Genomic DNA, 104,739 nt, shown 5'->3' with positions numbered 1-104,739 from the left:
TCCTTCTGGCGATGACACTGCAAAACAGGAGGTGGCCAGGGGAAGAGAGGCACACCCCCAAGGGTTCCCCAATCCAGTACTCTCTGCCCAGGCTGGATGCCCCTTCCCATCGCTCCCAGCCAGCTTGCTCATGGAAGGCCATCCTCTGGGAAGACTGGCTAATAGACTGAGGAATGGTCAAATGCAAGGCAAGTCAACTTTCACCAAGAGGACAGTTCTGCAGGTCTACAACTCCAGCTTGGATGTTGTAGACCTGCTTGGAGTCCAGATGCAAAGATGACACTCGCAATTTAGGAATGCCTCATCAAATTGTGGGGGGAAAGGGACCCTCTGTAGAAGTAGTGAAGCAAACGCATAAAATATCAGATGGAGCTTTGCTCTGGAACCACTTCAACCACTTCCCCAAAATCCTGCTGAGTTTCACTCACTATCATTGCATTCATTCGTTGAACGCAAACTCAGCTTGTCCATTTCAGGGTGTGTTGGCTTTTGACCAATATCCCAAGCATCGCAGCTCTCCTGACTTTGATGGCCGCCTCAGCCTGGTTACTAGCAGTGAACTTGAGTGAATGATGAATTCAGAAAAGACTTTGAGAAATTGAAACCACTTTATTAAAAAAAAATAATCCTGAGAATATGCTGCCCACCAAATTGGTTTCAGGTTTTGCATTAAAAAACAAGGCCTGGGCCCACCCCATAACCTTGGGGTGGTGAACCTATGGCACCCGTGCCACAGGAGGCACGCAGAGCCCTCTCTGTGGGCATGTGCACCATCGCCCCAGTCCTAGGCCTTCAGCTGGGTTTTATAAACCCTTTTTGCTTTAGGGCTCCACCAACGTGTGCAAAAAAAAAGGTTCAATCAATCAATCAATTTCATCTTCTCACGGGGAAAAAAAGATCTCGCAAAGTTGGAATTGATTGAACAAACTTTTTAGTCCCGCCCAGTCTGTCGTTACCACCGCAGCCACGGCCACACAATGGGCCACACCCACCCAATGGGCCATGCCCACCCGGCACCCGACGATACATAAGTGGGTTTTGGGTTGCAGTTTGGGCACTCGGTCTCTAAAAGGCTCGTCATCACTGCCCTAACCAGTTGTGCAAGCCCAAGCCTCTGCTTCTGAGAACTCTACGCGCTTCCTCTGTCAAAGCTCTCCTGGAACTTATGAAGACATCCAAAGCCACTTGGCATATTCAGAAATCAGGGAGGCCCCTTCTAGCCTTTTTTTCTTCGATCATTGTTTTTCAAGCTTGATAACTTAAGATGGGTGGACTTCAACTATTCTGACTGGGGAATTATGGGAGATGAAGTCCACCCTTCTTAAAGCATGCTGGCTGGGGAATTCTGAGAGTTGAAGATTGAAAAGTTTGAAAAACACTCTCCTAGACCAAATGACTGTCCTTCGTGCCTATTACCAAAGACACAAAGCAAAGAGAGAACATCTGCAGAACTTCTCTTTCTTCATGAGACCATAGACTAAGGAGGACAACTGTCTGCATCTTTAGTATTAGACAGAGAAGCTGTGGCCCCTGGGCCCTGCATCCAGCCAGGCCACAGTGGGGAAAGCCTTGTCTTCTAGGCCTGGAAGAATTTGGCTGCGTGAACCCCAGAATTGTTGAGTGCCTCTGGGCTACGTTTCACTCAGGTTTTGGCTGTGTGGATGGCAGGTTCTGCTCAGTGCTACTTCTTTTTATTGTCTGTGTGACGCTGAGGTTGCCCTTTTAACAGAATAACACAACAGGATAACCGAGTTGGAAGGGGCGCTGGAGGTCTTCTAGTCCCACCCCCGGCTCAAACAGGAGACCCATGCCATTTCAGACAAGTAGCTATCCAGTCTCTTCTTAAAAGCCTCCAATGCTGAAGCACCCACAACTTCTGGAATGAACTTCTGAAACAATGAAATGGAATGGAATGAACCTCTGGAATGGTTACCATTAAGTTGCAGCTGCATTCCAGGACAGGATTTTACTCTGCACTGTTCCCATCCGGGGACTCTCAGGACTTTGATTTGCTTTCTTCAAAGGCCAGCAGATTATTCTGCTTCTCAGGTGTAGTGCCTGGTCTGGAGCATCTTCCCAACTCTTCCCTTTCCTCCCCCCTTCTGCTGAGAGTGTCTTTATGGCCGTTGACTCGCCAGGCACAGGGTTGGTGAATGTGGTGCAGCAGATGCCAGCTAATTGCCGGCGCTCATTCTGCAGCTGCCATAGGGCCAAATCAGCCAGCTGGGGCAGACGCTGGACATGCATCTGGACTCTGGCATTGGCCGGCAGCCCCGAGAAACAAGCCTCCCATTGTTTGGGGGGCAGAGACGGCAAACACCCCTGTGCTCTGCTCAAAGGTTAATACTTCGGAAATTATCCCTGCCTGTGCCCATATCAAACAAAGCCACTGAAATGAGCAATAATGTCATGGCTCTATCTTCTCCCCCCCCTTAAAATACCCCTTCTCCTTTTTTTCATGATGATAAACTGCTTTGCAGAGCAAATGGGATTTTGTCTCCCGTTGCAACTCAACGGCCAATCCTATTATTTCATTGAGTGCTACATGAAAACAAGGAATTAAGTTGCAGCTGCAGTGAAAGACCAGATGCCCGCCATGCATTCATCTCGGTTATGGTTTTCTCCCATTTTTCCCAACCCCCACTCCCCGTGAGCTCGCCTTGCTTCATGTCACAGCCTGATCAAACATGAGAGTTGCATTTGATGTCAACGTGAAGGTGTCGGCTTGGCATCCAAATGTTTTAAAGCATTTGTTGCCTTTGTGATCAGCCTGCTCCGCTCGCCGTGGAATTCATGGACCTGGTGTCTTAAGCCCTCATTTGGAGAAACAGAAGGAACCAAGAGGTTTCTCGTTGGCCTTGAACATGTTACTATTTGCAGCGACTCCCTGAGGCTGACCCTCCGCTCAGCTTAGAATCCCATGATATTAAATGCAACAGGGACATTTTTTGATTGCATGCATACAAAATTGTTATGCCAGGTGTGACCATGTTTGCAATACTCTGGCAGATGTGATTTGGCAGTCTTTCCTAAGACATACCTGCTCACACAAAGAGCTGGCTTGGTAGCCCATGTGATTCCCAATTTATTTGCAGAAATGAAAAGCTCTACCTACAATGCAGGGATGGTGGAACAAATCAATGTTCTCGCTTGAGGCACAGAGGACCAGGCTTATGCTGGAAAAGGTCTCTAACTGTTGATGTTAATGTCAACGGGTCTGGTGTTGCTTGTCTGGGGAGACCTCTTGGTTTCCATCTCCTTCGGTGATGCTTTGTCTCTCATCCCTTTGGACCGGTAGACTTGGTCACCCTGGAATACCGAGGAAGCGACCTAGACGCACAACTCGACTGCATCCATCCAATGTTCCCAGCTTCTTGCCACATCCATCCTGCCAGATCCTGATGCAGCTGCCCAAGAAGGAACCAGTGGTGAGGATTGGCACCAGACTGGCCCTTTTTTGCTAAAAAGAAAAGAAAAAAAGAAGGTCCAGTCCTTCAGAATTGCTCCTGCCTTTCAATAAGTGTAATTAAACCCTCCCCGCAGCCAGAGCATTGGAGATCTGCAAGTAAATACCCAGCCAGATGAATAATGGGAGCCGAGAGAGACAGGGGCACGGACGGCGTCAGAAAATCATAGCATTGCCACCAGCCCCGCCTCCTATAATTTGCAGACCCGAAGCCAGGGCTGAATGGAAGCGTCTCCTGGAAAGGGAGGAAAACCGGGGCAGCTTTTCTGAAAGGCAGCTGAGAATCGGGACACAAAGACTTGCTAAGCCTCTGCTTGCCTCCTCCACCACCTCCTCCCGTGCCACCTAAACACCCCAGGACCATCTGCGCCGCCCTGGTCAAAGCCTCCAGGAACAAGGTGGTCATTGTATTCCGACGCAAGGAATACCTGTGTATATTTCAACAGAGGGAAGGTTTTGTGGTAAGTCAATGGGTGCAATTACAGGCAACCTGCACAGCTCAGATCAAAGAGGACGATTAGGTTTCTTGAAGTCTGAGAGAGCTGGATTTTGCCCATTTAAAGTAGTTTCGGGGCCCCGCGCAATTTCACTCTTCATTATCGTCTTCTAGGCCGCATCTGAGAGGCCTCAGGGGTGTTTATTTCTTCAGCAGCCTACAGTAGGAGAGAAACCCACCATGCCTAGTCCTTAATTTAAGGTTATTTATTTGCTTAGATGGCTACTCTGCCCTGCCCCTAGGACTAAGTATATAGAGAAGCAGGCACACAGGACATTGGGCAGGGATAATCGGACAATAAATGGAAAAGCCAGTTCGGATAGGAATTAAAGGAGTAAATTAGAACTTAGCTCAACTCTGGGAAGGATGGAAAGTAATCAAGGAGAGAAGCTACCTGGAATTAAGGAGACACTTCCTAACAGTGAAGACAATCCACCAGTGGAACAGAAGTTGCCTTCAGAGGTTGTGGGCGCTTCATCGCTGGAGGCTTTTAAGAAGAGGCTGGACAGCCACTTCTCTGAAATGGTAGAGGGTCTCCTGCTTGAGCAGAGGGTTGGACTAGAAGACCTCCAAGGTCCCTTCCTACTCTGTTATTCTGTATGCTACTTGGACTGGTGTGGTCAGGAGGGAGATTTTTCACCATTTCTGATTCAGCATCCATTGCTTCCATTTACCAGCCCATTGTTTCAGATCATTGCTTCTTTCTTAAGCAAAAAAAAATGCTGAATAGAGGCAATTATTTGAATTCTGGCTTTCATCCACCTTGTTAGCAATTCATAAGTCTGTACTTTCATTCTGAATTTACTCTTGGCTCCAGTGCAAGTTTGGCCCTCCGAGTTAGGCTATCTCGTGAACTGGGCTTACAACAAAGTTAGCTTTGCTCTTCTGAATTAGCCTCGGCACATTTTTCTGGCATCCCCGATTTCATGGGTGTGCTTGCCAAAGGCATAAATGTACACATGTGTACAAAGGGCCTCCCCCCAAAGTACGTGTGAGTTGTGTCCTTCTGTGTTCTGGAAGCTGCTGCCGGCCACCCCTTGACACCTGTTTCGGGCCCCTCCTGAATTTTTCAGAAAAGATCATACGGCTTCGAGTTGGAAAGGCTGAGGGTGTTAATAGCTTCCAAGATCAGAGCAGATCGACTTTATTGCAGTCATAAATTTTTGTGAGAAAGAACTCTCCAGTCTCTGAGTAGGTTATGCCAAGGGTATTCCTCTGCCGAGATCCCAGAGCCGTGTTAGGCTGTGCCTTACGACAAAGGTCCCCAACCTTTTGGCACCAGGGACCAGTTTTGTGGAAGACACAACATTTTTCTGTGGACCAGGTGGTGGGGAGGAGGAGGAGCACACAACCTAGATCCCACACATGAGCAGTTTATGGTAGGGTTTGCCCACCCGCCACTCACCTTCAGCTTTGCGGCCCAGACCAGTACCACTATTGTGTACTGCATATGTTTAACAGACTGTGGTACTGGTCCATGGCCCGGGGGTTGGGGACCCCTGTCTTACAAGGTCCAGAATTCCCAACCAGCATGGATCTGATTGGGCGTTTTGGAAATGGTCTCCTTGCTATGTCCTTCAAGAGCCTAGTTGGAACAGGAATTTTTGACCGATCCTCAGAGATCTGAATGCTTTGGGCATTTCCATGAGATTGGGGTGTCCATCTTTGGCAAATTGTGGACTTCGACTCCCAGAATTTTGGACTTGAAGTCCACAGGTCTTAAATTTGCCAAGGCTGAGCACCCCTGAATTGGATTGTTTTGAGTTTTAGCGTTATCCTTTCTTTAAGCAGTTTGTCATTACTCCTCAGACAAAAAAAAAAGAGAGAGAGAGAGAATGAGAGAACCACAATCTGGCACTGTGGTTATCTACAGGATTGAGCAATATTTCTTTTCCCAGAATAAATGCTCAACTTTTCCTTTCTCTATTAATTGCCAATGCTGAAAGAGGTGGGGTTACATCAGCAGTCCTGCTGCAAAACCGCCTCTCCCTTCTTCAGGCTGATCATTGGAAGCTTTCACAAGGACACTCAGGCTGGACAGTTTACTGCCGACTGCTCCAAATCAGAGCCTGGAAAAAGTCACTAGTCCTGATTCAGAGCCCAGTCAGGACGTTCTGCATCTCCCCCACTGAAATGAAAGGGGGCTGGGCAAAAAAGTGGGTTGAAGCTTGCAGGAGGTTTGAAGCCAGGACTGAAGAATTCTTGAGTTCTCTCTTGGCGTTTTCTGGTTGAGGCCAGTTTGTCTCCCAGCTTGCATAGTTCACTGGGGGTTTTCAACCGTCTGCCTGACATGCTTCCAGAAAAGTTGGACAACAAACAAATCAGACTTTGGGCTTTGCTCCTTGTTTAGCCTGATACATCTCGGCGACATGGGCTCTTTCTAGTCCTAGGTCTGGTTAACCTTCCCAGAAAGACACATTTGACTCTTGTGTTGCTGTGACAGGGATGATATCCAACTCGTTTATCCCCCGGTGTGTGCTATTTGCACAGGAAAGAAACCCAAGGGCATCTCACCTGGCATGGGCACCAGTCTGCAAGAGACAGAAAGCCACAAATCTGGTCCCTGGTTATTTTGATCTGGAGAAGCCAAGGTAGCAAGGTAGCCATTATCCGCCTTTCTTTCTGAGAAGCTCTCATCCATCCATCTTGGGCTGAGCAATTAATTAACAGGGTTAACATGTACATGACCCCGTTCTGGCTGGTGATGAACTGTGAAATTCCTTTCTATTCTCCCAGGCTGTGGTCAATGATTCCTGCCTTCCTCCCATTTAATCACCTGCTGGCCCATGAAGGTCTCCCCCCACGAGGGGTCTGTTTCCCTCAATGGGCTCTGTGGTGTGTGTGTGTGTGTGTGTGTGACGCCATCCAGGCAGAATGTGGAATCCTCAGTCCAGCAGCCGTGTCCCACTGCAGGTTGCAGACTGACCACTTCGGTGGGAGAGATCTGAAAGAGATTGAGACCCACTGCCAATCTCTTCTTTGCCTGCATACAAACATCTGTCCAGAAGATACTGGTTGGAAGTTACAACAGCACTGGAAAAAGTGACCTATGATCGTTTTTTCACATTTATGACCGTTGCAGCATCCCAAGGTCACATGATCAAAACTGGGTGCCTGGCAACTGGAAAGTATTTATGACGGTTGCCGTATCTGGCTTTCTTGGCTGAGTGCGACTGCAGAATAGCTTTCTCATTGCAACCCAGCCAGAACAGGAGTCACAGTTCAGCCGGTCCCCCCTCCCCCCCAGTTGGCAACCGGAAATGTTGTTGGCACCGCCCAGCATCTACCACACTCTGCCCAACATTGGGGCTGAAAAAGCAATGAAGGGGAAACTACTGGTGAGATAATCTGGAAAGGTTGAGATGCAAGTTTTACTCCAAGGTGGAAGCTTTGGGGAACCACAACTCCCTTCCTCGGGTGTTATGAAAAGGCCAAGCTTCATCAGCTTTGGGGAGCAGCCGCTCGGATGCATGGAGAACAAAAACTACCAGGCTCCCAGATTTTTACAAAACACTCTCAGTCTCTTCTTTCTTTCCCTAACAGATATCTGCCTGTACCCCTAAGAGTGGAAGAAAAATGTCCAGAGAAGTCTCAACTTTCTCAACTTTAAGCTGGGTGGACTTCAGCTTCCAGCATCTTTTGCAAAGCTGGCTGGGGAATTCTGGTAATTGAAGTCTATCCAGCTTAAAGTCAAAAAAGTTGGCAATCACTGGTCTGGCTGATGCCCAGTGCGGCAAGACACACGGATGCATTGTTGCTTCTCTGGTATGTTGTGTAGCGATGGGATTTGGACACGTCCTTTGAGCTGGAGACAGAGAAGGGCCCATGTTCCCAGGCTGAAGGGGCAAAGTGTGTGTGTGTGGGGGGGGGCAAGTGCCCTCCAAACTGAAAAATCAGACCTAGTGGCCAAATTATCTATGGGGTTGGGGAGGGGGAAGAAGTAAAGTGAGCATAGCAATGAAAAAGTCTTCAGCTCCCACCCAGAGATTGGGAGGTGGGCCCCACAAGAACCCCAGGAGAAGCAGATGTCGGCCTCTTAAAGGCTGTACAAGGGAGCGTTACTTGCTTTGGGTGCTTTGGGCCCGGAAGGGAAGCCAGGCCAGGAGGAAGGCGGCTGGGTGGAGCAGCCCTCGCCCTTTTAAGTGGCGTATGCACTGCTTCGGCTGTCCTCGTGTGACCTTGCTTTCTGCAGAGCTATTAATACACCCGATGGGAAGGGCTGCTGGACTGCTACACACGCCATGGGGCAGCCACCCCTCCCCAAAAGGAAGTTTGCTGCTTGCCGGAAGTCTTTCTGGGCCAACCCCTACCGCCCGCTTTCTCAAACTGTAAACCTTCTGTGCATGCCCAGATGCCCATTTTTGACCCCTGGATGGTCCTGGTTTGCAAGCCCAACCCGGCAAGCTCAGCAGACACAAAGAAGAGACTTTAGTTAGTGGGCTCTTGATCAAAACCCTTCCAAGCAGGAGCATTAAAAGTTTCAATGCTGAAGCTGGAGTAGAGCTCTGCACCCTGGATTAATTGCTGGCTTTAAAAAAAAAAAGATCAAGTGGCCATAGGGGAAGGGGAAAGCCTGTTGGGCTGGCCCCTTCCCCCAAATCAGGCTGCTCTCCAGATGACTGGCTCAGGCTGATGGGAACAAGCCTCTCCGCCATCAGGCAGGCGGTGGAGAAGGAAGGGTGGGTCCCCGGACAAATTCCTTGCCAGGCTAGAAGGCAGCTTCCTAAATGCTTTGCACACCTCCTGGAGAGCTGAGGTTCCCCTTGGCATTCCTGCCCCCCCCCTCTGCACATTAAGTGCATGCCTCTCCCGAGCCAGACATGCTGAGTAGCCCATTCCTCTGCCGTCTAGGCAGCCTGGGGGCGAATTCAAAGCAGCCCTGCCAGAAAGAAGGGGACAGGGCAGTTTTCCACTTAACCACGGGATCCTGCAGAGGCTGAAGCAACCCCTTCAGGTTGGGGAGCTTACAGCCTGATTTGTCCTACAAATGCCGCTCTTTTGTTAGGTTGCTTGAAAGTGAACCATGCCAGGAAACGAAGGCTGGTTCCTCGACTATTCACCCTCCCTTTTAGAAATTACAGCCTTGGCTCAAACCTCAAGAAGCCTTAACGGCAGCAAAGCTTAGCTGGTGGCTGTTGTGTCCTTTGAGAGGCCGTTTCAGATGTCCTGGTTCTGCTTCTCTGCTGGGCTTGCTTGAGCTGGACCTTCATAGTTCTTGGGAGACTGAGAACTGGTGAGGTCAAGGCCGTCAACTTTTAAGCTGGATGGTTGGACTGTCTTTCAGGTCCTTCAGGAGAACTTCATAGACAATGTCCAGGCGTGTCCTTCTCCAAGAACAGACCACAGTTGCTTGGCAAAGTTCACGGTCTGCAGGCCACAAAGGGGTTGGCATTCTTGGCATCTCGTGTTGGAAGGATTGGGCAAGAACTAATGAGAAAGAAACACCTTCTCATGGACACCCCTCCCCCCAAAAGGCACCCAATTGTTTCAGACATGGCACTTGCCTGGGTCGCCCAGTTGGGGTCACCCAACCCCCTGAAAGCTTTGGCCAAATGGGCCTTCTCTTCCCTTCCTGCAGTGGGCATTTCAAGAATGCTTGGGAGAAACATCTAGGAGAGGTTCAGCATCTTCTTCTCTGTTCCTGGAGCTTCCCCAGAGGGTCTTCAGTGGGTCTAGTCCCATCTCTCTCTATATATATCAATGCATCAAAATAAGACCAGGTTGATTTCCCCAGATTTCCACGTTGTCCTTGTCATTACACAACGTAACAGTGGGTTGCTGAAGTTCTTTGTCTGTACAATAATTTCATTCTTGGGAGATTATCCACAGTGATGGCAGCTCGATTTTGGTGCCAGCTTCTTTAGCTGCTTGTTAATTAAATGGGGGGTGGACACACAGGAACCCCTTGGCAGATGATTCAAGGAGGAAAAATTTCCCTGAAATACGGGGAAATTTTTTGGGGGAAACTTGTTTTCAAAACCATGATGTTTCCCGTAGGGCAGTCAAATTTCATAATGTGCTTTTTGGACTACAGCATTCCTTTTTGTGGGGCGGTTCCCGTTTTCTAGGGTTGAGGGTATCTGTTACTTCTTAGGACCCTCCCGTGATCAGGTGAGCTAAACAGGGCTCTGCAGCAGGAGATCAGCAAGACTTTTTGTGTGTTTGGAGGGTGGGAGGAGGTGTTTAGTATATGAAAAGAACAACAACAACCCCCCCCCTTCTTTCTTAGGCCATCAAAGCCAAATTCTTGCACAAGTGTGAGTCAGCGAGAGTTGAAGCCAGTGAGTGGGGCGTGTTCTTTTCTGGCATGCATCTTTCCTGGTTCAACTCAGTTTGGTTTTCAGGCAGAAACAACAAACAAGGGTGGAGGGTTGTGTGGACTCTGCACTGCTGGGAAGCAGGCCCTACTCCCTCCTCCAACAAACCCCTTTTTCTCCACACTGACCTTTTCTGTCTCCCACCATTCTTGGCCCACCCACAAGTTAGAAGGCAGGTTCACATGACCAGCCTGAAGCAGGACAGTCAAACACAAACCTACTAGTTGTAGGCTGCAAGAAGACCTCCAGAGGGACCTGAGAGTTAGACTTTCTCCAGCGTTTTGCTGCCACCTAGTGGTGGTTCTGATCTTTGCAGCCCATGTCTGGAAGATTTACTCTAATTGTTCTGCTTTGCATTCTGTCCGATTTATAAATCCCCAGAGTCTTCTGTCTCAAGGTTACCACTTATGAGTTGACCAGCATTTCCCCTAAACAAGGTAAACCAAGGCTGTTGGTCAACATCTCTTCAGTCAATCAGAGACCTCTTTACTAAGCAAAGCTTTATCAGCCCCTGGAGCAGGAAGGAAGGAAGCCACAGGAATCTCCCCGCCCCCTCCAAAGCTAAGAATGCAACGAAAGAAGGTCAAGGGTTAAGGTGGCCAAGAGTCAAGAGCCAGCAATCCATCACGCCCTTAAGCATCCCAGGAGGTGAGTCCAAAGGTCATTGGAGGAGGAAGAGGAGGAGGACGGCGGCAGAAAGAATGCAGGGTATATTAGTTTAACCTCCACACTCCAATCCCAAAGTTGTAGCCACACTGGACTCAGCTCAAAAAGTGGAGATGTAAAACTAAGGAGAAAATGTTTAACCGGCCATGATTTTCATCTCTTTTCACCCAATCCAGGGACAATTTTCAGAACTAGGCAGGGCCTCAAAAAGGGGGTGGAAGATGGTGGCCTTGTGGCCCGACACCAGCTTTCCATGCTGATGTAACCATAATTTGGGTTAATGTGTTTCACATTATTTTTGTTCTGTTAAATATATTTTGGACACTTCCTTTTTCTTGTAACGGCTATTCACCTCTCGTGTTTGAAGCATTGGGGCACACCTGAGCTATTCTGCTTGTAATGCCCGATTTACAGTGATCTCCTGTTTGCATTTACTGTTTGCAGAGCAAGATGCATTGGATGGAAACAAGTCAAGGAAACAACCATCCTAAAACTAAAAAGAAATTTCCTGATAGTTAGAACAATTAACTAGTAGGATGGCTTGCCTTCTGAAGTTGTGGGTGCTCCATTACTGGAGCCTTTTAGGAAGAGACCGCACAGCCCTTTGTCTGAAATGGTATAGGGTTTCCTGCTTGATCAGGGGGTTGGACTAGAAGACCTCCGAGGTCCCTTCCAACTCTGTTATTCTGAACAACTAATGCCTGAAAGGTAAATATTCAATGAAGGTTGACCTCACCGAGCACTAAGGGAATTGTCTTCGGTTGGACTGTTAAAACAGCAGCTTCCTTATTCCGCTCGCTTGAACGCCTTTTCAAAGGCAAACATTTTAGGATGCAGAAAGAGAACAGGATCCCAAACCCTTCTAGTTTTGCAGTTTGGGCATTTTTTTCTTCTTCTAATCTTCTGCAAGGTCGCGTTTTCCTGTTCCATTCTTGTTCTGAAGGTTTCAGCTGGGGCTGAGGATGGATTCTCCCTGGACAAGTGGAAAACAGTCTGTCTGTGTCCAAGCCTTAACAATGAATTTCCCAGCCACTTGCTCCATAAGGTGCCTCCGAAATGCAATCTGGAGAAGAAGTCACCTGTTCTAAGTTAACCTCCTGGAAGCGTGTTTCTATGCGTCTGCGTGAATGCGCATGCGTGCGTGTTCTCTCCTGCTGGCGCCCTCCCACCGAAGCCACACGCTTCTGCTGCAGAAGAGCAGATGCTGTGAGTCATGCGGGGTACAGAGCAAAACACAGCCACACCCACCCCTGCAGGAACAAAGATTGAGATCTGTACAGCACCTGTTGTACAGCACAAGGTGGTTGGGGGGGGGGGAGTCAGGCCTGTGCATTCGAGGGCTCCTGCTTTGAATGCAGATAGAGAAAATAGGTCAGCCCTTAGGATCTGCGTGGAAGAAATGTTGGTTTTGGGGCTGTGCCCGAAATCTGGAGAGAGAATTCTGGCTAGTCTTTCTTCCCATCAGGACTGCGACACAAAGAACAAATGAAAGAATGCTTTTGAAGCTCAGGGTGGAGTTTGCTGGGCCATTTTTTTCTCCCCCCCCGCCACTTTATGTTCCTGTTGTATTTGGGGCAAGGAAAAGGGGGTTCCCCCCACCCACCTGCCAGCAGACTGTATCAGAGTGGCAAAGACGAAGGTGATTGGCCCTGGATTTGGAGCATAATTCGTGGCACGCCAGGCGCATCCTGGAGCATAATTTGGAAATATTCATAAATAATCAAAATAAACAACAATTTCTAGAGCATTGGCTTTTGCAAAGTCCACCAGATGGGCCTGTTAATGTATTTTTTTTTTAAAAAAAATGAACGTTTTACAAAGAGCAAAAATAAAAACCACAGACGCATAAAAGTAAAAGAAGAAAGAAGAAAGACAAAAGTGTAGCAAAAAAAGAATAAAAAGAAATAGAAACTTCCAATTTCCTTTGCAGCCAGTAGAAGTACAACCCCAAAGTTGTCTCTTGCTCTTTTACTCTAAGGAAAATCAGAAAAAAAAGCTCACTCTTTTCTCCTATCCAGGGATTTTTAAACAAGCGGATAGCTCGGTTTGTAAGGCGTTCCATTTCAGAAGGAAGACAAAACCTTAGGAAGCTGAGCCACCTTGAAAGGCACTTGTGTTTCAGCAGAGAACCACCTGCCGGATTCCTGAGCGAAAGGGAAGACACACCAAGACTGAACCGCCACCCCGAATATCGCTGGAGGCAGGAGGGTCACGTTGGCTTAATGTAGTGTTCGCTTAATGCAAGAAGCCGGGTTTCTACCAGCTGCTTCTGTCACGGGGTTCGATTTCCCCAAATCGGTGTTGTTGGCCCATGGAGATATCGATACTAGTCATCCCTAATGTTCCCCAATGGCACCACTGTCCAGAACATGGGGGATTCCTTTGAAAATAAGGAATGTGTACTTATTTACTAGGTTTGCTAGATTTCAGACCATCACAGTCAGAACTCTGTGAGGTGGGCAGGGCTGAAAGGGAGGGGACCAAGCCCAAGGTCACCCTTCAGACCAAGGTAAAACCCTGTAGTCCCTCGGTTTCTTCTCCAGCACCTTCACAACCACACCAAGCTGACTTCACTTCTGTCCTGGTATTCACAAATAGACTTTCAGCCTCTTAAGCTTTGATCACACAATGGCCTGTTAGCGCCATCGCCTGCTCGGAGGAGGCTCCTACAGCCTTATAAAAGCAGAATTTAAATGTGCAATGGGGGGCGGTCACATTTTCCCTAGAAGATTTTATTTCCACCCTTCCTTTATTCTTCCCGACAAAGAGGTGTGGCTGGAAAAAGAGTCTCCCCAAAAGAGTTGAGCTTTTGGAAAAAGTTGCTAACTTCAGTAAATGCTCAATGGAACCAACCACTACCTATCTTTAGGGTACATCCCCTGTGATCTTATTTTAGCAAGATTGTATGGGGTGTGGACCTTCCTTTTTAAAAAGAGGCCTGTTTTATTTTTATTTTTTTTAAACTCTCCATTGTGAATATCTGGGTCTGAACTCCACCCAAGCTATAAACCTAAGATTGAAGAATATTTCCCCCTCCCCCTCAGATGCAAAAAGGGGGCTGCCATTAACCACAGTCACCATCCGTGAACGACAAAGTAGCACTTTGGGAAGTTTGCAATTTGGCAGAAGAAAAGTCTGTAATAATATGAAATACGATGTGGTTTTGGAACCCAAGATTTCAGCAATTAAGAGGTAGAAGCAAAGCCATGAAGAAGTTGGAGTTGTAAAAATAGTCTGAGCGTCAGCAAGAATTTGCCATTGCCTTGGGAAGTATCCCTAGGAAGTTAATATCTTAAAGGGAGTGGTCTAAAAGGCGGATCTAAGCCACGGCTGGCCTTAATTTTACCCAGCCCAGGGTAATGCTGAGTTAGAGAAAGGACAAAGAGTTTGTTTCATACACACAGTGGCCTCTTAATACCCAGGACAAGGACGGACGGGGCTGAGTCCTTCTGTGCCTTGTGAGATGCCACCAGGGGCCACAGAATTGCACTTGGGATCGTGTCCTCTGCTCTGCCATGGGACTGGGAGCAAGTGCAGCTTGTGACTCACTGTGTGTATGTAAGTAGAAGGAGTTGTGATGAAAGTTGACCAAATGAGGCTGCAGGCTGCTTCGAAAGAGATGCTGGCAACTGGAACTGTTTTCTGGCAATTTTCAGACATTGGTACCCAGAGTTTTTTTTTTTTTTAAATGTCAAAATGCCACTTCTGCATTTGGGGAACCCAGAATCTGCTCTAATAGGATTTTGACCAAGACCACACTTGGAATATTGCATCCATTTTCCGATGCCATGATATAAAAAAGATGTTGAGGCTCTAGAAAGAGTGCAGAGAAGAGCAACAAAGATGATCAGGGGACTGGAGGCTAAAACCTATGAAGAACGGTTGAGGAAATTGGGAATGTCTAGTCTAATGAAAAGAAGGACTAAGAGTGTCATGATAGCAGTCGTCCAGTATTTGAGAGGCTGCCACAAAAAAGGGGAGGTCAGCTTATTCTCCAAAGCACCTGAAAGCAGAATAAGAAACAATGGATGGAAACTAATCAAGGAGGGAAGCAACCTAGAACTAAGGAGAAATTTCTTAGAAATTAACCAGTGGAACACCTTGCCTCCAGAATCTGTGGGTGTTCCATCCCTGGAGGTTTTTAAGAGCGATTGGACAACCATGTGTCTGAAATGGTATAGGGTCTCCTGCTAGAGCTAGAAGACCCCCAAGGTCCCTTCCAACTCTGTTATTCTGTTATAAAGGATGAGAAATATATTTTCAAAACCTCCCGCAGAGGGCACTGGTGGCATTAGAGAAATATCTTCCAATAAGAGAATCTAATCATATTTGGGAGAAGAACAGTGGAGAGTGACGGCTGATGTGTATTTTTCTTGGCATTCATAGTTGGACATGCCCAGCTTGCTAGGCATTCAGACATAAATATTTGGAGTTGGACACAAGGAGATCCGGGCTGAACTAATTATTTAGAAATCACCTCAAATGAGGAGGAAAGATTATGTGGGGCCTTCTGTGGAAGCAAAATTCTAGGACTTGTTCTGATGTCAACATCACAACCATCTTTCTGTGCATCGAAACTCTTCCCCCCCCCTGTAATTCATGACCAAACTCTGACCATGTTGTTTCTCAAACATCCTTGGTGCTTATGCTCCGTAAGATCCCTTCAGAATCATCTGAGTCAAACCGATCCTTGCTCTTTTTTGATTTGGAAAACCAGCTTGGACCTTCCTTCTCTCAAAGGACCTTGGTAATCTCCCTCCAGGCCCTTTCCCTGTCCCCTCTCTTGGCATTCATCCCTAAGCTTCTAGCCCTCTGCTTTTTCCCTTCTGCCTATCAGCTTGGCAGCACCAGATAATGTTCAGATGAGTGCTCTGTGTTCGGGTAAAAATCCTTTGGATCGGATGCTTTTTAAAGTAGATTTACCTTCAATCACCATTTATTAAATCTCTCTCCGCTGGAAACCACTAAATGGGGCTGGGAGGGTACATTAAGCCCCGATTATAGAGAATCTGGAGGGGGGGAGGTTATCAGAGGGGGTAGAAACATAGCTTTATGCCAGTCTTTGCCTCATATTTCTGATTTACGTGGCTTGGATCACTCAGATTTCTAACAAGGAGAGACATCCACCTTGGGACTGAGCATCTTCTGAACTTCACCATCTGCTGACTTTGGACGATTCCAACTGGGAAAACATCTGAATGAAGCTCACCCTTGGGCATTCTTGGTAGAAACGAGCCAGCCATGGAGGGCAAAGGTTTGGGGGCCAGGAAGGGGCCAGGAGGGAAGCTTAGCGGCTCCCTCCGAAGGATGAGCAGTTCCCTCCAACACGCTTCTCTGAAGGGATCCATTTCTGGGTCCCAGAAGGTAAGGTGGTCGTTTTGACCTGGATCCAAGAAAAGTCCTCGTGCTGGGGAGGAGGGAGGGGGGCTGAAAGCTCTCTTTGAAGGATAGCAGCTCAATGGGGGAGGGAGTTCCCTCCCAGCCTTAGGGTTCTGTGACTCTTTCTCTGCCCGTTATACAGCCGAGGGCTACATCCCCTCTTATCTGACCATTCCTTAGGCAGCATCACTTTATGGGGCCTCCCAAGTTCATTCTCACATATTATTACACCTCTAAAGGCATTTTAAGGGGACGCGGTGGCTCAGTGGGTTAGGACGCTGAACTTGAACGGAAGGTCGGAAGTTTGGCTGGTTGAATCCCGAGTGCCGCGTAGCAGAGTGAGCGCCTGTTACTCGTCCCAGCTTCTGCCCACCTAGCAGTTCGAAAGCACGTAAAAATGCAAGTAGAAAAATAGGGACCACTCCGGTGGGAAGGTAACAGCGTTCCGTGCGCCTTTGGTGTCTAGTCATGCCGGCCACATGACCATGGAGACGTCCTCGGAGAAGCGCTGGCTCTTCGGCTATGAAACGGAGATGAGCACCGGCCCCTAGAGTCGGAAACGACTAGCACGCATGTGCGGGGGAACCTTTACCTTTACCTAAAGGCATTTTGGCTAGCTGGGGAATTCTGGGAGTTGAAGTCTGCATATCTTAAAGTTGCTGAGTCACTGAAGCAGTCAAGGAAAGTCTGGCCTAACAAAGAAGACATGTCCAAGCTTAGGAGCTCAGCAGCCTGAGACATCAAGTCTGGGCTCTCCTGCTTTCCCTGAATGTGGCCCGGATGGCCATAACAAACCTTGTCCGCAAACAGTGGCAATTGTGATGAGCGGCAGGAGAAAAGCCACCCCCAGCAGTCCTACTCATTGTGCGGTGAGTGCAGCCAAACTCTGCAAGGGGGGAAAAAATTGCTCCCATGCAGGCAATTAATGTGACTTCCTCAAATAGAGCAGTCTGGTCCAACTTTAGCTTGCTGTAAGAAGGATTAGATCTAATTAATGCTGTGTGACCTTCTTTTTTTCAAGGAATGTGGAGTTCTGCCTCTGAGGAGGACTGTCCTCTTAGCTCCAATTGTCTTAATTATGTCAATTGTGCTGAGATTTCCTCTGAAAAGGAAGGCTGGCCTCCGATGAGGATTTGAGAACCCCTTGTCTAGCTGGGCATTTTTTGAGGGGGGCAAGAGCCAACATTCTTGGACTTTGCTCTAGTCTAAGCCATCCTGTTTGGAGAGGGGAAAGGAGGTTTAATCAGTTGGAGATTGGGGTACAATCAGAGCTGATGTGTTCTCATGTTCTTCCATGAGACACAAACTCCTTCCAGGTCATGGGGTTTCTGGAAGAAGATCTTCAGCGGAAGTCATTGGTTCAAGTTGAAATGCGCCTGATGGATTTTTCTTAAAGTGGTGCAATTCCTAACTTCACAAGAGAGTTTTGGAGATTCCTACCACGCAGGAGATTAGAGATGGAAATTCCTTCCAGGGGGTTTCTGAAAGAAGAAAGGAAGTCATTGGTGTGAGCCAAAAATACAGCTCACGGGGTTTCCTTAAAGTGGTGGAACTCCTAACTTCGCAGGAGCATTTTGGAAATTCTACCACAAAGAAGAGATTTCAGAGCAGATAATGTGTGAAAATGTTCAAAGAACAAGGTAAATTAAGTTGCTTGAAGACATACTTTTACAAAGCATGCGCTTGTGACCTCCCGGTTAGACTACTGCAACGGTCTCTACATGGGGCTGCCCTTGAGGACCACCTGGAGGCTTCAGCTGGTGCAGAATGCGGCCGCGTGAGTTGTGATGGGGGTTTCCCGATACTCCCATGTAACGCCTCTACTCCGTGAGCTGCATTGGCTTCCGGTTGCCCTCCGGGTGAGATTCAAGGTGCTGGTAATGACCTATAGAGCCCTAAATGGGATGTGTCTGGATTATCTTCGGGAGCACCTGCTGCCAGCATCAACTTCCCATCATCCTGTGCGCTCCCACAGGGAGGGTCTCCTCAGGGTGCTGCCGGTCAGGGAGTGCCGGCTGGCGGCCCCCAAGGGGACAGCGTTCTCGGTGGGCACGCCTGCCCTTTGGAATCAGCTGCCTGTGGAACTCCGGATGGCCCCCGACCTTCGCTCATTTCGCCGGGGACCTAAAAACTTGGCTATTCGATCTTGCCGGCCTGGACTGAGGGTTTTGGGTTAAGGTTTTAATTTCTAGTTAATTATTGGGGCTATTTAATTTTATTTAATTTTATCTGTATATATATATTGTATTGTTTTAATTTCCCCTGTAAACCGCCTTGAGTCCCTTGGGAAAAAGGCGGGATATAAATCGAAACAAACAAACAAACAAATAAATAAATAAGTTTCTTTAGCCTGAACTGAATTTGTTTCCATTTTTTTTAATTTTGGTGGCTTAGTATATAGTGGGAACCCGGACAGTTTGATTCTTTTAGGGTTCAGTGTTGGGTGAACCTCTAAAACGTGTTCCTTCAGGAACCGTTTCAAGCAGGCTTGTAAATAGCTTTGAGACGTCTTTCAAGGGGAGGCAATAATAGAGGAAGGGTCTCAGTCGAGACAGAAGGTACGCAGGGTTAAGCAAACCTGGCTTCTCTCGTTGACTTCGCTTCTCGGAAGCCAGCTGTGAACTTTGCAGATGATGATCACGTGACCCCAGGACACTGCAACCTCCTAAATACATGCCGTTGGCCAAGCACCTGAACTTTGATCAGCCGTTGCAGTGTTGTAACTGTGAGGACTGGGTCACAAGTCGCTTTTTTCAGTGCCATTGTAACTTTGAATGGCCACTAAGCAAATCGTTTTAAATCAAGGACTGACTTCCTATCATTTTTTCAACGTTCTTGGTGCCCTTTAGTGGGTGTCCAAGTTTGTGCGGCTCCAATAGGATGCTCCAGCCTCTTTTTCTCCTCCTGGTTTCACTCCCCGCCGTTGCTCTTCAGCCTCGGTTGAATCGTTTCTCTGTTTTCATCCCTCAGGGTCAAAAAGCATGGATAGAGAAAACCTTTTTCAAGAGAGAATGCAGCCGCGTAATTGCCAACAGCAAAGATGCTACCAGGTGCCTTTCCTTCTGTCTTGGCGTTTGCTTTTATGATTCTTTGTAATTTACTGGTTTTGTTTTTAAACAACTGGTGTAAAGAAAATCTTCGGGTATGTAACAACCCCACACAGCAAAAGGAAGAAAAATGGTCCAATACCAGCCGTTGAGCCCGGTTTCATGTCTCGGTTTTGCTTTGGCCGTAGGTGCTGCTGTGGCCAACTCCTTGCTCAACACATCCCCGTTCCGGTGGAAACTGCAAACAAGGATGGAGAAGACCCAGCGAAGCAGTCAGAGGCTCAGCCAGAAAAATGGTCCATCAGTAAACACACCCAAGCCCTCCCCACCAATGCCTTTGGAAATCTCGAGTTCCAAGGTGGCGGCCACATCAATAAGTCCATGGTGAGTAAGGTTCATTCTTTAGAGGCGTCAATGATGGCGGTCCAAGGTGGCCTTCTCAGTCACCTTCAGCAAGGGAGTTTTGGGATATCCACCCTTTGGCAATGCCCAGATTTCAGCCCAGGCCAACTTGGAAGCCAATGTGGAGAAGGGACCTTTGAGAAAATCCAAAGGAAACCCAAAGAGTCAAATTGTGTTCATGAAATAAAATGTGCCACTGGTGTTGGGCTAGGAACTCCTGGGGCCAGGTGCAAAAGACCAGATCCACACATGAAGGTTCAATTAAACCGACACGTTGCTAAATGCTCATGCATAGGAATCTTTTCAATTAACAGCACCTGCTAGCAGTTAGGAGTTAGACAGGGGACAATGGAATTGAAAGGAGGTTGGCCTTAGTCTGCTGGTGGCTAACTAGGGATTCTAGGCTGATTCCTCTTTTAATGCCAGCCCCAGGTTCCGCCCCTCCTTCTCCTACATATGGCAGGAATCTCTAAAATACATCTGGAAAACAATACCCTGAGACTAGACTAGGGTCAAACTCTTTCCCCACCAAACTAGTTTGCTAGAAAGAAAGCCAAATTGGAAGATGAGCTAACTGGGATGTTGAACAGATCCAGCAGTGCTTCTGTGTCCTTTTATCTTGCAGTACATCCGAGTGTCCTATGATACCAAGCCGGACTTGCTGCTCCAACTCATGGTGAAGGACTGGCAACTAGAACTCCCCAAGCTCTTAATATCTGTCCATGGGGGGCTCCAAAACTTTGAGCTGCAGCCCAAACTTAAGCAAGTGTTTGGGAAGGGTCTCATCAAGGCTGCCATGACCACTGGGGCTTGGATTTTCACTGGAGGAGTCAGTACAGGTATCTAAGGGTCAGCTGTTCATCACCTGGCTGAGATCAAGGCCCTGCTTTCTAGCACGGTGTGTTTGTGTGGGTGAAAGATGAAGAAACATAGTGTGCTTTGAAGGATACTACAGTAACTATTGCGCTGGGGATGAGTCATGACTAAGCTTTGCTGGAGGCCAAAACAAAGCAACGAGCTTTAGATAGGCTACGCTGCCAAAAGATTTGGTGGAACTTCTAAAGTTTCTTTGGTGGAACTTGTAAAAGTTGTGGAAGATTGACCGTCCCAGACAACTGCAGAAGGGTACCATCATTGTAAAACCAGTTTTCCATCTGGCCATTCAAGAAGATATCCAGTTTAGGTCCTAATGGGACTGTCTTAATATATGGGAAAGGGATGGAGGTCTTTAATAGATACATACATTTAGTCTTCTCTAAATGGTATGCAAGCATCCCAGGGAAGAGGTTGATGCGCTGGTCTCTTCCTTTCTGCAGGAATCATTCGCCATGTTGGAGATGCCCTGAAAGACCATTCTTCCAAGTCCAGAGGACGCATCTGTGCCATTGGCATTGCCCCGTGGGGCATTGTGGAAAACAAGGAAGATCTACTTGGGAAAGATGTGAGTTTGCCCCACACTTTGGGGGAGTTTTTAACCAATTTTTCTTCCATCTGGTAGACCAGGGGTCTTCAAACTTGGCAACTTTAAGACTTGTGGACTTCAACTCCCAGAATTCCTCAGCCAGCCAGGATTGGCTGAGGAATTCTGGGAGTTGAAGTCCACAAGTCTTAAAGCTGCCAAGTTTGAAGACCCCTGTGTTAGACTCTTCTTAAATCTGTTGCCTCATTTTTAGTTCCTGCTCTGTGCTTAGCCTCATTTTTCCTGTCACTTTCTTATTCAGTTTGGAGGTAATGCTAACTCCTAACTTAGTGTTGTGCAAATCGGTGTTGTGTGCAGGAATTTCCCTTCATTCTTCTAAGAAGACTACAAACTGGAGACAGGAAGCCTCTGCTTCCATTTTTCAAATTAACCAGAATTCCCCTGAGCTTCAACCTTTTTCACCTTGATGCCTTCAAGAAGTGTCCTCCACAAGAAATGGCCTTGATTCAAAGAAGCTTTTATTTATATGTTTGAAGAGGAAACAAGGATGCAACGGATGCTAGAATTAAATTAATCCGTCTCAGGCTTTGGGCTGGCATGATCTATGTTGTGGATTTCATGTTGAAAGCTCCATCTTTGCTCATGCTACCAGATGCTGCAAATCTACCCCCTTTCTTTGCATCTGGCCACCTTATCCAGGAGAGGATGCAAACTGCCATCTGTCTGAAAATTTATATTTGGCTGGCTGATGACATTCTCGTTAAAGCTTTCTATTAACTGGCATTCTTCCTCCTGGGAAATCATCTCTGGATGGCAGAGGGTTACATGGTGACAGTAATTACTTAATTTCTGTCACACCCCGAGAGGTCTGCATCGGTGGGGTTGGGATTTGGGCCCCTCAACTAAACCCAAACCACCTTTTGCTTTTCTGCTGGACAGGTGACAAAGCTTTATCAGACGATGTCAAACCCACTTAGCAAACTTTGTGTGCTGAACAGCTCCCATACGCACTTCATCCTCGCCGACAACGGCACCCTGGGCAAATATGGGGCAGAGGTGAAACTGAGGCGCCAACTGGAAAAGCACATCTCTCTGCAGAAAATCAACACCCGTAAGTAAGGGGATTCAGGTCTTTTGCCCTCAAAGGCCCTAACCATTGTAACAAGAGGAGGCTTAGTTGTTTTCCATGGTTGAGGAGCCCTGATGGCACAGTGGTTAGAATGCAATACTGCAGGCAAATTCTGCCCACTGCCAGCAGTTTGATCCTCACCCGCTCAAGGTTGACTCAGCCTCTCATCCTTCCGAGGTGGGTAAAATGAGAACCCAGATTGTTGGGGGCAAGAGGCTGAACCTGTAAACTGCTTAATGGGCAGTTAATGAAGCGGCATATAGGTCTACGTTCTATGGCTATTGCTATGTTCATTTCCCCTTGAATCTAGGATCTTCCCGACTGCTGACTAAGCTTGTATGGACCTCATGACCTGCGGGGTTCCCTTTGTCATCCTATGCCTGGCGCTCAGAGTGGGGCAGGGATAGCAAAGGGCTGCTCAGCTGTCGTTTCTAACGTCAAACAGCCATGATTTGCAACCTAGCTCTAAAGAGTTCGGCTTGGGTCCTAAGGACAGCCCTTGGAACTCAAAACGAGAAGCCGTTGTCATAGTTGAGTGACGTGTGCCCTTATGATTAAGTGTGGTCCAAGTGCATAAAGTTGCAGGATTTGTGCATGTCCAGTCTAATGAAAAGAAGGACCAGGGGTGACATGATAGCAGTCTTCCAATATTTGAGGGGCTGCCACAACTTATTCTCCAAAGCATCTGATGGTGGGACAAGAAGCAACGGATGGAAACTAATCAAGGAGAGAAGCAACCTGGAACTAAGGAGAAATTTGCTGACAGAGAGAACAATTAACCAGCGGAACGACTTGCCTCCAGAGGTTGTGGGTGGTGCTCTATCACTGGAGCTTTTTAAGAAGAGACAGGACAGCCACTTGTCTGGAATGATATAAGGTCTCCTGCTTGAGCAGGGTTGGGCTAGATGACATCCAAGATCCCTTCCAGTTCTGTCATTCTGTTATTCTTATTCTGCATCCAGGATTATGTGCAATATGCTGTAAATATGGATTCCAATAAAACTGCAAACGCTGGAGAAGTGGAGGTCTCCCTAGCTTGAAAACCTTTTGTTGACCTCTGATGGTGTGCCTGATTCATTCCACAGGCCTGGGGCAAGGAGTCCCTGTGGTAGGATTGGTAGTTGAAGGTGGCCCCAATGTGATCTCAATTGTCTTGGAATATCTGCTTGAAGAGCCTCCACTTCCCGTGGTCATCTGCGACGGCAGTGGACGAGCATCGGACATCATATCTTTTGCCCACAAGTATTCAGAAGAAGGCGGGTAAGCATTGGGGTGTGGGGGACCGCTGGATTTGCCCTTTGCCCCTTTATTTGGGGCATGGGTCCTTTCTTTTCCAAAGGTGTTTATTTTTATCTGTTTCCCACTGAGGTCAATGAGGTACTACCAGGAGGGGACACCACATGCTGTTTGCTATAATTCTGGATAAAGAATAAAATAATAGGGAGCCTCTGGTGCTCTGAGCATGGTTGTCTTCTTGCAGACATTTTGTGACCCAGCTTGTAACGTCATCAATACTAGAAGAGAGTGGAGGAAGGAGGAGAGAGGAGGAGGAGAGAGGAGAAGGAGGAGGAGGAGGAGGAGGAGGAGGAGGAGGAGGAGGAGGAGGAGGAGGAGGAGGAGGAGGAGGAGGAGGAGAAGGAGAAGACCGTGGGCTTGGTTGTTTTCTTGCAGACATTTCATGAACCATCATCAATGTTGATGAAGATGATGACAGTACTGGTGACCTTCCTTAACTGAATCACAAAAGGATTGCAAGAAGACCACCAAGCTCAGAGAGTACCAAGGACACCACAATTCAATCCCGAGCTTCAAATATTCTCTTCTATTGATAGACTAATATACAATTCATAATATCTAATATCACCTTCTTGATTTCTGAAGCCTGACTTCCTTTTTTTCCTGCTTTCTCTCCCTCAATTTTAGCATAATAAATGAATCTCTCCGGGACCAGCTGCTGGTCACCATTCAGAAAACGTTCAGCTACAGTCGGAATCAAGCCCACCAGCTCTTTGTGATTCTCATGGAATGTATGAAGAAGAAAGAACTCGTAAGGCTCTTATTGCAGTAGTATTTGTGGTAGCATTTACTAGTAATATTATTTGGGCTGCTCTTACCTCTATTTTACTTGCCTTGTCAGTATTGATTGGAGTATTCTTGGTGGTCATGCCCAGTTCAAATCAGGACCACCTTGGGATGAATCAGCCCAGATAAATTACCCCCAAGTAATCAGTGAGAGCAACAGCCGTAGATATCACACAGTAACACAACTGACATCTGGCTTTTTAGGGAATCCGTTCTGATGATATAATCAGCTTGTCCATTTTAAAAGCCTCCATCAATGAATGTCTTCCCCACACACACAAATTGTCCTCATGACAATAGCAGTTAGGAGGTTATGAGAACCAGTTTGATCAGATTAACTCGTAATCTTCATGTTCTTCCTGAAGATAAATGGCTGCAGAGAGACCATCTCTGTGGCCCATTCCTTCTTCCTCCTCCAGCCAATCCATCAAGGCTCCTTAAGGCTTCTAAACTATGCTCGTTGCTTCATTGTTGTTTCCGCATTAAAGAAAAGGAAAAGGTTTAAGAATCAAATCCTTCATCCCATCCCTATGGTTGGACACCTGGGAAGGAAAATCCACATGCAGGCAAGAAAGCAAAGCCACGTTGCAGCTACTCTAATGGCTGGGTTCCGGACTGATAAATTTCCTACATAGCGTAATTAAAATGTGTTAGCAACTCCCTTTTCTTTCAGAAGTAGACACAGACTTGACTTAAAATGTCTCTTTCTCTAAATAATTTTAAATTGAGATGTTAATAATTTGTCAGTGCAGAGTTATTAATCATACAATAGAGTGGCCATAATTTTTGTAGCCATTGGATGAACGATTATGTACCATCAAGTCGTTTTTGACTCCCAGCAACCACTGATTAGAGTTCTCAAAATCTTCAGCGCACAAAAGAGAAACACGGAACGATTCTTCTGCTTTTCCTCATGGTTGTGTTTGCTGATCTTTAGATCACGGTCTTCCGAATGGGATCTGAAGGGCAACAAGATATCGAGATGTCCATCCTAACAGCTTTACTTAAAGGTGAGCTTTCCATGCAGAGAGTGAGGTGTGGGGAGGATGAGAAAGGAATGGAAGGCAAGGGAGACCTGAGCAATCCAGAGAGAGAAGACAAGTCCATTGGCAGTTTTTCTCCTAAAGGGAAACTCAGCCCAAATGGGAAGTACCTTGGAGGGAAGCCTTTCAGATCCTTCAAAGAAGCTCTGCCTTCATGAACTCACTAGAAACCAGACTGGGAAATTCCTCTTGTGGTTCCCAAGACCTGTATGGACCCCAAAACTATCACTACAGATACTTTAATGAGGTCTTTGAAGTTCTAATTGTCCAGCTTGGTGGATGTCCATGGAATGTAGACCATGAAAAACAATACCTCATTTTTTATTTTAGGATGACCCAACCCAAGACAAAAAAAGTTGGACATTATACCCATAAGTCCTTTCTTGTATTTGTACAAAAATGTTTTGTGTTTGTGTGTGTGTGTGTGTGTGTGTGTGTGTGTGTGTGTTTGCTTGTCTCCTTAGGCACAAACGTCTCTGCGCCCGATCAGCTGAGTTTAGCTTTGGCTTGGAACCGGGTCGACATTGCGCGCAGCCAGATCTTCGTCTTTGGGCACAATTGGCCGGTAAAGACGTCTTAGAGTCAAACTTCCTCCTCTTGATATTAAAAAAAGAAAAGAACAAGAGTCTTTCCACCCAAATTGCCTCAATAAAGATTTCCCCTTTGAAGGGAGAATCCTTGCTGGAATTCTTGTGCTGGTTATCTTAACCATCTTCTCCATAACTAGATCTCTGAGGGATTTGTTCTTGGCATTAACCATCTCCAGTCCAGGCTGCTGCCTGAAGTTTGCCAACAACACAATGCAGCAGTGAGAGAAGGCCTTATACTGTAGCTGGCTTTGTGTAGTGTGTGCTTACCTTTCAGCCTCTCTCCCTTGTCAAATATGGATTGTCCAACCAGTTCTTCCCGTAATTCCACCAGCCAAATTTGCATGAGAAGAGAAGGGAGGATATGCAGTCTCCTTTTTCACTTAGACCTGCAGATCTCACCTCTCTCTTTGTGGGGATAAAAGAGTACAGGAAGCCCTTGGTTTTATACCCACCACCCAACAAACCCACCGTATTCTTTCCTCTCCAGCCCCTGGGACGTCTGGCCCCTGCAGACGGGGCGCTTCATGAAAAGGAAAAGAAATCTCCCATCCCTCCAACGAAAGGAGGAAGAGGGAAAGGGAAAGGAAAAAAGAAAGGTGGAAAACAGAAAGAGGAACCGGAAGAAGAGCTGGATCCAAGGAAACTCGAAGTGTTAAACTGGGTGAGGCTGGCAAGGTCTTGGTGGCTCCTTCCAATGAGGCTGAGGACGGGAGGAGGGTTTCCATCTGCATCAGCCTGAACCCATTCCTCTGCATGTAGCATGCAAACTCCTCTGAGCCAGGCACTTTCCACACGCTCTATTTGTTTGCTAGTCCTTGTGATCATTGGCTTAGTGAGGAACGTAGAATTGGAAGGGATCATGGAGATCATCTAATCGAACCCCTATTCAAGTAGGAGGTCCTAAACCATCCTGGACAACTGGCTGTCCAGTCTCTTCTTGAAAACATCCAGGGATGGGGCATCCACAACTCTAGGAGGCAAGATCTTCCACTGATTAATCGTTCTCACAGTCAGGAAATTTCTCCTTAGATCTAGGATGGATCTCTCTTTCGTGATCTTCCACCCGTTACATCTTGTATTTATTGGCTTCATTCTACATAGTTTCTCATGTTACAAAATACTGCCCAGAAAGTGTCCCAAGAGGGTCCTTTCTGGGCACCAACTCTGAAGCTTCTCTCATACCTGAAAAAAAAAGGTGAATTAACCCCAAACTAAATTAGGTTGAGGCTCTCACAGAGCCCCGGTGTCAAGGTTCTGGCTAAGTATTCCAACAAAGTAAATACAGCAGAGCCATTTAGATCTCTAACGCAAAACTTTATTGGATACAGCATACCGGCACTAAAGAGTTGAAAACCAGCTCTGGCAATATGGCGGGAAAAAGATAATTAAAAGAGTCAAACTTTTCCTCTCCTCTCTGACAGTTCAGGTCACATTGTCCAATTAATCGTCAGGCAGTTGTTATGAGAAGGACATCCCTGTTTGCCCCCGGTGACCTTGGTTCCCATTCAGACAGAATCCACTGTGCATTCCAAACCTTTCTCTCCCCCCTCGCAACTGTAGGCAGACTAGAAGCAGCATGGCAGTCCTAACACAAGCAATCTTCATAGCTTGACATCTAAGCCATGGAAAAGAAACCAAACCTAAAACTAACCCAGTTTTGCCAAGATCACCTCCATATTTTCCACCAGCTACACTATTTTTGCATTTATGGGCCAGGCTCCCTCATTGTCGGTGCTTTTGTAGGTAAATGCCCTGGAGCAAGCAATGCTGGATGCCCTTGTCTTGGATCGGGTGGACTTTGTAAAGCTTTTGATTGAGAACGGGGTCAACATGCAGAGATTCCTCACCATCCCACGTCTGGAAGAGCTCTACAACACTGTGAGTGACACTCACAAGTTTCTTTTTAAACCTTGCTTTAGAACGACCTTAGTTGGCCACAGACATGTCAGATCATGTTGAGTTTGGAGTAGGAAGCCCAGAGGGTTATGGAGGCCCATGGGGTGGGTTTTTCTAAGTCTTGGAATCATCTGCTGCTGTGAGAAGCAGCAGAACAGATCTTGTCAATCTTCTTTCTGAGATTTTTAGCCTTCCAAAGCAGTGTTTCTCAACCGTGAGAACTTTAAGATGTGTGGTCTTCAACTTTCAGAATTCCACAGCCACCAGGGATGGCTAGAGAACTCTGGGAGTTGAAGTCCACACATCTTAAAGTTCCAAGGTTGAGAAGCATTGCTCCAGACAAATAGATCTAGCAGGAGATAGCAGGTCAGCTAATAAACAAAATGTCCATCAAGTCAAGAAGAATTGAGGGGCAAAAATGGGCAGAGCTAGAGGGGGAATGACTAAGGCATGGGGATACCCTATTGTTATTATGCCATGTTGCATCATCCAGGTATTTGCATTAAGCCAAAATAGGGGTTTGTTTCTTGGGAACAGCAAATCCTGTCAACACCGTGATGTTCCTTGTTTAAGGCTTAATGCCTAGTATAAACTCTAGAGAAATAACCCAATGCCATTGTTAAAGAAAAACATGGCATTTTGTTTTTTCAGAGACTTGGCCCACCAAACACTTTGCACGTGCTTGTGAGAGACGTGAAAAAGGTAAGGTAAAAAGCAGGGGGGTGGAGGAATGGAATTCCCAAAAATGTTTTCTACGTTTATTTCAATTGTCCCCTCAAAACACATAAGTATATGTTGCTCCTAAAGGGTTTTTTTTCCTCGTGTGTGTGTGTGTGTGTGTGTGTGTGTGTGTGTGTGTGTGTGTGTGTATCTCAGAGGATGCTGAAGGATTTCATAGGCCAATCAGCTATGGGCTGTGAAAAACAGGGGGCAGCAAAGAACACAGAAAACTAATGTTTTACCGCCATCTGCTGGTCATCTAACTTCTTGCAATCTAGATTTGATAATCCTAGAAGCATATTTGGAACTTTTTGGTAGTCCAAATAAGGAGGAGGAAAAAAATGAGGGAAAGCAAGATAAAGGTCTGTTATAGGAATAGAATGGAGCAAGTGAATCAAACTAAGATATTTCGGTTGCCACTATCCTTAAAAACTCTTTTAAAAAATGGATTGGCAGTGACCACCTGCACGATTTGGACGGTTGGAAGCCAAACAGCTCCCTTTGCGTGTCTCTTAGTGTTGCCTCGTGTTTTCCTGGACAAGGCTCCATTGCTCGCGATTAAGCCCCAAAGGCTCCCCGTGAAACAGTTGAAGCATTGTGCTGAGATCAAAGTTCCAGGAAGTGGGCCAGATTTTAATTGAAGTGTTCATAATTTTCAGCATAATGACCTGCAAGGTTACCCCACCTACTTGTTTACCAAGTCTGGCCCTTAAACAAGCTTTGGATTGTTTGGTGCTGGTGGACAGATGTCAGGCCTCTTTGATGTCTTTGTATCCTTCTCAGAAGCAGAAGCTCCAGAGAACGACAAAAGAGAATTTTATTAAATGAAATTAACTTCCTTTAAACGCGAGAGGCGGGGAGCGGTGTCTGCTCCCAAATTGGAACGTCAGCATCGTCGCGAATTAGTCATTCTCATTCCTTCTTTTTGCTTCCCTGTTTGCCTTATTTGGGGAGGGGGTGTTTTCGAGTCAGCCTTGAATCCGGGCGACTGCCCAGCAGTTTTCTTGGCAAGGTTTCAGAAGCGGTTTGCCATTGTCTTCTTCTTAGGGCTGAGAGAGAGTGGTTGGCTGGGGAATTCTGAGAGTCCACAGGTCTTAAAATTGCCAAGGCTGGACACCCCTATGTTAAATCCTCTCCTAGGGTCTTTCAGATTGCAACCTAGTCAGGAACGCCTTGTTTCCTGCCCTCCTTGATTAGCATCCTTCAAGTAATCCCTTTTGATGAATTCTCTAGGGAAACCTACCCCCAGATTATCATATCAGCCTCATCGACATTGGCCTGGTGCTAGAATACCTCATGGGTGGGGCATATCGCTGCAACTATACACGGAAAAGTTTCCGGACCCTCTACAACAATCTCTTTGGACCAAAACGGGTAAAGCCAATATTTTTATTTTTGCACAATATGCTTCACAGAATAATTATACCTGTCCTTCTCCTCTGCTCTGTTCTGTCTTTTAATCTCAGCCTCCATGGGAGATAATAGTAAGAATATGGAGTCCTTATTTGCCCATCCCGGGCAAAAGGTTGTCCAATCTTCTCCTGAAAAACTTTTCATTTCATTGAAAACCATATTACATTGCAACTGGAAAATGATTTTTTTTAAACTCATTTTTCTTCCTCTTTTTCCCTCAACCTGCAGCCTAAAGCTCTGAAGCTTCTAGGCATGGAGGTAAGTTCTTCTTCTATATGGGTGGAAATCCTGAAAAAATAAAATAAAGATTAAGCACTTCAAGTTTTATTTTAAAAAGATCTTATTTTTGATGGCCATTTTAACCAGCGGGATCCCTGAGAGAGGCAGACCTATTTCAGAAGACAGCTGGAAGGGACCTGAGAGGTTTTCTAGTCCAACTCTCTGTGCCCACTCTGTCCCTCTCCACAAATAACTGCAAAAGCATTGCGAACGTTGATTTGGGGGTTACAAATAAACTTTAGCAAATATGGAACCTGCAGACAACAAGCAAGGCCTGTAATTGAAAAAGGCAAGGGAAGAAGATCCATTCAGGAAATCAGGCGGAAGCCAAGATTTCTATCCGGCCCAGTTGTTTTGATCTAATGCAGCGTTTCTCAACCGTAGCAACTTTAAGATAGGTGGACTTCAACTCCCAGAATTCCCCAGCCAGCATTCATTCCCCTGAAAGATCGCACCCATGCTGGCTACTTTTGATGGGAGAGGAAACCAACACATCTCAAGGTACCAAGTGGCTAAGAAACCTATCAACATATTGACCAGTTGTAGCATTGCACTCAGCTGCTTCCACATCACAGCACGTGTAGGGAATTTGTGTTGAATAGTTGCACGCCACGTGTGTAAGACTACTCCCTTATTTTGGAATACCTGCAAGCATAACCAGTCAGCATGCTGGCATTTCCTGCCCTGTTCTGGAGATTTCCAGTGCAACTGTATGGTCTTTCCCTTAATGCATGATGTAATAAAGGCAGGCTAAGAATCTAGTTAATGAATGAATGGACCCATTACCCAGATCATTTGCAGACCACGGCAGAAGACTGAGAATAACACACTCCTTCTTCCTAGGATGATGACCCTCCCACCAAAGGGAAGAAGAAGAAGAAAAAAAAGAAGAAGGAAGAAGACATTGACATTGATGTTGATGACCCAGAAGTCAGCCGTTTCCAGTATCCATTCCACGAGCTCATGGTTTGGGCAGTATTGATGAAGAGACAAAAAATGGCCCTCTTTCTGTGGCAGCGTGGAGAAGAAGCCATGGCCAAAGCTCTGGTGGCCTGTAAGCTCTACAAAGCCATGGCCCACGAGTGTATGGAGAGCGAGCTTGTGGATGACATCTCTCAGGATCTGGACAACAACTCCAAGTGAGTCAAAGGGCATGAGGGATTGGTGTGTAGGCAACATCAACTGTGTTGTCAGAAGGAGCAACACAACACATCTTCTCCTTTTGCCCCCTTTTGAAAAGTTGTAGATTTGTGTTTGTTGGTTGGTCGGACTGTGTGCAGTTGGCTGCTTGGATGGCTGGGGAATTCTGGGAGTCTTCAAGTTGACAATATTGAGTATCACTGGTCTGGAAGCTGTTGGAGAAGATAAGGGTTGAGATCTCCTTGATTGGTTCCTGCTTTCTTGGTTTCTTCAGGGACTTTGGCCAGTTGGCTGTGGAGCTACTGGATCAGTCCTACAAGCATGATGAGCAGGTGGCCATGAAACTCTTGACCTATCAGTTGAAGAACTGGAGCAACTCTACTTGCCTGAAACTTGCGGTGGCAGCCAAACATCGGGACTTCATTGCACATACTTGCAGCCAAATGCTGTTGACTGACATGTGGATGGGAAGGTTGCATATGCGGAAAAACCCGGGTCTTCAGGTAGATGTAGATCATGAGTTCCTCCAGAGATATTAGCTATAAGTAAATAAATCAGCCAGCTGCCTCCTCCCCAGTTTTTTGTTCACTTGAGCAGGAAGGGATGATGGGAATCAGAAGATCAACACAGTTGAAGAGTATCTATTCAGGGAAAGTCAGCCTCAAGGATCCCCTGAGCATTAAATCCCATTTAATGACTTCCCACCCTCTTTTCCCCTACTCAGGTCATCATGGGGATCCTCCTCCCTCCCACCATCCTATTCCTGGAATTCCGGACCTATGACGAGTATCAGACAACCAGTGAAAAGGAAGCTGGCAAAGAAAAGGAGGACGATAATGCAGTGAGTCTGACTCTTTCCTAGCGCAGAGTAAACTCAAGTCCAATCAAGGATTACCTGCATTCCTTTCTTTAGAGTGACCCATCAAGGATACATTCATTCTTCCATCCATTGGTACATACTTTTGAACCAACAGACTTTGCGAGAGTTTCCAACCCTCGGCCTGGTGACCTAGAGGTGAAAGTTTATCCGAGAAAGTAGCAGGATATACCATAAAACAGAAGTGTTCTGGGGCTTAGTGGGAGCCTGTTTGAAAAGAAAGAAAGAAAGAAAGAAAGAAAGAAAGAAAGAAAGAAAGAAAGAAAGAAAGAAAGAAAGAAAGAAAGAAAGAAAGAAAGACATTTAGCAATGAGATCTTTTTTCTCCTCTCTTTGTCGAGAATTGGGTGAAATTTTGGGGTGATGGGTTGCCTGATTGTCTGTGTCTTCCAGGATGCCAATGCTGATGCTGTCTCTCGAAAAGGAGATGAAGAGGGCGGGAAGACTAAGCAGAGAAGTCTCCCCATCGGAACTAAGATCTGGGAATTCTATAACGCACCAATTGTGAAGTTCTGGTTTTACACAGTAAGTAAAAATATATATCCATGCTGGTCTGAAAACATGTGTGGTACCCCTCTTTCCAGTGTTCCAGGTTCAAAGAGAGTCTCATTGGGATGTGAGGTTCTCCACTCTCTTTAATGAGGGTGGTCCCGATCTACTTCCTGAGGCTTCTAGAAGAGCTGGCTGGGGCACACAAGGCTGGGGTCAATGATCCTTCAGCAGGATCCGATATTTTGATAAGTCTTCGTGATGGACTTCCTGGACTGTAATTTGGAGAAGGAAGCATCCTAGCACAGGGGGCAGGTGGGCTCCTGTCTGTTGGAGCAGAGACTTCTTTTGATCATGTGATTACACTAGATGTTGTCTGGGGGCCTCTTTTGAATCTAAGTTCTGTGATTCTTGGAGAAAGCGTTATTATGGTCCTCCGATAGACCAGCAAAGACACGAGCTGCATGATCTCACCCTCAGATATCCTACCTGGGCTACTTATTGCTGTTCAACTACATCATCTTGGTTCGGATGGAACGGTGGCCCTGTGTCCAGGAATGGGTGGTCATCTCCTACATCTTGACTTTGGCTTTAGAGAAAGTCAGGGAGGTGAGTAAAGTTCTGTGATGGATCCCCTAAAATCTTTAGCCTGGACAGGTGCCTGAAGTTGGAAGAAAGTTTCTGCATGAGAAAACATCTGCATGTTTTTGCATCTTTCTATCATGAACTGGTAGATCAGGAAATTAGGGCCTAAAGTTCAGGACAAACTTTGGAAGCAAAGAAGGAGCAAGGAGGACTCTGAGATCATTCCACTTTGAGATCATATACAGAAGCACAAAACTGAAACTCTCCTCTCGGTCCTCACTCCACCCTCTCCAGCTGTATCTTCTGTCCACCACCCCCAAATGAATTGCTTTACTTTCAGATTCTGATGTCAGAACCAGGGAAGCTAAGTCAGAAGATCAAAGTGTGGCTGCAAGAATATTGGAACATCACTGATTTGGTGGCCATTTCTGTGTTTCTGATCGGAGCTATTCTTCGCCTGCAAAACCAGCCTTACATGGGTTATGGAAGAGTGATCTATTGTGTGGACATCATTTTCTGGTACATCCGTGTCCTGGACATCTTTGGTGTGAACAAATACCTGGGGCCCTACGTCATGATGATTGGGAAGATGGTAGGTAAATGCAGTGGATCCATGCCTCAGAGGACAGTGGCAGGAAGAAGAAAAAAAAACAGGCTGTGGGGTGCCTGAAAACAGGAAGAACCAAGAAACCGATGGAAGTGGGGGGGGGGGTTTGTCTCTAGCATCACCTGGTTGGGCAATTTGTCTCCTGCCATTACTCCCCTGGTCTCCCATCCCAATCAATCAGTGTAAATCAAAGTCTCTGCCCTTGCATTAAACAGTTTCTTATGTCACAAATGAAGGCGAATATAAATGTCCCAGGATAATGTTGCAGGATGCAATCTGTGTCAGTCACTGGGACCAGTTTCTTATGTCTCCACCTTTCAAGACTGATCTCAAAAGAGGGACATCTGGCCATCTTCTGTGCCTAACATGAGGGCTAGGAGACTGCTTCTTTATGTCACCATCGTGGAAAGATTATAACTGGGGAAAGATGACCATCATCTCTCTCATATGACAACAGAGCAGCCCTTCCCTTTGAAGGTCCCGTGCTGGGCTATCTTAATATAAAGCTCTTTAGTCAAACATCCAAAACTGAGTTCCTGCTCCCCTGGAAACCTTGTAAAGTCTACCTCTCCCTAGATGGCTCCTGAAGGTTTCCTTGAGACCAAAGCTTGAGGCTGTAGATGCTTCTCGTCCCACTGATTCTGCAGTCAGACTTCATGCCAGGTTCTTAACCCAAGTTCTCCTTTCGGACAGATGATTGACATGCTATATTTTGTGGTTATCATGCTGGTGGTCCTGATGAGTTTTGGGGTTGCCCGCCAAGCCATCCTCCACCCCGATGAAGAGCCCTCCTGGAGATTGGCCCGTAACATCTTCTACATGCCCTACTGGATGATCTATGGAGAGGTCTTTGCTGATCAGATAGACCGTAAGAGCAGAATTCATAGTAAGATTCTGTTTCCTGTTTTCAGGCAGATGATCAGATTCAAAGGAATCCACGTCCCCTTTTGAGTTTGGAACCTCTTCTTCCTTTGACGACATTCCTATCTTTGTCATTTTCCCCCATCCGACTCGTCATCTTGAGGAAATCCCTTGCATTTTGTCTGGTTGGAAGACCAGGAATTGTTCCTTTCAACCATGTGGCCTCCATCCACTTTTTCTCCAGTGTATTCAGCAGTTTGTTGTCTTCTAGCCATTGTTTGAAGTTCGAAGCCGAGTGATATGAACTTGCCACCAAAGGCCTACTTTGAAGAAGGAGCATTTTTGGACTTCCTACAAAACGTCTCGTTCCTTCTTTTCTGGATTTGGAAGTCACCTTTGCATTTTTTTTTTAATTGCAGGGTTGCTTAAAAGACTCTTGTTGACATTTGGAAAACAATGGCAGGACTGAGTATTCTGGTCTTCTCATAAAATTCCCCTTTTCATAAATCACAGTTCAGCTTCCTGACAAGGTCAAGAATGAAAATAAACAGCAACTTTTTTAGCTCCCGTGGCTTTACACGCTGAGATCAGTGGGTGTGATAAAAATTTTGCTTGCCTCTGGATGAGGACCCTCACAAAAGAGTTTGTTCTGCACACCCACAACATTTTTCTCCAGATGACAGCCTTCCCAGGATGGCCTAGCAGTCTATTGTGTGTGATTCCCCAGTGATGTTTTGTGCTTGTGTTGAGCGTGACCCCAGACGTTTCTTGACCTCATGGAAATAGCTAGAATATTTGTACGATCATCTGCCCGCTGCCATGTGTAATATTTTAGAAAGACAAAGAGCAAAGGAAATTCCAGAGCACGAGAAAGCGATTGTTCTGGAATCTCTTCTCGCCTGTTAAAGTATTGGACAACTTTATCTCTTTCTGGCAGCTGAAAAGTTTCATAATCTCAGCCGTGTGCTTTCTTTTCTTTTCCTTTCTTCCCCCTTTTCTCTCTTTTTAATTCTGATTCTTTTGTTTTATTCCTTGCTTTCGCAATGCTGCGTTTAGTCTACGCCATGGAGATTAATCGTAAGTTGATGAATGAATCAAAAGCCTTTTTTCCCCCCAGGCAGATTCCTTCCTTTGCTTCATCAGGTGTTTTGGGGTTGAGTTCAACTCAGCTGTGTAACATCAGAACCCCCAAAGCTGCTTTCAACGGGCCTCTTAAACTTGTCTGGCTGCCCAAAACCCACAGCTTGCAAGGCTGAGCAATGGTGGATAAACAGCCAGTGAGAATTTAGCTCGTTCTCTCCAAACTGCGGATTGCACGAAAAGCTGTTCTTGCTTTTGAGTCGGTGACTGTAGCGCCTCCGTCTGCTGCACCTTCTGTTCTCTTCGGCTGGCAGGGAGAGGTGGGAACTCGGTGTTTCTCCACCATTGCAGACACAAGCTCTTTTCAACCATTTGAGCGGAGACTTCCTAGCATCTTAGCTGCCCCTTGAAATCCACCTGCATTTCTCTCCCTCAAGGGGGAGGTTGGCACCCACCCAGACTACGGAACCCGTACCAGGAAGCCTCACAGTTTTGTGGGAGAAACTTCCCCATAACTGTGACATCTGACGGCCACACTTCACTTGGAGCCCGAAGCCTCCATGTTCATCCCCAAAGCTGCTTTTTCCAAAAGGCAACGGGACTTTCTCTCGTTTTTTGGGATTTTTTTCTTTGCAAATGTTTCGCTTCTCATCCAAGAAGCTTCTTCAGATCTTCGGGTCTTCAGAACTGAAGAAGTTTCCGATGAGAAGCAAAACATTTCAAAGAAAAAAAAATGAAGAAAGTCCAGTTGCCTTTTGAGGGGAAAAAAGCAGCTTTGGGGCAACTATGACCTGGAGAATGGAGAATCTCCATAGATGCCTCCATAATCACGCTTCCCCATTTCTACAGAAGTGTGTCTGTGCCACAGTTGTGAAGGCTAATCCAATTTCCTTCCCAGCTCCTTGTGGGGATAACCTTTACGATGAGGATGGCAAACGACTCCCCCCTTGTATCCCTGGTGCTTGGCTGACCCCTGCCATCATGGCTTGCTACCTGCTGGTTGCCAACATCCTTCTGGTCAACCTCTTGATTGCCGTCTTTAAGTGAGTATTTTGTGTGTCTTTCAGTCAAAAAGATCTCTGGCCTCAGACTTTGATTGGCAGGATCCATGTTGCCCTGGACAAAAAACAGGATTCGTGCACACAAGTTGTTAGACAGTCAAGTAACAAGCTTAGCAGAAGAGATTGCACAGAAGCCATAGGATGCAGCCATCAAGGCCAATTATTCTGTATACTCACTGGAAAACAAGCAAGCTGTTAACTGTAGTCCCCGACATACAACGGTTCATTTAATGACCGTTCAAAGTTACAACCGCCCTGAAAAAAGTGACTTATGACCCCTTTTTCACACTTATGACCGTTGCAGCATCCCCCAGGGTCACGGGATCAAACTTCAGGCGCTGGGCAACTGGTTTGTATTTACGACGGTCGCAGCATCCCAGGGGTGTGGGTCACGTGATCCCCTTTTGCGACCTTCTGACAATCAAAAGTCAATGGGGAAGCCAGATTCACTTAATGACCATGTTACTAATTTAACACCTGCACTGATTCATTTAACAACTGTGGCAAGAAAGGTTGTAAAATGGGGCAAAAACTCACTGAAGAACTGTGTTGCTTAGCAACAGAAATTTTGGGCTCAATTCTCATCCTAAATGGAGGACTGCCTGCATTGCCAGATTGTGCAAGTTATTCTCCGTTTGTTTCCCAACACAACAGTGCTGGGCAGAGATTCATGTGAAGGAGATTTATCTCCCACTAACATTCTGTCTCATCTGCTCTTTGCAGAAAACAAGAACTGCGATAACCATATTTCCAGCTCACATTTTTATCTTGCTCTGCCTGGGCACAAATGGAGATGCCTAGTTACACATGTCTGTGCCCACTTTGGGTGTCGTGCTTTGAAATTAACAACAAGCCACTTTTTATTTTGTTGCCTGCAGCTGAGTCTCCAATAGTTGAAAAGGGCATGTGTTTGAAAAGGAATTGTGTGCCAGGCATCAGGAGATAGAGGGGGGGGGAGAGAGAGAGAAGTATTAGTTTGTAAATATTGACACAATGATGATCGTGTGCAGTTGGTAAATAAAATCAGCAGTCTAGAAATTGGGTCATGCAGTTGGCTTACTCTCACCTGTGCAAATCACACTGGAATAAGGCAGAGATCTAAAGACATCTCTCAATAAGCCCATGATAGTGTAAGACAATATTGTTACTCATTGCCGAATGTTCATCCATAGGAGATGGCCTCATGCATTTCTGTGCCATCATGGGTTTTCTATTGGATTCTGTAGGTAGGACATGTAGCGTGGGCTTAATCTTGGAACTGAATGTGGGGAAAATCAGTGACATTCCAAAAATGTCTTCTGATGGGAGACAAAATGCTCCTCAAAGGCTAGGAGATAGTCCAAGAAGATGTGACTCAACTGTATCTTTACATTGTCTAGACCAGTGTTTTTCAACCTTGGTCACTTCAAGATGGATGTACTTCAACTCCCAGGATCTCGATATAGAAGGTGCAACCCAAGTGACTATTAGAGCTAGTGGACGTTATATCCCTCAAGTGACCCATTGTTTCTATTAGCTGCTACTCTGTGAAACCTGCAGTGCCACACACCAGGGAGGACATTAGTTTGGGGAAAGCTGGACCAACCTAGAGCAGGGGTGTTCAGACTTGGCCACCAAGCTGGCTGGGAAATTCTGGGAGTTGAGGTCCACAGATCTTGAAGTGGCCAAGTCTGGCGAACCCTGCTCTAGACGAACCCTAGCTTCCTAGTAGAGAGATCTGCAGTGACCTGCCTAAATGGTAGCATTGTGTCTCTTGCAGCAACACTTTCTTTGAAGTGAAATCCATCTCCAACCAAGTCTGGAAATTCCAGCGGTATCAGTTGATCATGACTTTCCACGACAGGCCCGTTCTCCCACCACCCATGATCATCTTCAGCCACCTTTACATCATCATAGTACGCCTCTGCTGCCGCTGGAAGAAGCACAAAGAAGGGGACCAGGATGAACGTGATCGTGGGCTGAGTATGGACAGAACGTTCTTTTCTAGTAGACACCTAAGCTCCAATCATTGGGGGTCCCTTTCTTGCCTGCAAAGACAAATGTCCCTCAAACAGAAAACCAGCAAAACAAGGAACAGGTTGGGCTACAACCTTCTCCCATGATACGTTGCAAGGGTTTTTTTCATGACCCATATATTGCAATCCATGAATGACCTAGAACCATAGAACGGCAAAGCTGGAAGAGATCACAGCATTCATCTAATTCTCTTCAATATGCAGGAAAGTCCATTAAATTACCTATGATCTGTTGGTTGCTAACATTCTCCTGGTCAATTTTTTTGAGAATGTTAAGACAAAACTGGGTGCTACATTTAATGGATGGTTTCGTGGTTGTTGTTTTTCCTGCACCTTGTTGAGGTTTGGCTGGCTCTAGGCAGTCTCCAGTCACTGGATGAGATTGTTTATGAGTAAATGTAATCAAGATTGGGTTAGGAATATTCCAGAATGCTTTCCAGTAATTATTTTGACAGGCCAACTGTTGCATTATTGTTGTCACAGCAAGATGGCCAGTTGGATTTAGGTTAGTGGTATTTGATGATGTTCTCTACCATTGCTTTTCCCCAAAGTTTTAAATCAATATCCCAAGCAAACCTGTTTCTGCTCCCTTTCCATGTTTCGACCTGATGACAACAGAGCAGAGATGACATGAAATAGCAGCTTAAAAATCTGCCCTTCCATCTGTTCTTTTAAGTAGTGTGAAAATGCAGAGGGCAGTTGTTGCTTCTTCAAAAACCATGCCCCGTGTTAGGTCATCCACACCACACACCTGCCACAATAAAACAACATGACTCAATAACTCTCTTCCTTCTGTCCCTTTCAGAGCTGTTTCTAAATGATGAAGAGTTGAAGAAACTGTACGAATTTGAGGAACAATGTGTGGAGGAATATTTTCAAGAAAAAGAAGACGAACAGCAGTCCTCCAACGATGAACGCATTCGAGTTACTTCTGAAAGGTACCCAGTGGGAATCAGTCCTTTTCTCCAGGAAGCGAAAGAAAATACTGGCTAGAAACATTTCGGTATTTTTCTCCTGGAAATGCCATTTCTGCATCCACGTAATTTACAGCGGTTGAAAGTTAAAAGTCTTGGCTTCTAGAGCTCACCCAAGTTAAACTTGAGAACCAACTGAGAATTATGTTCCAGGATTAACTTCTGAGTCCTCCAGTTAAAACTGTAAAAAGGGATAATTTTTCCTAGTTATATTTCTTGTCCATTGAATGGCATGGAAACTGTTGCCTCTCACGAGCCCAAGATTCTTCCTTAAAGGAGTCCAACTGACTGATTAATGCTTCTTTGTGTTTTAACGCCTTCATACTTGCCCATACTTCCATCCTTTATTTCAACCCCCCCCTTCCTAATTTGGAACCTATGATGGAGCAGTGGACAATTGGACACTTCAAGGGCCTGACCCCAAAGCAGTTCAATGATAGTCACAGCTCTCGGCTCAAAAAAGTCAACTGTTATAAGAAAGTCAAATGGCTACTCTTGAAAAGTTTGACTTGTCCAGCCAAATACCAGGCCTCACTAAATTAACTGACTCTCCTTTCTTGCCCTCTTATTTTCTTGTTTTTCCTTTATGAAGTTGCCCTGTACATATGATCAACAAAGAGCATTCTCAGAATCCATCAGTTAATTAAATCTCTGATAAGAACTCAAGAAACCTTTGCTTCACTTCTGTTGTCCCAGACTGGTCATTCCAGTCTGCAGGAGAACATCTGCCTGTTTTGCTTAACCCTCCGTTTCTTTCTACCCTGTAGAGTTGAAAATATGTCAATGAGATTAGAAGAAGTGAATGAAAGAGAGCATTTCATGAAAGCTTCTCTTCAGACGGTGGATCTTCGGCTTTCTCAGCTGGAAGACACCTCTGGCCGAATGGCAACCGCTTTGGAGAAACTGGCCGGCATTGACACGGCAGAGCTGACTCTCCCACGCTCCCGGGCCTCCTCTGAGTGCGATGCCACTTACCTTTTGAGGCAAAGCAGCGTGAATAGTTCAGATAGTTACAGCATCTATCGCTACCAGACGGATGAGCTGGTCTATGATACGTTGCCCACGCCAATGTCTCCAGCACTGACATTGCATAAACCCGATTCCAAGATGCAGCTGGCCCCAGAACGTCAAGGAAGCCTCCGTTCTATCTTGGGCCCAAATGTGGTGACCTCTATGGAAAGCAGTAAAAACACCTTAGAGGTAGTTCAGGCTGTCCCTAGATCACATTCCAGTTCAGTAGACCAACAGGACCAGTCTCCAAGTTATGAGTCCATACCTCAATCTCTTACGCAAACAGAAAGTATTGGGAAAAGCCAGTCTGGAATCCAACCAGCTCTGCGGTTACCTTTAGGGAAGACCAAATTGGAAGCCACCATCTCTTACCCCTTGGACAAGCCCAGAGCAAGGAGATACTACCCAACTGAAACTGGCAACGCTTCTCATGCCTCCATAATGAAGTCAAAGAGTTTTATTTTTGCACAAGGTGGAGATTTGGTTGGTGGATTTAACAACTGGACACTGATGGACCAAGAATATAGGACTATCATGAACCAAGTGTGCCCTTCTGTGGTTCAACAATGGACTGCTGAATGGAAGCATGAACTTCAGCAAAAAATGGACGATGATCCCCCTCCCGAATATCCAGGTCTTGTGCCTCAGCTGGAGAATCAAATAGAGCTGAAGTATTTGCTGGCCAACCCTGAAGAGACTAGTGAGATGGGCAAAGTTGAAGGTCTCAGTCCCTCCCCTGTGTCCTCCCCTCTCATCCAGAAGAGGCCAACTTGCAACCGAGACTCGGTGAAGTCAGGAAGAACTTGTAGGTATCCACCGGGGCGGTCAAGGAGTTTACACAGCCGCTCTCAGAGAACCAAGTCCATTAAAGAGAGGCTAAATAGGCCAGGACATGCCAGGAGCATCAGCAGCTTGATGGTACCTTCTGCATCTCCAACGGAGGAGCAGAAAACAAACCAAGACAAACCTTCCACAGAAACTGTATGCTAAACATGGCCTTTCTCGCTGAGTGAGCCACAGGAGATGAGATTGGACTGACTTTGCTAAGCCTTGACAAGAAAAGACTGATAGGACAACACTTCTCAACGACCTGAAAGGAGGTCACACACAAGAAAACCAAACCTGTTATCTCATTTTCTTGTGCAGCATACTCTCAAGAATGGACAGAGGGAAGCAGATTTCAACTGGACATTAGAAAAGCCCCCTAATGGTGTGAAAACCGATGACCAAGAGAAGAGGAGAATCCACTTCATTGGAGGTTCTCTAGCACAGGCTAGACAGCTGGTCTGCTGCAGAGGCTTTCATCCGGATCCTGAACTGAGCAGTGGAGCCAACCTGATGGTTTCCATCTCCTCTTCCAACTTGAGGACTCTATGAATGGATAAACACAGCAGAGATAAAGAAAGATAGATAGACATGATGGAATGACAGTTTAATTGTCTTCCTTCCTTCCTTCCTTCCTTCCTTCCTTCCTTCCTTCCTTCCTTCCTTCCTTCCCTTCCCTTCCTTCCTTCCATCCTTCCTGACCTTCCTGACGGCTCAAAGATGAAGTCTTTGCCATTATTCCCAACTCATGCAAGAATCTCTTCAATTTTGCAGACAAGCAACCTCAATCAAGGTCCTGATTTCCCCTTCTCCTTTCTGCAAGAATGCTTCTCTCCCGCCCTTCCCCAAATAATTTTTGTACAAAGAAAATAAACGGTTTATTTAAATAGGAGAGGACTTGGGTTTAGTGGAATGCAAAAGTTAATTTTTCACCCACAGTGGGCCAAAGGTTTAGCGTTACTTTCTGGGACTGTTCATTTTGTAAAGGGAATTTCACAGGGCTTTTCTTTAGAATTTCTTTAGACGTTCATAAGCAGTAAAGTGTAAAGTGTTTTTCACCCTTGGCAACTTTCAGATGGGTGGACTTCAATTCCCAGAATTCCCCAGCCAGAATGCCATCATTTCTAGCTAAAAAAAAATCCACCCAACCCCTTGGAGATGGAGTGCTATTGTTTCTCAACCTCAACAATTTCAACATGGGTGGACTTTAACCCCCAGAATTCCCCAGCCAATTCAGGAAAGAATTCAGAGGGGGGGTTTTTTGCTTGCAATTTTCTCTCTTTTTCATTCTCTCTGTTCTTATGTCCATTCTGTTGCAAACATAGCTGTGTTTATCCCGTGATGTCGAGAAGAGTTTCTCCTGTTAAAGCAAACAGGTTAAAATCTAAAATTGCTAGTATTTTTTTTATGTCTGTGTCTTTAAAACTGCCAAACAAACCTCTCTGGAGAAAATCCAGGATGGATTTGAATGGGGGGGGGGGGGAATGAAGGCTGCCAAACCCAAGGAGAACATTTCCCAACCAGCTCCATCCAGCTGAGCCCTCACATGGCTTGGCATTTTGTTATTTTAACCCAGAGGTCAATTGCAACTTTGGAATTCAGGGGTCATGCTGGTTAATTGGAAAATCTGCCAGACTCAATGAACATCTAAGATGCTGAGCTGTCTATCATGTTTGACCTATGGGAATTGAAAAGGATGCTGGAGCATTGCATGCATGCATGTCTTGTTTTTGCTTATTTGGAGCTCCCTCTCTATTTTATTTGGGTGGGGGTAGTCCCAGATTTGGACTGCAAAATCCAGAGGGCCCCTAGGGGGCAGCACCTGCACACACACCCCAAAATGGCTTTGCTGTCACCTGTTGGCCACCTTCATGCTAGCAGTCCAGATCTGGCAGCACTCCTTTCTTTGAAACTTCACTTTTAATCCTTGTTTTTCCACCTAAAATTGAGTGTTTCTCAACTTTGGAAACTTTAAAATATGTGGACTTCAACTCCCAGAATTCCCCAGCCAGCACGCTTGACCTGATTTAGCATCGTATTTAAAAACAAGGGAGGGGGAAGGCGAAAGAAGACCCACATCTTTTTGTCCCTCTTGGTCTGCCGTCCACGAACACCGCCTGCTCCGCCTCCGCCTCCCTCCCTCCCGCGGCTTTCCCCCATCCACCCAGAGACTCTCCCCGGGGTTGCTAGGATACTCGAATAGGCGGAGCTTCTTTCTCCTCCTCCTCCTCCTCCGCGCTCCCCGTTGGCTCTGCCCTCGCGCTGACTCCTCCTCTCCCCGTCGGGGGCGTGGCTTCGCGAGCCCGAGGCGCTTCCCCTCCAGCAGGGTTCAGTCGCTCCGCCGCCTCGGCCGGAGGAGGCGGAGCGGGAAGGGGTGGGGCTCGCTCGCCGCCCCGCCCAGCGAGGTGGGGCCTCCAACCCCGCCCGGCGCTGCCGGGGAGAGCAACCAGGGCCGGCCTGCCTGCCTGGGGACCCGCCGCCTCCGCCGCCGCCGTCATGTTCTCCCTCCGAGCCCCCAAAGCCACCTTCAAGTCCTACCTGTTGCCGCAGGTAAGCCCCCGAGGCTCCGCAGCCTGGCCCGGGCGGGCTCCTTCTCCCTCCCTCCTTCCCTCCAGGCCTGGGGCTGCCCGGGGAGGGGGGGTCGCCTCGCCCGCCTGCCTGCCTCCGTCCTCCTCCGGGTCCGAGAGACTCACCTGGCGAAGTCCAACCCTAACCCTATCCCTCCCCTCCCCGCGGAGCAGACCCGAGCAGCCCGCCGGGGGAGGGCTCCCTTTGCAGGAGAGCCCCTCCATGCCCATCGCTGGGGGGGAGGTCTTTAAAGAGACCACTAGACGGTCAATTGTCTGAAAGGCTCTAGGTTCTCCTGCTTGAGCAGGGGGCTGGACTAGAAGACCTCCAAGGTCCCTTCCAGCTCTATTCTATTCTTAAAAGCCTCCCTCCCGCCCCAAACCTGCGCCGCCGCCGGGCTGCGCTGCAGTTGCAAGAGGCTGCGGTGACTCACCTGCTCGGCCAGGTGAGCCCCCCTGCCCTGCTCCCTGTGAAAGGAAGACCCCTGCCGGGCAGGCTGAGCCCAGGCAGGACACCTGTTCCTTTGCCCCTCCGGGCAGAGATCACCCTGCCTTAATTGCAGGCAGTCTTGCAGTTGCAGGGATGGGGAAGCCCCCGGGGGCTAAGCCCAGAGTGCCCCTCTCCCTGAGCACCCTGCCTGGTCCTGGATGGTGGGTGGGTGGCTTCTCTGGAAGATCCCCTTTATTTCCAGGCTTGGCCCCATAAGGATACTTCAGCTGGCCCACCTGCCGTCCCAGGGATCTCCCGTTTAACATCTTGTACACCCCCCACCCCCCTAAAAATGTGCGTGGATTTTCTTTAGCAGGGCTGGTTTATTCCTGTTAGCGAATCTGGTTTCTCAGGAGCTGCTTAGCCAGGAGAAAAGGCAAGCAATGCATCAGGTGGTTATCTGAAGTTAAGGGGGGGGGGTAATAGTCCATTCGGTTGATAAGATCAGAGGAATCAACACACACCTTGGAGCGAACAGTTTGCCTTGCAGAGATTTTGTGTGTTTGCAACTTGAAGAGTTTTCTTTGCCATAGTCGCCTAACAGAATAAACACCCTGGGAAGCAGATTCATGTTTGGCCTTCTGGATTTGCAGCTCCTCTTTAAATTATCCACCCGGTTAAAGCCATGAGAGTGTCAGCCCAAACAGGGATGAGGTTTAAAAGCAACCTGGTGTCCTCTTTGGAAAATGCAGGTACTCCTCGACTAGGCTGTTCATTTCCAGAAATGCACTGTTTTCATTGTCAGGGGCAAAATGTGCAAATAGCTAATTATTTTAATAGGCTAGGGAGTTATTTTTGGAAAGGGTACTTCAGAATGAAAGAAGGAGCCTTAAGGGTCAATAAATCAGCCAGCTTTACAGTGGGAGCCTCTGAATCCAAAAACATTTGGATGGAGTTTACTGGTTTGAAAAGAAGGGGTGCCGTCACCACAGAGTTCACAGGCACAAAGGAAAGTGGACCACCAGGCTTGCTCACACCGGTTTGACCACTTTTACGGGTCACTTAATGCTCCAGGGTGATGGTGCTTTCTCAACTTCGTTGTTGCTCTGTTCCTAGAGTTGTTTCTTAACCCGGTCACTTTAAGATGGGTGGACTTCAACAGCCAAAATTCCCAGCCAGCCTAGTACAGGTAGACCTCAACATACGACCACAATTGGAACTAAATTTTCTTTGGTTAAGCAAGGAGGTGATTAAAAAATTTATGCCCAATGTTACGGCCCCTTTTGCCATCTTGTTAAGCAAATCCCTGCAGTTGTTAGGTAAATCAGGCTATTGTTAAGTGAATCCGTCCCCTGACTTTGGTTGTGGGAAGATGGCTGGGAAGGTTGCAGACGGCCGTCACGTGACCCTGGGATGCAGCAAGCATCATAAATGCATGCCCGTTGCCAAGCGCCCAAATTTTGATCACATGACTGTGTGGGGATGCTGCCAAAGTTGTACAGGTGAGGACAGGTCCTAAGTCAGTTTTTTTCCGCTGTTGTGACTCCAAATGGTCACTAAAGGAATGACTGCGAGTCGAGGACTTACCTGGACTCGGCTGATTCGATGTGTTGTTGCATATTTGCCCTTCTGCTCCTGTTTTTCAGGCTGAAGACAAGATCATTCCGGAACCTCGGCTTAAGAAACTGGAGCCTGTCCTACTGCCAGGTAAACATTCCAGACAGGTTTCAGAATAGGCTTTGCACCCCACAGGATTTTCTGCCGGAACACATTTCTGAGCCTCTAAGAGATTGCAAGATCCAGGTTGTTCCTTAAGGGCCTGTTTTCCATTTTTTCAGCATTTGTTGCTCCTTTTTCAAACCACAACCTTCCTTTTTTCTCTCTGTTGCCGGCCTGGACATTGTACCTTCTGGGCTGTTTGTTCCAAATATTGCAACAGGTCACCTGTCCAGGGCAGGCTCTTCGAAGATCCTCTGCCTTTCAAAAATAGTCCTTTTTTAAACGATATATATTCGGGATGTATTCGCCAAACTGATCTCCTGCTTTTGAGCAGACGAATTCTCCCAATTTCACGAAGGAAGAAAGGAGAGCTGTATTCATTTCTTTGCCAGTTGGCACTGGCTATAAAATTAAATCGCCTGGCAGGCTTGTGACCTTTATTTCTGCAAATAACCAACAGGAATGGAGGAGGAGGATTGCTCCTGCTTGAGCCTGACAGAGCAAAGTAGAGGGATTGCCTTTTTTTCCAGCTGCTCCGTTATCTCCTGTAAAATCCCCCGAAGCTCATTGCGGGAGGAGAAGCTGCTTGCTACGAAATAAAGACGGTCTAACAAATGTCCGCCAATATGTATTGGCTGTTTTTCTGGGTTGTTTTTTTAAATACTTGATGCGTGGATATTTTACGTATGACTTTATGGAGCCAAGAAGCAGGCACTGAGTATTGAAGATATTGTTCTTAATGCTTTCTTGCTCTGAATGCTCTGTAGGAATAAGAATTCCCTAGGCTAAGCCAGTGTTTCTCAACCTCAGCAACTTAAAGATGGGTGGACTTCAACTCCCAGAATTCCCCAGTCACCATCTTAAAGATGGCTGGGGAATTCTGGGAGCTGAAGTCCACCATCTTCAAGTTGCCGAGGCTGAGAAACACTGACTTAGCCTTTCATTTGTACCAAGTGATGCTTGCCTAGATTTGAATTTTGGAAGTGTCTTTTGGGTTACTTGAGCAAAATCTGTCACCGAATAATCGTGCTGAGCTTTCCATGCTTGTATCTCTCTTGCATTGATGCTCAGTGATTTATTAGCATTTTGTGTCCATGGACTTTCCTGATAATGGCCGTAAGAATGGTGGGAGCAGATGCTGGATTGTGACCTGCTAAGATCTCAAAGGAATCTTGTACAGACCGGGAGACCTTATCTTGATCATCCTAAGCTGGCCGTAAATTTAAAAGGAGGATGTAGATTTTTCAGAGAAACATTGCCTTTATGGGGAATGTGTTTGCGTAACAAGGGGAGAGGGGGACGTAGCTGTGAGTTGGAGAGTGATATTCCTAAATTCGGTTGCCTGTAGTGGCAGATTCGTTCATTCCTGGTGGGAACTCATATTTATAGGTCATTTCCAGCATGCAAACTTCAATGCAGTGAGTGTGAATGACATCAATGAAGTTCAAAAGTACTGGGGTTTGGATCCCCACCAACTTAGAGAACTGGGACTCATTTGACCCCCAAGACCAACTGTGTTTACTGACCGTTAGCCCCACCTCAATTTAAGGCAACCCTATCCCTCCCTTTCCTCTCTACCCAGCTCCGCATTCCAGCCTTTTTATGTCAGATGGTAACATGTTGATATTTCCTGTGTTAGACCTTTCTGGAATTTCCTGGTTGATGTCGGAGAAGCACAATGCTCATTCGGGTGTTAACTGAGGACAAATCTATGTTAGATCATTGTAACTAAGACTGGAAGCATCTCTCCTTGCAAAGCCCCATCTCTTTGCCCAGATAAATCGTTTCCTTTTCTTTGAAGAATGCCCCATCGACTAAATCCAAAGGAATAAATAAACACATTGTTGTGTTATGAAATTCAGATGTTGCCTGCTCTTTTTAATAATTGCATCTGAGGCAGAACTCTGATTTCCCAGTAAATCTTTGTCCTAGGCATCGGTGGCTTTGATTTGCACGGCTCTCCTTAGGATTTTGGCTGGCTCTTAATTCTGGTGTGGATTCTGCAGATATAAGTGTGTTGCTGGGTGGTGTTGGGTTCTTGGAAAACAAATGCAGCTTTTTCTCTTTTTGCCTCTGACATCGCTGTTTGAGTCATTAGCACATGTTTATCATTCAGTGCTTGGAACGGCTTGTGCCTGCAAAAACGGAAGGAGAAGGGGTGCCGGACTGTGGCTAAATTTAGAGTAGGCATAATGTTCAAATACCTGCAAATGGAGACTTTCTTTCTTGAAGAGCATTTTCTCACTTTTGGTCCTTGTAAGTTTGAGATTGGGGAATAGAAAAGTATTAAAAATGGGCTCCTCTTTTGGATTGGCATTTTATGAACGAGGAGAAATTTTAATTATTTCTAAGTGGTTTGCAACGAAAGCATTGGCCACCTGCAGTTTCTCTTGAAGATGTGAAGTTCCATTAGCGCTGGGTCAACAGCAAAAAGAGTTTATGCTATTCCAAAGTTCCTCCCTTTAAATGTGAGATTTTCATTGCTTAAAAGCTTTAAAACTTCTTCTCTTTGAAAACATAATTGGTCCAACTGGGGCAGTTTAATATAAATAATTTAAAATCCATCAATAAAAGTAGACTATGCTGTAGAGCGTTCATTGGGCTTTTCAGAAATATGTTTTTAGTAGGCCAAGTCAGTGCTTCAGATTCAGTTTCGAAAGGACACAAGGACCCAGATGTAGCATCTTTCTGTAACTCTTTAAAGTAACTTCATCTTTTCTTAGAATTCCAAGGTAGCTGTGGAGAACAGCAAAACAAGCCAAGGAAAGATGCAGCTGGATTAAAGAGATACAAGGACGTGCTGTGCTCACGCCCCTCACGCTTCAGAGAACCTTTTTCAATCAAATCCAAAGTTTGTACAAACCGTTTTTGTCGGACCACTTTCTGAAGTCACAGGTTCAGCTAATTTAATTCAGTGGCTCTTCACTTTGGCTCCATGGACTTCTTGGAGATCCGTGGGTGGATCTCAGAGGGTCTGTGAACTTCTAAAATGGAGGATAAGGGAAGAGCCCCTTTATTCAGTTTTCCACAATTTTTGCAAAAAGAAGTCCATAGGTTTCATCCAAGGTCCCACGGCACAAAGCAATTAATAACCGCTGATTTCGTTGAAGATTTCGTGCAGGGATTCCACCAGCTTTCTTTTCTCTCTTCAGGGGAAATTGTGGTGAATGAAGTGAACTTTGTGAGGAAATGCATCGCAACAGATACAAGCCAATATGACCTCTGGGGAAAGCTGGTCTGCAGCAACTTCAAGATATCCTTCATTACAGATGACACCATCCCTCTTCAGGTTGGTTTGGAGTGCGCGGAAACTCTGGATTAACTTGGCAAAATGTCTCCAGCCTCCAGCTCACGGTTGTCCCAAAGGTGCTTTTTTGTCCAAAAGGCAACTGGACTTTTCTTGGGGTTTTGTTTTTTTCCCTCGAAGACGTTTTGCTTCTCATCCAAGAAGCTTCTTCAGTCAGAACTGAAGAACGGCGTAGAATCCTAGGGCTACAAGAGACCATGCAGGTTTTCTAGTCCAAGGGTCTTCAGCCAGAACTGAAGAAGCTTCTTGGATGAGAAGCGAAACGTCTTCAAGGAAAAAAAACAAATCCCAAGAAAGTCCAGTTGCCTTTTGGACAAAAAAGCACCTTTGAGTTTAACTTGGCAGCTCTGGTTGGGTTGGGGGGTTTCCCCGTTCTCTTTCGTAAGACCCCTGTGTGGAATCCCCACACGTGGCCGGGACGTTTCCTCTCGTAGACAACTAGAGGAAACCTCTTTGAACTCAGCTTTCGGCCCTGCTGTGCAATTCTCATTTTGCAATATAGTGCAGGGAATAACCCAGTGAAAAAATATCCAGATTTTGCAAGTTCAGCTCTCTGGCGTACGTACCTCTTTCCCCTGAATTTCCTCTTTGGAAGTGTAGCGAAGGCAGATAGTTATTTAGGGGTTTTTTGGGCGGGGCGTTGGGGGGGGAGGAAAAGCAAGCAAGCACTATCTTTAAAAAAAAAAAGAAGAGGGAACTTTAATATGTGTACAAGCCCCTGGGGCTGGGGGTTGGACTAGAAGACCTCCAAGGTGCCTTGTAGCCCTGGGATTCTGTATAGGTTATTTTTTCAGAAATACCTTACAAAACTTGGGAATACGGATATGGATGCTAAAGTTAAAGAAGTCCTTTTTTAGTATAAATAAGAATGGAACAAAAGGAATTTGGAGTCCGACAATATCTGGACAGCTGCATTAAATGCTGGTCACATTAGTTGCGAGTCCAAACGGCTAGGAATCAGGGGTGGGCCACGAGTTTTTTCTTGAAATTTAAGTTATAATACTTGTGACACTGTGAACCACAGATAGTCCTCAAGTTCACTTCTGTTGCTGATTAGACAATTAAGTGAATTTTGCCCCATTTTATGACCTTCCTTGTCATAGTTGTTAACTTAGTATCGTGGTAGTGAGTCTGGCTTCTCCACTGACTTTGTTTGTCAGAAGGTCACAAAAGGGGATCACACACCACACACACACACACACACACGGGATGCTGAAACCGTCGTATTTATCGGATGCCAAGTGTGTAAATTTTGATCATGTGACCCTGGGGATGGGGATGCTGCCATGGTCCTAAGTGTCAAAAACAGACATAAGTCACTTCATTAGTCAAGGACTTCCTCCATATAAACCGTTTTGTTTTTATTTATTAATTTGTTTTATAATGCCCATCTTCCCTATAAGGTGACTCTGAACATCTAATAGCATTGTTCTCCCTGCCCCCCCCTTAAAAAAATCCAAAACAATGCTAATTTTGTCCTTTGTGCAGCAAGACACAACTAAAATTAACATAGTTCATCTGTTTTATCTTGATTGCATCTCTTCTGTTTCAGAAGTTCCAATACAGAAACCTCCTCCTAGGAGAACACGATGTTGCCTTGACAGGTGTAGAGCAAATCGTCACAGGTAATGGCCAGAGGAGTTGCTAAGCCTCTCCGCTAATTAGGAATTGAGCGCAGTTGGTCAACTGCAGAAACAAAAATGCATATTAATAGGCTTCATGAGGCCTGCGTTTCATATGCGTTGTGTCAAGGTTTCAACTGTCAAACCCAACCAAGAAAGACCGTCGAGACATTCCGATCTCTTAATGTAAAACTTTATGGAGTACGTCACTTCAGCACTAATGAAAGCAAAACCAGCTCTGGCAAGACCCCTCCCTCCCAAACCCCAATAGTAAAAGCATTGAATTCTGCCTCCTCCCTCTAGGTCAGGTCATGTTGCCCAATCAAGTAGAAAAAATATTGTTATGAGAAAGCATCTCTAGGTCTGGCCAGACACCTGGTATAATGACCTTGAGTCTCACGGTCTGGCTTCTTAATCTTTGAAGTCTGCATTCCAAACCTCTCCCCTCCCCCCAAGTTTGTGGGCAAGTTGAGAAGCAATATTTGGCACACCAGCAAAACCGCGCTTCAAAACGTGACCCTTTGTTTTAAGCTTATAATCTCTCCTGCCTCTTCCCTCCTTTCTTGCAGTGAATGATACCAAGAGGAAGCAGAAAGTCCTGGGCCCCAATCAAAAGCTGAAGTTTAATCCAACGGAATTAATTATTTACTGCAAAGACTTTCGGATTGTCCGGTTTCGTTTTGATGAAGCTGGATCGGAAAGTGCCAAAAAGGTACGTGTGTGTCTTGAATATTTAAGAGTTGAGATCATGGGCAGAGGGAGCTATTGAACGAAGGAAATTTTTGCAAACTATTAATGGCAGGAAGAAGAAGAATTGAATCCACTCATCAAATAATAGGAATTTAATAAATAATCAGCAAATCTGCATAAGGTGTCCTTTCATCCACTTTTCCTCAAAGAAGCAGATCTGAAAATTTCACATGTAGCTTCTGGTTGGTTGGAGTCAAGAATTTTCCTGACAGATGGTTCAACCTTCCGCACGTATATAAAACCTCCCAAATGAACGTTTGGGCTTGGGTTAAAAAAGAAAAAAAAATGGAACAAGAAGACCATTGAGTGTTACATGTGCCGCTAGTTGGCACCTGGGTTTAAATTTCTCATACAGCTGTGTGTTTAAGCACGGGTGTTTTTTTTTCCTCTCCAGCTGGTGGAAACTGTAAATATCTAACATCCTGAAACAGACGTGGACTGAGTTGATCTTATTTAGTGGTCTAAAATAGATTTTTTTTTTCTTTTTCTCCCCACAAAATGGAAGCATAGAACACAAAGGGACTTTTCAGTGTGTTCCTCACATTGGTGGTTCCAAATGTTGACACTGGCTGACGTTAGTAGAGTTTTAAACTCACAACCCGTACAGTGCAAATAATTTGGAGTGTGTTGCTTCGGGTGCTTTTGCACCAATCGTGTACCTATGAACTTGCACGCAAACCAACACGGGAATGAAAGATGGTAACGAGGAGTGAGAAATATTTCTAACATGGTGGATGATTAGCTTAAAAAATCTGTGCAAAAGCCAAGCGCCACATCCAGGGATTGTTTCCCACGTCAAGATTAGTTAGATATACCCATGGGTTGACTAGCTTGGCAGAGAGGTAAGTACTGGCAGTTCCCAAGATGGTATTTCCTTGGTATTTCCTTTAATTGGTACAGGAAATGCATAATTTTTTCATCTGAGGGAACATATAAATAGTAGGCTTTGATTCTTCTCTAATCCTCCAAGACATCTTCCTTGTTCTTAGAAGCTTTTGGCTCTTGTTATTTTTTCCAGCACAAGGCTGATTTTTTAGCTGTCAGAATCAGATCAACATGGCTCTGATCCTGCTTTATGGGCATCTGCTTGAGGAACAGCTTGAAAGGAGCATTGCCAATTGGCCGCGGTATATTTTTAGCTGGAAGATTAGGCCCATGCCGGAGTCGTCATCTCAGCTTGCTCCAGTTCCCTTTAACCCTGGGTGTTGTTGATGCTACTCAGGTTCCAGGATTCATAAACCCGGTTGAAAGCCGAGTATCACGGTTGTGGTTTTGAGCCCACTTCTGGTTGGCCAAGGAGGAGAAAAGAGAATGCTTATTTCTCTGGAGAGAGATCAGGAATGTTTTATCTTTTCCAGCTGAGTCTGTTCATTCTTGCTTCACCTTTTCTTTTCCAAAAAAAAAAAGAGGAAAAAGGCAGTCCGTGAGTTACTATCTGTAGGCGTCTATGTGGTTAGTACTACAGAAGAAGCAATTCCAGGCCCTTCCACTCTATTGCTGTTTTCATGTGGTTACTTCCTCTAAACAGGTTAAAACCTTTCCACGTTTCCTTTGGAGGAAGAATATGTCTTTGGGGGGCAGAGGGGGGCAACTACTGGGACGGTGGGGATGCTGTTGAGCTTCTCAACCTTCTGCAAGGCCATTTCTTGATGTTGTGTCATCACCTGGATAATTGTGGCTGAATTTTTCTGGCTCTTTTCAAGATGTTCGAGGAACGGGAATAGAAAAACTTTGGGAAGTGAGACCACGATTATTGCTATACTTGAACAATGACCCCAAATCTTACCCTGAAAACTCAACCCTTTTGCCCATCTTGATTGACATATAGGCCTACTTGATCTGAATAAGTGGATTGGTAGACACCAAAGAGGAGATGGAAACACTGCTGGCTCTGGTTCAGTTGATTTTGCTGTCAAGTGATTATTGAGTCAGGCGGGTGGGGGAGGAAAGGGAGGGAGGGCAGCTGGGCTTGTGAGCAAGACCCTTGAAGAATTCAACCAGCTACTTGGCAGGAAATTATTTCCTTCAGGCAGGATTCAGAAGTGACTCTTGCTTGAGAGAACCGGGAGGACCGTGGGCTTCGGTTTGATGGCTCAGCTGAGTTTCACGTTTCTTGGAGGAGAATAAGAACCGTTCGGTCAGAATTAGTTTCCCCTCTTGGTTTATCCCTTGTAGTTGTACACAAAGCACAATCTTTCCTTGGGTCTCCTGTAGGAATGATCCCCCCCACCCAAAAACAAAAAACCAACCCTGATTCTCAGAAAGTAGGAACTGAAAGTTGAAGTGGTCAGTTTCCACCCAAGATTTTTCAAAGGTTCCCTTTTTTTGCACCCTAAGGACTTCTGAAAACGAGAACATGATTAATTTGTGAAATATTTTCTCCCGCTAGACAGAAAAAATGTTGACCTTTTTCCTTTTCCGCGACATACAATGGAAGCCATTGGCAGCCTGGCCACTAATAAGAAGTGGCATCCATTAAAACCCACGACAAAGGCGTCACTGTGTGCAGTTGCTCTTTGTAGGCATCAACAGCTAACAAATTAGACATTTTGGGGCGGGGGGGGGGAACGTAGGGAAGGAAATCAAAGTTGCAGGCATCCTTGGAGGCAGCACATTTCTAAGTGGTTGTCTTTCTGCCCCTTCTTCGTAATTTCTCAATAAAAATATTTGTTAAGGGGTTCTGGATTGCTTGTTCCCATCTGAAGATTGTTTCCCTTTTTCTTCCTCCACCTTCAGGTGTGTCTTGCAATAGCACACTACTCGCAACCCGCAGACCTCCAGCTGCTTTTTGCATTTGAATATGTGGGCAAGAAATACCACAATCCAGGTAATGGAGGCCTTTGAGATGCCGGGGCTGGGGGGAGGGGGTGGGCTTTTTAAATTGGATCCTGGATATTAACTTCTGTCCGAGTTATCTGATGGTTCGAGAAGCCCCGAGGTCTTGGCCCATGTATATTGTTCTTTCCATATTCATCAGGTTTGATCAAAGTAATGCAGGGGAAGATTTAACAGAAGAGAATCCATGAGTAGCTCAGGGTTGAGTTCTGGTGCTCTCTGAGTTTGGTGGCTTTCTTGCAGATGTTTCATGGTCCAACCAGGTCACATCGTCAGTGAGAATCCAACTATCCAGAGGAGTTTTGGGACCTTTTCTAGTCTCAGATGTATGAGTCCTTTCCGTTTATATGCCTTCGCTCATTGGACATCTGAATAGGCTCTTCCCCTGGTGATGGGCTTCTCTCCTGGTGTCCCACTGAGGGTACTCCAGGTTCTTGCTAGATGGCTCAGTTGCTTTCTGCCCAGATCTTGGCTGTTCCTGCTGAGTTGGGTGGCAACCGTCTCCATTTAGCGGCCCACCTATCCGTTCAATTTTCTAGAAATGTCTTTGGGGAAGATGCAAGTTTTATTCCTTCTAGAACTGCTTTATTGAATAATCTCTGAAGCTTAGGAACGATGGGATTTGAATCTCACTCATTCTGTATTAGACGCAGATATTGTAGAAGAAGTGGGGGAAACGGGTCCATCCCAACTTTTAACATAAGCCATACTGGTTCTCCCACGAAGCTACGGGAGACGTTTTGTCCTATCAAAAACTTTCGAGTGGCACTCAGGCAGCAGAATAGCCGGTGGACAAACTGACCCCTGCAGAAACACAAAACGGCCGTAGCCCCAGACCAGGAGACAACAGCTGGAGAATTACGGAAACTTAGCCTAGTGATCACCGCAGTTAAAAAAACAAAAACCTCACTGTGGTTCACAGTATTTCAGTTCAGTTTTTTCCTCTCTTAGAAATAGCCACATTGAATGTTGACCACACTCTGTTTTTCTTCTAAAATCCCTTGCCTCTGCGCGCTTCCACTCTGAAATGAAAATACCATCCTTGCTTTGTTTCTTCCAGCAAAAAAGGTGAATGGAATAGACCCTGGAGGAGGCGGGGGTGGTCGTTATCAGACCCCCTTGTTTGAAACTTTCTCCGACTGGGACAGAGAGATCAAGAGGACGGGAGCATCCGAATGGCGTGTGTGTTCGGTCAATGAAGGTTACATGATATCCACCAGGTAAATCTCTCTAAGAAAGTGGCAAGACCTGTGGGAAATGTAGGACATCACCTGCTCTTCCCATGAGATGACCACCGATCTTTACTCAGAAGGAGAAAGTGTGTGTGTGGATGGCTCAGACGTCTTCTGAGGCTCCGTATTTTTAAGATCTTGGGTGGGAATTCCAATGACTGACTTCACGCTTCCAAAGATGGGTGTTTTATTTTTCTGTTTTCTTTCCGAAGTCTTCCAGAATATTTTGTGGTCCCCTCCTCTCTGGCGGATCAAGATCTGAAGCTGTATTCTTACGCTTTCACCGGACGACGGATGCCGGTAAGCGTGAAGCTGATGTGGTGGCCCTTTCTTTCTCAAGTGTAAAAAGGGAGGGACAGACGGGAGGGTGGTGAAAGAAATGGAGGCTGGTTTGATGGGTTTGTCTTCTTTTTGGCAAGCCTCCGTGTTGGGATACCCCCCCCCCCCAAAAAGTAAAAGTCAGAAGTTTGCTAGCACCTTTTCTGACAAATTTTATTAAAAGGCATACGCTTATGAAATCTGTTAGTTGGAAAGGATGCAGTCAGATTCTTGCTGTTTTGACACCATAGATTAGGGTTCCTCAATCTTGGCAGCTTGAAGATGGGTAGACCTCAGCTCCCAGAATTCCCCAGCCAGCTTAACTTTTTGAATCATTTCACTGTTACAATCAGTTGAAAACAAAGTTTTTAAGACGCTGCTGAATTTCATTATACAATAATGTGTGGAACCTACCACCCACCTAAAAAATCTACCTTGGTTTCCTAGATGTGGTGTTGGAACCATTCCAATGGGAATGCTCTGGTGAGGGTGGCCCATATCAAGGACAGCCTGCAGCAGCGAAAAATAGACCAACGGTAGGGATTGCGCTGGCCTGCTTCCATTCGCCTTGTTTTCAACCTAACTTTCTTGCCCAAGCCGAGAAAGCAGAGAGACAAAATAAAAGCCGAGGCCAACCATTGACCAGGATGGTGGAAGATCTCCTGCCTCCAAGGTCCCTTCCAGGCTGATGATTCTGTGTTCCTTTGGCTTTCTGCTCAACAGGGTCCTCTTAAAGCACCATCTCCCTCCAGATAGCCAGTGGTGAAAATTGCAGATATTGCAAGGAACTCCATTGGTGAATGGATGGATGGATGGATGAGTGGGTGGGTGGATGGATGGATGGATGGATGAGTGGATGGATTGTTAGAACATCAGATTTAGGAGAATTGGCTTATTAAGTTTCAAGGGATGTCCTTATAAATCATTTAACCTTGTTTCATATTATCAAGCCTCCATAGAAAGGCCAGGCAGTTGACTCAGAGCTCTGAAGTATGATGGGATGGTGTCACTTCTCTTAGCCACCCTCTGCTGGGGCCGTCTGGTGCTTCCTAGAGGAGTATTTTTTGAGGCTGTGGTTGGGTGTGCCCTTGCCCACAGGATACAGCGTGGGGAGGGAGAGAGGAGCTTGCAGCTGCACACCAGGCTGAGAAGGGACTTTGGGGGGCCAGCTGTGGGGTGAAGCTGTCACGAGACACTTCTAAAAACGCCCTCAGTACCATTTCTCTTCTTTTTCTTTTAGGATTTGCAATGCTGTCACCAGAAGTCATCCACAGAGGAGTGACGTTTACAAGTCTGACTTAGATAAATGCCTGCCAAATGTCCACGAAATCCAGGCGGCTTTCCTGAAACTGAAGCAGTTATGTGTGAATGGTAACGTCTTCCAAACCAGGGTTGGTTCTTGAAATTGCCAAAGAGGCGGACAATCTGAGACAAGCAGATTCCATGTAAAACATATTAACTTCTCCAAGACGAGTCCAAAAAGGATTACTTAAATAACACTGAGCATCTGGTAGCAACCGCTCTCTAATCGTATTAAGTCTTGAGATAAGGCTTCTTCTGTGTTTCTAAATATATACTCCGGATTATTTTTAATTCTCAAGTCCTAGAGAACGTAAGTGCGGGAAGGTTGCAGGATCATTTCCACTTCCTTTCATGTCATCTGGGCAATGAATGTCCCATCTTGGCCTAAATCTTTAAATATACGCAGCATTACTTTGGGAGGAGAATTAATCTAATATTTGCCATATTTTTTGGTAGGGCCAGTTATAGGCTTAGTAGAAGGTTCTGGAAGAATTCATGCGCATACCTTAAAGAAATGTGCCCATTTCTCCTCTTAATCCTGGTTAAGCAACGTGGAACTGCTGCGTTCGGTCTGTTTTTCAAAGAGAATCACATCACCCTATAATGCTGGTCTGCAATGAGAAGACATTCTTGAAAATAACTTATCTCTTTGTCTCAGAGCCTTTTGAAGACACCGAGGAGAAGTGGCTTTCTTTGCTGGATAATTCACGTTGGCTGGAGTACGTGAGGTAGGAAAACTGGAGGACCACTTCCCTTAAAAACAACCTCAGTTAAAGATTAAAGTTACTATGACTTACAAATGATCCTTAGAAAGAATCTTATCTACATCTGTGGTAGAAGACCCTAATTCTGAAAACACAAATCTCTTTCTGGGGCAAGCAGCGTTGCCAGGCATTAAAGCTAAGCTTTCTGGAAATTTGGTATGATAATTAACCTGTACATTCATCTAAGATGATCTAGATTTTGGCATCTCTTGATCTAGAATCTTCCTGAAGCATTCTGCAGAACTGGTCTACATGCTGGACAGCAAACACGTTTCAGTAATATTACAAGGTAAACTAGTCTGTTTTGAGAAATCCTGTTGATGCTCATGCAAAACCCTTATGTTAAGCATTTGTAACAAAAATAATTACTTAGGGGAGTCTTGACACCATGGTTAGAATTAATTCTCCCAGTTCTTTCCCATAGACTTATCTTTACTCCATGCCATAAACAGAACTCTTCTTCTCTCATCCAGCCTCTTCCTAGCATTCCTCTCATACAGAGGCACGTTAAACCAGATTGATTGCATACGGTTGACGTTTTGATAAATTTGAAGCTGGTTTCGATGAATGTTCATGAAACTTGATACTCTGTAATGAATGTTTACATTTCTAGAAGGTCACTTGTTGAGCAGGGGGGCTCTGGTTAAGTTATACTACACAGGAAAGCAGCTTTGTGTTAAAAACACATCCTTCCTTCCTTCCACAGAGGAAGAAGGGCGAGACCTAAGCTGCTGTGTGGCATCTCTTATCCAAGTGATGTTGGATCCCCATTTTCGGACCATCGCTGGATTTCAAAGCCTGATTCAGAAGGAGTGGGTCATGGCAGGACACCCATTTCTGGACAGGTGCAATCATTTGAAGAAATCTGACAAAGAGGTAACAGGATGAAAAAAGTCCCAAGTTGAAGAAATATGTAGGGGCGGTTAGCTGGGCATTTCTCCACCCAGAAAAGGTATTTCAGTGATTATTTAATTCAACAGGGGAGAGTGGGCAAGGGGCACAGAGTCAGTGTACATTGACCATCCTGATCACAGCTTGAGCTCTTGTGAGTCCAGGCAAATGCCTGGTGGATTAGTGCAAAGATGCTTGGATCAAGACATTTAATGGTGGAACTTAGTGAATCTTTCTTGATCTTCCCGCTAAAAAACAACAACACATGAAGCGCCAAACCTGCTTCACACTTGGATGGAAACCAAATCCCACAGCTGTTGGGGACACTTGGAAGTCTGAAAGGACATCATTAAAAAGACCACAGGAAGCCAACTCATGGCTGAGTCCATAAAGTCATTAGAGTTGAACTCAACTTGAGGGAGCTTTCATTTGCTTTGTAATCAATTTAGGCCACCCCAGAGGTCTAACCTCTGTCTGTCTCCTTCTCCCTCTAGTCTCCTTTGTTCCTGATGTTCCTTGACTGTGTCTGGCAGCTGCTTGAGCAGTACCCATCGGCCTTTGAGTTCTCTGAAGCGTACTTGACCATATTGTACGACAGCACACGGATCTCACTGTTTGGTACTTTCCTCTTCAATTCTCCACATCAGAGAGTAAAGCAAAGCACGGTGGGTGCCACCTACGACCGGCCAGTTTAAGAAGGACACTTGAGGGTCAAACCATGGGGCACCACTGAAATGTGTGAAGCGCCTGATCTTAGCTGGAGTCAGGAGAGTATCTGTCATGGTAGTAGTACAGTTCTGATGGTTGTTTCTGAGCAGTCGTGTTGTACTTCAGTAGAGCTTTTTCATTGCGTAGTTCACCCTTCAAAGGAAAGGGTAGTGTGAGGCACAGAACCTTTTGTGCTGTAGAATTGTGACGATGCTGGACTTTGATTTTTAACCTTTATCGGTCTTAGAGTAGAAATGAATCTCAAGGAAGCTCTTGGTTGCTTCTTTGAACATCCTTTCGTTTGTCTGCTTCCAGGAATTTGCCATCAGCAAAAATATTCAGCTGGGTGATGAGAAAGGGCTGAGATTTCCTTCCGTTTGGGATTGGTCCCTTCAGCTCACAGCGCGGGATTGCCTGCTCTTTCACAACCCCCTGTACATTGGGAAGAGCACACCCTGTGTGTGCAATGGAACCGTGAAAAGCTTTAAACGATCCAAGGTAAGAACGGGGCAGTGGAACCAACTTATGAGACACCAATTAAGGCAAAGTCTCTTTGAAGCATTTCCGTCCTATAATCCCCCCCCCACACACACACACCCCACCCCATATCTGGGCTGCTCTGTGTGGGCCTCAGATCAGAAGAGCCAACTCCACGGGAAGGCTGAATTATTTTGATTGAGGTTGGCTGTCATAACAACCTTGCAAGTCTGATTGTGCTGGACCTTCCTCCCTCTTATGCTTCTGTGAATTGGAGAGGTGTCTTTCTGAGCCTCTTCGGAATATTGTCTGCCTGTAGCAGGCTTTAGCCATGTTTCACCCATCGCTGCTTGTATATCTTTTCCTGACTCTCTATGGCAGTGATTCTCAACCTTGGCAGCTTTAAGACATGTGGACTTCAACTCCCAGAATTCCCCAGCCAGCCGACACTGTTGTCCATGGTCTGCCTCTCCTAAGACCAAATGAATCTGGCCTTCCCTGCCTGCTTCCCCTAATCTTTCACAGCCATATGGGATCCCCAATATGTTATTGGAGGTCTTTCCTTGGGGTCCTGCAGTGGACATGCAGAATCAAGACTAGATAGCCAGAGGTCATATCTTTAGTTGCCTTAATTTTGCTTCTTGATTCAGTTAACCAGAATCAACCTTAATCCGGTGCAATGAACAATGAGAAACTTAAACTTATTCCACCTTTCACTCCCTAGAAGAACTACAGCTCAACCCTCAGAGGTCTCCCATCTTCCCTCAAGAACGGAATCATCAACGAACAGGACTTCTTCCCCAGGAGAAACTCCCTGATCCTCAAACTGAAACCCGACTTCCTTCATCACATGGACAACACTACCAACGGCATGGAGCAGTATTTCCGAGACTGGTTCTCCAAGCCAGCGGACCTTCACGGTGTGATCCTACCCCGCCTCTCCGGGACACAGATCAAGCTCTGGAAACTCTGCTACTTCCGCTGGATCCCCGAGGCCCAGATCAACCATGGGGGTTTCATCACAGCCTTTCACAAAATTTCTCTGTTGGCCGACGAGGTGGAAACCTTGAACCGGAGCTTGAGGCAACACAACGGCAATCCCCCGCTGTTGGCCAACGCACCTGAGCAGGACCAGAGTCGCCTGTACTTCCGAGCCCACGGCCTCAGTGACGGCTCCACCATGCCTGACTTTCTCTCGTCCGCTTTTCCATTCTCCCCCGTGGGCAACCTCTGTCGGCGCAGCATCCTGGGCACGCCCCTGAGCAAATTCTTGAGCGGTGCCAAAATCTGGTTGTCCACCGAGACCCTTGCCAACGAAGACTAATCCTAGGAGCCAGCGAAAAGGGAAGAAACGGCGGTCTTAACACGACACTGCTAAGCCGGAAGCTGTCCTAACTTTATAGACCTTGTTGATGTTTTTGCACAAAGTATTTAAAGGCAAAATCCTCATGTTTTCATAATGCACAGGTTATTATTTTTGGTTTGGTTTTGTTTTAACGTCGCAACCCATCCGTTGATCGTCTTGTTCTTGTTTCACCTGTGATTCTTCCTGCTGATGGGACTCGTGCTTTTTGAAGTTGATTCACCCTCCTGATACACACTGAAGGTTCGGCTTGATGATTGTGCTTTGTTTCTCTCTGTGAGGCTCCTCTGTTTGAGTTGACAGCTGAAGCCTGCAGCTTGACAAGCGGGAATGAAGGAAGAGAAATAGCAAAGAAAACAAAATGAGAGAGATTTGCGGGGTGACTAACCAGTGGAAAATACTAGAGCAATATATATATATATATATATATATTTCCCCCCTCAGGTGGTAAGACCAGTCTCACGATGATTTTAAAAGTTCACATTGCTGTGAATTTCAGCCAGAACTTTTACAGTTCCATTCAAGGAAATTAAATTTAACTTTATGCCTCCCTTTTGATCATCAATTGTTACGTTTGGCCCAGCTCTCTTATTTATTTATTTAGGGTTTGAGATTGCCTTGTAGTTTACAAAAATCTGCCTCCAGAATTGCGTCTGCTGCCAATGAGTTGATGCTGGTGTGACGGTTGGTGTCTCTTAGCTGATTAAAATCAAGAAACAAGAAAAAACTAGTTGGAAAAATCTTACGGCTTTAACCTGGTTAAAGGATAAATAGAAAAACTGCCCATATTGGCTCCAGACATTGTAGTTTGAGACCGTTCTATCAGCATGTATGCAAAAACAACATTTTTTTAACACTAGCCTTAAAAGTGCCTTTTCTTGCATTGACGTTAATATTTGCCTGGAATTCAGTTACATTCATTTGATAAGCTAACATTCTGCCTCTTGATGTAGCCCGTTTCCACTTTCCTTCATAGCGATTTCTGGAGGTGCTTTAAAGATTTATTATCCTCTAGCCAAGAAAAGAAAACTTAACTGACAAATTGTTGAGTATTAACTGACTGTGAATGGGCCATGAATGGGCTTGGTTAGAATTATCATTCTTGGAAGGAAATATGTGTTTTTTATATATATATAGTAAGGGACTTTTTTTTTCCAATGTAGTTCAGTGTTTCTCAACCTTGGCTACTTTAGGATGGTGGATTTCAACTCCCAGAATGGCTGGAGAATGCTGCGGGGTGAAGGGCACCCATCTTCACGTTGCGGAGATTGAGAAACACCAATTTAGGTTGAATTCAACCAAGATGTTGGTAGAATTCTTTAAGGGCCCCAAAGGTGTCGTGATTGTAGGATCCGAGGGGTAGTGTGTAGCATGGGGGGGGAATTTTAGGAGGATTTGGGGCAATCTGGACACACCAGGGGCACCTGGTCACCTGTCTTGTCTGAGCAGGCAGAAGGGTGTTTTGAAAGATGAGTCACCACTGCCATCCTGTACTGGGAAGATGGCTTCAAGGCCTAGTCAGGAGGCCACGGAAACCTCCTCTGTTTTGGGAGATGGATAGCTCTCTGGAAAATGTCTTGTGTTCAGCTGCATTGGGAGAAGAGGACCACCCTCAAATATTTTAGGTACTGGTGCTGGTCCAACAGGAGACATATAGCACATAGCCACAGTTCTGCTGTTTGGGACAAGGAAAGATTGGGTCCTGTTTGATCCCCTTCCCCACAAAATAGACCTTTTAACATGCGCTGTGCGGGGCAACCTGGGGATCAAGCCTACCATTTGCAATCTGTCTGACCGTTGTTGAATTGGGGGTCCCATTATCAAGTCTGTTATGTTCTCCTCCCCTCCCACCCCCAACTGTTTCTGCAGTTGGTCCCCCGGCTGTTGATCATTCAAGGACATTAATGACATAAGCGAAGTCTCTGAATCATCTTAAACCATCTTCAAGGGAGCAGAAGTTTAATTTTCTTACTGTTGAGTTCCTTCCATCCAGGATGTTTCGTAGGGGTAGGGGAAATCAATTCCTTTTTATTACGGTGACTTTCTTAGGGATTCTCTACTTAACGGCATTTCAGATGTATCGAATTTTGCTAAGGAAAGTGGGATGAGTATATATATTTTGCAAAAAAACAAAACAAAACCCAGTAACTATGTAAGGTGATTAACTTTTGAAATGTGTATTGTATGTATGCCTGACCCTCTTTTTACAGGAATTTTTTCATTGTGCATTTTTGTAACGTGACTTTCCTTTCTCTTTTTTTAACCCTTGTGGTATGGCAGAACTTTGCCTTTAAAACAGTTGCCCTGATGAAATGGGAGGAAAATGGCTTTGTGTGACGGTAGTGTGTGAAGCAGACATAGGTTAACTACAGTTAGGTGGACCTGTGATTGCTCATGTCAGTAGATCTGCTAAGCTGATTGGGCAGGGAATGCTCGTGAAATAAGCATTATTTACTGTTAAGGCATCGTGCTTAGCAGGGGAACCTGACATGGGGGGTCTTGGACCATAGAATCTTAATTCGTCTTAAGTGAAAATACCTCTTTGCAGTGAATATGGTGATCAGAAATGAAGGGAAGTTACGAGTGATTCAGCCTTGGGAACCTGTTGACCTTTCAGATGGTCTCAATCAGGGGCTCTTCAAACTTGGTCCTTTTATGACTTGTGGGCTTCAACTCCCAGAATTCCTCAGTCAGCATGGCCAGTTCAGGAATTCTGGGAGTTGAAGCCCACAAGTCATAAAAGGGCCAAGTTTGAAGAGCCCTGGTCTAAATGGTCTTTTCCCCATGGGATGTGCCGGTGAAGACTTCTAAAACGGGGCTTCCCAACCATGCAACTTTTAAGACCCGTGGACTTCAACTTCCAGAATTCCCCAGCCAACTTCCCAGGGATTCTGGGAGTTGACGTCTACGCACTTGGAAACCCTGTGCTAGACGTTGTGTGGCTTAGCAAGCTCTGAAGCCTCCATCAATCCCATCCTTTTTCTGGGCCACAAATTGGGCCTTCTGTGTCGTCCGGGTGTGATGGCCCAACTCTCAGAACTTCTCAGACTGATCCCCTAGTTGCAGTAGCTCTGCCAGTGCCTTCGTGTGCCACGTGGTTATATGGAGATTAGATAGCTTGGTTGATTGAGGTGGGTGGATGGCTGCTCCTTGGTCTTCACCCTGGACAGGGCGAAAGAGTCCTTTTCCCCAGGAAAGGAATTGTGAGGGAGTTCCAGAAGGTAATAGAGCTTCTCTCGGGAACGTTTTAATGCCCATCGTAGACTTGAGAAGCAAGAACCGGCTGCTTGGAGACCAGGAATGGTCTGGTGGTCAACCTGGCTCTTGTATCTTCTGCCAACTCGATGGAGCTTGTGAAATTAAAGTAGGGGTGGGGGATTCCTCCCACAACACCAGTGAGCAGCCCTTGTATCTTAACTCTTTTTCAAAGCAGGTACTTTCCACGGTGAAGTTTTTATAACTTTGCAAAACAGAGATGGTTATTTTTGTACGTTTAATAGCAAGAGGGCTGCTTGAGCTGAAGGAGGCGGTTGCTGTAATTGAATTGTGTAAAAATAATAATAAAAAAACTCCACAACTTTTGATACTGTCGAGTAGATTTTAGCTGCTGCGTGCCGGAAGGTGACTATGCTATATTTTACCATGGGTGTGTGATTTTCTTAGGCCGGTCAGCAAAACTAAAGATGTGTTTCACCACGGCAGAAGGTCCCTCCTTTCAATTCTGGTGCTTTTGGGGGGGGGTGCCTTCCTGTTTAATTCTGGCTGATCTTTCCCCAAAAAGTGTATTTTAAAAGTCAAACATGCTTGACCTTTTCTAAGGAAAAGTGAATTAGGCCCTCGGGAAAGTGGAATTCTGTGACATAGAGAGAGAAATCCCATTTTTTTAATGCTTTTGGAAGAGACTAAAGCAGAGGTGTCCATCCTAGGCAACATTTAAGAGTAATGGACTTCAACCCCCAGAATTCCCCAGCCAGCATGGGGGAAAATGGCTGGCTGGGGAATTCTGGGAGTTGAAGTCCACGAGTCTTCAAATTGGACGCCCCTGATCTAAAGTTTTGATGTTCCTAAGGATCTACCTAAACACAGCAGCGCTGACTGACAGGGAGACCCCCTTCCACCTGCCGCAATTATGAAAATGCAAATAAATGAGGCTTAATAAAAATCAACCCTCCCTCTTTGTCTGGGATTGTTTCTGTCGCTTTCGAATTCGAAGAAAAGGTGGTGGGGAGGGAAGGAACGTGAGTTAGTTCTTGACCTACGATCATCATTGAGCCTGGAATTAGTCATTAAGTGGGTCACCACGACTGGGTCCCAATTTTTTCCCCCCCAATGGTGATCATCAAACGCAGCAGTCATTCAGCAAATCTGTTCTCTGCAGTGGGCTTCCCCCCCATCCCCAAACCAGAAATTTAACACCAGTTTCTGGTGAAACCTTTATAAATCAGGGTTATGGCTACAGCCAGCCATAAATGCAGGCCAGTTGCCAAATACACAATCACGTGACTGGGGGTGGCTATCAGCACTTCAAACCTGGGTTGTAAGCAGCCCCAGGAAGGCCCTTTGTAACTATGAACACTCACTAAGCAACCAGTTGTAAATCGAGAACTCCCTGCACATTCCTCAGAATACCAATAATAGTGTTGGAAGGGACCTTGGAGGTCATCTAGTCCAACCCCTTGCTCAGTCAAGAAACCATATACCATTTCAGACAAATGGTTGTCCAATCTCCTCTTAAAAAATCTTCCAGTAACATACTCGTTAAATTGCTGTAAAGTCGGACCCACACAACACCAGACTCTTCAAAAGACAGTTGCGTCCTTTGGGGAGAATCACAATCAGAATGGGAAATTCCGGCTGCTGTCCCGGAAACCCAAGACTTCCACTTCCCAAAACAGAGTCTGAAAGTCTCTTCTGTGCAAGCACGTCCACGGGAAGTCTGAAGCAAAGCTGGAGGAGAAGTGCCAGAGAAAACCCAACGGCCGCATCGAAAGGTTTTATTTTATTGCACTCGATCCCAAACACACACACAGGCACCTCTTCAGGTCAGGCGCTGACTTTTAGACCCCACGGCCACCACGTGGCAAACTTCGACCGAGGCGCCCAACGTCTGCAGCTCGTCCAGCCACACCATCTGCTTGTGCGAAAGGCGGTCGCCGGGCCCTTTGACCTCCACCAGCTGGAGCATCCGAAGGGGGGGGGGAGAGAAAGAGGCAAAAGTGTGCAAATCGTCATTCCACAATTCGGAGGAAAGCAACACCTTCTCTTGAGTAAAGTCGTTCCCACCTTCCCCAAAAATAGAAAACAAAAAATATCGCAAAACGTGGGCAGGATGCTGCAAACAGCCGTAAAAGTGGGCAGTTGCTAAGCCCCCAAAATGCAGTCGCAGGAGGGGCGGGTGCAGCCATTATGAATTTGGAACCAAGTCGTAAATATCCCCCGAGGTCTGTTGTGACTTTGAACCATCACTAAGTGTCTCGGGCGTAAGTCAAGGACTACGGGTAGCTTGTGATTTGTGAGTACCAGATAAATTTCTAGCCGTGGTCTTTCCAGGGCGGCCTCTCCCCACCTCTGGCTCCTGACAAAGGGTCGTTTATCGAGGGGACCCCTCTCTTGAACCCGCAGGGGGCATCTGGGAAGGTACCTTAAACTTCCGGTCTTCCGTTCTCCAGACCACAAGATCAGGTAGCCCCCCCCTGCAATGGCGCAGATCTCGGGAGAGTCGCCGGCAAACTCCACTCAGGAAGGGGCCTCCGAAGCAGCAGACCAGGCTCTGCAAGACGGGGAGGGGGGGACTTTTTTAAACCCCAGGAAGACCATCCCTTCTAGCAAAGCAAAATGTGGGAGTCTCGTTCTGTTTCTAAGCGAGGCCATCTGCTCCATCTGCTTTGCAAAAGTACATTTACCTGCCGTTGGCTTCCCTCCTCCTCCTCCTCCTGGTTCTGAAGGGTAGCTGAGAAGCTTCCAAGATGAGAAGCCCATTCAGGACACTTAAAGACTATTTAGTAATAAAGCTTCTCCTTATTTTGTTTCTTGAAATGTGCAGGTTTCCCGCATTTTCCTTGGTGGAATGCAAAGGTCTGCTTACAGTCTCACCTGAGTGTTTCTCAACCTCAGCAGCTTTAAGATGGGTGGACTTCAATTCCCAGAATTCCCCAACCAACCCTTTTTGGCAGCAAAGCTCCGTTTCCAGAACCTGGACACCATCTCTGGAGATGCCAGGAGGGAACCTGGCCACTCTGCGTGTCTGCAAAGCCATGGCTCTACGGAAATGCCCTTCCCCACTCACCTGGGCTTGCTGGAGGGAAGAGAAGCGGTCCCAGCCGATCAGCGCTGAGGCTTTGCCCTCCTGGGCACCCCACACTTCGCCCACCCACTTCTGGAGGGTCTCAGTGGAAGCATCGTGCAGCGACTGCAACCTTGCCTCAACAGCCGCCTGGCGATTCTTATAAAAGCTGCTTGTGTACAGGTCGAGTGGGAAAGCCTTGGGGCGAATGGGGAATAATTCCATTTAAAACTCCCACGCATAAAAGATATTATAACAAGGATCTTTTGATAGAAGAGAGAATTTGTAGCTCAGGGCTGAACTGAGGGGTCCTTGGCTGTTTTCTTGCAGATATTTCATTATCATCTAGGTAACATCAGCAGTGCTGGAAGGAGAGCCAAGCCCACTCCTTCAACACTGATGATGTTATCTACTTGGGTCATGAAACATCTGCAAGAAAACAACTAAGCTCAGAGAGCACCAAGGATCCCACAGTCCTCTTCCTCTCCTCCTCCTCCAGCCCCTCCCTCTCATCACTGAAGATATTATCGAGTTGGGTACTGAGACGCCTGCAAGAAAACCCCCAAGCTCAGAGGGCACCAGGGACCCCACCGTTCAACCCTGAGCTTCCAACATTTTCTTCCATCTCTCCACCTATTCTGAACACAAAGCTTACCTGGTAGGAGTTCCTAAAGACGTCAGGGACGCCCTCCATGAAAAGGATATCCCACATCAGGAGCCCGTAGAGGGTGGTAAAGGTGGACCCTTCGCCATGAATCCCTGAGGAACAGCCCGGTGGAAGTCACAAGGAACATTTGGGAATATTTTTACGTGCCAACCCAAAACAATTCAGCCCCACCTCGACTTAAAACTTGTCAGCTTTATTAAGTCTGCAGCTCTTTAGGTTTTTAAGAAGCGATTGAACGACCGTTTGTCCAGGATGGTGTAGACTAGAGCAGGGGTCCTCAACCTTGGCCACTTTAAGACCTGTGGACTTCAACTCCCAGAATGAAGTCCACAAGTCTTAAAGTGGCCAAGGTTGAGGAGCCCTGGTATAGAGTCTCCTGCATGAGCAGAGAGTTGGACCAGAAAACCTCCGAAGTCCCTTCCAATTCCTCCTACTCCCAAGGTCATTCTCACAGGCCCTTTCACGAAGGGAGAACTAAAACTCAGTCTCCGGTTCCTAGTCCATCCCCTTCACTGATACACCAAACTGGTGCTTGGAGAAATTAATCAGAAGTGTCTTTTTTTTTTGCTTTTGCCCTTGTGGGCTTCTTCCAAGCAGGAACCAGCAGAGACCCTTCCCTATTCTCCCCACGGTGCAACCAAGCGAAGCAAAATGGAAAAGGAAAAGCAACTGGAGAGCTGGAAGAAGTTTACCTTGATCAAAGCCCTGCTGCTTGTAGTGGGCTAAGGCCAGTTCCTCAACGGAGCAGACCACCGTCAAGGATTCAGATCCTTCCGTTTGGCTGTCCAGGATAAACATGGATTTGCCTATCCCGGTCTGTGGGCAGAGTTTTCCTTTGATGGTAACCTGAGTCAATGAAGAATCCTGGTTAAGGGACAAAGCAACCCCGAGGATGCCTTCTCCCACTCCAAGTTCTCCAGATGTTTCCTCAACCAGAATAACTCTGGCACGGAAAGAGTGGATTAGGCAGTGGTCCCATTGTGAGGTTTATTGACAAACATCTGGGCAATTCTTTGTAGAATGTGGACTCCAGTTCTTTTACTATCGTGGTAGTTCTCTGGACCTGCACCGTTTATCAAGGTCTTCTAAACTGGAGCCTACAAAACGCCCCCATTTCTCCAAAATGTCCCCAGGCAGGGAACAAAGCAGCTAGTCCTCAACTTATGGATGATTGCTTAGTGACCAAAGTTACAACAAACCACCCCAAAAATACAACCTGATTTCAAAGTTATGAGGGCCAACCAGCAGTCACGTGTAATTTTGGGTGCTTGGCACCCAAGTAATTTTTACAGCTGTTTACAAAGTCCCATGATCACGATTTTTGACCCTTTGTTGTTGGTTTCCAGCATCTACTTTCAGTTTCTGGCAAAAACTCCCCATGGGGTAAAAACTGATTCACTTAATCAGGTTTGGTCACAATGACTGTAATTCCAGGGTCAGTTGTGGCCTTAAGGACCACTTGTACTTACATGAGTAACATCATCCACAGAAAGGAGAGGCAGTTCGCGAAGAAGATGCTTGACCTTCTGGCAGGCTGGGGTGTCTTTCAGCCTCTGGACTCGCTGGGAGAGACCAAGCTGGTGGCCCGGACGAAGGAAGGGATCCAAGAGGCCTTTCCGGATGGATGCAACAGCCTAGCAGCCAACCAGCCATTGCAGAGAGATGATGAACAAAATATAACCAAGGTACATGGGTCATTTCCTCAACAACCGGACAGAAGGAACCCTACGCAGAAGAAGGTCTTCTACAAGAATACCGTTGGCAAGAACAACGTTGGAGAACCCAACCTGGTCTGCCAGGACACCATAACCATGAAGACCACTTCAGATATGCTACCTTCTCGGTGTCTTTCAAGTGCTGGTGTAAGTTCAGAGCTAGTCGCTCCCACCACTGTCCTCGGCTGTCCACACAGTAGTCTTCCTGATCCAGAAGTTCTTGCAGCTGCTCCACTGCCTCCTAGCCAGGGGACAGAGAAGCTCATGAGAAGATTGCAGAAGGACAACCCCAGCTGGCCAGCAAAACTCCAACATGGCCAGCACCCTGACCCGGCAATGGATGTGGCCGTGCGACACCTTGTGCACAGAATACAGGTGCAAAGCTCTCCTGCAAGGCCGGCGTGCAGAAAGCAAGAGAACAGAAGGACAGGACTTGGGGATGCTCACAAAGACATGGAAACGCTAAGCATTAAAAATAGCAGCAGCGAAAGAGCAAGCTTACAAATAGACCAACATTAATAGCTTGCAGAAGATGCGGAGGAGGTGGACAAATACGAGATATCTTTAAAGGGCTTCTTGGCCCTGAGCTACACTCTGCACCTCCAGATGGAGAGGTTATCAAAATGCTTTCTATGCTGTTGGGGAAAAAAACCAAACTCGAAGAAAAGATTTGCACTACAGGGAGTAATGGAGCCTGCCCATCACAGTCTTAAGTTGTGATAGTCGTAAAACGAATCAACTGCATAACCAAGCTGACTTTATGACCTTTTTTGCAGTGGTGGTGAATGTTGACGTAAAATGATGCCGTGATCATTAAGCGAGCCATTGGTTCGCCATGGGCTGGTTCAGGAAACCAAGTGTCAGCTGCCACCTTCTGCTTGCTTGTGCTTTGCTGCTGTTACAAAAACATTTTAACCAAACCTTACTGGTTGCTTGGGGCTGAGCGATGGGAGGCAGCAAAGGGAAGGAAAAATTGAACTTTTTGGCCTGTGATTTTTCACTTTCTGGCTTTGCATTATTGCAATGCTAATAAAGTGATACCTTTCTCCATAAATGGAGCCAAGGATTGTTTCTCTTTAGAGCTTCAAAGATAAGTCAACTCCTTGGACAGGAGACCCCCCTACCCCTCAGCTGATCTTCACGAAGCCCCCAGGATAACAGGAAGGTGCAGATCTTTTGAAGAGATCTATTACCTGGTACATGTGAAGCCTCTGCAGGATCTCTACCCCCTGAGAGAGGATCCGTGTGTACAGCCATCCCACGGTGAAACGTCGCAGGAACTCTGGGAGGGCTCGGTGATGGCTGCAGGAGAAAACACGGAGGTCAGTCTTCTTTGCCAGACTGAAGCTGACTCCGCACCATATATATATTAAAGAAATGGAAAAGAAGGGGAGGAGAATGTGGATTTCTATCTTACCAGCAGTCACAAGGACATTTATAGTTTACCCCATCTCTCTCTCTCTCTCTCTCTTTCTGAGATTAAATCAAAATTTCCTTTTTTCCTACATCTCCCCTATCTAACCTATCACACTTGCAAGACTCAGTCAAGGTGACCTTACAATAAGGTAGAATTAGCTCATCTGGTTGCGTTTCCTATCTTTCTAGGTGAAAAGGCTGATAAAAACTCCCTTTTTATGACCCTATAGTCCCTTAATTCGGGGTAGAGTCGGGGCAACCCAATGGAGCTGAGCGTTTACTAGCTGGATGCCCTTCCTGACGCCTCCACAGACTTCACAGCAATTTTTTTTTCTTTGCTCCCTGAGAGAAAAACAACTGCCGCTACCTAGGACTGAACTCTCAACCTTCTGAGTGGGAGGCGAGCATCTTCCCCACTGGGCCACCACTTTGCTCTTGCAAATCTGACAGTACAAACCTCCTCCTGTCTCTTTTACAACCCGAGAAGTTAGGGAGTTTCTTTCTCTGCCCGTCATGCAGCTCGGGGCTACGTCCTCTCCTATCTGATTGTCCCTTAGGCAGCATCTTTTCCCTCCCGCCCATTCCCAGCTACCCCTGCGGGTGGGAGTCTGTCCACCTCTCCACCCACACACCTGAGGGAAGGGTGTCCTTTCAGCTCCTGCCAAGATGCCTTTGCAGCCTCGTACAGGCATCGCGCCTCTTCCCAGCTCCCGCCGGTCATTGCTACACAAATATCATTGGAGGCATGCGCAGCGGCAGCGTACCTATTGAGAAATTAAAACCGGTTGTTGCAACTTGTGAAGAAGATTGCTTCCTCGCCTTATCCTATCACAAGTAATGGTACGGGAAGAGTTAGTCCTTGGTTAAGGATCTCAGTTAACAACCTCACTTCCAGCACAGACGTTAAGTGTTAATAATAGTAATAGTAATAATAACAATTTCTTTCCTACCTAAGGAAATCATCCCGATCTTGAAATATTGGCGTTTTCCTGTTGACTGTGTAAGTGGGGAAGATGGTCCGGCCCATGTTGACCATCAGCACCGTAGAAAGTTGCTTTTGGCCACCACTTCCAGCTTCTTCATCCTCCATGGGATCCGTCAGGGAGAAAAGCAGCAGCACGTGAGAAAAAACGGTCCGGGGGCCTCTGCAAACCTTGATGCATTTCCCCGCAAGAACTTTCGCCCTGGAAAGCAGAAAGGAGAAGGAATCGGCGCTAGAATTCTCTCAACCCAGCTGCAGAAACGGGAACCGTGCAACGCTATAGGCAACCCTTGACTTACAACCACAATGAGGACCGCAATTTCTGTCCTAAGCTGGTGCGGCCGTAGGTATCGACAATTGCATTCTCTCTCTTAATTTTACATATATTAACTGCAACAAGAATTTTCTTTGCTCAATATTGGAAAAACGAAGATCTCCTAGTGGAGGAAGTGTTAATTAAAAAAAATCTTAAGAGTGTGCAGAAATGGATCGTTTGACATCGGAAATGAAAGAGAAAGAAGACTCAGTTTATTTTAGAACATGGGATACTTTTTATAACTGGCTAGAAAAAAGAAGTAAAGAGAAAGGTACTTAATATGTATTAGTAAACTAGACATTGAAACCCGGACAATGTGTTGCTGATAATATTTTGAGCACTTGTGACTATAAAAAATGCATATATATCGCTCATCGCATTCTCTCAGATCGGCTGCAGAAATGGCAACCGTGCAACTCTGCTGACACTCCTCAACTGAACATTTCACCTCTTTAGAATGACGCCGCCAACCCCGGCTTGGCGTGGGCCAAAGACGGAGCGCTGTCTTGCCAACCGGAGGAACTCTTCCAGAAGCTGCTGCTTGGGAGAAGACGGGTTTTTCAAGTGAAATTCTTTTGCTAAAGTCTTCAATTCCGGGGCGGAAAGCAAGTCGAGGACCTCCGACAGGCTTTGCAATTCGGCCTCTGTGGGTGCAGCCAAGGGGGAAAAAAATAATAAACTGACCGCTCAAAGGCCAAATGCAGTCCTTAACTCTCTCGGGCCAACAGGAAAGTCTCTAAATTAGTGGACCCCAAACTGCTGTGCACCCACCTTATTAGTGGACCTACCAGACTGCAGGAATCCTGCTTCAACAAGCTCTTGGATAACCGGTGAAAGATCCGAGCTGATCTCTGCATATTCTATTTTATTTGCCTTTATCCAGGCCAGTTTACGCTGGAAAAGCCGAACGTAGAGTTTCTGTCCACTGGCTGCAATTGAATTGTAATGTGAGAGAGAAGAAAATATTTTTACAAAGTGGCGTTGCGTGGAAGTTCTTTGGAAACAACTGGACCTTTTGCAAGAGAATCTCGCTCAGGAAGTTCAGCTGACCAATATTTCTGATGTGTGAAGCAATTTAATGAGAACAAGTGGGACTAACCGGTCGAGAACAATGGCTTAGCGGCTAAATGCAGACTCCTAAATACACCGGCGGGTAATTTCTTGGTTTATGACCACAATTGGACCCAGAATTTTGGTCATAAATCATTCTGGTCATAAATCAAATCACCACATAACCCAATTTGATTTTATAACCATTTTTACTACAGTTGTGAAGCCTGTCAGCGCAGTCGTTAAGCGAATCACCTGAACATTAAGCCATTACAAATTAAAGCTACCTGAAAGTTTGTAGAACCGAACAGTGACCTCCAAATCTTCCTCGTTGAACAGTCTCCGGTCGTCTTCGTTCTCCAGCACAGCCTCCAGGATCATGAGAAAATTTCGGAGATAATAGGGGTGCCCAGCTGAATCCAGCCCAAGCCCAACGTTCCCACTTGAATTTGGAAAACTCGCTTCTTCTAAAGCTACCAAACATGCTTCATCCTCCAGTTCATTTCTGGCCCCTGCCTCGTCTTCCCTAGAAAGCCCTTCCGTTGCGTCTCCTGTGGGACCGGAGAACTTTGGCATCTCATGGTGACAGCCTTCTTCTGTCGTTGGAGCTAGCTTGTTAGAGGAGACACTCTGGGATTCCAACTTGGATGGCTCTTCTTTAGGAAAAGTTGCTGTCAGCCCTTCCTCCTCAGCTACTGAAGACATTCCCAACTGGTGAACATCTGGACTCTTCAGGGGCTTACTGACTTGCTGTTGGCTTTTTCTTGACAGCTCTCTGCAACCGAGTGACCGTGATACCAGAGCAGAATCATCCAGACCATCAGAGAGAGATCCGGGGCCGTCTTCTTGCCCCAATCTGGAGATACCACACTCCTTGTTCACACCTTCCGGACTTCCATGACAGCTCTGAAACCTTGCTGGGGACAACTGGTTCTCCTTCAGGGAGCCTTCACCCCAAGTGAGAGGTTTCTGGACGGGTTTCTGCTCTGTAACGCCAGCTTGAGTTGGACAAGTTTGGTCATCTAGAGTCAGCCCTTCCCTGCTGCCACCATGCCACCTCCTGGACAATCTGGTCGACAAGGTTCCCAGGGAGATATTTTTAATGGAACCAACTCTAGGCTGATCATCAAGGAGCGCTAGTTTTCTTGAAACTTTCTTGAAATAAGGACTCGTCTGTTCTCCTGACCCTCTTTTTGTCTCCAGATTGCCTCCTCCTGAAAGGCTGAAATTTTTCTCTGGGGTCGAGAGCTTAGATGCAAAATATGGACTTGAACCCACAGGCCCAGCTTTAGCCGATGCTAAGTCATTCACGTGGTCCTCGTTCTGATTATTCTTGCATCCTCCGTCAATATGCTGGTTGATTCTGTATCTTGGTATCGTCTGGCCACACAAGGGGCAGGCAGTTCTGGTGGGGGGAGCGTTGTTAAAAAGGGAAATGATGGAGGAAGAGTCTGGGGCTGAAGACAGCCCCTCTTTGCCACTCTTTCTTGTGGTTTTTTTACTGTTCTTGCAGAAGGAGAGGTTTCTCCTGGGTCTTTTCTTGTCCGGAGACTCGTCTTCTGCCATTGCAGGACCCTAAAGCCTGGTGAAAACAGGAGGGCTGCCTTTCCACAGCCTTGTTTCACGACAACACGAATTCCCTCGCTTCCCTTTTGCTGTGCATTCTCTTCTGTCTTGTCTGAAGGGGAAACAGAAAAGAAGCCATGTTAAAGTTTTGCGGAAAGAAATAACAATGCATCATGACTGCATTCTCCCTTTGTGAAAAGCAGAGCTAGCATTTCAGAAGGGGCCAAAGAATTTCATGAACTGACTTTCATAGGATCCTTCACGTGTCACTGAAGTGGCGATAGGGTCCGGATAAAAGTTTTTAGTGGAGAGGTGGTGTGTTAAAACTTGGTTTATTCTAGATCTGCTTTCAAGCTCAGTTTCATGGAGAAACTATCCAGGCTTATTGATTTAACAAGAAAAGACTTCAGCATTCCGTTATAATTAAGTTACAGCACTGGGAGATTTTGCATTATAGGATTTAGTGTCTGCAGATACCACAAATAATTATTTCACTCTTCTTTGTGGATCTAATTGTAGATTACCTATATAATAACCCTAATAAACCTGAAGCCTCCCAACTCTCAAAGATTCTAGACAGAGGTTAGATATATTCCATTCCTATGCATTGTTCTATCTATCTATCATCTATCTATCTATCTATCTATCATCTATCTATCTATCTATCTATCTATCTATCTATCTATCTATCTATCTATCTATCTATCTATCTATCGCTATCTACCTATCCATTACGGTCTATCATTTCTTACCGTCATCTATCATCTTTACATATTTGTCTAACTTTTCCTTTATCTCTCACATTTATGTAAGGACATGTACGCACATAATCTTCTATTTATATATTTCTCTTTTCCCTTTTTTTACATGACAGCCACGTCTAAAAGCCGCACCTTTGTGCTTTGTCTTCCCTAACCCCCAATGTAAGTTGCTAACAGAAGCAGAAAAAGTTTTCCCAGGGCCTGCCGACTGCATTCAAATTCTGCAGATAAGAATGGCAATCTGTTTATGCAGAAAATATCGCGGAGAGACGGTCTCAGCAGCTGAAGGGCTGCTACCCTCTTAAGCTACTTGCACTGCTCGGATCTCAGCAATTCGTGACATTTCCCAACCTTTCGTTTTACGCCACGTATTGAAAACGGATTTTCCATCGCAGTACTGCACCTGCTTCATCCTGGAATCCCTATTGCATTTTGCAATAAAAATAAAAATAAAAATGGTGGTAGAGGAAAAGGCGTCCCGAGTGAAAAAATTCATTCAAAAAGTGCAGTGGCTCACGGGCTGCGCATGCGCGGCGCAAAGAAGTTCCCGCGTGCGGGGAAGCCTCTTTGCCTGCACAACGCTCCGTCTGGCCGCCAGGCCGTTGCAACCCATCCCAGATCCAGGCGTGCAGGATCGATGCCGGAGCGGTCGATCGGCAGCTAGAAATTAGAAGCTGCATTTTTTGAGTTTGTTTTCTTCCTATTTAAGAGTCCAGCCCTTCCAATTTCAGTAAAAGTAGCTCTTTTTTCCTCCAATGCCTGAAATGCAACTCGTTTTTACCTTTGGTGGCATAAACTATGCAATCTTTACATGCAAACTCTCTAGTACGGTGTTTTTCGAATTGGGAAGTTTTTGAGCTGGGCGGACTTTAACTCCCAGCATCCCCTAGCCAGCATGCCTTAGGTCAGGGGTCGGCAACCTCGGCTCTTTTATGACTCGTGGACTTCAACTCCCAGAATTCCTGAGCCAGCGTAGCTGGCTCAGGAATTCTGGGAGTTGAAGTCCACGAGTCATAAAAGAGCCGAGGTTGCCGACCCCTGCCTTAGGTAGATGAACAACTTGCACGATGATGATGTCGGGGGAAGGCTGGGAGTTGAAGTCCACCCACCTTAAAAGTTAGCAAGTTTGAAAAACATTGCTGTGGTTCCTGAACCAGATGGTTACCTTATCCTGTGGCAGTGAGTTCCCAAGGTTAACTGCCTGAAGAAGCCCTTTGAGCTCTGTCCCCAAGCCAGGTTTAACTCCTGGTGACTGGGCAGTCTTGTCCCCTTGCCCTCCTCCTCCTCCTCCTCCTCCTGCAAGGACTCCCCGCCACCCACCCAACTATCTCTTCACTTTGCCCAACACCTCTTTTTCCTACAATTCCCAGGAAGTGTACATTCACCTTTTGTATTTATTTTTTAAAATTATTTTTAATTCCATTTATATCCCGCCCTTCTCCGAAGACTCAGGGCGGCTTACAAGCTTAGCAGTACAGAATCTGGAGGCAATTTTGACTTCAAACTCTTTGCTGGTTTCCCCAGAAGCATCTTAACTGCCAGGTCTGGAAGCAGGATTTTTGGAACAAATGCAGTCTCTATCCTCAGATTTTTTTTTTAATTGAAAAGTTTTACAGTACATTTTATCTTTAACAATCCCCCCCTCCCCCCACCCCTACCTAACCCTCCCTATCCCTCCCCCCCATTCTATCCTCAGAATTATGTTCAGTCATCTCTACTGTATTTTCCTGGGAAATTTCTTGGAGTGAAATTAAGTTGGAGATAAGTTGATTCATACTCTCAAAGTTGTTCTGTATTTCTTTGTAATTTAAAATCATTGTCCTTTGACATGGTTGCCGCTTATCATATGTTTCCTTTTGTGAAGTATTCATTGCTTCCGATTTGTTAGTCTCACTTTATTTACACAGCCGTACTTACTAAGAACTCTGAAGGTCAGAGAGAAAAATCCTCACCCACCAGTAGGTGAAGCTGACACAATCTGACTCTCCCATCAATTAGACCAGCTTTTCCCTTTTTAAAGACGGAACAGCCTTACAGTTTCTTCCCTATTAAGCTGCAAATGCTGCTGTTTGCTTTTGGCCTAAAATTGGAAATAAATTAAAATCCAGATTCGGCGTGTCTTTAATTGCCTTTGACAAGATTTCTCTCCCAAAGCCCAAAATGGATATAACATACAATTGTGCGGTCAGAGAAGGAAAGAATGTATTTAATGCCTTACTAAACCAACAGTATTCATTTCAGGTGCTAAATGGCATCTTTTGATAGACTGTCTTCCCCCACTCTACTAGAAGGCATTAAGGGCGTAAAACCTCTCAACGTGCAGGCTGTGGTCCAAAAAAGGCAAGAAGGCCATTTTATATGCGACTGTACTGGACGGACGCTCTGCATGCAGCAATGACGTGAAAAGGGGACACATCTATGCTTATCAACAGAGTTTAATTCAAAGCGCAGTTTTAAATTAAGAAAAGATAATAACCCAACCCTTATTCTAATTTATACACAGCACAGCATGCAAAATTTATCACAGCTTCAGCTTCTGGGCAGAGAGTCCCTGCTTCTTTGGTCTCTTCTGGCTTTTCTTCGTCTCCCGAATTTGCATTTTCACTTGATCTTCTAACTGGGAAAAGAAAGCCTTGGAGGACTTCAAAGCTTTGTCTCGGCCGTCATCCTGCAAAGGAGAAGCGTTTTATTCGGCGTAACTGAAACGCACACCAAGTAGAAATACACACACCCTTTAAATAAAAAGATAAAAATAAAAACAGGCTTCTGGGAGAAAAAGCCCGTTTGGGTTCTGACTGACAAAATATTAATGGCAGCTTTTGTATTAAGTAGCACAATCTTTCTGGCGGCCCAAAGCTTCCCCTGCCCCCCCCCCAAGAACTTGGCAAGATCTACACGTTTATGCTTCACACATGTTAATGAGGACAAAGGATGAAAGTGTGTATGTGTGTGTGTGTGTATTTGTGTGGGGGGGTGTAGAAAGAAGGTTGGTTCTACTCAAACGCATCAAGGTTCTGGAAATAGCTCCTTCGTATTTGCTGAACCCTTAAATAAAAAAGGGGGGTTGGTTGGCTTAAGCCAAAAATTGTACCATTATTGTTTCCAGATTGTAGACCTCGACTTAAGTACCACAAGATCTGGATCCCCCTTCCCCTCTGCTGTGGATGGAAGAGCCATGAAAATCTGGGATTTTGGACCTTTTTCCCCCCCCATACCATCCGCTGGCCAACAAATATTATAAGAAGGGAAGCTGTTCTCACAGGGAAGGCATCAGACTGAACAAGCTTTGGCGTTTTGGGGGGGTCTTCGGTCCCACGTGACTCAGTGTACCTTAAGCAACGAGGTGCCCCTTTCCTTGGTCAGCTTTTTCAGCTGGGCCTCGGAGGCTTTTCTGCTGAGCTTGGCGCTGGCTTCCGATTTCTTCTCCAGGAGCTTCTGCCTCCTCTCCCTCTCCTTCAGCTTCACGCGTTTCATCAGCTTCTTTTTCCGACGATCCCGTTTTTTATCCACGGCGGTCTTCTCTGCGTCCGTTTTCACATCGCCCCCTTTGTTCTTCTCCTATAAAAACCCAGCGAGTTAAGCGTTTTGGCAAAAACACCACCACAATTTTGATCCCACAAATCTCAGAAGGGAACAGAGAAATCTCCATGACGCCCAACCCAGGTCTGCCGCCACTAACATGTCCACAGCCCAGGAAATTTTGCTTTATCTTTTGGAGGAGCTAGCCGGAATTAACTCCAGGCCTGGAGACCCAGTGAAATGACACCATTTTGCTTTAGGCCAAGGAGACACCGGCGTTAAGAGAAGCAGCGATGGGTATGTGGGTCAAATCAACTGCATGAGCCCACTCTGACTTCTCTCCAACCTGGAATGGAACCAGATTCCCAAGGACAGGATCAGCTAATCATAGAGAACAGGACACACCTTGATTTCTTCAGGTGCCAGAAGGGCAGCATCACTAACGTGCACCGGGGCAACCTCTTCCATAGTTATCGCTGGGAGGTTGGAGACGACTTTAACTTCCGGAATGGGCTAGCAGGAAAACCAAAAAAGAGACATGATGCATACAGGTCAACCTCATTCAACAATATCAAAAAAAAGAAGAAGTGGAATTGGCTGCTAAAATGCCTAAAAAGCTGCATTTCATCTGTACTTATTTATCATTCTAGAGACATAAAAACATGTAGAGCAGCGTTTCTCAACCTTGGTGACTTTAAGATGGGAGGGACTTCAACTCCCGGAATTCTGAGAGTCGAAATCCCCCAATCTTAATGTCTCCAAAGGTTGAGAAACACTGATATGGACTTTAAATGTTTGCTAAAGGAGAAGAGACAGTATTCTCAAACCTTCTACTCCAAACTTTGAGCTTTTATTCACAAAATACTTGCTGCTCCCAGGCCTGCAGGACACCGTACTTACCGGTTTCGGCATGAAGTGGAAGTTGGAGAGGGCATCCAGTTTGACAAAGAGAGAGTCCATCATTTTTTGTATTTCGACATGCTCGGGTTTTTCTTCCTCTTCAGTTTTTTTCTGCATCGACACAAGGCGGGATTAAGGAGAGCAATTCCCAATTATTATTTTTTTTAAAAAAATGGCAAGATATAAGTATCTTAATTTTTTAATCTGATATAAAATGTAAGATTTGGGTTTTTTATCAAATGACTTGTGGTATTTTACTGCTGAATGTCAAGAAATTAAATACGTGGGCATAAAACAGGGTCTTTTAAATGTGTATCCGCCCAGGTTACACTTGAGTGCTTTTGGAAGTGTTTCTCAAAAAGGTAGGATATCTGGGTACTATTTTTTTCTTAAAAAGCCAAACATAATTTCTAACCATCAAATTGCAAACCTGGTCCAATCCTGATCCATAATAATTCAGGCACTAAGAAAACAAAAGCAAATCAGTGAAGTCCTCCTCAGAATTAGAAATTAATTTGCAATTCTTTTTTCCTTACTTATTCACATGACCAATTATCCCTGGGTCTTCAAGTAGAAATAACCAAACCGCTTCTGCAGAGCTGCATCGTAAATTTCACTGATCAACAGTAACACACCTGGTTCAGTTTCAAATATTCCTGCTCGTAAATTTCAGCAAGACTCAATTTGCTTTTCTCCTGATCCAGAGTCAAACGCTTCTTATACTCAAACGGATCTTCTTTTGGTTTTTCTTTATGGACAACATCATCCCAAGCCTAGAACACAAAATGTTAAAACGACGTGTCTCGGGGGCTTCTTGTGTGTGTTTTTAGAAAAAAAACTCCAGAGCAATGCTTGTCACAGGTAACAATGAACATCTGACTTTGGGACAAAATTGAAGGAGTTAAGAAAACAAATCTGTACAAGGTAAAAAGAGTTTTTTTTGTTTTGTTTTTTAAAAAGCCATGCCAGAATAATGAGAACTTGGCAACCTTTTAACCCTGAAGCACCAGATTACTTTCTTAGAGAAAAAAATCCACAGCAACAGAATCTTAAAGATTCTCACAATGTAGGAAAATTGTATTTTCCACCACTTTCAAGGAAGGATACCCACAATCCGGAAAAACTTATGGTTTTCAGCTATGGCGGCCAAATGGTCTCACAAACAGCAAGAGAAAGATTAATCATTTTTACTCACCTGATCTTTTATCCTTCTCTTGATAATTTCTTCCAGCTCAAGAGTTGTTTCTTCTGTGACCATAGGAGCTGAGAACACACAAACGCACACACACATACACACAAAAAAACCCCAGTGAGATTTAACAGTATCCTTTTGAAAATAACCCGATGATGGAATCCCCTTGGCCATGTACAAACCAGCGTTCCTAGCTGTAAGAGCCAGTTAGGTTCAGGTGCCGGTCTAGAAACTGGGAGGTTGGGAGTTCTAGTCCCGCCTGAGGCAGGAAAACCAGCTGGGTGACTTTGGGACAGCCACCCTCTTTCAGCCCAACCCACCTCACACGGCTGTTGCTGTGGGGAAAATAAGAGGAGGAAGGTGTGTTGGAAATGCTCACCCCCTTGAGCTACTGGTATCAATAATAAAGGCAGGATGAAAATCAAACAGATCAATACATGAAATGCTAAAGAGCTCTCTTCCCGGAGCCTTTGAGAGGAAGCACCACCTCCGTGCTCAGTTCAAGGGTTACCCATTCGGACGGCGTGGTCAAACAGCAGCATCTCCTCCAGGAGGCTGTTCTCCGGCCTCCTCTGTCCCGCAATCTCGCCTTTCAGTTGCCACGGCTTCTCCTTCAGCAGCTCCTCTTCGAGGGATTTTATTCTCTCACTCATCTGCAAGGAGAAAATGAGCCGCCTTAATTCTCAAAAGGCACAACTGTTTTAATCCGTTTCTTGCTCCTTCCTCGCTTTGCTTTTCCTCCAGCCTGAATATTTTCTATTTACAAAGATTCTTTCAGGTAAGAGCGTGCATGGATTTAGGCTTCGTGCCGACACGCAAGTTCACCTTTTCCTGTCTTTTTTCAAAGGACGATTTCATTTCAGGGGGCTTGTTAGATTTCCCCTGGAGTGGGTCAGCTTCCTCTTCCATGTCGCTGTCAAAGGGCAAGGAGAAGGTCACTCTTTTTGAAAGGTCTTTGCTTTTTCCACGTGCCATCTGCCTCGTTTCACTCACGTCCTCGGCGCTCCTATTCAACCACAGGGTAAAAAAAAAAAAGATTCATTAGCATGTATTTTTATTTACTGCCTTCTTCATCCCGCCTTTATTAATAACTCAAGGCAGTGAACATATCTAATACTCTTTCCTCCTATTTTCTCCACAACAACAATCCTGAGGTGTGTTGGGGTGAGACACAGTGATTGGCTCAATGTCACCCAGCTGGCTTTCATGCCTAAGGCAGGACTAGAACTCACTGTCCCCTGGTGATTGGCCCAGTCACTCACTGATTTTCATGCCTAAGGTGGGACTAGAACTCACCGTCCCCTGGTGATTGGCTCAATGTCACCCAGCTGGCTTTCATGCCTAAGGCGGGACTAGAACTCACTGTCCCCTGGTGATTGGCCCAGTCACTCACTGATTTTCATGCCTAAGGCGGGACTAGTCTCCTGGTTTCAAGATCAGCACTTGAACCACCACACCAACTGGCTCTTACTGAATATATTTGTTACTGAAGTATCTACAAAGTTTGCAGTATTAGATGTTTTAAGATTTCATCCCTCCTGATTAAAATAGTAGAACTGCGCCTTTAAATGTCAGCCACATACTCGGGAGCACTCTCAGCATTGCCTTCTTCTTCTTCTTCTCCCTCTTCTCCGCCTTCTCCACTCTGGCTATTTCGGTCCTCTTCCTTTTCATCCAGGGGACCGCTGCTCTCATCCACAGGATCAAAGTAATCTTGATATTTAAGATCGCGAGCACTTCTAATCGCCTGAGGGAGAAGAAAACGGAACGTGATGGGCAGTGAACATTTAACACACTGGAATGAGAATGATTAGCACGTGGAACATATCTGTAGAGTTTTGCCTTGGGGTTTTCCAGGAAGAGTCCCTTTTGTTTCAAAGTATGCATGTAAACAAAGCAGAACCTTTTTAAAAAAAATGTAAAAATTTGATAAATATTCCATCTGCAGCAATGCTTTGTGGACTTCAATTCCCAGAATTCCCCAGTCAGCTATTCTAAGTTGATCTGGAGAATGGTTTTGAAAACCAATTCTTTCCGAGGGCCTCAAAATAATGTCATTTTTAAGAAGAAACTAAATCTATCTTATAGAAATAGTCTTTTCTTCCAAGCGCTTACCTTCTTCTTCACTGTTCCAAATTCCTCCTCCTCCTCCTCCTCCTCCTCTTCAGAGAGAATCTCTTCGAAATAATCTATTCCTTCGCTGTCGCTACCTTTGCTTCCTTCTTTCTCCTCTGCCTCCAACGCGGCCTCCATCTCGGAGAGTTTGAAAAATCTGTCGTCCACCAGAGAGTCTGTTCCCGTCTTTTTCCTAACCTTCTTTGACTTTTGGATTTGCTGCTCTAACTTATCAATATCAAAGTCCAGCTCAGAATCCTCATCGCTGAAAAAACCAGTTTTGGAGGCTTCTAAATTGCTTCCCTTTCGGTCAACCTCCTCCTCCTCCTCTTCTTCGCTGTGACCACTGCTGCAGCTGGATTCCTTCTCTGCCTGGTCCTCCGTATCCATCTCCTCCTCGCCGTCTTCCTCCTCCTCCTCCTCCTCCATATCTGGGAGAAGGGAAAGCACCCCCTCCCCCCCATCCTCCACGTTTCTGGCCACCGCTTTCTTCAAGCACCCCAGGACGGCATGGTTCTGCAGCTCCAGCTGTTGCCAGATCTGTTCCTCATCGAAGTCCTCAACCACCAGCTCCTCTAAAGGGCTTCCAGCCACAGCTTCTCCTCGGAGGGCGTGGTGGAAATCGTACAGCGCTTTGGTCAAGGTGACGAAGTCAGCAGCAAGGCCATCCTGGACACTGGAAGGCAAAGAGGTTACAGGTCACTCGCCAAATGAGATTCACCCCTTCTTTAAACCTGGCTGGCCTCCACATCCTCATTTCACGACACAGGCTAACTTTTATATTTATTTTTTAGATGTTCTATCGGCTAAGATGTTTTATTTAGATGCTTTATTGATGTTTTATGGTAGTTTCTTAGTTGTGAGCCACCCAAAGTCTTTGAGAATCAGGTGGCATACAGGTTTAATAAATCATCATCATGTTTTATGAATTTTATTGTAATTTCTTTGATTGCTGTGAGTCCCAGAGTCACTGAAAACTGGACAGCAAACAAGTTTAATAAACCATTATTATTTTGTTTTATTGATTTTATTGTACTTTGTTGCAAGCCACCCAAAGTAGTTGAGAGTGGTGACATACAAGCTTAGTAAGTCACAAATATTATGATGTTTTATTGATTTTATTGTGATTTCTTTGTTGTAAGCTGCTCAGAGCCACTGAGAGTTGGCCAGCATAAAACATAATTATTATTATTATTATTATTACTGAATGTTTCCTTGATTGTACGATGATGTATTTGTTGCGAGCCATTCAGACACCGAGAATTGGACAGCAAACAAGCTTAATAAATCACTATATTACTATTATCTGATTGCAAACCAGGTTCCCGGGATACCAAACCAGCAGGGGTTTGGGGGCTGAGACCAACAACACAAGGAAGGGAAAGCAGCTGCCCCCTTACAGGCGATTCTGGACCCTCCCTGGAATCCCCGGGGAAAGGCGCTCCTCCTTCCCCAACCGGGCGCCCTCCGGGCTGCACCCGACGGACTTCCACCTGGCAGCCAAAGGGCTCGGCTACGGCAAAGAGGGGACCCGCGTGCTTGGCCGGAGGAGGCTCTCCTCACGCGGACCCGGCCATCCCCAAGCCAACGCCGCTGCCCTCTAAGAGATCCCCTGCCTGCCTCGCATGGGAGTTGTAGTGCAACACTTCGGAAGGGGCCGATCTCACCGCCGGAACCCGCCTTTCGGCGCGTCTCTACCTGAGGAACTGCTCGGGGCGACCCGCGGCGGCGCCCAGAAGCTCCAAACACGTGTCCAGCCGCTGCCGGGGAGACGGGAGCGCAGCGAGGCCCGCCATGCTTCTCCGGCGCCTCCTCGGCGCGTCCGTCTCCCAAACGGCTCCGGCCGGAAACGCGCGCTCCGCGGAGGAAGGTTCCGCCGGGGAAAAAAAAAGATCCTCAGCGCAGCTCCCGAACCCTTTACGATGGGGGGGGGAGACTCTCCAGCTGCTTTTCTCGCGCTGCTCTCCTCCCTCCCTGCCTGTATATCTCTTTGCCGCCTTCTCTCCCTTATATCCTCCCAACAGCCCTGCAAGGTGGGTCGGCCATCCTATTGCACGGCTGAGCGAGAGTTTGCACCCGGTGGGCAATCGTCGGAGCGCCCCAAGGCATCCTTAGAATTCCTCTCCCGCTGATCGGAAGGAGCCCCCCCCCCCCCCCTCTCTCTCTCTCTCTCTCTCTCTCTCTCTCTCTCTCTCTCTCTCTCTCTCTCTCTCTCTCGTTCAAAGAAGTTGGCGCTAGGACCCAGCGGCGGCTCTTCCCTGCTTTGCGAGCAGCCGCTATACCTCCTCCGCCTCATTTCGCCCTTGCGAGCTTTTTGACCCCGCGGGGACGCAGTTGCCCATTCCTCTGTGGCTTCACAGCGCCTAAAAGGCGAAGAAGCCGAGCCTGGCCGCGCCAAGTATAAAGATGGCCGCCCTCAAGGGTAAACTGGTGACAGGTATGTGCTGGGAAGCTGGGGGAAGAAACGGGCCTGGGACTGGGGGAGGCGCTTTCCGCACGAGACCCCTTTGCAGCCTTGCTGGGTGGGACTTTTTGCACACTTGGCACGCTTGCATTGGTGCAACTATCCTCCCATCTGCTGCTTTGTGAGATTAGGCGTTGCAATAGATGGAGTCAGCTGGCTGCAATGGTCTTTCCCTGGGACTGAAGCGCGCAAGGCGGGGGTGCAATTCCTTCCCTTGTCTGGAATGCATTCTAGGGGTAGGCTGCTTCTGTACATGGAGGCTCCATTGCCACCGCAGGGCAGCTTATGCCTCTTTATATACTTGGCTGCTTTGTGAAGATGGCAGGTTGCAGTCAGTCCTCCACGTGGGGAGAAGACAGCCCATTGGGGTGTCTGTAGGGTAGGCAGTCCTGTAGTAGCTTTTCAAACAGAGCTTCATTTTGTACTCCTGAATTACATGAACTAGACTTCTAGATCACTTTTCTCAATGTTAGCCTATAGACATCAAGTCCCAGAATTCCCTAGCCAGCCTATTTTAAGATGGGTGGACCAACTCCCAGGATTCTCCACTTAGCACGCTGGCTGGAGAATTCTGGGGATTGAAAGCTGCACATTTTAAATTTCCCAGGTTTGAAAAACACTGCCCTAAATTCTTGGATGTGATAGATGGACAAAAAGCCAAAAGCAGTCTAAACATCTGGCTGACTGTGCAACTGACTAATAATAATAACAATAATAAATAATAATTACAAAAGGCAGCTTTGCTTCAAACAGCTCTGAAAATGTATTTAACACCATCAAACAGAAACATCTGCCTCTCCCAAGTCCTTGGAAAGACTCAGTAGGTGGATAAAATGCCAAGTCCAGTCTCAACATCTGGCTGACTCTGCAACCAACCATAATAATAGTATCTAACATTTAGGACAGTACGAAACTTCCACGACTGAATTTTTATTGCATTGCACAATTATTTTGTCACAGTGATCTTTTTAATAATTCAGCCAACAATAAACTGCTTGTCACATTTGTCTATGAATTGTGGCGGCTCCAACAGGCACACCTTTAGTTGCCCCCCCCCATCCCTGCAGGGCAAGTCACTCGCCCCTCAATCCTGCCTACAGCTAAGTTGGCAACTGGTTCAAAATTTGAACAACAGCAGACTGGTTTCTTTCAGGTCAGTCTAAAAAAGACAGCAGGAAGCAGATGCTTCTGCAGCCAAGAACGTGGTACCTACCCCAGCCTTAATGCGGGGTGGAAAAAGGGATTGGTTTATTCATATTTGCACTTTAACACATTTTGAATGTGAAACATCAGGCATTTTGCAGCGTGCCTAACAGCTGGGGAGAGAAATGTTAAAAGATTTCTCCTGTGAAAAACTATAAACATTGTATAGGACATTTTGGGGATGTCAAGTACCGGCACACAATCCTCACTTTCCAGAAGGAATACTGAAAAGTTTGATATTTGGCTGTTGAAAGTGTAACTTTGTGTGTCTGTAAGTTCTTGAGAATTATGTAGCATTTTCAACAATATAGGTGGTCCTCGACTTACAGTACATTTAATGACCGTTTAAAGTGACAGCGGCACTAAAAAAAGTGACTTATGACCATTTGTCACACTTGCTGCATCCCCAAGATCACATGATCAAAATTTGGATGCTTGGCAACTGTCTCATATTTATGACAGTCGCAGTGTCCCGGGGTTGTGTGATCCCCTTTTGTGACTTTCTGCAAGCAAAGTCAGTGAGGAAGCCAAAGTCACTTAACAACCGTATTGCTAACTTAATAACTGAGATGATTCACTTAACAATTGGGGGAAGAAAGGTCATAAAATGGGGCAAAATTCACTTAAACTGCCTCACTTAGCAACAGAAATTTTGGGCTCAATTGAAGTAAGTTGAGGACTGCTTGTACTTTCAAACGCTTCTCTCATCTAAATGCAGCCTTTTCGGCTAGACCAGCATTGTCCTGGTCCATTTTCCAGGTGGGAAAAGTGAGGAGGGGAAAAGCGTGAATGGCTATTGAGGAAGGATAAATTTGAACCTGATTTTTAGCTCCATTTCTTCGCATTATTTTCTTTTCCCTTGGGAGTAAGTCCCATTGAATCTCTTTCTGAGTAGACTCATAGGATTGCGTGGTTTAGTGGACTTTTCTGCATCAAACCCCTTCGACATCACTCTTAAAAGAAAGGGAGGGCGGGGGGAACTCCGGGATAAATTATTTGCACTTGTAAAGCACTCTGGGATTTTAAAAATAAAAGTGTTACAGGAATATTTTAAATAATAAAGACGCCGGGCAGAGTAAGGAATGTAAAGTGGGTTCCATAAGGTTAATTAATAATAAATGAATAATGCTTTTCAAGGCGGCAGCAGAAGGGGAGAAGGAACCGTTTGTAGAGGCAGACCTATTAGGGAAACGCCACGCAGATTTTCTGCCCCAAGGGCAGAAAAAGGGCAAAACAGACCCTCAGCCCATTTTTCTTGAGGATAAAAATGATTTTGTTGAGAAAAATCATGCTTTGTAGCTGCCCTGGAAGAAAGACCTTGAAGGGGGCCTGTATTTGCAGAGCTGACAAGTCAACCCAAGAACTGAACAGTGTTTCTTTCAACCTTGGCAATGTTAAGATGGGTGGACTTCAACTCCCAGAATTCCCATGCTGGCTGGGGAATTCTGGGAGTTGATGTCTGCCCAACATAAAGTTGCAAAAGTTGAGAAATCCTCTTCTAGAGTGTGCAATTCAACTGAAGCCGCCCTAATTTTCAGACCAGGAGAAGGAGCAAAGATTGCAGAACGTACCAGGAAAATATGATGTCTTCCTTCCCATCCATATTTAGGATGCTGGTCATCTGCATGTCTGAAGACCACCGTTCTTCTTTCAAGGTCTTACCATCCTTCACACCTGCAGGGCTCCACCTGGTACCCTGCAGAGGTGAAGCATCACAGCACCCAGGCTTTCCAGCGGTTAACCTACTCATCTGGGCGCTGCTGATGTTGGAGACGTGGTTTTTCTTCCCATCCCAGGTCTTTTCACGTGCCTGCGCTGGAGATCTCCGATGGAGAGAGGGTCCTCAGACCAGGCAGTTCCCCAAGCTTTGTGGAGGTTGGGGAAGCTCAACCACGTGGCCATCGCTGTGCCCGACCTGGAAAAAGCCACCGCTCTCTATAGGGACGTGCTACAAGCCCGAGTGAGTGAGGTCGTTCCCCTCCAGGACCACGGGGTCTACACGGTCTTCGTGGAGCTGGGGAACACGAAACTGGAGCTTCTGCACCCCCTGGGAGAAAAGAGTCCCATCGCAGGTTTCCTGCAAAAAAATAAGGCCGGGGGAATGCATCATATCTGCCTGGAGGTATTTTCTGCTTTTGTTCCAAGCCAAAGAGATTATTCTGAGCAAAATCTGCTTCAGAAAGGCGGGTGGTCCCCATATTACAACGGTCCTGTCAAGCAATAAACATTCGATGTTGGCAGTGTTGACATCTTCATTCAGTGACCTCTCAAAGTGACAATGGCACTGAAAGAAGTCACGTACCGTTTTTCACGCTTATGACCGTTGCAGCGTCCCCGGGGTCACATGATCAAAATTCAGCCACTTGTCAGCTGACTCATATTTATGACCGTTGCAGTGTCCTGCAGTCATGTGATCCCCTTTTGCGACCTTCTGCCAGGGAAAGGGAATGGGGGAAGCCAGATTCAGTTAACAACCGGGTTACTAATTTATTAGCGATTTATTTAACAACTGTGGCAAGGAAGTTCGTAAAATGGGGCGAAACTCACTTAACAACTGTCTCCCTTAGCCACAGAATTTGCGGGCTCAATTGTCATAAGCTGAGGACTACCTGTAGGCGCTTAAATGAAGGGACCAGGAGGCTTGTGAATCCTAAATATCGACTTTGCATTTCTTTAATTTGTTTTTAAGGCAGAGAGGAGGTGGGGGGAAAATGGGGTACGGGGTTCTAGATAGCACTGAACGACCTTTCCAAGCCTCTTTCCCCAGGAGTCTTGCGTGTTGAGAGGTGTATTTGAGGAACATCTGGGGCCCCAGAGGTTTTCTATTCTTGTCTTTTAGAAGTCGCCCCTCTATATTTCTCACAAATAACTCTTCAAATAACCCTCCAGGTGGACAACATCACCAACGCCATTGAAGAGCTGAAGAGGAAAAAGATCCGCGTTCTGAGTGACACGCCCCAAATTGGTGCCCACGGAAAGCCGGTGGTTTTCCTCCACCCCAAAGACTGCGACGGGGTGCTGGTAGAACTGGAACAAGCCTAGTTCTCAAAAAAGGGGGGATGCGTCCACCACACGTTTTGCAGCAAGCAAGCTCCCCTTAGCCTCTTAGGAGAGACTTTGTGCCTCTCTCTTCTATGTGGCACCTATCGGGGTGCCCCTGTGACGCAGTGGGGCTCCCAAAACTCCAGGGCCCCCGTTTTGAAGGGGCAGCGGCAGTTTCCGCTGAGAGATCCCATCCAGATTTCGGGGAATGCACCTCAATAAACAAGCAGCGTAACCGGAAATATGGAAGCAGAACTTCACATAAAGAACCACAAATTTATGATTAAAAACCAAGGAGAAAAGGGTGGGTGTTTTTGAGTGTTTGAGCCAACTTAGCAACACAATACTTTCTTTAGGGCAGTGTTTTTCAACCCTGGCAACTTTAAGATGGGTGGATTTCAACTCCCAGAATTCCCCAGCCAGGTAAAGTTGCCAAGATTGAGAAACGTTGCTTTTAAAGCCTGCATTTCTGTTCCTTGGGGTATATATTTCCTTAATCAGTTGGGTGCTCATTAAGATTTTTGTTTTTCCTCTAACCATTGCAAGTCCTGGGTCTCATTTTTAATCCATTTGAAGGAAACCGATCTGAAAATCTCCATTTGCAAGTAAGAAAGCAGGAGACGGATGGAGATTCACAGATGCTATCCTTCATAATTGCTCCGGTATTCCCTTAAGAAAACAAGAAGCTTTTGCTTTTCGTACTCTGAAGCATCACTAAATAATGAGACGATTGTTGTTACTGTATGAGCAATTTCGCCCTCCTGGAACAGTTGCTGTCGGGCAGTCTGTTCTCTCTGGTTGCCTTTTTGGTATGCTTGCAAAAATGTGGCTATCGGGAGAAAATATATATCTATCTCTATATATGGAAGAAACAGAGTCTTTAAATCTTAAAAAAAATAATTCAGCTGCTAGCCCTAAAAAAATATTTTAATTATTAGCGCTCCTCATAATTTCAAATCCTTTGAATAAGCAATGAGCAATTAAAAGACAGATTTGTTTAACCAGCTAAGGAAAATGCGTGGCTGCATCAAAATGGGCCACTGGATTTTCTTGCGGTAATTGAAAACACAGCCCTCCCTATTCAGAATTTTACTTATTTATTTAGTGTACGGCATATCCTACACGGACTAGCAGTATGTATTAACATTTCATCCACATTAGTAAAACACATCAAAATATAAGTGTTAAAAAGATCTATGTTCCAATGCCAGTATCTAGGCCATCTAACCATTAAAACACAGCATCACTTATATTTTTAAAAAAGTTGGATACCGGACCGGTATGTGCCCTCAGCCTTCATGATGTGATCTACAGTTTATTCCGGACTAAGTCCCTGCTACCAACTTATGTCAGTAGGAAATTACGGATGAGTACGGTACTACAGGCTACAGCCACGTTTCTTAACATGGCTAAACCAACTGCAAGGACTAAAGGTGCAGGAAGTGAATATTGTCATGGTAGGCCATAAATAGAAAGAGTGGAAAGAGTGCTAAAAGCAAGAAAAGTGTGGGTAGTCCTCCATTTACAACGGTTCATTTATTGACCATTCAAAGTTACAACAGCACTGAAAAAATGACTGTTTTTCACTTTACAAGTTACAACCATTGCACCATCCCTCCTGGTCACGTCATCGAAATTCAGACACTTGGCAACTGTCTCCTATTTATGGCAGTCGCAGTGTCCCAGGGTCACGTGATCCCCTTTTGCAACCTTCTGACAAGCAAACTCAAGGGGGGGATATGTAGTATATATAACAGTTGTAGCATTCGGGGTGACGTGGTGACCATTTGTGTTTTTACCAGCCAGCTTCCAACAAGCAAGGTCAATGGGGGAACCCGGATCCATTTAATGACTGCTTGATTCACTTAACAGAAAATCAGGTGTGGCTCCTTTAAGAACTGCCGCGATTAGCAATGGAAAGTCCAGTGACAATTGTGATCTCTAGTTGCTTCAAGGCCAGAAAGACTGAACTTTGCAACCCGGGGGACCTGGGATATTTTGACCTAGTTTGCCTTTAGTGATATGCAGCTTTCCTTTTATGCTAACACCGCCTGCAAAAAATGGAAATTTAAGCAAATTTGATGGCGTGCTTTCCATTTGTACAACCCAGTAAGTGTCTTGAGTGAGCTGTGAGTCAGATATAATTAGCCATCGGATGACACCGAAAGCTTTTATCTCGATTTGGGAAACTGGACTGTAATTTAACATTGGCTGATCCTCACTTACAGGTGGCACATTTTTCATTTCTGCAGTTGTATGGAGAACACCTTTCTAAGAAAAGGGGGAAAAAAGGAAAGAAATCTAAATATTAATGTTCTTGGATTTCAGCTGCATGCACCCTTCAGGATCACATCCTGCAAATTAATTTCTAAACATTTGTGGGGGAGGGGGTTGAAGCTTAATATTCAGAAATTTAAACTTTCTATCATGCCCGTGACTAAATTTTAATCATTTTAGCATGGGGTATTAGATCTTTCTTGGAAGCTGTGAGAAGACCACCCCTCCAAACTGGCTTGCAAGCCAATAAAACCGTCCAAATTGTTTCAGGTGGTTTGTTTAAACCTTTCACGTGGAATGAAAACAATCAAGTGACATCTCCTCAAGCAAAATGCATTGGCCAATAAGAGGGGAAAATAGTAGACCCTCCCAAGTCTCTTTGCCCCCTTCGAGATGCCTTCCTACGCTCAAACAACATTCCGCCGGCTATCTGCTTTTTTAATGGGCCATCGAATTTATGGCGAAAGATTCCATCCCTTCCTGTGGCGTGATGCTTTTCCTTAAAGGAAGCATAAAACTCCTCCTTTATGATACCCCCCCCTTAATTAAGAGCACATTAAATGTGCACAGTTTGTAGAATAATTTTTCTGAGGAAAGAGAGAGAAGGGATGAAGGAAACATACTTTTTGCCACAAATTTACTTTCTGAAAAACTGAACATGCCACGGTCTTTCATGGTCTAACCCGGTGTTTCTCAACTTTGGCAGTTGAAGATGTGTGTCACTTTGCCAGTTACAAGTCATGCAGATCAGAGGTTTAAAGTTGCCAAGCTTAAAAAAAAACACAAAACACCGATTTCTAGATTCGATCCCCATCCTGGCTGTGCTTCTTAGGATTTGTAGTCCAACTAAATCTGGAGAGGTGGCTTCCCTGCCCAATGGGGGAAGCGGGAGGGTCACCAGGGTGACCCGAGAGAGGGGCTGCTCCGAGCACCCCGAAGCAGCCTCGTTCGAGGCTTCCCCAGGGCGGAATGAAGGAGGTTGCCACCTCGAAGGGGACCCCAGGCGGCTGAGGATGATGATGATGAGGAGGAGGAAGCTAGCTAGCAGGTCAGCACCTCGGAAAGCAGAGAGTTGTTTCCTTCGCCTCTCTCGCACCGGCACCCCTCCTTTCGCCTCGCAACCCCTTCGCTGGCGGGCTTTGGCTGCGAGCCCCGCGCTCGGCTCTTTTGGGGGAGCCTTCCTCCCCCCCCATGCCAAGGCAGTCTACCGTTGCGCCCCTCCCCCTCCGCGCCACAGCCGAGGACCGCCCCCCTCCGTTGCCAATCGAGAGGCGGCCAGGCAGCCCCCCCAGTCCCATCACCCCCCCAACTGGCAACCCTCCCCAACCAGCGCCGGGCGAGCCATGCAGGTTCCCGGGCGCGCGGGGCGCTCGCGTGGCGCACTCAGCTTCCCGGGCTAACTAGCCGTCGCGGGGCGCGGAGCCGCCGCACAAAGAGCGGGGGTGTCGCTGCTGCCGCTCCGCCTCGCCCCCCACCCCGCCCGCCGCCGCCGCCTGCCAGGGAGCCGCTCCGAGATCGCGCCGCGCCCGGCCAGGTGAGCCCGAGGGAGACCGGCAGACAAAGCCCCGGGCATCGCGGGGGAGGGGGAGGGGGGGCCGGTGCAGCGCCCCCCTCCCTGGCTCCTCGACGCCCCTCCCTATAGCTCCCCAGAGAGAGAGAGAGAGAGAGAGAGAGGTGGGGGGCGCGTAAGGAGAGGCCGGGGGTTGCAATTGAGGCTGGGGTCCTCTCGCCTTGCCTTTTGCAAGCGGGGGTTGGTGGGGGGGTTCAGAGAGCTGGGGTTTTGCTCCGTCCCCCCTGCCCCGCCTGCCGCATCAAAGGACCCCCTGGCCAAGCCGTGCGGGCTGCCCTCTTCCCCCCACCCCACCCCCGAGGCCGGAAGACCCCTCACCCACCCACCCCAACTTCTGGTACATGGAGGCTGGGAAGAGGCGGGTCGCATCTCAGCCGCCGGCGCTCGAGGCCCTTCTGCAGCCCCATTTACTCGGGGGGGGGGGGAGGCGAGAGAGCCATCTCGGGCAGCCCCTCCGGCCCTGGCAGCTTGGCCAAGGGGGACCCCCAGAGATTCCCAGCAGGAAGAGCCGAGGGTCCCCAGAAGCTGTAAGTGCAACCGGTAGGCACTTTGCAGAGGTCTGGAGGTGGGGAAGCGGGGGTCTCACGCCTTAACCTATTCCCTCCCCCGCCCCCCCCCGCTTCCCGGCTCGGTGGGAGAACAATGCCTCAGTCAAGGCAGCCCGTGAAAACCCGGGGCGGGGGGGGCGCAGCTTTCCTGCCCTGCAAGAAGGCTGAGCGCCTCGGGGTGAGGAGAGGGCTCCTTGGCTTGGCTTGGTGGTCGGATTCCCTGGCTCGGAGGCTGGGCCGGGGAGGGGATGGTGCAAGGGGGGGGGGGGCGGAGGGACAGCTGCTTTGCCAGGCGGTCCGGAGGCCGAGCGCGATTTTCTCTGCCTGGCACCGGGCGGGCATCGCTTCCTTGCCCGCTATTGTGGCATTGCCGGGCGGGAGCGAGAAGGCGAGGCTGGCAAGGAGAGCTGGAGAAGCTTGGCCGTTGCTGCAGGCTGCTCAGCGCTCGGAAAGGGGGGGAGGGAGGGGGAAATGGGGGTCTCTGCGCTGCTTTCTTCCTCCCATCACCGCAGTCTCCTTGCTTTTTTCAAGTTTGACCTGTCCTGGCAGTCATTCCTGCTGCGCCGGGCTCTGGCGGGTGTTTTCTTGCACGTTCTGCTGGCTTTGGGCTTGGGGGGTGGGGGGGGGGGCAGAGAGAGATTGCTGGTGGCATGAAGATCTGTGGGTTGCAGATCTTCGGATGCTTGGAGCTGCGGGAGCAACCTAGGAGCCCCCCCTCCCTCTCTCTCCCTCCCTCTCTGTCCCTTCCCCCCTCCTCCTAAGAAGGCCGAGAGGCATAGATGCACCCTGGTGTGACATCAAACCTGCATTCCCACAAGGAAGGATTGGGCTGTCCTTCCACCTGTTTTCCAGCCTTCTGGGGTTGGTGAAGGGGGGGGGGTGTCGTTATTTCTCATCTTCTGCAGAGGCTTTTAAAAAGGGGGAGTTGAAAAGGGGGAGGGGAACACATTTGTTTTGCTACGGAAGAAGATAAAAGTGAAAAATCCTTCTCTCTTTCATCTACCCTTTTTTCCCCTTCTCCCAAGTTTTGCCTGTCTTCACCCAGCCCCCCAGCCCCCCCTCCTTCTTAAGATCCTGCCTGTGGAAGCAGAGCCCAGGCCTTTTGATCGAGTTTTGCCTCCCGTCGTAATGAGGTCTGTAGGGAAGGAGGCTCAATTAAAAATTCTCCGCTTCGTTTTTCGTGGGGTAAACAGTGTGACAAATTATAACCTGGATGTTCTCCTTCCCTCTCTTGTTCCCCCCACCTTTTCCCACTAAGTGGGTTCTGACTGGTCGCTTCTCCCCAATCTGGGGTGGTGGGGGGATTGATTCCCCTCCCCGCTTCTGCACTTAATGCTAAATTGAGAAAAACAGCAGGACGGCTTAAATGGCTGGCAAAAACGTGCTGTGTGCTTATAAATTTATTTCACTTTAGCGTTTTAGAGCCTCTGGCATTTGTAACTTGGAAATCCTGCTGCTTGCATTTGTGTACGGAGGGGACTGTGTGCTGCTTGCATTATAATCCGTGCATTACTTGTGGGGAAAAAAACTACATGCATGTCTTTTGCATCCAAATGCATGCACAACTTGTGATGGGATTCCTGGCAGAGCCAGCTCCCAAATCCAGCTATCCCACAACTGGTTAGATCCATTTCCCAACAGCTCCATCCTGCTGGCCTTGGGATGTGGCCTCTCACACACACTTCTGGCTGGGTTTTGTAAGGCCTGCGAGATCAAATTGCAAACAGGTTTTGTTTTTTTTAAATTCAGAATGCGGTTAGCAACAAAGGGCCTTGCCAGGAAAACTGCACACCATTCGGATTTAATTCTATGCACGCACAAGGCTTTAACCTGCCCAGAGTCATTTCTTTATAAAATGGGCAGCAAATAAATTTAATAAATAAATTTATAAACAGGTAGTCCTCGACTTACAAAAGTTCTTTTAGTCACCGTTCAAAGTTTCAACAGCGCTGGAAAACATGACTTAACGACCGTTTTTCGCCCTTACGGCCAATGCCGCCATCCCTGGGGTCACGTGATGAAAATTCAGCTGCTCGGCAACTGACTCGTCTTTATGGCCGTTGCTGTGCTCCGAAGTCAGGTGATCCCCTTTTGTGGCTTTCCGAAAAGCAAAGTCAAGCGGGAAGCCAGATCAACAACCCTGTTATTCACTTAACCACTGTGATGAGAAAGGTCATAAAAATGGAGCAAAATTCACTTAACAATGGTCTCGCTTAGCAACAGAAATTTTGAGCTCACCTGTGGTCGTAAAGCGAGGACTACCTTTACCTACATCCAAGATCAACTTGCAGGCTATGACCTCTGATTAAAAATACCTTCGCATCAAAAATTACGGTTACCCCAGAGGGTCAAAACTGACCCTGGGTGTGGAGTGCAGTTGCTACCGGCTCTATCATTCCTACCAGCATCTTCACCCAGGGCTGTAAATAACTCGGCTGAGTTTTCATCTCTAGCCTCATTTGGGCCAGGTATAAACTGTTGTTTCCCTTGCAAAGCCATTGTGTGAGCAAAAAGAGGGAGGGTGCGTCTCCCTGTGCTTCGTGGAAGAAGTTGCAGAAACAAGTTGCAGAATCTGATCGGCCGCTCCTGAAAACGTCTTGCAATAGGAGAGAAATACTCTTGAAGCATTACACAGGAGAAAGTGGAATCGCGATCTGCTGGTTTGAGCATCACCTGGTCTGGTGGGATTCTATTCTTAATCCTGGGGCTTAAAGAGTCCCCTTCCCCACTTTTAAAGTGTTTCTTTTGCCCATAGTTGCATCAACATACGTTGATGACACCACTAAAAAAATATCATGCCTTAATAGAGCTCTAAAGCAGGGTTGCTCAACTGTGGTCACTTTAAGAGGGGCGGACTTCAACTCCCAGAATTCCCCAGGCAGCTGGCTGGGGAATTCTGGGAGTTGAAGTCCGTCCTTCTTAAAGTGGCCACGATTGAGAAACTGTGCCCTATAGAGACCTCCGTGCAGCAGAAAACTCCTCTGGCGCCTTCCAAGAACTGATGCACCTCTTTAAATTTAGAGAAAGGCAGATTTTGTGCAGTGCCAAGGAAGGGCCCCTCGTGGGCCTGCCCTCTTCCCTTCATTCCCCCCTCCCCATGGGCTCAGAGATGCTCTCATGAAAGAAGGACGGCAAGCCAACGAGTGGCAAAGGCTTTCTTTCCCATCCGCTCGCGCTGCCCAGCTCAAGCCGCACGAGGCCTTCCAGGAAACAAACAGGTTGCTTGCTTTTCGAGGTTCAGCCCCTTATCTACCTCTCGCTCAATTTCTGGAGCAATAAATGTCTCCTTTCCAATTAAGGTGTTGTTGTGATTAAGTGGTATTGTTCTGGGCTTGCAGACATGGCTGCGGTGAGGTTTGGCAATGCTCGGAGAAGAAGCATTAGTGCAGATGCTCAGGGAGAGAGAAAAACGCGGTTGAAGTGCAGCTTAGCAGCCGAGGGAAAGTGACCCTTGATTGACAGGATCAAGGCACAGGTGAAGAGAGGGGATTTGTCAATCAGAGGAGAGGGCGGGGCCATTGATTACTCAGACAAGTTTCAAAGCGTCGCTTTAATACAGGTAGTCCTTGACTTAACGACGGCAATTAGGACCAGCGTTTCCATTGCTAAGCAAAGCAGCTGTTAAGTGGGTATGTTTCTGTTGTGTTTCTGTTGTGGTTCTTAAGGAATCGCTGCAATTGTTAAGCAAATCCAGCTTCTCCGTTGCCTGTTGGAAGGTTGCAAATGGTGATCACGTAAGCCGGGATGCTACAGATACATGCCGGATCCAAGCGCCTGAATGTCAATGTCGTAAGTGTGAGGACTGGTCGTAAGTCCCTTTGTTCAGCGCCTTTGTGACTTGGAATGAAAAGCTGTAAGATGAGGACCATCTGTGTGGTCAAAGCATGGGGCTCTGTTTTCATTTGAGCCATCAGCCGTCGTTTCTCCTGGGGCCAAGGCTTGTGATGCATACTTGCCTGTCCGCCTAGGGCCTCAAGCCTTTCCCTCCATATCGTGCAACTGCCTGGTGTCCTCCAGATCCCCAACCATTTGGCCACCAGGGACCGGTGCCCTGGAGAAAGGTTTTGCCACGGACCAGAGAGTGTGTGGTTTTGTGTGCTGTCTGCATCCCATGGATGGGGCTTGGCTTGTCTGTGCAGACCAGTTGCTGGCATGTTGTGGCCCAGTACTGGTCCACGGACTGGGGACCCCTGCTCCAGAAGACCTGGAGAACCTGGAGACCCTCAAGGGTTCCAAGTCGGAGCGAAGCTGAAGCTGTTTTGCGGTTGGGTGATGTGAAGTAGGGCTGGCTAGCGGGGGTTGGAGATGTGCTTCCTGCAATTAAGGCATGTTAGTTGACCCATTGATTCTCTTGCTGGCTTGCTCCTTCCCATCAATGTTGCAGAGGCTGAAGCTGCACTGAAGATAAGACAGTGGGCGGCCAGGACAATTAGAGCAGCTGGTGGAAGTGACTCTTGTCAAGGACATAATGTATGGAAGACCTTGGCCCTTAATGGCTGAACAATATCGAAAGGGAGTCATTATTTCTTCCCCAAGATTTAGTAATTGCATTTGTTTAACAGCAGAATCCTGCCTGTCTATAGAGACCCTTTCACAACTGAATGGGAGGCTGCAGCATCCTGACAAAGCAGTGACAAGGTCGTCCTGCCTCGTTGCCAGAGGTTTTTCTGGAGTCAGGGGTGTCCAACCTTGGCAACTTTAAAACTTGTGGACTTCAACTCCCAGAATTCCCCAGCCAGCCAAAACAGGTAGCCTGTGACATTCTCAAGAGGGATTTGCTATCCAGGAAAGCCCCTGGCAGGTCTACACAGTCAACTCTTCCAGCTGAACCAAGTGGAAGATCTGAAGCTGTTGCTACTCAACTACCAAGCTGGAGTAGTTAGTTACGGTAATATTAAATTGTTATGAAGAGGAGAATGCAAGGAACAAGTAAATAGATAATAGATAATAGTAAAATGCTAATCTTAGAGCTTAGGAACAACCCACTCCAGGAAGGAAAGAAGGGAGGGAGGGAAGAAGGAAGGAAGGAAGGAAGGAAGGAAGGAAGGAAGGAAGGAAGGAAGGAAGGAAGGAAGGAAGGAAGGAAGGAAGGAAGGAAGTTTGTGGATTTGTGCTATGGATGTACATCTGTTGACTTTCAGAAGTGTGTTTATAGTGGGTTCTGCTATTGATGACGCGGCTAACCTCAAGATCCACCAACTCAGAATATTGTCCTCTTGTCCGGGATGGAGAGTTGCTGAGATGAGCAGCTCCACAGCAGATTGCAGGCGGAGCAACGTCTCTCCCATTAGCTGCTTCCTGTTGATTTTGCACGGAGAGCCAGGGCTTCGCATGCAATGCAGTGCTGGTGTCTCTTCTCCACAAAATATCCCATATATTTAGATTGGACAGCAAAATGAACAAGCCCTGAGCAGTGGGACAGTAAGCATTGAATCTTGCATGGGACCTAATTCGACATTCCCCCCCCCCCCCCGTTAAAAGCAGGCAGATAATCAATGGAAGGTTTTAGGAAGGACAAGTTTATTTTTTTGTTTCAATGTCGGATAAGCGAATGGATGCTGGGTTTGCACTTGAGAAGTTACAAGAGTGCATTTAGGGATTCTTCTGCCTCTCTCTGTGGGTGTCCGAAGCCTGACTTACCGGCTGAGATCGTCCAGGCTGTCCAGGACAGGAAAGCGCTTTGTCCCTTACCCCGGGGGTCTCTTGCCAATGTACACAACATCTTCTCTTCGCACCTGCTTCCCACCACAACGACACACTTGGCTTTCACTCCTGCCTGGTTTCTTGTGGCAGACATTTGATTAAGGAAATCTGCAGGTCACAATTCACATTCAATTACCTCTTCCGTTGGCTTGGCTTTATTTCCAGTTTTAATCAAAGAGTTCTGCCCCTTAAAGTCACTTTAAACCAGTGTTTGCCAAAGGTGGCCAGCCGGGGGTCTATCAAATAGTCCACTGGAGTCTCGCTCTGCGCACCCTCCCTTGTTCACACCTGCCGCTGTCTCCCTGTGCAGATAGTCCTCGACTTAGAAGTTCATTTCGTGACCGTTCAAAATTACAACATCATTGAAAAAAGCAACTTAGGACCACTACTCATGTTTACAATCATTGCGGCATCCCCAGGGTCACATGATCAAAATTCCAATGCTTGAGAACTGACTCATACTTATGACGGTCGCGTGATCTCCTTTTGCGACCTTCTGACAGGCAAAGTCAATGGGGGAAGCCCGATTTGCTTAACGACTGTGCGACTAACTTAACAACTGCAGCAATTCACTTAACAACTGTGGCGAGAAAGGTCATAAAATGGGGCAAAACTCACTTAACAAACGTCTCACTTAGCAACAGAAATTTTGGGCTCAACTGAGGTCGAGGACTACCTGTATTCATTACTGGTCAGCTGGTTCACAAAAAGGGAAGTCAAGGTGGTCCTCGACTTAACACAGTCGTTAAGTGAACCAGGCAGTCATTAAGTGAATCCAGCTTCCCCCATCGACTTTGCTCGCCAGAAATCGTGATCACAGGAACCGGGGATGCTGCAACCGTCAAACACAGGCTACTTGCCAAGCACCCAAATTTTGATCACATGACCGTGGGAGTGCTGTGATGGTCATAAGTGTGAGGACCAGTCGTAAGTCACTTTTTTCAGTGCCCTTGTAACTTTGAATGGTGGCTAAATAAATGGCTATAAGTCAAGGACAACACTGCTATAATTGCAATGCTAATTTTGTCCAGGGCTTCAGTCTTTGTTGTTCTTTTGAAAAAAATGATCAAAGCAAAATAGCTGCAAATGTAAACAGCAAAAGAAATCTCACCTGCCCTGTATTGCTTTTAAGAGAGAGAGATTTCTGCTGGTGCTTTTTCGTTTTCCTGGTAGAAAAATAATCAGTTCTCTGGTTTCAAACTCATGCATGTTATGAGCTCTTATTTTGCAGCCCTCTCTTTCTTGAAAATGAAGATTTTATTAAAGCCACTTTTTAAAAAAAGAAAAGAAAAGAAAAAAAGAAAAGGCTTGCTGTGTTGGGAATGTAAAACCAGCGATATTCTATGCCTGGTTACTCACAGGCTCACTGTGTTTAGATTCTCCAATATGCAGCTGAAGCCCCATTTCACATAAATAGTACAATTTCTATGAGGAGATATATGGACGAATAATAATAATAATAATAATAATAATAATAATAATAATAATAATAATCATCTGGTTTTGATCAAGCTTTATGCACTTGCAAAAAGGAACGGTGCATTAATGTTTTTTTTAAATACTTTGGCATTACAGTAAATGGGTCTCTCCATTAGAATGTCTTTGATGAGAATATTTCTGGCTGTGGTCGGCCACCCCCCCCACCACCACCCTTACCCCCACCACCCCGTTCGATGTAAGTGGAGCCATCTGCTAACAGCTGAACTAATTAGAAACGTTTTCAACCCCAAAAACATTATTACGATTATTTAACTCCTGGGAAGAATAGCGATGCTCTAGTCCTCTCTTTGGCACAGCAGGAAAAACTCATCTCAACCCGTTTGTGTGGATGGGGAAGACCTGGAATGAACAAATTGAGTTAGCATGGCAAGATCCAGACATCTCAGAATGATTTGCTTGGATCAGGGTGATCACTTCCTAGAAAGGAAGGGAGGGAGGAAAGGAGGGAGGGAGAGACAGAGGGAGGGAGGGAGGGAGGAAGGAAGAAAGAAAGAAGGGACAGAGGGAAGGAAAGGAAAGAGGGAAGGAAGGAAAGGAGGGAGGGAGGGAAGAAGGAAGGAAGGAAGAAGAGAGGGAAGGAAAGCGAGAGAGGGAAGGAAGGAAGGTAGGTTGCATCAAACGCATCTTGGCCCTGAAATAGAGGAAATGGTGAGAAAGAAACTCAAGATTCCTTGTGTTGATTCTCTTGCATATCATAGAAGGCAGAGAGAAAATTTGTGAGACTTTAAGATTCTGTGTATTCTTTGAGAAGCGGCTGTCTGGATGGTGGCAGATCCAGACCTCTTTGCATGTGGGTTGAAGGACCAGAGAATACGGTGTGGAGGAACACCCTGGATTCTTAGGTGGTGGAACTCCATGGCCCCTTAATAACTCTGGCATTCAGTGTGAGTAGAATTGCAAGATCAGAGGCGTCTCTCAGAAGCCACCTCTGAAGGCTATCACAAGCACTGTGACCTCATTTCCACGGCAATGGTGCATGGCAGCTTTTATCTCCTCTGGCTCTTCCCAGGACTCCTTTGTGCACGTCCTAGAAGCTGGACCGTGAAGACCGTGTGCTTGGTAGTCTTCTTGAGTTGTAGCCTTCTTCTGAAGCCACTTCACAGCGGACCTCTGTCTGTAACAGCCACTCAGAAGGTGTCTCCACTCTGCCACTTCCCCGTCTTCCCCGGCAACAGTCATCTTTTAGGGAGTGTGCCTCTGTCTGTGTCTGTGTTTGTGTGCACGCTCTGATTTCACCCTTTATCGAATCATTTCAGAAAAAGAGTTGGGGCGAGAGATGTGCCTTCACTGCTGGGTTTGGAGGTTTAGGGAGATTACTTAGACAGCAGGATTTAGAATCTGCCAAGGCAACATTTGTGCGATATCTCTGGGGAACAGTTCTTTATAAATCCTCAGCTTTCCAACGTTAAGCTTTTATTATTTTTCCCCCCCCCTTGCGGTGCTGAATAGTAATTTTCTCCTACCATCTCTGGCAATTCAAATTCTTAACATTGTGGATTTTTAATCTCAACTGGCCAGGAGAAGGGAGGGAGAATCATCAGCCGGGCTGAATATATGCTTTCTCTTCAGACATGACTTCAATCAATCAATCAATCAATCAATCAATCAATCAATCAGAATAGAGTTGGAAGGGACCTTGGAGGTCTTCTAGTCCAGCCCACTGCTCAAGCAGGAGACCCTAGACTGTTTCAGACAAGAGGCTGTCCAGTCTCTTCTTTTCACTTCTTCAGAAGTGAGATGAAGAAGAGGATCATCTGGATCATTCATGGTCCATCTCTGGATAGGATTTCTGCTGC

The 104,739-nt window shown here is 46.4% G+C and overlaps 6 protein-coding genes across 7 annotated transcripts; 4 read left to right on the top strand and 2 right to left on the bottom strand.

Moving 5' to 3' along the window:
- Positions 1-14,389: 14,389 nt before the first annotated feature.
- LOC310645586 (transient receptor potential cation channel subfamily M member 1-like) lies at positions 14,390-23,586 on the top strand (the record flags this gene model as incomplete). The annotated part of the gene is made up of 8 exons (XM_083371415.1): positions 14,390-14,503; positions 16,048-16,309; positions 19,295-19,374; positions 19,560-19,755; positions 20,399-20,612; positions 21,090-21,214; positions 22,133-22,304; positions 23,408-23,586. Exons 2-8 carry the CDS (start codon positions 16,187-16,189, stop codon positions 23,584-23,586), a joined length of 1,089 nt encoding a protein of 362 aa, XP_083227541.1. The 5' UTR covers positions 14,390-14,503; positions 16,048-16,186.
- Positions 23,587-23,694: 108 nt separating this feature from the next.
- On the top strand, positions 23,695-43,214 carry TRPM1 (transient receptor potential cation channel subfamily M member 1; the record flags this gene model as incomplete). Its single annotated transcript, XM_083371753.1, has 19 exons — positions 23,695-23,699; positions 24,246-24,369; positions 25,342-25,414; positions 26,430-26,698; positions 27,781-27,915; positions 28,585-28,635; positions 29,887-30,027; positions 30,295-30,324; positions 31,189-31,484; positions 31,760-31,988; positions 32,210-32,326; positions 32,755-32,886; positions 33,331-33,459; positions 33,776-34,027; positions 34,736-34,928; positions 36,882-37,026; positions 38,804-39,006; positions 39,865-39,997; positions 40,801-43,214. 19 exons carry the CDS (start codon positions 23,695-23,697, stop codon positions 42,032-42,034), a joined length of 3,891 nt encoding a protein of 1,296 aa, XP_083227879.1. The 3' UTR covers positions 42,035-43,214.
- A 1,006-nt stretch (positions 43,215-44,220) lies between these two features.
- MTMR10 (myotubularin related protein 10) lies at positions 44,221-66,301 on the top strand. The gene is made up of 16 exons (XM_083371414.1): positions 44,221-44,419; positions 46,513-46,573; positions 49,738-49,874; positions 51,445-51,517; positions 52,084-52,226; positions 55,001-55,091; positions 56,160-56,319; positions 56,544-56,631; positions 57,097-57,185; positions 57,890-58,020; positions 58,610-58,679; positions 58,934-59,004; positions 59,422-59,591; positions 60,101-60,271; positions 60,630-60,812; positions 61,516-66,301. The coding sequence occupies exons 1-16, from the start codon at positions 44,366-44,368 to the stop codon at positions 62,113-62,115; spliced, it is 2,292 nt and encodes a 763-aa protein (XP_083227540.1). The 5' UTR covers positions 44,221-44,365; the 3' UTR covers positions 62,116-66,301.
- An 864-nt stretch (positions 66,302-67,165) lies between these two features.
- On the bottom strand, positions 67,166-77,522 carry FAN1 (FANCD2 and FANCI associated nuclease 1). The gene is made up of 14 exons (XM_083371251.1): positions 77,314-77,522; positions 74,871-76,261; positions 74,322-74,462; positions 73,982-74,177; positions 73,186-73,419; positions 72,868-72,999; positions 72,013-72,121; positions 70,941-71,060; positions 70,574-70,738; positions 69,797-69,950; positions 69,093-69,196; positions 68,441-68,635; positions 67,796-67,924; positions 67,166-67,330 (listed from the first exon to the last, which is right to left on the bottom strand). Exons 2-14 carry the CDS (start codon positions 76,147-76,149, stop codon positions 67,193-67,195), a joined length of 3,096 nt encoding a protein of 1,031 aa, XP_083227377.1. The 5' UTR covers positions 76,150-76,261; positions 77,314-77,522; the 3' UTR covers positions 67,166-67,192.
- A 1,805-nt stretch (positions 77,523-79,327) lies between these two features.
- On the bottom strand, positions 79,328-86,469 carry MPHOSPH10 (M-phase phosphoprotein 10). Of its 2 annotated transcripts, XM_083371252.1 has the most exons (12): positions 86,335-86,469; positions 84,637-85,312; positions 84,105-84,268; positions 83,347-83,527; positions 83,033-83,174; positions 82,525-82,592; positions 81,965-82,102; positions 81,760-81,792; positions 81,330-81,440; positions 80,835-80,942; positions 80,241-80,468; positions 79,328-79,578 (listed from the first exon to the last, which is right to left on the bottom strand). In XM_083371252.1, the coding sequence occupies exons 1-12, from the start codon at positions 86,430-86,432 to the stop codon at positions 79,432-79,434; spliced, it is 2,094 nt and encodes a 697-aa protein (XP_083227378.1). In that variant the 5' UTR covers positions 86,433-86,469; the 3' UTR covers positions 79,328-79,431. The 2 variants fall into 2 exon arrangements, with proteins under 2 accessions (XP_083227378.1, XP_083227379.1); XM_083371253.1 differs by lacking the exon at positions 81,760-81,792.
- Positions 86,470-86,959: 490 nt separating this feature from the next.
- Positions 86,960-92,145, top strand: MCEE (methylmalonyl-CoA epimerase). Its single transcript, XM_083371670.1, has 3 exons — positions 86,960-87,073; positions 90,100-90,425; positions 91,193-92,145. Exons 1-3 carry the CDS (start codon positions 87,043-87,045, stop codon positions 91,343-91,345), a joined length of 510 nt encoding a protein of 169 aa, XP_083227796.1. The 5' UTR covers positions 86,960-87,042; the 3' UTR covers positions 91,346-92,145.
- Positions 92,146-104,739: the final 12,594 nt, after the last annotated feature.

The sequence above is a fragment of the Vipera ursinii genome, assembly GCF_947247035.1.
Source record: "Vipera ursinii genome assembly, chromosome: 11".
In the NCBI taxonomy this organism is placed as follows: domain Eukaryota; kingdom Metazoa; phylum Chordata; class Lepidosauria; order Squamata; family Viperidae; genus Vipera; species Vipera ursinii.
This window is presented reverse-complemented; position numbering and strand designations above follow the sequence as displayed.

Bases quoted from the DNA above. Each gene is read 5' to 3' on its own strand.
- FAN1 (XM_083371251.1), bottom strand. From the start codon at position 76,149: ATGGCAGAAGACGAGTCTCCGGACAAGAAAAGACCCAGGAGAAACCTC. The intron at 70,739-70,940 runs GTAGCATATCTG...GTTGGCTGCTAG, and splicing joins ACTTGAAAGACACCGAGAAG to GCTGTTGCATCCATCCGGAA. The intron at 69,951-70,573 runs GTAAGTACAAGT...TCATTGACTCAG, and splicing joins CTGTGGATGATGTTACTCAT to GTTACCATCAAAGGAAAACT.
- MCEE (XM_083371670.1), top strand. From the start codon at position 87,043: ATGGCCGCCCTCAAGGGTAAACTGGTGACAG. The intron at 87,074-90,099 runs GTATGTGCTGGG...TTCCCATCCCAG, and splicing joins CAAGGGTAAACTGGTGACAG to GTCTTTTCACGTGCCTGCGC. The intron at 90,426-91,192 runs GTATTTTCTGCT...ATAACCCTCCAG, and splicing joins TGCATCATATCTGCCTGGAG to GTGGACAACATCACCAACGC.
- MTMR10 (XM_083371414.1), top strand. From the start codon at position 44,366: ATGTTCTCCCTCCGAGCCCCCAAAGCCACCTTCAAGTCCTACCTGTTG. The intron at 56,320-56,543 runs GTAAATCTCTCT...TTCTTTCCGAAG, and splicing joins GGTTACATGATATCCACCAG to TCTTCCAGAATATTTTGTGG. The intron at 58,021-58,609 runs GTAACGTCTTCC...TCTTTGTCTCAG, and splicing joins GAAGCAGTTATGTGTGAATG to AGCCTTTTGAAGACACCGAG.
- MPHOSPH10 (XM_083371252.1), bottom strand. From the start codon at position 86,432: ATGGCGGGCCTCGCTGCGCTCCCGTCTCCCCGGCAGCGGCTGGACACG. The intron at 84,269-84,636 runs GTAAGCGCTTGG...CTTCTCCCTCAG, and splicing joins TTGGAACAGTGAAGAAGAAG to GCGATTAGAAGTGCTCGCGA. The intron at 82,103-82,524 runs GTGAGTAAAAAT...TTTGTGTTCTAG, and splicing joins AGAGAAGGATAAAAGATCAG to GCTTGGGATGATGTTGTCCA.